General features: G+C 45.3%; 1 protein-coding gene and 1 long non-coding RNA gene across 3 annotated transcripts in view; both read right to left on the reverse strand.

Annotated features, from left to right (window-relative positions):
- Positions 1–6,510: 6,510 nt before the first annotated feature.
- Ripor2 (RHO family interacting cell polarization regulator 2) lies at positions 6,511–67,547 on the reverse strand. 2 transcript variants are annotated; one of them, XM_059263254.1, is made up of 21 exons: positions 67,425–67,547; positions 65,657–65,812; positions 64,445–64,523; positions 62,834–62,857; positions 61,683–61,736; positions 59,734–59,883; positions 56,829–56,892; positions 49,210–49,253; positions 46,329–46,454; positions 45,916–46,064; positions 45,516–45,645; positions 39,558–40,226; positions 35,695–35,879; positions 31,571–31,739; positions 28,059–28,194; positions 25,927–26,088; positions 23,496–23,654; positions 20,204–20,406; positions 16,073–16,156; positions 14,569–14,659; positions 6,511–8,491 (listed from the first exon to the last, which is right to left on the reverse strand). In XM_059263254.1, exons 1-21 carry the CDS (start codon positions 67,523–67,525, stop codon positions 8,391–8,393), a joined length of 3,036 nt encoding a protein of 1,011 aa, XP_059119237.1. In that variant the 5' UTR covers positions 67,526–67,547; the 3' UTR covers positions 6,511–8,390. The 2 variants fall into 2 exon arrangements, with proteins under 2 accessions (XP_059119237.1, XP_059119238.1); XM_059263255.1 differs by lacking the exons at positions 6,511–8,491; positions 14,569–14,659; positions 16,073–16,156; ... (4 more) ...; positions 31,571–31,739; positions 35,695–35,879 and adding an exon at positions 35,986–37,168.
- Positions 67,548–98,390: 30,843 nt separating this feature from the next.
- Positions 98,391–144,179, reverse strand: part of LOC131911270 (uncharacterized) — a 47,869-nt gene continuing 2,080 nt past the window's right edge. Inside the window, exon 3 of the long non-coding RNA XR_009379315.1 lies at positions 98,391–98,567. This is a non-coding gene — a long non-coding RNA (uncharacterized LOC131911270). The remainder of the gene's footprint in view (positions 98,568–144,179) is intronic.

Raw genomic sequence — 144,179 nt, forward strand, 5'->3', positions numbered from 1 at the left:
CACCGCCCGGCTTTTTTTTTTTTTTTGAATTTAAATGTTTTATCTGGTCTTGATTTAATTTTGGTATGTGGTATCTATCCAGAAAATTGTGCATTTCTCCCAGATTTTCCATTTTTGTGGAGTACAGGTTTTTGAAGTATGACCTGATGATTCTCTGGATTTCCTCGTTGTCTGTTGTTATGTCTCCCTTTTCATTTCTGATTTTGTTAATTTGGGTGCTCTCTTTTTGCCTTTTGGTTAATTTGGCTCTGGGTTTGTCTATCTTGTTGATTTTTTCAAAGAACCAACTCTTTGTTTCATTGATTTTTTGTATTGTTCTCTTGGTTTCTATTTCGTTGATTTCAGCCCTTAATTTGATTATTTCCTGGCATCTATTTCTCCTGGGTGAGTTTGTTTCTTTTTGTTCTAGAGCTTTCAGTTGTGCTGTTAATTCATTGGTATGAGATTTCTCCATCTTCTTTATGTGTGCATTTAGAGCTATGAATTTTCCTCTTAGCACTGCTTTCATAGTGTCCCATAAGTTTGGGTATGTTGTACTTTCATTTTCATTGAATTCTAGGAAATCTTTAATTTTTTTATTTCTTCCTTGACCCATTGATGTTTCAGGTGGGCATTATTCAGTTTCCATGAGATTGTAGGCTTTCTATAATTTTTGTTGTTGTTGAAGTCTAACTTTAAGGCATGGTGGTCCGATAAGATACAGGAGGTTATTCCAATTTTTTTGTATCTGTTGAGATTTGTTTTGTGACCAAGCATGTGGTCGATTTTTGAGACGGTTCCATGGGGTGCTGAGAAGAAGATATATTCTTTTGTGTTTGGATGGAATGTCCTGTAGATATCTATTAAGTCCATTTAAGTCATAACATCTGTTAGGTCCTTTATTTCTTTGTTAAGTTTCAGTCTGGTAGATCTGTCTTTTGGTGAGAGTGGTGTGTTGAAATCTCCCACTACTAATGTGTGGGGTTTGATGTGCGATTTAAGTTTTGGTAATGTTTCTTTTATGAATGTGGGTGCCTTTGTATTTGGGGCATAAATATTCAGAATCGAGACTTCATCTTGGTGGATTTTTCCTGTGATAAATATGTAATGTCCATCCTGATCTCTTTCAACTGATTTTAGTTTGGAGTCTATTTTATTAGATATTAGGATAGCTACACCAGCTTGTTTCTTAGGTCCATTCGCTTGGAAAGCCTTTCCCCAGGCCTTTACTCTGAGGTAGTGTCTGTCTTTGAAGTTAAGCTGTGTTTCTTGTATGCAGCAGATGGATGGATCCTGTTTTCTTATCCATTGTATTAGTCTGTGTCTTTTTATAGGTGAGTTGAGACCATTGATATTGATGGATATTAATGACCAGTGATTGTTAATTCCTGTTATTTTTTGTGGTCATGTTGTGTTGTCCTTCTTTGGTGTTTGTTGGTATGGGATTATCTATTGCCTGAGTTTTCATGGGTGTGTTTAGCTTCTTTGGGTTGGATTTTTCTTTCTAGTGCTTTCTGTAGGGCTGGGTTTGTGGACAGGTATTGATTAAATCTGGTTTTATCATGGAATATTTTGTTTACTCCGCCTATGGTGACTGAGAATTTTGCTGGGTATAATAGTCTGGGTTGCCATCCGTGGGCTCTTAGTGTCTGCATAACATTTGTCCAGGACCTTCTAGCTTTCATAGTCTCTATTGAGAAGTCTGGTGTTATTCTGATGGGTTTGCCTTTATATATTACTTGGTCTTTTTCCTTTGCGGCTCTTAATATTTTTTCTTTGTTCTGTATGTTTAGTGTTTTGATTATTATGTGGCGAGGGGACTTTTTTTTTTTTTTTTGGATCTAGCCTATTTGGTGTTCTGTAAGCTTCTTGTATCTTCATAGGTATTTCTTTCTTTAGGTTAGGAAAGTTTTCTTCTATGATTTTGTTAAATATATTATCTGTGCCTTTGAGTTGGTATTCTTTTCCTTCTTCTATCCTTATTATTCTTAGGTTTGGTCTTTTCATGGTGTCCCAAATTTCTTGGATGTTTTGTGTTACGACTTTTTTGTCTTTAGTGTTTTCTTTGACTGACGAATCTATTTTCTCTATTGTGTCTTCAGTGTCAGAGATTCTCTGTTCCAACTCTTGTATTCAGTTGGTTATGCTTGTTTCTGTAGTTCCTGTTGGTTTAGTCAGGATTTCTATTTCCAGCATTCCCTCAGCTTGTGTTTTCTTTATTGTTTCAATTTCATTTTTCAGATCTTGGAATGTTTCTTTCATCTGTTTAATTACTTTTTCTTGGCTTTCTTTGATTTCTTCCAATTTTTTGTTTGCTTTTTCTTCCATTTCTTGAAGGGAATTTTTTATTTCCTCTTTAATGGAGTTTTTCATTTCCTCTTTAAGGGAATTTTTAATTTTCTCTTTAATGGAGTTTTTCATTTCCTCTTTAAGGGAATTTTTTATTTCCTCTTTAAGGGAGTTTTTCATTTCCTCTTTAAGGGAATTTTTTATTTCCTCTTTAATGGAGATTTTCATTTCCTCTTTAAGGGAATTTTTTATTTCCCCTTTAAGGGCCTCTATCATCTTCTTAAAGTCATTTTTAGGACTGATTTCTTCTGTTTCTTCTGCCTTGGTATGTTCAGGTCTTGCAGGTGTAGAATCACTAGGTTCTGATGGTGTCATATAGGTCTTTATGTTGTTGCCTGTATTTTTGCACTGGCGTCTACTCATCTCTTCCTCTGCTCCGTGCAGGCAGTGTCTGTGTCTGAAGGTGCCTCTCTTGTTTTAATTTTTAGTCTTGGTTCACTAGGAGTTCTTGGTTAAATTGTTGCTGTTGGGCTGTTTCTTTGGGAGCAGCTTAGTCAAATCAGTGTTAGGGAGTTCTGTCTCTGGGAGCAGTTGTTCCAAGTTGGTGTAAGGTGTGCTTATGGTTTCAGTGGTTGTTAGGTTTGTAGGGGTTAGTTTTTTTTTGTTTGTTTGTTTTTTGTTTTTTGGGGGGAGTTTGGTGGGGGAGCAGGGAAAGGTAGCTGTCTGGTCGCTGGGACTCCAATGGGTAGGGCCTGGGGGTTAGAGACCTGATCTGTCGGTCTGGGGATGGGAGCTTACCTGTTCTCAGTCGGTGAAGTGTATACTTACGATTCTGGTGATCTGGTTCTGTGGCTGGGCAGTGCCTTCTTTTGTGTTCTCAGGTCACGTTTTGCTCATTCATCAACTCCTCAGCTGATCTTGTTTCCTCAGACTTCAAACTGTAGGATTCTGAATCCTCTCCCGGATGGATTTCAGCTGAGCAGTGTAATCTCACCAACACCTCCAAGTTGTTGGGTTTCGCAGGATCAGCAGCTGGGCCCTGGGTTGGCCTCAGACAGAGTGTTCAGATCCGTTCTGGTCTTGTCCCACGGAGATGGCTCCTTCCACTGGTGCTGGGATTAAAGGCGTCCCTGTTCCAAGCTCTTGATTAAGAGCTTGTTTTCACTAACTCTTCAGCGGTAATAGCTCAGTTTCTGGTCTTTATTACAACTGCGTCTTGGCCGCTGCCCGCCGCCTCTGCCTGCCTGACTCTTTAAAATCTGGAACATTTCTTTAAAAAATTTATTTTTGTTTTATGTGTTTTAATTTATATATAGAAAGGGTGTCTGTAGCATGTGTGTGCCTGATACCCACAGAGGCCAGAAGAGGACATTAGACACTTGTGAGTTGCTATGTGGGCACTGGGAATTGAACCCAGGTCCTCTGGAAGAGCAGTGGGACTCTTAACCACTGAGCCACCTCTCCAGCCCCCTGAAATATTCTTTCCAGAGATAATCTACATGATTTCTCTGTTCAGTTCAAACTAGATAGTTACAGCTACAATCTTCTCATATCTTAGCTAGAACATATTAGTACTAGAGTCAGAATCTTTAAGATAGAATAGCTATTGGAGTAATCTCAGTAATTTGCCATTTACCCATGTTCTGGACATTTCTGGACATTTAGCATGTCATTCTTGTTTGATGTTCTTGTTGGTTGTAGTTCCATTTTTGTTTATGTTATTACTTTTTGTTTCTCCTTGACAATGCTTGATAATCATTCTTATTGCATATAGTTTGCATTAAGTTTAGAACCTTCTTATTTAGACAAAAGGGGAAATGTAGTGGTATTTGCTCTGCCCATAACTTGGGCTATAGGACTGGAAGGAGGCGGTGCTTCCTGCCATTGTAGGTGACCTATTATAAGGAAAGGGAGATGGGTCACATGCTCCTTCTCCTTGCTGCTTGCGAGATGGATTCGCTCCTGGGTCAGATCAGAGGATGACTTCAGCTGTCTACTCTGCTCTGTATTCGTGAGTGTATTTCCTCAATTTATACCTCTTTTTTTGTTTTGTTTTTTTTTTTTGAGACAGGGTTTCTCTGTGTAGTTTTGGTGCCTGTCCTGGAACTCACTCTGTAGCCCAGCTTAACCTTGAACTCACAGAGATCCACCTGCCTCTGCCTCCCAAGTGCTGGCATTAAAGTCGTGCGCCACCATCGCCTGGCCTCAATTTGTATCTTAATAAATCCCTATTACCCGTTAAATAGACTCATGTGGACTGATCTTAATACACATCTGGTGCCCTGTCCCTGGCTTATAGGCCAGTCATGGCAACTATGCAGCAGGTGCTATTGAGTATGTGAGAAGTTAGAGGATCTGGGTTCTAAGCTCCTTGTAAGTGTTCCTCGCTTGCTATGACAACACATCTGAGGTGAACAGTTTACAAGGAGGAAATGCTACCTCACAGTTGGAGAGGCTAAGTCTACAGTCCGCTGAGTCAGCATACTCGCTTGCCTTTAGTGTTTTTGAGACAGGGTCTCTTTACATAGTCCTGACTGTTCTGGAACTCACTATGTATATCAGGCTGGCCTCAAACTCATAGAGATCTGTTTGCCTCTGCCTCTTGAATTCTGGAATTAAAAGTGTGGGCCATCATGCCCTGCCCCCTTTTTGACTCTATAGAAAGGTAGACCATGGCAGGGAGCATGTGATGGGGTGAAGCTGTTCATTTCATGGTGGCAGGAAGGAGCAAGGTCCCAGGACTTCTTCAAGACATGAGCCACTCAGTGACCTAACATCTTCCTAGTAGGCCCTACTTCCACTTCTGTTACCTTCCAATAGCACCGTAGGTTGAGGACATGAGCCTTTGGGGGGTGGTGGTGGTATTTAAGATACAAACTGACTAGACGTGTTGGTGCACATTTTTAATCTCAGCATAAACTCTCTCTTGTCCCCTTTTAGATGAAAGCTTGTCTTTTTTGCTCTATGTTTGTTATTTATATTAATATAGGGCATGAACATTGGGAATATTTTTTGTTTGTTTGTTTGTTTTGGTACAGGGTCTCACTGTGTATCCCTGACTGGCCTCAAACCCATAGAAATTCACCTGACTCAGCCTCCCAAGTTCTGGCTTCTAGCTTAGACATGAATACACACCCCAGATTCAGACAGACCCTTAAACTAATAGATGGAGAATGACAGAGGACATCTGACTTATCCTGACTTCCGTGTGTGCACAAGTGCAAAGCTCCACACACACACACACACGTGCACGCGCGCGCACACACACACACACACAAATAAATGAATAAATCTTTTAAAAACTGGGAGAAGAAACTCCAAATATATACAGTGAACCTATACTTAGTACAGCTAAGAGGGCCGAACAATGGAAAGTGAGCAAAGCCCTGGCTAGGACATTAGTAAGTTAAGACCTCGATACTTACTGGTTTCAAGAGCAGAAAGAGTGTGGCTTTGGTGCAGCATCTTTATCACTCAGGAAAAGCAGGAGGGCTGCTGGTTCAGTCTGAAGATTCACTTGTTTCCTGTTTGTTTGTTTTTGTTGTTTTTTTTTTTTAAAGATTTATGTATTTATTATGTATACAGTGTTCTGTTTGCATGTGTCCCTGCAGGCCAGAAGAGGGCACCAGATCTCATTACAGATGGTTGTGAGCCACCATGTGGTTGCTGGGACTTGAACTCAGGACCTCTGGAAGAGCAGTCGGTGCTCTTAACCACTGAGCCATCTCTCCAGCCCTTGTTGTTGTTTTTTGAGAAGAGTTTCTCTGTGCAGCCCAGGCACTCACTTTGTAGACCAGGCTGGCCTCGAACCCAGACATCTGCCTGCCTCTGCCTCCTGAATGCTGGGAAGATGTTTTAAACAGTGGCTTTCCTCCTGTGTACTCTAGTCTACTACTTACCTCAGGATACAGAATTCCCCTGGGATTTTCACTTCAAGATAATAAACTCAAGTGGACAGTGAGGAGTAGGGTATTGTAGAAATACTAAGCCAAGAAGGGGATGTGGAAAACAGCTAAGGACCATGAGATGGCTCAGTGAGTACAGGTCCTCGCTAGGCAAGCCTGACGAGCTGAGCTCCATTCTGGGAACCTTTGTGAAGGTGGAAGGAGAGAATGAACACTACAGAGCTGTCCTCTGACCTCCACAGGTGCGCCATGGCATGCATGCCCCAACATGCCACAGTATGCACACACATAATAATAGATAAAAAATTAGAACTATATATCGGATTCTACATTAGACTAGTAATTAAAAATAATTTTTATTTTGACTTACATGATGGAAAGAGTGATGAATACAAATACCACAAAATGAAAAGCACTTCCCCAACTAAAACTAAAACACAGAGGTGAATACAAAAGACGTGAAATTAATTATCCATGCAATAGTCAAAACGTTTCAAATCTCAAACAAACCAAACAAAATCCCTGGAATAGCTGTGATTTGACTTTCTATAAAAGAGACATTTCAACCATTTAACGAAGATTATAGCCTATACATACTATGACTGTACAGTGTACCTTTAAAATGAGGGATATATGCATATATATAATATTTACAAATATACAAATATGTACAGCGGAACTTCACAGTTGAAAGAATATGTTGCCAGAAACCTGGCAAACAAATTTCACTTTAAAATGAAATGAACCCTTTTAAAGGCTTGCTAAAGTGTAACTATTGAACCTAATATCTAATTGGTATTTGATACAAACACATCCAGAATACAGTTCAAATTGCACTCACACATACTGTTGTCACGTCTCGGCACACCCACCCCTTCCACACTTAGTACATGGCTGAATCTCCACGCCGGTTCTGAGTTGCTGTTGAAACTGTGGGGTGGTTTCCATCTCTCAAGGCCAGGCGCTTCCTAGTCTCATGGCCAATTTTATAGAAGCAGGGACCACTTTCAGTACCCCACTATTCTACCAGGTTAGGACTCATCCAAAGTCCAGGTTCCCACCTGAAAGAACATCTTTCTGAACCTACAACTTTGGGGTATGTATTTGTCTTGGGGGAAAAAAATTATTATACGGGACCAGGCCTAGTGGCGTGTGCCTAATCCCAGCTCTGGACGCAGAGGCTGGGGAACTGTTGCAAGTTCAAGGTCAGGCTGGTCTATACATTGAGTTCCAGGCCAGTCGGGACTGCAAGAGGGAAACTATCTTAAGATAAAACAAAAACCAAACAACAATGAAAAACCAAGAGTGATAAAGATGGTTTTTGTTAAAGAACAAAAGCTTATAAGCTTCAAGTTTTTCATTTACTTTTAATAGTATAGGTCCAATCTTAAGCAGTATTTTTCAATTAATCTTTTAAACCATGTGGATAGATGATATGGAAATTCTCAGGATTGAAAAAATGACACAAGTAGTAGGAACTATAAAAAATTAAGATATAAAATATAAAACTTAGGATCCCCCCCCCCCCATAGCTTCCTGCATCCCAGGTTGCCCTGGGGACTCCTTAGGTAACTGAAGTTGACCTTGAACTTCTGATCCTACTTCCTCCACTTTTTTGAGCACTGAGCTTACATGAGCGGCACACCCAGCCTCTGCAGAGCTGGAGATGAACCCAAGCTTCGTGCACGCTGGGCAAGCACTCTTCCAAGGGAGCTCCAGCCTCAGCTCCAAAACTTAGTCTCTTATAATTGATCGTTGTGTCAGGTTCTCTAAGAAAACCTTCATTTGAAGAACTTTCTTTTTGTGCTCTGTTTTTAAAGTAGAAGTAGGTAGCTAAAGGGCCACTCAACCCTGAGACCACAGCAGGGAAGCGACAAGGCATATGATACTTATCCAAACAATGCACGAAGAGTTCACGCTTACAGATGAACTTCCACACGGGTACAAAAATGGCTATTTTCAAATTCCACAGTAAAGTAAGGTGGACGTTGAAGTGCTGTTAGACACAACTATGATGTGGTCTGGTGAGTTACACACAGCCCTGTTGTGGGGGCCAAGGAAAAGTAGATGGTACAGCGCAATTGGACTTTGAGATCCCTATACCGGCACCAGCAGCGGCACTCTGTGAGTTCCAGGGGCTGTCTGGCCACACCACAGCACCCTCTTGATGACAGGGCCAGGTATCAGGACAGCAGTCAGGCAGTGCTGAAGTGAACTTTAAAAGGCTGTGGCAACTTCGGTTCCATGACGACCTCCGACTTTAACACAGTCTCGTGGGAATTTGTCTAACTGTTCATATGCCAGCCGCCCGTCTTCTCCTGGATAGGGAACATTAAACATGAATACCACGTAGAATTTAACTTCGTTATGCATCACACAGGATAACATGGTGGAGCCATGCTATTGTTACACTTTTTTCATAGTTCCTGGGGATTGGACCCAGGGCCTCGTGCATATTAGACCAAGCACTTTCCCACTGAACTACACCCTCAGCCTTAGTAGCTAGTTACTATGATAAGAAAAAGTTGTTTTGTTTTTCTTAATTGTGTTATAGATTTCTAGGCAATGCTTAGAACAACCAGGAATTTTTGAGTTAATGTTAAGAGACTAGATGAACGGCAAGGCACAAAACTAAGCCCAAGCCCTGGCCATCTGCTGCCAACTGCACATGACAGATTGGTTTTCGTTTAGTGCATTAGTGATTTCAGTAAGTCTTATCCATGATCTCAATGTATTGAATCTCTATGTAAGTTGAGAACATTCTATATTAATTTAGTTACATTATATCATACATATGCATTGTTATACATCATATCATTATGTACATCTACAAGACTATGGTAAAAGTTAATTTTTAGCCGGGCAGTGGTAGTGCATGCCTTTAATCCCAGCACTCAGGAGGCAGAGGCAGGCGGATCTCTGTGAGTTCGAGGTCAGCCTGGGCTACAGAGTGAGTTCCAGGACAGGCTCCAAAGCTACACAGAGAAACCCTGTCTCAAAAAATAAACAAACAAAACAAAACAAAACAAAAAACCCCAAAACAAAACAAAACAAAAGTTAATTTTTAAAAGTTAGGCTTTCAAGTTTTAGCTAAAAGTTAGTCTTTACTCTTGTGGTAGTTTGTGTTGCAAGCTGCAGGAAAATGTAATGGAATCCAGCTATTATCACAAAAGCTACCACTTGGAAAGGTCAAGGACTTTTCTGAAGGTCAAGCCGTGGCTTAAAGAGCCTGGGTGATATTTTAGCTTTTGTATATCTATTAGCTGATTCCTGTAATGATTTTCTTGTATGCTATGTATGCTTCCAAGAACTCTTTTTTTTTTTTTTTTTTTTTTTGGTTTTTCGAGACAGGGTTTCTCTGTGTAGCTTTGCGCCTTTCCTGGGACTCACTTGGTAGTCCAGGCTGGCCTCGAACTCACAGAGATCCGCCTGGCTCTGCCTCCCGAGTGCTGGGATTAAAGGCGTGCGCCACCACCGCCCGGCCTGCTTCCAAGAACTCTTAACAGTATATTTTATCTGAAATACCTATCAAGCATCCAAGGCCAAATGATCTCCTGAATTAAGGTAAATTAAGCTCAGACCCTCCTTTCTTATACAGCCTTAGTGGTATTTATACTAACATAGACTCCTAACATTTACCTAACCACCTCTAGGAATGTAGTTTAAGCACATAAATTCCCTTTTTTTGATATATTAACTGATTTTAGCTCTTAGTTGACCTCCTCCTTTACCACTCCCCTTTTGGGTTGTAAAAGAAAGCCTGACAGTCACTGCCTGAGGAAAACTCTTGTCTGCCTTTATGACCCTGTAAGAATTCAAGCCTGGTGACCTGCTTTGGCTAGAGCACTGCTATTGCATGAGTATATAATTGTAAACCTCAGAGACTGAGGAGGATTTTGACTGGAGAACTAGATGGAGAACTAGAAGAATGAGATGGAAGATGAGGAAGAGAGCCAGATTGGGAAGAACGAGATGAGAAAGAACAAGATGGGGCAGAACTAAGATGAGAGAATTAAGGTAGAACTTAGAGGGGACAGCAGATAAATGTGGAGAGAAATCAGGCAAGAAAGGAGCTAAGCATGAGAACAGAACTGAAGCTGTGTAGATAAATTTTATCCTAGAGGAATAAAGTAGACAGATGAAAGAGCTGAGTGTTCTTAGATTCTTTTCCCCAAAAATCGTTCACACCATTTGTAGCTTCTCTTCTGGGCCCCTGGGAAGAAGATTATTAAGGCTGGACCATAATAATTTCCGATAAGTTTGAGTGTAATTGGCCCCATAAGCTCACAGGGAATGGCACTACTAGGTGTGGCTTTGTTGAAGTAGATGTGGTCTTGTTGGAGGAAGTGTGTCAGTGTGGAGGCGGGCTTTGAGGTTGCATATATGCTCAAGCCATGCCCAGTGTCTCAGTTCACTTCTGTTGCTTTTGGACCAAGATGTAGAACTCTCAGCTCCTTCTCCAGCACCATGTCTCACCACACTCCCAGCTGCCGCGCCCCCTGCCATGATGATAATGAACTAAACCTCTGAAACTATAAACTGCCACCTCAGTTAAATGTTTTCCTTTAGAAGAGTTGCCACGATCATGGTGTCTCTTGACAGCAATTGAAACCCTAACTAAGACAGTCCCCTAAACACACAGTGCTCCTCCAGGCAACGGCTCATTCAGTCTTGTTTATAGCCACATCTTTTATTTACTTATTATGCAGGTGGGTGCTCATAAGAGACAACATCCTGGAGTCAGGTCTCTTCTTCCACTCGGAGACAAGATCCCTCTTGTGTCTGCTGCACTACATACTCCACACTAGCTGGTTCTTGAGCTTCTGAGTGAGTCTCTTGCCTCCACCTCCCATTTATCTCACTGTAGGGATGCTGTGGTTACAGGTGTGTGTGCCTCTAGCTTTTGAAATGGGTTCTGAGGACTAAACTCATGCTGTCAGACATGTGCAGCTATCATTTTACCTCCTGAGCCATCCCTCAGGCTCTCACAGCAACATCTTACATAGCTAACATCTTGAAAATAAAATTTGTTACTGTTTAAAAAACTGTTTAAAGTATAGGGATATGAGGGCTGGGGATGAGCCAGGGATAATGTCTGTATTACAGAATGAGTCAAAAGACTGCCTTGGCTATGTTGAGAGGCTGTCATAAGAAATAAATAAAAGGCAGGTGTGGCAGTGTAGGCCTGTAAGCCTACCTACACAAGAACCTGAGGCAGGAGGATCACTACCAGTTCAAGCAAAACCTGGACAACTTAGTGAAAACCTGTCTCAGAATAAAATGTTTTAAAGGGGATGTTTTATCTAGCCCAGTTGTAGGGTACTTGCCTAGCAAGCAGGAGACCATGGTTCAATTCCTAGTTCTCTAAAAAAAAAAAAAAAAAAAAAAAAAAGTTGGCCTAGTCCAGTATCTTAGAACAATAAATATGCAACATTCTCTTGGGTGAAAGGAGAAAATGAAGCATAGAGACAGACAGGATGCAGCTTTCTTAGTGAGACAAAGTGTGACTTAATCAGCTGTGCACTAGAACTCCGTGTGAAGGACAGAGGTTAACAAAACATTGGGAATATACTGATACAAGTGGTTTGGGAGAAGGACAGATCCTCTAAATAGAGCGGAAGTTCTCTGTGAATGCCACCCAGCGCAGGGTAAGCATCCGTAATCCAAAAATCCAAATCCAAAATGCTTCAATGTCCAAATCCGTGAGCACTGTTAGGACTCCACAAGTGGGAGCCCTTGGACATGATGGGTTGTAGTCATATGTATGTGAATTTAAAATGTTACATAAACTTGCCTTTAAGATAGGCATAACAATGTATATATAACACACAGTTTTCATCTTTAAACTTTCACTTCGCTCCTAAGATATCTCACGTATATGCAAATATCCCAAATTAAAAATAAAAGGCAACAAATCTGAAACATTCTTGGTCAAAATCATTTGGGATGAGGGATGTTCAGTGCTTATTGTCAGAGTGACGGCAACCGGAGCTGGCCCTCAGGACCATCTTGCTAATACCTAGCTGTCGGTGAGCTTGGCTCTCAAGTGTCAGTTGTCTGCTAGCCTTGAGATACAGGCAGAGCTTTGGAGGACAATCTGGATTTGGGGAGTCATAGGCTCCACTGGCTTGTCTGGCATAGCCAAGGTAAAGATGTTGGCCATCAAGCTTGGTGACTTGAGTTCAATCCTTTTGATTTATATACTAGAAAGACCTTCACATAGGTGTCCTGACAGGATGTCCCCAACACATACACACTTTCACATACAAAATAAACAAATCAATGTTAAAAGAGAGGGTCTCTCAGACAGCAAAGGTTACAAGGTTGAAGTGAGTGCACACCAGTTGGTGAGGAGCTGTTGCTTGGTGCTCTCAGTGCTCATCATGACTCTAGCCCTTTGCCACAGGGTGTCTTACCTATTGCCGTTGGGAATACTGGAACACCTTATGAATTTAGGCTCGTGTGTGAGCACAGTGTACCACTATTTGTGCATCAGGGTCAAGGAAGAGTCATAACACTGAGTTCGGGCGTGGGGTCTTCCAACTCTATTGCATATCATAACCACCCAGAAGGCCCTACAATCCTAGTGCGGGGCAACCTGAAGACCTCGAGGAGCAGCCTCAGGGAGCAGAGGTGCAGTGGAGACTTGGGCGCTCAGTAAGTGGAGAAGCCTGAACCCTGCTGGTGAGGCCTGGGTTGGGTGAGCAGCATGGAAAGGCTGGTGGTGAAGCAGATGTGGGGATCATTCTTGGAGATGCAACAGGGAGGACAGCTAAGTGAGTCTTGGGGCACAGGCCATGGGGTACCCCTCCTCGGTTTACCATGGAAAGAGAGACGCTGTCTGCGCTTTCCAAACATCTGGCTATTGTTTATTTTTTTAAACCTTCATTGTTATTTCAGAACCTTGAGGGATAAAAGACTTTAAGCCACTAATACCCTGGGTACGTTTTTAGGGAATTAAATAATTTCTATATCTAAAACAGCCATACAGAATAACTATTTTATCCTTTAAGCAAATACAGACTAAGCTTCCTCTCAAATAATGGTGTATTCAACGGCAGCGCCAATTCTTATTAATCCCATCCCTGTAAGAAAGAAGGTCTCAAAATAAATGGGATTTTCATGGTGGTTATAATAACCATGAGTCTTCTTTACATGATTAAGATGTATTGTCAAACCAGAGCGGCTTTTTTCCTGGAGACATTGGCAGGATTAGGCTTAAAGACTTTGAGAGGAGCACTTTCAGACTTTAGAGTATGTGACCACAGTAACGCTTTCGGTAGCTCTCTCTCCCTTTCTCTCTCTTTCTCCCTCCCTCTTCCTCCTCCTCTCTGTGTGTATATGTGTTGATAGGGACTTGGTAGCCTACACTGGCTTGGGACTCAATGTGTAGTCCAGGCTAGCCCCAAACTTGTGGCAAGCCTCCTGCCTAAGCCTCTGAAGTGCTTGGATCACAGGTGTGAGCTAGCCGTAACAACTGTCCATTTTATGCGGCGTTGGGAAAGGTTTTCTTGACGGCTGCGGATGGTGGGTGGCTCAGTTGGCAGAGTACTGGCCTAACACGCACAAAATCCTGGATTTGATCATTAGCACCAAATAAATCAGAGGCTGTGTCACAGACCTGTAATGCTGGCTCTTGGGAGTTGAGGCAGGAGGATCAGAAGTTCAAGGTCATTTTTAGGGTACATAGTGAGTTCAAGGCTAATCTGGGACAGGGGAGACCTTGCCTTAAAAAAAGGAGAAAGAAAAAACAATCGTTGTCATGCTCATCCTCCCAAGTCTACCCAAAAGGAACCAAAAGGGCACAAACCTTCACAGAGTGAAGGCGGGGAGCTTGCCTGGCATTCCAGAATGAAATAATGCCAGGTGAGACTAGGACAGCGGGGTAATCACAGGTCACCGTGAGGCTGAGGCGACTGGGGTGCACAGCATTCACTGGAGAGGTCGGGGACGTTGACTTTGGTGTGCCATCCTCACACCGGTAGCCAGGATTTCTAGAGTTCCTATCTGGCTTCTGTGTTCCAGGTTCTACCATTTTTGCTTTTACGGGACAGTCTCACTGTGTAGCCTAAGCTGTCCTTGAACTTGAGGAGATTCTCCTGCCTCAGCCACTTCCGTGCTGGGAGTACAGGTATGAGTCACCACTCTGAAATCATAGCCTTCATTCTGAACAGGACATAGACTGATGATGAAGCCCAGGAGATAGCAAGGGAGAAAAACCCTGGTTCTTGTGCGGAGAGAACAAGGGGCAGGGCAGGATCTGGACACACTTGATCACTCCTATGTCGGGAGCAGTGTGGGTGCAGAGCCAAGGGGAAGTGGACGGAGCAGGGACAAGACACTTCCTTCCAGTTCCCAAGAGACTATCCGGAGTAGCAAACACAGACAAACTCACCAAGAGACAGGAGGGTTTCCGAGGCCACGGTTCTGATTTCTTCAGTGTCAGACTGACACAGTGTCACTAGCATTTTAATGCTTTCTGTGGCCTGCCAGGGAAAATAGATTAGTGCCTGACCCCTAGACGCAGTCTTCCAGGAGACTAAACGGCGAATTCTTGAAGCTATAGCCCACTGATTCCAAAATGACCCTCATTTTAGAACTCTCGTGCTTGTATTGAAACCACGTGTTGTGTGGAATTCTTTTCATGAGTTGGGGGTGGTTTGGAAAGAGGGCTTCTGTTCCCAGAAGGGACTGTGTCTTCTGGGAGAAAAGGAATAGAGCAGTGGCATGGTCTTCTCAGCTGGGGATATGCCTGAGTTAGAACAAGTCCGGTAGAGCCCACATAGACTGTTGCTGTACCCTATGTGTCTATCTGTGGGAAGTCTGGAGCAGAGACACTCAGCTATGATGAGTCACAGCGCACCAGGAGAGTGCCCAAATAAATACTTAACCAATGGGAACATTTTTTTGGTGGGGGTTGGGTCACTTGAAGGTAATTTTCTGACCATGTAACAAGGAAGGCAAAATTTCCCACGGCTGTTTTCCTTCACAGATCATTAACATTTCCTTTTATGGCATTAATCCCTTGTTTTCATGTCCCTCCAGGCCTGCTCCTTGTCCCATGTGCCCATCTAGGGTTTTAGTAAGCACTAAGGTGTGGCCCTCTCATCTCCCCCCACCCCAATGCTTTTGTGGTAAAGGCGGGTCCCACATGAAATCTAGCCTTCCATTGGAAATCTGCAGCCTTTGCATTTAGCTCTCTTCCTGCTCACCAATGCCTCTTCTAGCACATTACCATTGCTCAGCAGTCAGTTGCTTCCAGCATGCAGCCTGCAGTCCACATGTGGCTGAGGCTAACAGTGTAGCCTGACACAAAATCATAGACTTAAAACAGTGTGTGATTTTTTTTTTTTTTTTGGTAACTTGACTGTGAACTTTGTACATGATGACATAATGTCATGATATCAAAGGCTGCACATGCCTGCAAACTTTCAGGAGAAAGGATCAGGGAACTCAGTGGCAAACTGAGTTGAGACACTTCAGTGCAGGCTTTATTTTTCTATGCCAATTTGTACCCAGTAAACACTGGGGAAATCACCATATCATCTCTTTTGGGGGTTAAGATATTTTTCTAACATTGACCCAAAGTCACCCTGGCTCTTGTGGGCAGTGGGAAACTGCAATTATTCTCTACTTGGTGACTTTAACAAAATCCTGTGCAGTCCTTGTACAAGGAGAAAAAGGACCCTGATTATGCAGCTCCAAGGAAATAAGAGACATGGTCACAAGAAGGGCTTTGGATATGGAAGGAACCCGATATGTCCACGTGGCATGGCTTGCCTCTAAGCTTAACGGACTGAGTTGTTCTAGGGTTGACCAGAGATGGGGTCTCTGAGTCTAGACTGAGGGGCTTTGATTTTGGAAGTGTGGGACTGGAGGGCTTTGGGACTGGGCTTTACCTCCAGGCTCTTTAGTGCCAGGCAGGCTGCCTTCTGTAGCTGGAGATTGGTCTTTGTTAATGCTTCACAATAATAGAGCAAGGCCTGGAAGGGAAGAAGAGATGCTGTGAGACATTTTGAATGGTTTGTCATTCAAACAGTATGTGAGACCAGGGAACAAGGGAGGGTAATTGGGGTGGGGGAATGTTGGTGGCCATGCCAGGGGACCAACAGGCAGCACTGGGACTCATGGAACATGGCTGGGCAGTTGGCAAAGCCACAGCCGAGTGAGCCTTGGAGAGGCAAAGCCCGAGGACCATGTGTCCTGAGGACTTCATGCTGTTACTGAGCATAGCTCTGATTGTTGCCCTCAGGGTCACCACATTCCTCATCATCTGTGGGTTGTATGAAAACTCTCAGGGGGTTTCTAGCCCCTCATTGGGCAGTATTACTGATACTTACAATAATAGTGATTTGACTTTTTCCAAGCATTGCTGCTAGAGCAGATTAATGATTCAATTACCACCCTTAGAAAGAATTTAGACGCCGGGCGGTGGTGGCGCATGCCTTTAATCCCAGCACTCGGGAGGCAGAGCCAGGCAGATCTCTGTGAGTTCGAGGCCAGCCTGGTCTACCAAGTGAGTTCCAGGAAAGGTGCAAAGCTACACAGAGAAACCCTGTCTTGAAAAACCAAAAAAAAAAAAAAAAAAAAAAAAAAAAGAAAAAAAAAAGAAAAGAAAAAGAAAAGAAAAGAAAGAATTTAGACATGTAGAATTGTTAGCAAGGTTAGGTTAAGGTGTTTTTGTTAATGGCTTTGAGGTAGAAAAACTTGGGGAACAATTTAAAGTTTAGAAAGGCACATAGTTGAGTGAGGGACTTGTTGAGGTCAAGAAACAAGAATTTAGCTCAGTGGTAGAGCGCTTGCCTAGCAAGCACAAGGCCCTGGGTTTGGGCCTCAGCTCCAAAAAAAAAAAAAAAAAAAAAAAAAAGAAAAAAGAAGAGAAAAGAAAAGAAAAAGAAAAAAGAAACAAGAGCAATGACAGCCTGGCCTGGCTATTGCTGGCTGATGAACCTTTCTTGCTAGGCTAGGTTGGCGATCAAAGGTGATAATTAATTCCTTGTGCCCATTTCTGCCCTCAGCTTCCTGATATAAAAAAATGTTGATGAGTGGGTATGCACCCTGCAGATTCAAAGTAGAGCTGCCTGATTGCTTTACATTTTTATATTTGTGGTTACTTTAAGATTTTTTTTATAAAGTTACCTTTTGAGATAAATAATAAAATGATTGGTCTTTCTTTGTAACTGCAAAATACAGCTTGCCAGCAAAAGAACTGGCTGAGAAAAAGACCTTGCTTGCTTACACTCTGTTAACAAGTTGCTTGGGTATGAATGTATGTGGGTTCTTGGGACAACTTGTTTTTCACCTTACTATGTAATCATGTAAGGGATATGGAAAGCATGTTGTCTTTACTTGTGTTCATTGGGATACATAAGCTGTAAGGGAAAAAATAAAGACAGGGGAGAAGAAAAATACCAGGAAAGATGAAGAAGGAAAGATGTAGAAGGAAGACATCAGGCCATAGCTAGGAGGAAGGGAGACCTCATGAGAGACAGAAGGGAAACATCAGAAGAATCGAGTAGAACAAGCAACAGAAAGAATAATAAATCAAAGAACTGAACCTTGGCCCTCAGAAAAGTCCTCGTGCGTTTGTCTGTCTGTCCAGTAGTTCACCTGCTCTACATCTCCTCTTCTAGGCTTGCCATTCATCAGCAACCTAGGTGAGATTCTGACATGTTGGAGGGGTGTGTGTGTGTGTGTGTGTGTGTGTGTGTGTGTGTGTGTATGTGTGTGTGTGTATGTGTGTGTGTGTGTATGTGTGTGTGTGTGTATGTGTGTGTGTGTGTGTGTGTGTGTGTGTGTGTGTGTGTGTGGTGTTTCCCTTTTTTGCCAGCCCCAGAGAGTTTTGCCCCCCATTGCTGTCCCCAGAGAATTAAGTTTTACTCCCTCAGTTAAAAAAAGTCAAGTTGAAGCCGGGCGGTGGTGGCGCACGCCTTTAATCCCAGCACTCGGGAGGCAGAGCCAGGCGGATCTCTGTGAGTTCGAGGCCAGCCTGGACTACCAAGTGAGTTCCAGGAAAGGCGCAAAGCTACACAGAGAAACCCTGTCTCGAAAAACCAAAAAAAAAAAAAAAAAAAAAAAAGTCAAGTTGAGTGATTAGTTCTCTGACTCCATGGATCCCCCTCAATCCCTGAGCTGGAAAAGGCGGGACCTTGCAGCAGCAATAGGGGGACATAGAATATCTTCTCTCATATGTGATATATAAATTTTAAAATCCCCTTTTGTTTTGTTTTACGTGCATGGGTACTTTCCCTGTATGTCTGTGCATAATGTACATGCACAGACAGGAAGACTGAGGCAAATTTGAGGCCAACCTGGTCTGCATGATGAGTTTCAAGCCAGCACGGTTTGCATCAAAAGTTCCAAGCTAGGCAAGGTTATAGAGTGAGAATCTGTCTCAAACATTTAGAAGTCTAGGGCTGGAGAGATGACTCAAAGATTAAGAACATGGGTTGCTCTTCCAGGTGACCCAGGTTTGATTCCAACCACCCACATAGCAGTTCACAGTTGGCTGTAACTTCAGTCCCAAGGGATCCAATGCCCCCACCAAAGGACCAGGGAATATCATGAAAAGGGAAGCAGAAAAGAATGGAAGAGCAGGAAGACAGGGAGAAGGCTGCAAAACGCTCTCTTCAGGGCACTGTGGCACAGCTATGGCACAGCTACGATGGCACAGCTATGGCACACATGATCTGGCAGCAGCTGGGTGCCTGTACTTAGGCCTGAACAAGACTGGACCTGCCAGGTGTGGTTCACGGCGCGGCTCGTGGGGACTCTACCTCCTGACTAATAGTTGCTGATGGATTCTGGGGGAGAGTTATTATCTTTAGCTGTTTCCTGAATGGTGCATCCACTAGCTTGCAATGGGCAGGTCCAAACCCATGGGCACATAGCCCTGGTGAAACTCAATGGATCAGAGAAAGAAACAATGTGGGAAAGAGACCTGTGGGAGGAGGTAGATATGACAGAGGTAAGAGGAGATAAAAGAAGGTGGGGGTACATAGAATGTACTGTATGTGTGCACTAAGTTATCAAAGAACAAATTTAACAATAAAAATGAAAATATGCTACCCATTTTTGTATTCTAAAAATAATGAAAAGTACAGAAAGATATTAGTTAAAATATATATGTGTATAAATAAATATAAAAATTACCACCTGAGATAAACTGTAGCATGGCCTTTCACAGTTTTCAGGGTAAAAAAAAAAATCACAAAATCTCACAAGTTTGTTCAAAGAGTTGATTGGTATATTCTACCAGATCGTAGACTCAGGGTTGAAATAATGATTATAGGTTTTATTTTAGTGATCAGTTTTTTTTCCTTTGTTGGTTTTTATTTTTAAAACCATACCTTTTTGCTTTAATTGACAGAATTATGTGAATTTCTGGAGCAGAGGGCAATAACTGAAGACAAGGTGTGATGCTGAGATCTGCCACCTGTGTTCACACCTCTTCACACACTCACCATTTCTATAATGATGTGTGATGCTGAGATCTGCCTCCAGTGTTCACACCTCCTCACACTCACCATTTCTATAATGAATGTGTGATGCTGAGATCTGCCTCCTGTGTTCACACCTCTTCACACACTCACCATTTCTATAATGAATGTGTGATGCTGAGATCTGCCTCCTGTGTTCATACCTCCTCACACTCACCATTTCTATGACAATGTGTGATGCTGAGATCTGCCTCCTGTGTTCACACCTCCTCACACTCACCATTTCTATAATGAATGTGTGATGCTGAGATCTGCCTCCAGTGTTCACACCTTCTCACACACTCCCCATTTCTATGGATTGGGAAACTTTGAACTCTTCCTTTGCAGTCATTTTGAAATATATTAAAAATTGATGTGATGCTAGTAACCCTAGTAACATAGTTTGGTAGCTTCATTCCAGGCCTACCTTGAATTCTCAGTAATACTCCTGCTTCAGCCTTAAGGATGAGTGCCAGGATCAGAGCCCAGCTGTATGTTGATGGTAACTGACAGTTAAGCCTGTGGCTTGACACCCGAGGTTTAGTGTCCTACCTTTTCCCTGAAGTGCTCGTTTTTGGAGGCTGCTGCCAAGTAGAGTGTCACAGCCTCGCTGACCTCATTGTCATCTCTGGTGAGCAGCAGAGCCAGGGTCCTGAGGACTTCCTGTTGGGCAGGGAGGCTGCTGGGTGTGAAGTCGCTCATGGTCTGCAGCAGTTTCTCATCTCTCAGGGACTGCAGAGTCTGAACCATGGCAACTGGAAGGTGAAGAGCCAGAGCTCAAGTTCTGATAGTGGCAAGTTTGTCGAGAACGCAAGCATTTCATTTACGTCTTCAGTAAAAGCATATGCATAACAGACACAAGTGTATATAAAAACTTAGTCTGTGATAAAGGTGGTGTTTCAACTTAATGAGAAAAGGTCAATAATTTCAATAATTATGATGAGCTGAGGGCAAATTGTAGGAAAAATGTAAGGTGGCAAAAATATATAGATTTTTTTTTAAAGATAGGATTTCATATAGCCTAGGCCAGCCTTGAACTTGCCATAAAAGATGACCTGAAACTTCTGATCCTCCTGCTTCTTATTCTCAAATGCTATGGTTATAGGCATTCATCACACAGTACCATATAGATGAATTAAATAGTCAAATGTAAAAATATACAATGAAGAAAATAACAAGAAACATTATCTTCTTAATATTCATAGGTAAACACTGTCTTTCAGCCAAAACTATATGCCAAAACCCTAATCTTAGGTGAAGGGTCAGGACTGGAAGGGAATGTCATTTAATTGATAGGGATCTAGAGACAATATGACGAACTATAGGATTTTAAGTTCCACTGGGACAAACTGGCCGTATTCTGTGAATATGGAATAGATTCTAACCCCTAACTAGATATCCAGCAAGGATATCTCTTTGTCTCTAAAATATAATAATGAGATTGTGTCTATTCAGTAATGGGAAATACATGGGAAACAGATGGGAAATACATGGGAAATAGATGGGAAAGGAAAAGCCAAAGTTCACCTCCTGTAACAGAGTCACACCTTTCCCATAGTGAATAAAGGTGAGAATAATTTATATATTTTTGCTTTAATTTCCTGATTTCTTTGCTGTGGACGCCTGTTAGTTCCACTGCTTTATACATAAGCACACCAATAAAAATCCCCAAGGGAGTATTAAATAACAGTTAAACAAATGACAGAAAACATTTGGCAATACAAATACACAGGATACATCCAAATATAAGGGCAATATAAAACTAATAAAATTCTTTAACGTAGTTGATATTAACAGCACGAGGCATATTAGTTAAAAACAAGATATAATACTTTATAAGGAATAATCACACTGGGGACATTAGCTCAGAGTACAATGCTTGTCCAGTATGGGGGATCCTGGGTTTAATCCCCCAGTACTGCAAGAACAAACAAGAACACCAACAAACAAACAAACAAACAAACAAACAAACCCCAGTCTAAACAAGATACAATTTTGAAGTCTAAAACCTAGCATGTTCAAATGAAAAATTACAGTTAACAAGTAGGGAAAAGAGATATTTATAAAAATATATATATATATATATATATAAAAAGATATATATATATATTGAATATATATTTTCTATTTCCCAAACTTTCTGCAATGCAAAAATTATCTATTTTATAATGAAAGAAAAAAAAAGACATTTAAAAATGAGGGAAGGGCCGGGGACGTAGCCCAGTTGGTAGAGCCTCACACATACAAAGTGAATGGGTTCAATCTCCAACATCCTATAAACCGGGCATGGTGGCACACACCTGTAATCTTAGAACCTGGGAGGTAGAGGCAGGAGGTTCAGAAGTTCAAGATCATCCTTGGCTACATAGTAAGCTTGAGACCAGTCTGGGCTAGAGACCCTGTCTAATAACAAAAGCAAAAACAAGTGGCTGGAGAGGTGAATCAGCATTTACAAACACATACTACTTTTGCATAGGATCAGAGAATTTCATTCTCAGCATCCAGGTGGAATGGCTCACAACCCTTTTAACACTAGCTTTAGCGGGGTGGGGGTGGGGGGTGGGGGGTGGGTGAGGTGGTGGGGTGGGTGGGAGGGTGGGGAGTCGTACAATTCCCTCTTCTGGTCTCTATGGGCACTACACTCACATGCACAAAGCCACACTTGACACATATATGCATAATTTAAGATAAAAATAAAAGTTTAAACAAAACAAAGACAACCCCCCCCAAAACCAAACCAAACCAAACAAAAAAGCAAAACCAAAAACAACCACAAAATTTCCCAAAAGTTAAAAGGTGTTTTTTCCCACCATTATTCCCCATTCCTACTGCTGAATGAGTAGATTTTTTTCAAGGTCTATCACTAAGAGACTCAGGAATATGAACTGCCACACTAACCCCTGAGTAATTCAGATGTCTGATTAGAAAACTGATCTACCCTTGGCAAGCCAGGATCACACGTATGCCAGGAGGCTTTGCATCTGTAAGACAAGGTCTCCCTGACCTGGTCTTCTGTGCCCGGCATACCACCCACAAGGCTTTCTCTAGAGCATATGTGTTCCATGCTAGACAGAAATGTCTCCTCCTTCAGGATGCCAAACAACACCCACATTGCTGCAGGATTTAATGTTCTGGAAAGAGGAGAGCTAACCTGGATCTGAGCCTGACAAGTTGCTGCTGTGTGGTGCTGGACCAGACGCTACCTGGTCCCAGAAAACACACCCTATTCCCTCCTGTCCCTTTAGCCCGGATTGCTGCATCTTCATGGCTTTATTGAGCACAGACCCGAGAGCCAGAAACCAGTCCCTGCCCGATATTTTCTGCTTTCCCAAAGAGTGTGGTCCTCTACTCAGAGACAACATATACAATATGTGAAGTGCCCTGTGAAAGGGTTGGACCGAGCTTGCCATACCCCTCATCACCCCCTTCACCTTCCTTGAATGGGCAGCCTCGTACTTTCTACCTTTTCTCGTTTGCCCTTCCCACTGTCTCACGGCAGCCTTCGTTGGGAGTCCGCTTCTGTCTATTCTGAATAAGGATTCCACCACAAAGGCAGTATGAAACGCACTGTAAACAGGCTGAGAAAGGAAGGAGAGCAATGGGATCTCCAATGCCCTGCCAACTTCCTGTTTGGTGAACCCCTGCTGGGGACCAGTGTGCTCAGTGAGATCCTGTTCCACTACCAGGAAGTTTGCTAACACTAAAGGTCCAGAAGTCACTGAAAAGGCAAATCTCAGCTCAGCCGTGGAGGGCGAGCATCACTAATAATCCTGACTAGCAAGACCAGAGCTGATGCCAGACCGAGACACTACCCGCGGCGACACGACAGGAGACCACATCCTACCTTGCCTGGCCAGCTGGCTCAGATAAGTCTCCAGGTCAGTCACACCATGGCTGGTAAAGAAGCTGTGATACTGAAACACAGTGATGACTTCTGAGGAGAGGCTGGAGGAAAGCAGGGGCTCCGAGCAGTCCAGGATTTGGGACACCAGGGTTCTAAACACTGGGAAGGAAGAGACAAAGTGGCTTAAGGAACATGGCCATTCATTCATCCATTCATTCATCCATTAGTTCACTCATCCATTCTTTCATCTTTTATCAAGGTATTTCATGATGACTGTGATAAACCACTACACTATGGAAAATGTGACTATCATTTGTTTATCATGGTACTAATATTCCTTAACCTTTTATCATGGTACTTACATTCATCTTTAACATGGTACTTGTTATTCATGCATTCACTTAAACTATTTATTATTTATTTACTTTTATGTGTATGGCTGTCTTGCCTGCACGTATGTCTGTGGACTATGTGTGTGCTCAGTGCCCAAGGAGGCTAGGAAAGGTAATTGTATCCCTTGGGATTGGGGTTACAGACAGTTGTGAGCTGTCATGTGAGTACTGGGATTGAACTGGGGTCCTCTGGAACAGAGCAGCAAATGATTTTAACTGCTAAGCCATTACTCCAGCCCCTCATTCACCTTTTATTATGGTACTCACATTCATTCATTTATTTGTTCACTTTTTATCACACTTGTCATGTGACACATCCATTAATTTATTCATTCATCTTTTATCGTAGTAGTATAAGGTAAAGTACTTAAAGTGAGACAATCTTCAGTGTATAGCCAGATAGCCTCCCCATTTTCCATATTCACATGATACCACTCAAATCAGGATGTGAAAGATTACCAGCATCTCTTCAGGTATTCTTGGGGTCCTTCTTTTTGGTAGCTACTCAGCCTCCCCAAAAGGTAACAAATAACCTGAATTCCATTTTCTTTTCTTTTTTTTTTTTTTTTTTTGAGGCATCATAGCCCAGGTTGATGTCCAGTTTGCCATGTATCCAAGGCTGGCCTTAGGCTCTTGATTTTCTTGCTTCTGTCTCCCAGGTGTTATAATTACAGATGTTCATCATCATGCCCAGCTTCAGAACTTGAGTTTTACCAACATAAGTGAGCTTTTCCTGTTCTTGACCTCTCATGTCAACAGTATATACAGTATGTACTTTCTATGTCTTGTCTATTTTACTCAACATAGTCTCTATGAAACTCACCTGTAGAGAGACTACGTTGCCTGTAACATATAGCCTGTAACAGCAATAGAGTCTCTGAGAAGTGCTACATGATTCTCTATGATATTATAGTATCTCCATTTTTACATGGCATTTAAGTTGGCACCAAATTCTGGCTGTTGTGAGCAAAGCTGTGAGTCTCCTCATGCATGTCTTACACAGACAGGAGTGCTTAGAAAAACCCATTTCTCTTCATGTATTTAGGAGTAGAATTGCTGGCTCATGTTGTAGGCACAGACTAGGATTCCATAGAAACCTCCTACTCTTCAAAAGTCATTGTACCATCCGACACTTTTGCTTTGGAGGCACTTTCATGGAAAGAGCTTACTTTCAGACCTCTGTGCCTATGGGTCCCACAACTATGAGCCTAAGCCACTGCAGACCAAGAACACCCAGGGAAAAGCACATCTATGCTGAACACGTAGAGACTTCGAAATGCACTCACTCCCCAAGCAATGCAATCTAACAATCATTTACTTGGTGTTTGCCTAACCAAGTGTTATAAGTCATCTGGAATATACAGGAGGAAGCGTGGAGGTCATATACAAACCCATACTGGTATAAGCAAGGGATGTAAGCAAACACAGATTCAGTCATGCAAGGCAGGTTCCAGCACCATTCACCCACAGACACCAAGGGACAACTGTACAAACATGAGCAGCAAAACAGACATGGAATACTTATGGACTGGATGTGAAATGGCTCCCTCAGGCTCAAGTGTAACTTGGCCCTCAGCTGGTGGTGCCGTTTGGGAGGCTGTGGGAGCATTGGAACCTAGGGGTTAACTGGTTGCCATGGACTTGAGGTTATAACTCGGCCCATTTCTGCTTCCAATCTGTTGCCAGCCACATGCTCCTTCCACCTGGAACCAACCTGCTTCCATTGCCATGCGTTCCCTGCCAGGATGGACTGTACCTGCTGAGATGGGACCAGAATATACCTCTCCTTTACAAGCAGCTTCTGTCTGGCATTTTGTCACAGCAGGAGAAAAAAACAATGAATACAGTCCTTTAAAAAAAAAGTCACCGCTGGCATCCTGCATGCTTGGCACCTTTTTGTAGTCTAGCTGACTAGCTGATCTCCTTCCTGGAGAGCATGTATTTCTTTTTCGAGGCTGGCCTTTTTGTGTGCCCCCCCACTACCCAGGTTGCAGGGGAGGAGGAGGAGGAGGAGGAAGCCTTCTCACTGCAGTCTGTACCTGGTTCTGCCAGTCCTGGATATTCTTTGTTGACAGTTTGGGCGAAGCTGGCCTCCAGCTGCTTGATCACTCTGTCGGCAGAGCTGTGGTAGACCCCGATCGGGCTGCAGCACTTGGTCCAGAAAGACAGTAAGGACAGCTTTTTGTGGAATTCTGGGATGGCTGGAAGAGAGGGATGCCGATGAACAGGTGAAGGTGGCTGCTGGGTAGGGTGCGCAAGGTGTCCCCGGGGACATTGTAGCTTTTCTTTTGTGTTTTTTACAGACTGTATTTTTTATTTTTTAAATATTTAATTAATATAATTAATTAATTATCTAAGACTAGGTCTCATGTAACCCAGTTTGGCCCTCAAACAAAGGATAACCTTGAACTCCCTATCTTCTGGTCTAACCCCAGGCAACTTTTCTTTCTTCCTCCTTTCTTTCATTCTTTAAGCACATGGGTGCATACCAGTGTGTGTGCACGTGTGTGTGTGTGTGTGTGTGTGTGTGTGTGTGTGTGTGTGTGTGTTTTACTAGGGATTGCTCCTAGGATCCCATGAATGCTCTACTACTGACTTATATCTCCAGTCATCACTTTACTATTGATTTTGAAAAATGGTCTTGCCCAGGCTAGCTTTGATCTCACTCTATAACACAGGCTGGCATTGAACTGGCCATCCTCCTGCCTCAGTTTCCTGAGTAGTTGAGATTAGATATATCGCCACAGGCATGAAGACTGTAGTTTTCAGTTGGAACTACTACAAGACTCTGGGAATTGGCAGGTGGTGCAAAGGAAAACCTCCTCCCCTGGCTAGCAAAGAGAACACAGTGAATGATCAGCTGTTTGCTCTCAAAGACAGAAGGCTGCTCTGTCTCGGGGAGAGTACACTTAATGTCTGTGACTTTATAGCAAAACCACACAGGATCAGCGATGCAGATTTCAGGAGAAGCCCTTGGAAGGGCTGGAACACAGCAGTGTTTGCTGGAGGAGCCTTTTCCCTGCCCTGTGGCTCTCAGGCCAGAATGAGCAAACCATACAGCAGTGGATGGTGCATGCTCACAGTCACACTTCTGGGTGGCTGTGATCAGGAGGAGCCTGGGACACAAGTCGTTTGCGGCCTGAGTATCTGCCATTCTCCCACCTTTTAGACGTCTGCCAAGGTCACCACCTTTTGTAGCAGGAATAGACAGTAGAGGCCGAGATCCACAGGGAGACCCTCAGGGGAGTTTTAGGCTCAGACACAGATTACCCAGAAGTCTGTATTTCCATTTATATCTGATGTGAAAAAGACAAGCCCTTGCCTTTATGAAAGAGCCCAGTGGTCAGATCACAAAAAGTCAAGGGCATCTTCCCCACGCCAAGTTCTGCTTTTGTAGCCGAGGGATGGCTCAGTTGGTAAAGTGCTTGCCTTGAAAGCACGAAGACCCGAGTTTGAGCCCCAGGACCCACATTTAAAAAGCTGGTGACATGGTGCTGGGAACCGCAGTCCTGGGGAGGGAGAGACAGGAGGAGCTCTGCTGTGTGCTGGCCAGCTAGCCTAGCCTACTTGGTGAGCTCCAGGGCAGCGAGAGATCCTGTTTCAAAAACCAAGGAGGATGGCTCCTAAAGAATGATAAATGGAGAGATGGCTCAGAGGTGAAGAGCACGGGCAGCCCTTCCAGACTTCCCGAGTTCAATTCCCAGCAACCACAGGGTGGCTCACAGCCACCTAAAATGAGATCTGGTGCCCTCTTCTGGTGTGCCGGAATGTATGCAGACAGAACACTGTACATGATAAATAAATCTTTTTTTAAAAGGAGAGAGAAAGAATGATATCTGAAGTTGACCTCTGGTCTTCACACACTTCGCACCCTCCCCCAGAATTCGGCCTCAGACGCTCTCAGAGCCAGGCTGCCCTGCAAGTTACAGAGTCCTTGCCGATTCTCTTCCACCTCCGGTGCAACACCATCCACCATCTTGGGCACAGAAAATGTCTGAGAAGCTCTGCCTGGAGTGGGTGCCATTTCGGTGTGTGCGTTTCGTCTGCTTTTGACAGAAAAAGCTGTGCGCGCCTCTGGCTTGGCTGAGAAGGCTGCTCCCCTGCCTTCCAGGGAGCCGGCGCGGGTCTGTGTGCTCTGGTTCCGGGGACGGCCTGCAGGTGGCGCACTTACCTTCCACCACAGAGGTGATGTTCCCCAGGTTCTCGTCGCTCACTGCAGCCAGCTTCTCCATCACGAGGACCTGCCTCGCTAGCTTCTCCAGCAGACTTCGTGCCACAAAGGGGGTTTTGCTGGAGAAGACGATTTGCTGACAAGACAAATAAAAGCCCTTTCAGTGACGTCGAGGGCAGTGACCTTGCCCTCTGCGCCCTTCCCAAAGAGGTTGCCCAGGCTGACCTCTGCAACACTTTTGTCCCAGCTGGACAATGTTCCTCAGTCTCTGCAGTTAATGAAATGATACCTGTTTTTGTCACTTTCAACCCTTTTCACTTATGTACATGTTCTGGAATTTTCTCAGTGGCAGAGTTTCTAATTATTGTGAATTTCCCACTTTCCTTCCTTCCTTGTTTCAGGCAGGATCTACCATGTGTTTCAGACTGGCCTGGAACGATTAGCTCGGGCTGTCCTCAAACTCATAATCCCCAGGCCTTAGCTCCCCAAGTGCTGGGGTTTTTGGTATAAATTCCACGCTCAGCTCTGCCCTTCTATGTAAATCTCAATCTCCTTGACTTTCCAAACTGAAAACTGAGAGCATATTATGTAGTCATTCTCGTAGTCAGACCTTTCCCGTGTAATCCAAGAGCATTGTCTATGTACCTGGCACCTCTCTCAGCTCTGCACATGTGTGAGCTCACACAAGCTCACAGTGACCTAATAAGGAGACTCCTGTTGACATCTCCATTGCCACTCTGAGCTCTACACATGTGTGAGCGCACACAAGCTCACAGTGACCTAATGAGGAGACTCCTATTGACATCTCCATTTTGTTGACAGGAAACTCTGTGACTGAGGCAAACGGAGGTCAAGGAACGGGCCTAAGGCCACATAAGCAGGCATTGGCTTCACTTGTGTGCAGGGTCCCAGGAAAGGAAGGTCTGAGACAGGAAGGACCTCAGTGACTTGCTGCTTGATGGCTCTGCTCCTTCTTTGTCCCTTGGGGACCTGCCCAGGTTACCTGGTCGACAGAGACGGTGGGCATGGCTTATGGGTGAGAATAACACTGCCATGCCATGCTGTCTAGAGCATCTGAACCCTAAAATAAATGGCACTCTCAAACTTCAGGGTCTAGCAATTAGTCACGTGTGGTGGTGCACACCTGTAATCCCAATACCTGGGATGTAGAGGCATGAAGATTAGGTCAAGGCCAGCCTCAGCTACACGGTAAGCTCAAAAGCTGCCTAGGCTACAAAACAAAATGAGACAAAAGTCTAGCGATTACACACTAAAGTCTCCCTTGTGAGCAAGTGCAGGGCACACACCTTGAAGTAAAGTTATAATGGATTCACAGAATGTGAATTTTTAACTCTCCCATCACACACCAAGTGATAAGGAAACTGATTCTGGAATGATAGCACATGGGAAATGGGGTTTCTAATTCTCGTTCCTCAGCCCATGTCTTTTCTTTGTCTTTTGAGATTATAATTCCATTATTTTCCCCTTCCCTTTTCTCTTTCCAAACTCTCAATATACCCCTCCGTTCTCTAGCACAGATCTGCTCCACAAGAGACGTGGACTGTCCCTCATGGCCCTGCCAGAGAGGACAGCGCACTGACTGCTGTTTGCCAGTCAACCTTTGGGAGAAAACATGACCCCTCCGTGGAAGAGAACTCTTTTACGTTTCATAGAGCACTTCACCTCTAAAAAGCAGGCTGGTGGTGTGCCTAGCACATTTATTGGAGTCAGAGAAGGTAATTAGAGACCTGGAAGAATCTTAATCAGGTAAATAGCGGCAGCTGGTGAATAGTGAGTAGTTAGAAGGAAACAAAAAACAAAACAAAACAAAAAAAGATTTATGTGTTTTTTTTTTTTTTTTTTGAGATAGGGTCTGACTCTGTAGTCCAGGCTGTTCTCAAACTTGCAGCAATCCTCCTGTCTCAGGCTCCCAAGTGCTGGGATCGTAGGCCTGAGCACCACATCTGGTTCCATTTACTCACATTTACTCAGCAGGGAAAACGGGGCCTCTGTGAGGCTGTTGTCCATGTTACAGCCAGAGCCTTCTACACTCAACAGATCTTTAAAATGAGTGCAGGTCTGCGCCCATTTCCCCTGGCACATGCAGGCATCACCTCTGTGTTTCAGTTGCCCTACCAGGCGGTTCTTTTCTTGGAGGCAGTATCTTGCTATGTAGCCCAGGCTTGTTTTGAACTCAGATCCTCCTGCATGTATCTCCCCCCAGTGCTGGGATTACAGGCGTGCGCCTCTATGCTCCGATAGTGTCTTTATTCATGGTGGAAAATCATATTCTTCTATATTTCACATAAATGTGTGACCAGCACCGCCCAGCTCCTGGCCTTCCCTCACTCTGCTCCTTGCCACTTGGTTTTGGCTGGCTCAGGGACATGCCACTCTTCCTTCTGCAGCCTGAGCGGCTGATTTCTGTAAAGCTATGATTACAATTGTTTCTGTGTTCTTATCCTGTTCCACACACACCCAAGCAATCTGGGAGAAGATCAAGGCAGTGAGAAGCAAAACAGCCAGGCAAGGAGGAAGTATTTCAATCCAGGCCTCTGGGAAAGTGTCCTGTTCAGGACAGCTGACAGCCTTCCTGATTCAAAAGACCTCAAAGCATTTGCTTTGGGACTGCAACACCTCAGGTGTAAACATTTCAATTTCTGTTGAAATGGAGAATAAGAAGGAAGAAGGCCCTGTGGTGTTCCAGTGTGAGAGCTAAGTGGTGAGGAGATGGCCTGGAGGAATGCTCCTTCCCACTGCTCATAAGAATTACTAGTCTGAGCCAGCCTGCAATCCCAGACTTGGGAGCTGGCGGCAGGACGACCAGGAGTTCAAGACTAGCCTCAGCTATGTAGTGGGTTTGAGGACAGCCTGGCTTGCATGATACCGTTTTAAAGAAAAAGAAACTTTCTCATTTGCTATTTGGGAAAACATGACCTGCTTCTGTAGTACATTGTTCTTAGGGCTATATGTGGTGGGAAGTGAACTCGACATCACATTAGTATCTATTTAATTAACGCTGTTTTCCAACTCCGCCTGTAGATGGCACCTTTGTCTCCCTTTGTCCAGTCCATCTCCTTTACTACCCAGAGGTGAGTTCGATGAGAGCATTGACCATACTCTGCCTGGCACCCACTACAGTCTTCAGATCCAGGTTTAACTTGAAATTGAAAACCCAGGCTTAAGAAAGGGTGAACAAGCATGGTGGTGGTGTACACCTTTAATCCCAGCACTTGGGAGGCAGAGGCAGGTGGATCTCCGTGAGTTCAAGGCCAGCCTGATCTACAGAGCTAAATCTAGGACAGGCAATGCTGTTTGTTACACAGTGAAACCCCGTCTTGGAAAAAAAAAAAAAGGTGGACATGTTTGTCAAGTTTTTGACTTGCTTCAAATCAAAACAGGGACATTCTCTAACCTCTGGACTCACATTTCTTTGGCAAAGCTAAAACACATACCATGTATACCTTCCTGGCATGTCAGCACCCCCATCTCCCACACGCCATGCATCCTACCTGAACGAGCTGGGTGCAGTACTGTAGATGTTTGACAATGGTGAGGTCCAGACTCTCGTTTCCTGTGGTCAATGGGAGCGGGCTCCCTGCCACACTGGTCCCTACGCCTGTGTCTTCAGTCAGAGCTTCGCTAAGGTGGCCCCTGGCTTCCGGATGAACTGACCTGTAACTGTGAAGCAGGAAAGTGAGTGAAACACAAGCTTTTTCTTTCTGTGCACAAACCGCAGGCCAAGTTTACGTGGTCCCCACTGAAATCGTCTGTTCTGGTGGAAGCTCCACCTGAGCCCCTGGCATCCATAGACTCAAAGAGTCTGGGATGATTAGGTGGAAGTCCTACCTCTCTCTCTTCCCAGACCCTGCCCCATTCCAGAAAGCTCCCGATCTGCGGCTCCTCCCCCAGATGCCCGGGACCACGCCTACCGGCTGTTTAAGATCCGGCCCATAGATCTGCCACGTGTGCTCTCATATTCTGCCTCCTGCCTTCCTGAGAGCCACCGGGAGTGCTCTGCTTTGCGTTGCCCTGTTTATTAAATCTGGATTTATTAATTTGGTTTATTGCATCAGCGGTGGAGGAACCCAGCAACCAGGGTTTCAATTCTTATCACTGTCCTTCCCTGGGTTGCTCTCAAAAGCAGAGATACCTTTGAGAACATCTTATTTCAGCCACGTTGCCCATTCGCCAGGCATCCAAAGACCATGCAAACGTAGGCTGCCGCTTGCTTTCTGAGCACAGTGAGCTCTCTGTGAAGCAGTTTCCCCGGGAAGTCTTTGAACCATGCCCTCATCCTGCACACTCCTCACTTGCCCACTCTGCGGACTGGGGATCTGCCAGCTTCTCTGGGATTCAACAGTCCTGTGTCTGTGGTTTCCTGTGAGTGATTCATTAAAGAGTGATCTCGCAGGCCTTGATCTGGCCTCATGCCAACTGCCACTTGAAGACAAGAAGAAAGAAAAGCTGCCATGGGCAGACGCAGTGCTGTGCACAGTCAGACGCTAGAAGGGGAGTCTAGCTATGCAGATCTTGGCTCAGTCCTGTTTCTCAGGCTCTATTTAAAGCCCGCTCACACTATCTGAGGTTATATCATCGTGGAAACACATTAAAAAGTTTGATTTCGTGTATTAAGTAATTTTCTTCCCTCCCTTCTCTTTTTGAGACATGGTCTCACATAGCCCTGACTTGCCATGTAGCTGATGTTGGCCTTGAGTTCCAGTTCCTGATTTCCTGTCTCTACCTCCTAAGTGCTGGGATTACAGGTGGATTTCACTATGGCAGTTTATTCTTTTTCAGTGGACGTACATTTTGTTTTATTTTATGAGTTTTATTTTTATTTCTTTATTTTTGGTTTTTCAAGACAAGGTTTCGTTGTGTAGTCCTGGCTGTCCTGGATCTCATTCTGTAGACCAGGCTAGCCTCAAACTCACCTGCCTCTGCCTCCTGACTACTGGGATTAAAGGCATGCACCACCATGGCTGGCCATATTTTATGGTTTTTAAGTTTACAAATAAGTCTTATATTTATCTGGGTTATTTGATTATTTTATGTTCTGAATATATAGAATTTTCTATTTAAAAATGATTTTTTAGAACATAACCTTCATTGTAAGAATCCTTATAAATCAAAACTGTTAAACACCAAAATTAACCAGACCCAAAGTCTATGAATCTCCATGAACTTCTTTGTTGTACAATATTAAGATTTGTTACATTTGTTTATGCTGTGGAAAATTTGTTTAATGATGCAAAGATGTGTTGCATTCTTTTATGTTGCATTCATTTAACTCTGTGAAGCTGTGTTACTGTGCTCTGGTGTGCACTTGGAGGTCAGAGGACAACTTCGTCCAGCTGCATCTGTCCATCCACATGTGGGAGCCTACTCAGGCTGCTAAGCTCATACAGCAAGAACTTTGCCCACTGAGATATCTTGCTGGTGTCCGCTGAAGTTTTGGTAGGCATCATGGGAGCCCCAGAAAGACCCAGAAACTTTATAGTAGCTAACCATCCTTTTCATAATTGTGTCAAAATTTAGCATTTAAATTATGTATATATTTTGGCCTAATAATACCTTGAAATATTTTTCTGCTTTTTTTGAATTTAATTTCTTTAGATTAGCATATAAAAAATGGGATCACTGTGGCATCTCCATATCTGTGTGTCATTATACTTTGTTTTCATTCATCCCCTTTCCCTGTGCCCCCTCTCTGTCCCCCAATTTTATTTTTCATATGTGCAGGTGGGAGGAGTGATTGTGTCATTTCATACATGGAAGGCTTGAGTAGCAAGGATGCTGATAAGAGTGCCTGGTGAATCCCTAGGTTGGGGGCTGGAGAGAGGGCTCAGTGGTTAAGAGTGCCTGGTGCACACAGGCACACAGTGGCAGAGTTTTTGGCCTTTCACCTCACACTCTGCAGTGTCCACAATGGTAACAAACCACACAGAAAACTTAGGAGCTTTGAATGCTTGCCTCTGTGCACATTTTCCACATAAGAACCATGCTCAGCTTGCTTGCGTACTGGCAGCCAACACATATTTAAAACATGTACACCACTCACACACACACTTGTGTATGTACATGCACATACACTCTCAATGCACACACTACACAGGCCCACACAGTCTATATATACATATACACTTTCATACATATGTGCACATACATGTACATGGATGCACTGTAATGGGTGTGCACACTCTCCTACACACACACACACACACACACACACACACACACACACACACACATATATATACCTCTTCCTATTGCTTCTGATAACATACAGTAAGACCAATTTGATTAGATGGATTTAAAATCAATGTTCTGTAGAATGTATGAAAGAGGTGATATATTTGTTAAAATGCTGCAGTTTAGAGCTTTACCTGATCTTTATATACAACAGCAAAAGCTAGCAGGTGTATAGAAAAGTTTAAGTGAAAAAATATTTTGCAAATTCAGTCAAGGCAAAGAAATTTCAATGTAGCATGAAGAACTATAAATTAAACACCACATTTTCTACATTTTATTTCCTTTTATTCCCAGTTTGCTCAAGGAATAAGTTTTTGTTCTTATCTATCTATAAACTTGGTCTTATTTTGGAAAAGGAAACCTCTCAGCAACAATAGAAACCAAAAATAATAGCACTTCACTGACAGCTCTGTAAGGTTGGGCAGCCAGATTTGCTGTAATTTGGAAACCTTCTTATGTCCTCTGTTGTACCTAAGGTAAAGCCAGAGGAGACCACCCCTTCCTCTGTTACATGGCGGTGGACTCTTTCCTAGCAGGTGACTACTGGCCATTAAGTTTCTCTTGTTTCATTTGAATCACACAGTGGGCCCAGGACCTGGCTCTGAGAACATTGGCTTGGCTGAGGGAGGACACCTGAGGCAGAAGGTGTCACATTTTCTACCTGGAGGGACACAGATCTAACGGAGTGCCAAGCATCCACCTTTGCATTCTAGGGGAACTGAAGCCTGGCTTTGGGAGGTGCACCAGGGATTTCCACCTCATGCGGAGATGGAGCTGAAGGAAAGAGAGAAGGGCCCTGAGAAAACAGCTCAGCAAATCAAAGGCTTTGGAAGGATGAGGCAAAGCAGGATGGTGGGTCCAAGTCTGGTGCCGCCTGGTTTGGCTAATTTAGAATGTCCTACGTGCGGTCATTCTACACGACACTTGCCCTTGTACACATACTCACACAGATGCTTCTCCTTCTAAGGAATAAAAGGGACTTGTGTTCCCTATGCAACCTCCAATCAGTCAGCAATATTTAGAAGGTGGACTTAACAATCAAAAGGAACCGCAGGTCAAGTCATCCCGCAGGTGTGCCCAACCTTTTGACATTTTGGCATAATATTGTCATCTACAAAAGTCCATGCTCAAGAACCATGCAATCTAGATATTAACAAAAGTCACAAAATAATGCCATGCCTTCAGTAAGTTTATGACTTTTGTGTTGGGCTGCACTCCTGCTGTCCTGGGCCACATGTGGCTGCATGTGGCCTGTTAGGTTGGACATGACGGCAAGGATGGTGTCATCCTGGAGCTGTGTACCAGGTTGCCCCTGACAGTAATGGCGGGTGACTGTATCAGCTGTGATGTGAGAAACGTAAGCGCAGGTGGTCTCCATACTCACCCAGTTTTCTCAGTCTCAGTGTCTGAAAACACGCAGTCTGCTCCTCCTCCGACGTGGCAGGCCTCATCCCCGTCCTCTTCCTCTTCATCAAAGTCAGAGGTGTTGAGGAAATCAAAGCTTTCTAACGCACTCTCAACCGTCAGACTGAGGCTGGAGGATCTGCTGCGGCCGCCTGCCGGCTTGCACTGCAAAGGTAGAAGGTACCAAGGAGAACCATCAACACACCAGGGGGACCGGCAGGACTCGGGGCAGCCATGGGAAACGCGACACTTTCTCATAGTTTTCCAAGCCTTTATTTTTGGTTGGCATTTAAAATCTTCATCTTGAGAAAAAGAAATACAACCACAGAGAAAATGGCACAACAGTTGTGATTTGGTCTAAAAGAATCCAGAGAGAAGGACACAGGAAGAATAAGTCAGCCACTGGGGGTCACTGGGTCACTGGGGGTCACTGCGTAATTGGCAGAAGCTAACTATGTTTAAGTTGTATTACTACAATCACAACTTTAAAAAAATGACGACCTGAAAATCTTGGGAAACAGAAGTGATATATTCCTTTGGTGTAGTGTTCATGACCAAATAAAACAGAATGAGCAAGCCGGGCACCATGGCATTTACCTGCAGCCCCAGGCACTCTGGAGGCTGGGCTGAGAGCACCATTTGAGCTCATGCATTCAAGACCAGACTAAATATAGTGAGTCGGTCTCAAAAACACTTTATTTTTAAATCAATCCAGCAGACAAATTTTAAAAGCCACTGAGTCACTGCTGACTGTTAACCAGAACCGGCCTCTGCTGCCGAGTACAGTGTCTGCCACAGAGTGCCATGCCTGGAGCTCTGTGTCTAAAGTATGCTGTAAAGAACTGACAAAACCAATTCCAGAAAAGGAAACTGCTCAAATACACCTGCCCCAGGCTGACTAGGAAGAAAACATGGAAAATTGCCATGTTCCATTCAAAGATGCTTTTTTCTTGAGCACTGAGCACAAAGAGGAACAAATGAGTGACTTGGTCATGATAGGAAAATAGCCCTGGTTTCCTGGACATCTGCCTTGAAAGGAACAAGTCCCATCACCCCTCTGGCCAGGCCCTGGAATTGTGGGGACAAGTTCCTTCTACAGCAGGTTGCAGGATGTAACCCGAAGCACAGCCGTCTGGCAATGCCAGTGGCTAGGCCTGGAGACAGAGAGAAGCATATCCACATATTCAAGAGGACTTGAGGTGGGCTGACCAGGACAAGCCCTGCAAAGAAGATCCACTAAATGTCCTCTGTCCGGCTAGGAGGATCCCCTTGCTGATTCTTAGCACAAGGTAGGAAGGGCCTTTCGGGAATCTGTCCCAGACACTTGGGATGGCACAGAAGCACATGGGAAATGTCTTTCAGTCTTTTAAATCACGGTTGTCTCATTCACCCTCAGTGATCTCCGTCCGGGAAGCAGCATCATTGAGTCTCTGATCCTCAAGATGTTTAGCATCCTAGGAATGTGAAGGAGGAAGAAAAAGAGAGAACTTTGTCCTGCGGAAGCCACTCGCCCCACACCTATGCTCCCAACGAGGCTGTTGATCTCAGGGAGAAAAGCGGAACTGCTGTGGACTTGGCCTGTCTTTTGAGTCTTCTTTCCTAAGCCAGCCATCCGGGTAGCAAGATGATGGCTTCGAACATTGGTCACAGCAAAAAGACAGGTGGATGAGGATTTCACTAGACAGTGTTGGGACAGTACTGGACAAGAGCAGGCTGAGCCAGAAAGGATTCTGAGATCACCAAGGTTTTATAAGATAGACAGATAATGAGCCCAGTGTATCCTGATGAGCTGAGTCTAATCGGTGCCTTAGACAGGCTGTTGGACCCTTACCCTTCTCACTGAAAAATAAACCTCATCACTGTCTTTCTTCAAGGCACCTTCTTTAGTGGGGCCAGCGTGTGCCTCAGCTCTTTGAAATGAGCACCTCTTGTTTACGAGGCAAAGCTGGTCAATCATGCAGATGGGAGACAAGGGGGAGTACCAGCCAGGTGTCCTCCGCGCTTGAGCTCTGAGTGCATATTTTTGAGATGTGTCCTACAGAGAGCAGATTCTACGTGTCCTTCCCTGCTTCTCAGAGGTTCTGTCTATAATGGAACTGTAGTGAAACCAGAGGACCTGGAGTGTCAGAGGCCTAAATTACCATTTGCCCTAGGCACAAATCTTGTCTGGAGCTAGGTGAATATGAGCAAATGGAGAGAAAGACAGTCAGAAAGTCTTAAGACTGTAGCTCCTGATACCATTGCAAAGACCACATGAAACCATCTTAACAGGGGGCAGGGGGCCTCCTATGGGCTGGCTTTCAGCTTGCTGCAGTGAATTCCAAGTTTATTTATTTGAGGAATCCTATGTGACCATATAACCAGAGCAGGGGAACAAAGTTCAACAAGTGGCCATGTAGTCTTGCCTTCCTATGCTGCATTTAGAAAGAATTCTCACCAGTACATCAGGCACAGAGTCATTCTGATGTAGCTGTGATGACATCATCACTAAGATATCCTGTCTGAGGAACAATCACTCCCTCCCTCCCTCCTGCCTTCACACCTTGACCCTGTTGGAGAACCAGGGATGGATGAAAGTGTCTTTGTTGGAATTTGTGGTTCTCTGGCTTCTAGTATATGAACGAAGGTGAACTGTTACTGATTCCTTTGAGATCTCAGCTTGCTGATTTGGGTCAAGTTCAGGTGGGACTACCCTCAGCAAATGGCACTGTGAGAAGAGAGGATGGCCCCACACCTCGGGCCTAACTTCCCCAGCTTCCCTGGCACCCCTGGAAAGACCCTAACTGGTAGCATCTTTGGGACCGTGATGAACAAACACCAGTAGTTCACATTTAGACTTGATGTGCGTGTGGAGGCAGTGGGGGATGTGTGTGTGTACACATGCATGAGGGTGTGCATAGGTGGGTCAGAGGTCAGCCTCTAGCATTGTTTTTGAGTGCTGTCTTGCTTTGAGTCAGGGTCTCTGCCATGGAACTCACTGAGTAGACTAGACTGGCTGGCTGGCAAACTGCAGGGGTCCACCTGCTTCTGGGATTGTTGGGATTTCAAGCCAGGCTCAGCTTTTTCTATGTGGGTTTTGGGGATGGAACTCAGGTCCCCTGCTTTCTTGGCAAACACTTTGCTGTTGGGGGCCAGGCTGATCCAAGGCTTTCTCTGAGGCCCTGATGTATGGAGAAGAAATACAGTTCCCTGTTTAAAATGAGGAATGTGCTCGGCATGGCCATTGATGGCCTGGGACCTAGGCCTTGGGGGAACTGTGACTTCAGATCCTGAGAACCCAACACTTCCCTACTAAAGGGCTATGGTTATCAGTCCCAAGGCTACCGTGTGCTCAGTCTGTGATATACTTGAGATATCCTGTGTGTAATATTGTTGAATAGCTTCCCGCTGACTTCGTCTCACTGTATTACAGTTTTCTGTCCCATTTTTTCACTGAAAATTATATATAAAATGCCGTACTTCTTAATAAAATTGCTTGGCACAAGAACTCGTGACCCCAACTTTTCCTGTCTTCTTTATCTTCTCCTCCCCAGGTCCTTCCTTTCTGGGACCTGTCTCTAAGAATGACTTGTTGGTCTAGGCTACCTGATCTTAGCCATCTCTCTATTCCTAGACCTTCTGTAGAGTTTTTAACCCAATTCCTAATCAATTTAGCTAAGCTGATTTGTTGTCAGGAAAATAAAAACGGATAGGTGTGAATGGAATTGAAAAAAAAAATCACCTCCACTTAGGTAGCAGTTACACATGGGTCCTGTGACAGGACAAGACCTGCTATTGTAAATACAGCACTGGTTTAGGATGCCTTTTCCCAAACGGAATCAGACTTTCCAGGAAGGCACTTACTTTGAGGACATCATCCAAGTGCGTGACTTCTTGGTTCAGATCCCGGAACTCTTTGTACTGCTCCTTGTGTGGGTCTAATGCCAGGAAGAGTCCATGGAAGGCATCTTCCAGGCTGCCATCGAGAAAGGACCGGCCAGCCTCAGACTCGCTACCGACAGAGCCTTCAAAGACAAGCTTCTCCGTGGCGATGGGCCCCTCGGCTGAGGTGAGCCTCTTCACTAGTTGCTTTGTGATGTTTCCTTCAAAAGTGTCCAGCTCCACAGGCTTGAGCTCAGAGGCCTCATCTGATTCCTGCAGGAGAGCCTCGGCAACACTATTCTCCAGGAACAGGCTCTCTGCCCGGGACCCTGCAGCCACACTGGACTTCCTGAGCTCTACCATATCACTCTTGGCATGGGACTTCGGCTCCTGGTCCTCCCCCAGGGAATTCCTGGAAGATGCTGAGCTGCTATCCTCGGTACCCTCATTCTGTGAGGACAGGCTGCCACGGGTGAGCTCAGCAGGGGTGATGGTGATCTCTGGATGGGCTGAGTGTGAGCTGGAGGGTGAGGTGGCTGAGCTGGAGGTGAAGACACAGTCTCCGTCCTGCAGGTCACTGAAGCTGAGGGACAGTGGCCTTTTCCCCTCTGCTGCCTTTCCACTTTCGAAGATGTCATCTGGTAGATTCGACTGTGGAGAAAGATACGACATGATACATTTGGCACGATTCATCTCCAGACAAGAGAGGACGCAATTAAGACGAAAACTCTGTAACGTTAACCACTTATTTGATATGTGTGTGTATGCAGGCAAAGGAAAACACACCATTAAAAACTGCTTCCATTGCTGGATCTAGGTGAAAGTTCATGGTGCTGTTCTTAGGTTTGACATTTTTCACATGCACTTTGAGGGTGAGTGGGGATGTTGCTTGTTTTTATAAATTCCAGGATCTCACAGTGCTTGGCAGCCATCATTATGAAAAGCACTACCCATGTTTTTATTTATTATTTTTGGTGTGAAGGCAGTGTATGTGTGGGTGTGGATGTGGGTGTGTGTCTTAAAAGACTTTGCACTCCCATGTTCTTTTACTCCAGAGATATTTGTTCGGCTTCAGTTCTCAACAATTGTGTTTTGAAAAATATCTACCGATAAATTCCAAACTTTGGAAATACATTTGTTTGGCTTCTGTAGAAACAAAAGAGACTACTGGGTGGGGCATCTGTCTCTCAGAAGGCAAACCCCGGGGCTCATGGAGTCTCTGGGAACAGTTCTCTGTCAAGCATGCTCTGCGTCAGGCTTTAGGAAGCTCTGAAGAGAGGTCAGAGATAACCAGCCAATGGAGCTGGGGCTGCGGCTCCCTGGGTAGAAGGTCGGCCCAGCGTGTGTGAGGCCCTGGGTTTGGTCCTCACACAGGAAGAGATTTCCAGAGAAGACACCTGGCTTCTGCCAGCAAAGCAAGTTCAAAGTCAGCACTGTCTTCCCTCAGGCTGGTGTGCCCAGACTTCTGACATCACGATATGACGTTGTCTTTTACAAAATTAACAAAATTCGTGCCAAGAATGCCACAGCGGAGTGTTAAAAATTACAAAAAAGAAAAGTCTCATAGCATCTTAACTAAGTTTATAATTTTGTGTTGGGCTGTGTTCATAGGCAGGTTGCCTGCAGAAAAGGCTCACTAGGTATTTGAGATCAGCTTCTTAGAAATGGGTTTCTTTTCTTACATTCCAGGTTGGATTTTTAAAATTGATTTTATTGTATTTTGTGTGTGCGTATGTATATGTGAGCATGAGCATGCGTGTGGAGGTCAGGTACTGGTCCTCATCTTCTGCTTTGTTTGAGACAGGGTCTCCAGCTCACCACTGAGTGTGGCGGGGTAGCCGGCCTGTGAGCTCCTCCTGGTTGCCCTGCTGTCACCTCCCATCTCACTGTAGAAGCACTGGGATGACAGACGTCTGTGCCACCATACCCCGCTCTCTGTGAGTTCTGGATATCCAAACCCAGGTCCTCATGCCTTCATGGCAAAGTGCTTTATCCACTGAATCATCACCCTGGCTCCCAAATTAGATTGAAAAGTTGTTTATTCATAATTGGCATGAGTGTGTGTGTCAAGGCACACGCGTGGAGGTTAAGGGACAACCTCGTGGAGTTGGTTCTCTCGTCACCAGCGACTGACCTCGTCAGGCTTGTGTGGAGAAGCACTTTTAACCACTGAGCACCTCACTGGTCCTTCAGATTGGGCTTTTAAAGAACAGCTATTCCTCTCTGTATCCACCGACTCTAAACCTGCAGAGTCAAGCAACCGCAGATGGGACATATCTGGAACATGTACAAACCTTTCCTTGCCATTACTCACTACAGTCGAGTAACTATTTCCCCATCAGTTACACTGTATTCGGAGTCACATGTTAGCTCATGAGGAGATGATTTGAAGTACAAGGGGGTGCACGGGGGTCTGTCTGATCGCTATGCCACTTGATGTAAGGGGCTTGAGCCTCTCTGGATTTGGGTATCTGATGGGGTCCTAGTATCAGTTCCCTGTAGAAACTAAGGATAGCTACATGGAGTAAGTGTTAAGCTAATGTCTATTTTAATTATGTATAAAATCAAGAATTTTCACAGTCATGCTTGGAATGATCCCAGTGGTCAGTGACATCATCGAGCTAACTCAAGCAGGAGAGAGGCTGTCCTCCTCGGACCCCTCAGAGGCTCCTGTGCACTTCTCCCCCCTCGCTAATCTCAGGTGCTCCCTCTGCATTCACAGTCTGCTACACCTTTATACCTCTAGTAAAGGTAAAAGGGAAGCCTGGGGAACAGAAGGGTGAAGGATCCAAGTCCTAACTGCTGGGCCTTCTCCAAAATCCCCTAAGGCTCTTCACTCAAGGCTCGTGTTCTTCAAGAAGGCCTGTACAGCCTCTCCTGAACTTCTGTGTACACACCCCTGGGCTGCATCCGCTGGCTAGAGCACAGGGCTGAGTAGCTGTGGGCAATTTGGACTTATTAAGTGTCAAATACTGAGTTGTCCTAAGTTCAGGTGCTCTGCTCATAGGGACTTATGGTTTATGAAGGACATGCACCTACCAACAGGCACCACACAGGAAGGAAATCAAAAGTGGAGTACTGTGGCCTCAGGGCTCTAGAAGTGGCAGGAGGATTTGCACACAGCCAAACTCTCCATATCTACCGTCTACTTAAGGACCTTGCAAACTACCCACACTGCTCTGAAGGAAATACACTAGCCTGTATAACTGCAAAACCATTCCCCTTGCTTCCCAAGACTGCTCCCCGCCCCCCAAACAGTTTGGCTCTCCTGCACTAATCACAGTTCTTGAGGCACGCAGTTATAACCCTTCTTGAAGCTTAAACTACAAACAGCTACCATCTCCTTACACCTTGCACACTGGTCTCCAGGGATCATAGTCCTCATAGACAGGGACATAGAATTCCTTCTTAGCTCTTGACTAGATTGATCTTACCTTGGTTGACAAAAGATGCATTGGGAAGTATGTCATGAGATCAAGGTCCTAGCCGGGGGGAAAAGATGGTTCTAGAACCCAGCCATGGAGACTGGTGAGGCAGAGGACAGGAGAAAGAGACAGATATGAGTTCTGGAGAGAATGTGGGACACTTGAAGAACTATGGAACATCCAGAAGGGGCAGAGTGGAGAGGGAGAAATGGTCCAGACAGTGTGGTGGGCTGTGAAGAGTTGCAAATGGTTGTCCCGAGGACCTCTGTATTTTCCCAAATGCTATAGGAAGTGATCCAGTGTTTCTAATCTTGCTTAAATTATGCTGTTCACCTTCTACCAACTCTCCCACAATGGCTGATCTTCATTGTCAACTTGAGCAAATTAGAATCACTGTGGAAACATACCTTTGGGTATGACTATGGGAGTGTTTCTAGAAAGGTTTAATTGAGTCGGGAAGACTGCTCCCCCCCTCCCCGAATGTGGGCGGCAGCATTCCATGGGACAGGGTTTCAGACTGAATAAAAGGAGACAGTGAGTTGAGCACCAATGTTCATCTCTTTCTTGATGGCTAACAAAATTTGGTCAGCTAGATCATATGCCTGCCACCGTACCTTCTCCACCATGTGCCCCTTAAACTGTGGGTCCAAATAAACTCTTCCTGCCTTAAGCTGCTTCTCATTAGGTATTTTGTCATGAATGGTTAGGTAACTTCAACATTCCTGTAGCCCTCCAAGGCATATCACATAGCCATGAATATGTACAAGTGTATCAGCCTAGTGGCTTTTGGTATTACTTTTTTACATTTGCCATATGGTCTTCCTATTTTCCTCTGAAACTCTATGAGCATTTATGTTGTTCTTAATTTTCATCTTTCAATGAAAGAGATATAATTATTGCTGTTATTATTATTAGCCAGAAGTCCTTTAATCTCCTTTCAGGATAATTAAAGGTGACATTTATTCTTCAGACAAAGAGCAAAACATTTCTCATATGTATGTGTACCTGTCCATGTATTCTCTTAAAAAATAATATGTAATTCATGAAAATAGGTTACCTATTATGTTTCTATGAATTCCAGGGTTTCTTTTACTAGGATAGAATGAACAAATACTGCAACAACTGAAGACAGATAGCTAAACAGAAGTAGCTATGACGAAGTTGGCTTAAACCCTCCTGAGTCCTTGAGTGCCGGCTTTTGGAAGTCTGAATCTTGTGGTAAACCAGTTACCTCTGGAAATAACGATTTGTCCCTGCCCTCATAGGAACTCAGCCCCTGGTGCTCAACTTCTAACCCCCTTGCTTCTGCTTTCTGACTGATGGGGTTATAGGTGTACCACCTCATCTGGTCATGTGGTACTGAGTTTAGACTCCAGGACTCAAGCACTCTACCAACTGGGCTACATCCCCAGCCCAATACTACCGTTGGTTTGTAAAAGTGAAAGTCTTGTTACCACGGAGAAAAATCACAGCATAAAACCAGGAATTGTTGGAAAAGAAGGGCGACAAAGTTGCATGCATGACCATGCTTCCCACCCCAAGGACAGGACAGTTACCGTCACCCAGCAAGCAAGACAGATAGGACACAAGAGTCATGCTGGGCTGCATGCACAGGCTCTCTGAAGTCAAGCACAGCACTCCAGGCAGCCCGCACTCACATAGAATTCTAGCAGGGCCTTGGGGTTCAGGCTGAGGGAAGGCAGGTCACCGACAGAGTGGTTGTGGTGCAGCGTGGCAAAGAAAGTGTCCCGCAAGGCACTCAAGACAGACAGCCGCAACCATCTCTTCAGAAATCAGGGCGAGATGGGGAAGTTAGGGGGAAGCAGCAGGTTAACGGTCTCCCTCAGTAGTTAGCAGAAGTTAGTCATCAATGAAGTCAAGCAGGTGTCCTTCATATACACTTGAAAAGATTAACGTCCAAGAATGCCTGGAAAACCTACATGCCATTTCCCAGCCAAAGGTGAAGTAGAGTGAGGGAGAGACAGGCAGAGGAAGCCAGCCCTGGACTCAGAGGGCCAGTGTGTCTCAGCACATGGCATCCTCAGTCACCACACAACTTGGGTGACTCTAGGAATCACTTCTTCTCATGTGTTTATGTGTGGTACGCATGCGGGTATAGCTGTATGTGCGTGTTTATATGCATGGGCGAGGAGGCCCAAGGTTGATATCAGGAATCTTCCTTGATCACTTTCTCACCTTATTCCCCAAGCAAGGCAAGTTCTCTCCATCAAACCCAGAGCTCTAGGATATGGCTAGCCTCACCAGCCAGCCTGCTCTGGACATCCCATCTCAGCTTTTTCCAGGCGGGAATCACAGGTGGGCCGTCACGCCCACCCAGCATTTATGAATGTTTTGGCCATCCAAACTCTGGTCCTCACGCTAGCAGATAAAACAATTGAACTCTAAGCCACCTCCCCTGTTCTTGAAAAGCTCTGCTGTGAGTGTGAAACATTTCAAATTCTACCACAACTCCCCAGCCTTATCATTTCTATGCCAGAAGTCACACTGAACTTACGAAGAAGGAGTGGTCTTTGAAGGTAGGTGTTTCTGGGGTGCCTTGGCTGTACATGGACATCCTCCGCTGGAGAGCGGCTGTCTTGTTCCCGGGGCCCGACGATGGGGTTGTGTCCTCCACATCAAAGGGGCTGTAAAACAGTAGATTCTTAGGTCAGCAGAGCTGTTACAATCGCCTATCATCACGGCATGTGGAAGATGGCTTCTCATTGTGACAACGTCAGCTCAGACCGGTGGGGACGGGGCTGGTTTGGATCAAGCTAGGTTGTCAGGAAATAGAAAGAGAAAACGCAGTTGGGGTGTGGCCACGGCTCCATGCTGATCCTGTGGTTCACACACCAGCCCCGAGCTTTAGCCGTCAGCATCTGCTTTTCTACGAGGCTTTTCTACGAGGAACTTACTACCAGGTGATTTCCAGGTTCAGCTTGATGGTGCCGAGGTCATTGATGTCAACAGCCACCACCTGGGGGCGGGCTGCAAACAGTTCTTTGGTCTCACAGGTCACACTGCCCACCAGGATGTGAGTTGCCAGTCCTTTGAGTTCTGTGACCTGGTAGAGAGGGAGGCAGGAGACAAGGAGGAATAGTCTATTATTTTCCTTTTCCGTAGTCAATTGACTGCTTATTTCAGAAATACATCTGACAAGGTATTTTAAAAAGTATTACTCTGTTCCAGTTACTTTGTCTCCTGTCTTGGAGAGCAGTTCAAGTAGAAGAGGCTTTGCACAGACTGTGTATGTGTATGGGATGGAGGGTCCCCACCCGGGGATCACTGGGCCACCACACCAGGAAGGACAACAACAATGCCACTGTACCTTGATGGAAATGAGCCCAACTATGAGGGGCAAGAAGACCGTTTCTTCTCCATCCCAGCTCTGTTTACCGTTCACTTCTATTTTGCCCTTCAGTTTCCACCTCTGCCGGCCATACTTCATGAAAATCTGGGGTGAAGACATTAGGCAGCCTCATGCTCCACCAGACTCCACTCTCTCTCCCAGTCGCCAAGATCCAAGGGCCAGGAAATAGGCACCCGCCCTTCATTCCTCTTCCCACCCCCTAGGCTGGGTTCTCAGTGGAGCCCAGGAGGAGTGTGGAGGAGGTTTAATTTAATTGATTTGTTTATTTACTTGAAACAGGGTCTCACTATGTAACTCTGGTTAGCCTGGAACTCACTAAGTAGATCAGGCTGGCCTGCAAACTCACAGAACTCCACCTGCCTCCGACTCTTGGGCTTTATTGTTATAGGCATATTGTCGGCACATCTGGCCTAGTCAAGGGGTGAATTCTGCTTCTCTAGCTGAGGGTATGGAGGTTTCTTTAGTAAGAGATCATAGCAGTGGCTGGAGACTCGGCTCTGTGGCTAAGAGCACTCGCTGCTCTTGCAGAGGGCTGAGGTTTGGTTCCCAGCACACACGTTATGGTTTATAACTACCTTTATTCCAGTTCCAAAGGATCCAAAACCCTCTTCTGGCCTCTGCAGGCACCAGGCACCCACATGGTGTACAGACATACATGCAAGCAAGCACTCATACATATAAAATAAAAATAAATCTACACAGGTATTTTAAAAAGCGCTCATAACTGGGCGTTGGTGGTTCATGCCTTTGTTCCCAGCACTTGGGAGGCAGACACAGGTGGATCTCTGAGTTCAAGGCCAGCCTGGTCTACAGATTGAGTTCCAGGACAGCTAGGATTACATAGAGAAACCTTGTTTTGAAAAACAAAACAAAATAAAATAAAATAAAATAAAATAAAATAAATAAAAAGAGGTCATAGCCCTGTGTCAGTCTGCCCAGGCATGTGCAACTTGTCTTTGTCCATCCTGCATCATGACATCAGCCCTAAGAACTTGCTCTCCGCTGACACCAGCTCCTTTAGAAAGATAAGAACCATCTCCACTTCCATATGCAGCCAGCAAGGAGAAACAAAAACTTCTTCCTCTGATGACCTTCCATTCTCTGGCGGAGGAGGGCAGCTGGCGTGAAAGGACCTTAGGGCCTCTGCCAGGAGATGATCAAAGTATTGTGCATGTGCTCTTTTGAAGAAGGAAAAGACAAAGGCCTTTTCACTTCATGAAGGTTTGGGTTGTTTTGGTTTTGAGACATAGTCTTCTGTGTGTCTCAGGCTCTCTGTCCCTCTCTCTGGTTTTTTGAGATAGGGTTTCTCTAGGAAGCCCCGGCTGTCCTGGAACTCTCTTTGTAGACTAGACTGGTCTAGAACTCACAGAGATCCACCTGCCTCTGCCTCCCGAGTGCTGAGATGAAAGGCGTGTGCCACCACTGCCTGGCAAGGCTCAGGCTATCTCAAACTGGCATAAGCTTCAGGTATAAGCTACCATGCACTTTTTTTTTTTTAATAAAGAAAACTCTAATCAGGTGTTGGTCATGTCCAACCTTTGGACATGGTCGGATGATACTGTCATACACAAAGTTCACACTCAAGAACTGTGCAATTGAGTTATCAAAAATTTCCACACACACACACACACACACACACACACACACACAACTATCTCCTAATGTCTGATGTTTATGATTTTGTGTCAGGCCATATTCGTATCCTTGGCTGCATGCGGTCCACAGGTCATGAGCTGGACATGCCTGGTAGCTGCGTTTCTTTTACAATCGTAAGACTTTGAATCAGTCTTGATCCTAGAATAGATCTTAGATCAGAAAGAAAAACTGCTACAATGTAAACTTTTGGAGCACTTGGGAGACTATGACTGTAGACTATCAGAAGGCATTTCCTGAAGAGGCAATGCTAAATTTGTGATTTATTTGTTTGTTTGCTTGTTTTTCGAGAAAGGGTTTCTCTGTATAGCTTTGGAGCCTGTCCTGGAATTCATTCTGTAGACCAGGCTGGCCTCGAACTCATAGAGATCCGCCTGCCTCTGCCTCCCGAGTGCTGGGATTAAAGGTGTGAGCACCAGCTCCCTGCCGCCATGCTAAATTTGTGAGTGTTAAGGATTGTCCAGCGCTTGTGTGAAAGATTGTCCTTTCAGTGTTGAGAGAAGAGCTTAGGGATGAAGGGTTGGGACTGGCAGTGAGCAGAGTGACATCAGCATGGTAATGATGGGGTATATGGGACTGTCATGTTCCATATGTGAGAGCTCTGAGAGACCCTCCAAACTTTCTCACTGGCTCGAAGTGTTCAAAGACAAATTAAGCAAAAATAACCGCACCCAGGCCTGGTAGAGTGTGCCTGACATCCTAGCTGAGGCAGGAGGATCCCAAGTTTAAGGCTAGCCTGAGCAACTTTAGGAAATACTGTTTCAAAAACAAAAAGTAGGGGTGGAGGAATAGCTTAATCATTAAGAGCACATGGTGCTCTTGCAGAGGACGTGAGTTCAGTTCCCAGCACCCACACCAGGAGGCTCACAACTGCCTGCAACTCAAGCTCTGGTCTCTGCAGGACCTGCACTCCTGTGCATATACCTAGACAGACACAGACACAGACACAGATGCAGACAGACAGACAGACAGACACACACACACAATATTTTTTTTTTAAAAGTGAAACATTGACTGAAGATGTAGTTCAATGGCAGAGCACTTGCTTAGTGCGCACAAGGTCTTGGGTTCAGTTCCTAGTACCAAAACAGTAGCAGCCACAGCAACAAAAACAAAAAACAAAACTGTAGCCAGCCCCTGCCCTTCAAGCCCTCAGTGCCACCACATAGACCCACATCTTACTTACTTCATATTGGTCTCCAGGACAGAGGCGAGCAAAGCCAGCCAGACCTGTAAGCAAGAGATTGGGCTGTGAGACAGAGAACACATTTCCCTTCTTTAGAGAGGGATTTGTCACAGGTTAAAACCTCAAGTAATATGTGAAACTGGAGAAAATTCAGGTAACAGATTTGGGAGCATCTTAGGAGCATAGCCTTTGCAGGGGATGTAGAGGGATTCCATCCATCAAAGCTAGAGGGGACATTCCTTGATAGGGTGGTTGGGGACAATGTTGGGTGGTTAGAACTCTGTGTACCTCTGGCAGATTTCAGGGTCAGGGCAGCAGAAAGATCTATTCTTTCACGGACCAAAATATTCCCATGAAAATAAACTGGCCTCTTGTTTTTCTTTCTGTCCCAAGATCTGTGACACTAGATACCTCCCTTGTGAGTCCTTGTCCCCACGCCCATGACTTGACCGAACACACTCGATGCTCTGCTTTTCTTATTCTTTTTATACAGCATAATGATGCCACTGTTTACGGTTACAAAATTGCTAGAAATAGACTATAATGTACACAAAACTGGTGATTAAGAAAATAAACTAAGGGGCTGGAGAGATGGCTGGTTGAGGGGACCTCAGTTCCTCCAGAGGACCTAGGTTCAATTCCCAGCACCTACATGGCAGGTCACAATTGTCTGTAACTCCAGGATCCGACACTCTCACACAGACATACATGCAGGCAAAACACCAATGTACATAAAATAAAAATAAATAAGTTAAGAAAAAGATAACAAACCAAATCCAACTAACCAACCAACCAACCGCCAACAGCCTACACACTCAACAGAAGAGGTATGCCTGAGGGTTATCATTGGTGTGATAAACACCATGATCAAAACAACTTGGGGAGGAGAAGGTTTATTTGGCTGAAGCTTGCATTGCCACTGTTCTCACTGAAGGAAGTCAGGGCAGGAACTTGGAGCCAGCAGCTGATGCAGAGGCCATGGAGGAGGGCTGCTTACTGGCTTGCTCCCCATGGCTTGCTCACTCTGCGTTCTTGTAGCACCCAGGACCACCAGGCCAGGGATGGCACCACCCACAATAGCTTGGGCCCTCCCACATCAGTCACTAATTAAGAAAATGCTCTACAGCTGGGTCTTATGGAGGCAGTTGAGGGTCCCTCCTTTCAGATGACTCTAGCCTGTATCAAGTTGTCACGGAACTAGCTAGCACGAGGTGGCTTTCCTTCTCCTGTGGCACCTGCAAGTCAGTTTGAAATGGATCGCTCTCCTTGAGGTCTACTATGCACCCATCTGGTTCAGCAGCAAGAACAGCTTGTCAGAATAGATCGTCATCATCTTGGGGCAGCTCAGGAGCTCCAGTTTTGGTCACCCTTTCTTCTTCCTATAGATATTTACTGAAAACCTACTATGTGAATATTTATTTACATTTTAATTTTCTCAGGGAAAAAATGTATGACAAGAATTCTAGTGAAAAATTTAGCACCGAGGCTTTTCATTTATAACCGTTGAGTCCCGGACGGTTGTTTCCTGTGTGTTTGCATATGCTTGTCCGTGTATACACGTGCACAGGGGTACTGTTTGTGTGGAGGCCAGGGTTCGATGCCGATACTCATACTGTCTTCCTCGATTGCTTCGTCCACCTTCTTTGTTGAGACAGGATCTCTTACTGAACCTGGAGGTTGCTGTTTGGTTAGACTGGCAGGCCAGCTGTCTCAACGCCCCCCGCCTCCTGCCCTGCCCGCCCCCACCACCAAGTTGGGGTATAAATAAGTGCATGACACTATGCCCAGCTTTTATGTGGATTCTGCACATCCAAACTCAGATGCTCGCTTCATGCTGTTTTCCCCGCCCTTGGTGGTGTTTCTTGCAAACCTCATTTTACTCATGAAACATAACAAGGATGATGTCACACTGTGTGTTTTACCTTCAATGAATGTCTCAATTAATAGACTGTGAGAATCTGGAATGAAGGAATCTGCTTCCCATTGGCCTATGGGCATGCTTATGAATAAGATCTGTAAGTTCAGGGAAGCTTCAAAATGGACCCACCCTTTACCATCATTCGTCAGTAGATGGCAGCAGTTCACCAACTTGGCATGCCATTTATTTGGCGAGCCCATTCATCCAGGACCAGCTCTCACTAATGATTGGAAGCCAATGAGCCACTTAGGAGGACTCACTGTGACAAAAGCAGGATTGGAGGAAGCTATTTTCATGAATAGTTCCCCTCCACAAAAACACATCTGAAAGAAAGCATCGCTGGCTGGCTCTTAGGAATCCAAAGCCTGATGTGCTAATTCTAACACGACCCAATTTATCCTTTGCAAACCTGCAGATAATTAGCTTGGGGTAAATCTGCTGCCTGTTTATGCATGCAGTGTCAACAGGGGTGCTGCTTAAAAGAAGCGGACCATGTACCATGCTAGATCAGGTGAGAAAAGGGGGCGGGGGAGTCCTTTGAAGATCCCCCTCCTTCTCAAAATGACCAGAGATTTCCTATGTGAAGAGCGTCATGTGAGAGGGAAGGCTGTGGCCGTGATGGATTTGGGGCCTCACCGACCATATAATGAAAGCATTTTCATGGCATTCTTTGCAAGGCATCTCTCATCCTCCGGTGACAATATGACAGCAGAAGGAAGACCCCCAGGTGGTGGTGGTGGTCATGGTACAGGCTCCAGAGTGAGTGCCTATGCCGAGGCAGTGGCAGTGACAGCCTGTCTCTGGGGCCTGGCAGGGTTCTTTCGATTCTGGCCCGAGGCCGTGCTGGCATTTCTACAGCTGTAGAAAGCTCAATATTTTCTCAGCTGCTTGATAGTAACTGTTACACCAGCTAAGAAGTTTTCATTATGGCCACTCAGAAACCACCCCTGGGTTCCCACTAATGGTGCACCCGGGAGGCCAGGAACTAGGAGACTTGTGTATTCACATGGGTCTTCCATCTTTACCATTTTTATAACATGCTCTCATGTTACTGATGTGGCAGCTCTTCCACAACCTGAATGGAGGGAAGGGTGCTGTCCCAGTGTGACTATATGAATAGGAAATGTCCCCAGCTCATGTTTGAACATTCAGTCAAACAGCTGGTAGCTCTGTTTTGAGACATTATGGAGTCTTCAAGAGTTGGGGCCTAACTGGAGGGAACCAGATACTGGAGGGTGCGTCTTGAGGTTTATAGCTCTGCTCGCTTCCAGCCCCTGCTTGGCTTCCTGGTCCACTTGGATGTGAACAAACCCTTGCCTCAGTGCAAGCCCCTCTGGCTACCAGGATTGAATATCCCTCCCACAGTGGATTGAATCCTTTCCTCTTAAGCTAGTTGCTGCTTTCAGAGAGTTTATCAAGTGGAGAAAAGTTGCTGATTATACAGTCACGCAGCTATGCAGCCACACAGCTAAACACTCACACAGTTATACAGCCACGCGGCTATACAGTCCACAGTTCCCTTTGCTCAGACATGGTTTGGTCATAGGCATCCTCCACTGTTTCCTCTTTCTGCCATGACCTTCCTAAGAGCGTTACCTCCTACTTCAAGGCAAATAGCCAAGTACCTAACAGCTGTGTGTCTTAACACAGACCTTCCTGCCCTATGGGCAGGTTCCTAACTCACCAGAGGCTGGCCTTGCCCTACAAGCCATGGCACCTAGCTAGCTCTGACCTCTGGACATGTGTGCTCCTAGAACTCACTTTCAGTGGCGTAACAATTGGGAAGAAAATCAGTTTTCTGAAAGAGGCTGCAATTCTTAGCTTCCTTCCTGGTTCAGGTTCCTGAATCAAGTTCTCCTCATCTGGCACCCAGGAGTTGTCAGAATCTGACCTAACAGCTCCCCACAGCACTTCTGCAGAGCATGCAGGCCATGGCATTCTCCCTGTCAGCTTTGGGCAGCTTCCCCGCCTTCAGGGAGGGCTTTCCGCTTATTTGTTCTAAGCCTAAGGTAACTCTAGGAAGCTCCCTCCACCCCAGCCCAGCAAGCCTCCCCTCAGTGAAAACCTCTTTAAAAAAAAATTTTTTTTTTAAAGACAGTGTCTCACTCTGAAGCCCAGGCTGGTCTCAAACTCACAACAGTCCTCCTGCCTCAGTCTCAAGAGTGCTGAGATTATAGGCATGAACCACCAAACCTGTCTTAATTTTCCTTTCTGAGACACTTTACTATGTAGGCCAAGCTGGCTTTGTGCTCAAATCCTCCTGCCTCTGCCCTCAGCAAACCCCCCACCCCCGCCCCCATTGTGGGCTCAGGCTTCCACAGCAGTCTGCTCCTTTGATTGGTTCAATCGTCCATGTATGCCCACTGAGTGAGGACGTGCTACTCAGAGGTCTCCCTCCCACCCCAACCGCTGTGGCACCCAGGCCAGGGGTGATGAGGTGGCAAAGGCAGGTGTGCATGGCTCAGCAGCTCTTGTCCCTGTGTCTTTATCACCATCACCAGGACAGCTGTCCTTCATGTTGTAGGTAGTTGTGGGGTTGAGCAAAAGGGAAGTGTGGGGAGGGCGTGTCAGGAGGAAGTTAGGGGCTGCCCCATCTGAGACTGCGATGCTTGTGGCAGAGAGGGTAGGGGCTGGGGTATATCCTGATCAAACACAATGAACAGCAGTGGCTCATGGGAATCTAGGATGTCTTGGCATCAGGGAGGTCTTCTCTTGTGGAGGGAGAAGAGGATGGTGTGTGTGTGTGTGTGTGTGTGTGTGTGTGTGTGTGTGTGTGTGTAAACACAGATGCAGTTTCTGGGTTTTTTATGTTAAGAGAGTGGAGGAGATAGAACTAGAGTTTAGGGCAACCAAGGAAGCAGATGAGAAAAGTGGGCAGAGGGAGGAGAGCATACAGCTTTGGCATTCACTGCCTCAGCCCAAGGCACCCAGTTCACTGCTGGTAGTCAGGATAGCTCTGCCCATGGCAGAATCTCAATATCATCTCCTTACTACCTCCAGGCCTGAGATTTAGATCATGTGGATAGTGGGTGGTCCCTTTCCCCTGCCGAGCCTTTAGGTGCCTGTGTTTTAGGGTGAAGGGGATCCCTTCTCTAGGGAAAAATCAGCACTTGAGCAATGGTTGATAGGGTTTCCTCAATTGTTACAACTTCCTCATAAGGTGGCATTAAGGTGGCCATGTACTGGCAGCTGGGACGGTTAATTTCCATGGTCAAACTGCTTGAATAAAAAATGCTTAGAGGGCTGGGGATGGTGGTGGGTGACTATAATCCTAGCATTTAGTGGGTAGGGAGTGGTAAGACTATCAAGAGTTCAAGGTCAGTTATATAGCAAATACATGAGACCCTGTCAGGAAAGGAGGAAGGGAGGGAGGGAAGGAGGAAAGGAAGGAAGGAGGGCAGGCAGGCAGGCAGGCAGGCAGGCAAGGGCCCTGAGAATTAGTGAGGCATAACCCTTCGGGTGTGTCTGTGAGGGTGCTTCCAGGGTCTATAAATTTAGAAGGTAAGAGCCGCCCTGAATGTGGGTGGCCACATCCTGCAGTCTGGGGGTTTGGACTGAATTAAAACGACAACGACAACAACAACAACAAGGACAGGGAGGTGAGCTGAGCACCAGCACTGTCCCTTCTCTGCTTCCTGGTCCTGGGGAATTCGAGAAGTCTCAGCTGCAGGCCCCCAAAGCCCCGGGCTCTTTTCCACTCTCCCTGCCATGGCCAACTTTACCCTTCAAACCACAAACCACAGTAAACCCTTCTCCCCAAAGCTGCTTTCTGTCAGGTACTTGTTACAGAGATGAGAAGAGTGACCTCCGAGCCAGGACCCAGAATCTAGTTTCAAGTCTGACATCAGCTTACTGCGTGACCTGTGAGAGAAGTCATTTAACGTCTCTTGGCTGCTAGCTTCCACATGTGAAATAGAAGAAATTATCCCTATAATCGAGAACAGAAACGCCTGATAGCAATGAACGCCAGAAACAGGACATGGGGAGTCCACGTGTTAACAGTGGTAGGTGACCTCCCTCTCTGCACGCCATGGGACATGGGCAGTCCTCATGTTAACAGTGACTAAGTCACTTTACTCTGTATGCTAGCCCGCAAGGAACCAGACTGCTGACAGAATCACCCCCAAAGTTTAAAGAGACCTTTAGAATCCCCGTCCTGGCTGTATAGATTTTGAACTGCTAAGAGGATGAGTGGGTCCAGAGTGGTTTTGAACCCCTGACTCAGGTGGAGACCCGAGTGGAAGCAAACGGACCTAAAGAGTTGGAAAGGTGAAGGTATCCAGCATAGGCAAGGTGTTTGGGCTACATCTATGTCTGTGCACCACACGTGTGCCTGCTGCCTGAGGAGGTCGGGAGAGGGCATCAGATCCCCCGGAACTGGAGTTACCAATGGCTGTAAGCTGCCATGTAGGCACTGGGAACCGAACCCAGGTCCTCTTCAAGAACCACTAGTGTTCTTACTACTGTGCCATCTCTCCAGCCCCACCCTGAGGCCCTTTGAACGGGAGTCTCCCCTTTCCATCTCTCCTTGTTGCAGAAAGTAGGTAAGGTAATAATCCTCCTTAGCAATCCAGGGGTCAAAGTGTTGACCAAGCAGCCAAACCCAGGAAGGACTTCAGGGCCTGGCCCGCTCAGCTACAGTCTAATGGGCCAAACCATGGGAGAGCCAAGGACTGGCCGTGATGGTGGTGTCCCACAGCCCTGAGGGCCACTGTGGACACTGCCATGTAAATCTGACCACATCTAGGTGGAGCTCTCTTTTCTGAAACCAGGCTTCCCTTTTACACTGAAGATGCTATAGTCTAAAGCAACGATGCCTCTAGATGGGAACACTCCATACTAAACATCACAGGCTCACAGAAACATGGGAGAGAAGGAACAAATGAAATAATTTATGTGGCAGCAAGCCAGGTAGAGTGGTACAAGCCTATATTCCCGGGGCATGGCAGGCTGCGGCAGGAGGATGGCCTTGGGTTTGAGACCAGCCTGAATTACGGAGAAAACTTTTGTCTTAGAAACAAAAGGAAAATATCCTGAGTAGATAAATCAACAGATGAATAAACCGTGGTGCAAAGAAGCCCACAGGCCCGTCTAGCGTGTAGAAAGGGGTTTTGCTTTAGATGACAGGGATCTGTCTGACAACTAGTTATAACACATGGACCTCGTGTGAGTCCTAATTAAAGCAAAGCAACTGTAGGAGGCATTTTTGAGACAGCTGGGGTATCTGCAAAGGAACCAGGTTAGTAACAAAGGCTTGTTAATGTTGTTAGATGTGATAACGGGACAACAGGACATGGCACTGCCGTTCCAGAAGAAGTGGCCCTACTCTCTCCGAACTGCTCACTGAAGTTTACAGGCACTGGCTGACACACTTGGGTTTCACTCCTCTGGAGTTTTCTAGTTCATCAGAGGGAAAAGAAAATGCGGCAGAGTCTTGGCGATGACTGACTCTTGGGGGATGGACTGGGAGGGTTTGCCGATTGGCTTACTCTACTCTTGTGCCCATTTGGCACAGTCCTACAGTAAACACCATTTTCAAGTGTGAAGGCAAGATTCAAGAGTCTCATCAACAAACCAACGTGAGTGGGAGGGCGGGGTGGGGGTGATCCTATGTCCCTGCAAAGAAAACACAGACAGCATGCCTTCTCAGGAAGTTCTGTGAAGACGGCACCTTGTCTCTCTCTAAACAAGGACGGCTTACCTTTCATCTTGACGGAGAATTCTCCCAGCAGACTCTCCAGCTCCGCTTCAATGGTGCACATGTTCTGGAAGAGCAGAGGAGATGGTGTTAGATCCCCCACCCTCCACACCGCAGCTCACAGCATAAGGCATTTCAACAGTGACAGCATGAACAGAAGGTGTTTTCCTGTTTGCCGTGAGTAACACAGTACAGCCTCCGAGACATGGCGAAGCAAGGCTTCCGGTGCACGGGATAGTTGGAGCTTAGGTGAACAAGTTAAATGATAGCAAAAGAGTCAGACAAATACAGAATATGGGATGTTCCATAAGAACAGACTCAGACTGTATAAAAAAGCAGTATTATTGTGATGGAGGAATCAGCCATACCCAATACATAGGAAGAGATCCATACTCCAGGTTAAATGAGCTGGGTCAGCCATGCTATAGTGTGTGCCTGTTTCATAACAACATGTTATATACTACCCCCCACCCCACATATCTTTTATTTGCTAAATTAAGAAAAAAGAAAAAAGAAAAAAGCAACCAGGCATAGTGGTATGTGCTTGTAATCCCAGCACAAGGAAGGCAGCGAGGCTGACCTCTGGGCTTGTTGGCTTGCCAGCCTAGCCTACTGAGAGAGTTAGTTCCAGGCCAGTGAGAAGTTCTGTCTCCAAACAAGCAAAACCTAACAAAATGGATGAGGTATTCGTCTGGTCTCCACACCTACCTCTTTACAACACACACACACACACACACACACACACACACACACACACACACAAACACACACACACACACACATACACACACGCATACAAACATTTTGGGGGGTTAGTATAGGAGTTCGATTCTGCTCAAGTGAGGCAGACTTCCTAATGCGATGTCATGAAGCCCAGAATGCCCCCCTGGACCTAGTAGGTGTTCCCTTCCTCACTGTGGTGCCAAAGGAAAGAGAGGCTGAAGGTTACAATGCCTAACCACACCCATCCTATTGCCCCAGTATCTGAGGACCTCATGGGAACAGTTAGAGGTATTCTTAAAGTGCCACAGCCCATATCTGTCACCAGTGAGGGTCTCCTGCAGCTCAGCTGGGGCAAGATTTGGAAGCCTCTCTATTGGGGTAAGCAGCAGTGTCCACTGCTTCTGCAAGCTTCTTCCTCACGGCCAGCTTCCCTGAGGCTCGGCCTGTGCAAGTTGCCATTCTGACAAAAGCGAGGCCCCCATGTGAGCATAGGCACACACAGGCTTCAGGGAGCATTAGGAAGGTCTGAGGCTCATTTCCTAGTAGTTTCTTTGTTCTGCTCGGCACCTTCACTCTTGTAGGACACGGAGAAAATGGCTTTACCCGTCCTGTCGCAAGGTCTCAGTACTTCAGAGAGCTTAGCAAAGCTGAGAAGCATTTCCTCAGGTCTGAGCTCAGAGTAGCTTGAAAGCTTTGAAAAAAAAAATCTCAGCACTGCAAACAGCTTGCTTCCTCGGAGTCTGGGACCTCTCTACAAAGGGACAGTTGCTAGACATAACAGACGTGTTATCAGGCATGTTGGGACTGCTACTACTGTCTCAAGAACCCAGGAGCCACTAGGTTAACAACTGAAGTCACCCATGGTCAGAACTTCCCATGGATGCAACAGGGATGAACACTGTTACATGTGTGAAAATACTCTGAAACATGCGACAATTACGGGTGTGCTGAAATCACTCATGATTTCCCTGCTTTGAAACTGTAGTGCTTTGTAGAGCTATTGTTGGATCCTGTAATTTTGGTGTGCTCAAAAAGCAGGTCACAGAGCTGGAGAGATGGCTCAGTGGTTAAGAGCACAGGCTGTTCTTCCAGAGGATCCAGGTTCAGTTCCCAGCATCTACATTGTGACTCATAACGACCTGTAACTCCAGCTACAGGGGATCCAGTGCCCTCTTCCAACAATGACCAAGCTATCGCCATAGCCCTTATTTATTTATTTGAGACAAGTTCTTGCTATGTAGACCTAGCTGGCTTGGTAGTCATTATGCAGCCCAGGGTGGTCTCAAACTTGGAGCAATTCTCCTGTTTTAGCCTCCAAGTGTTGAGATTATACTATGCTCAGCTTATTTTATGAATTAAACATATTCTTCTGAAAAGGGGATTTAGGCAAAGAAGAGTCTAATGTTAAATCATGAAAGGAGCAAGACTTGGATCAGACAAGGGGCAGCCCTATGGTTCCGGCATAAAGGGACCCTAAGACAGACGCTTGGCTCTACGCTTGTCCACCAGAGCCTGCTCGATCCATGACTCCACGGATGACGTTTGATCTCTGAAGAAAGTCTCCAGGAACAGTGAGACATGCAGCTTTAATAATTCAGCCCGTTCATCAAGGGCATGCATTAGTGTTAGTTCACCCCTAGAGGGGTGAAAACCTCCCTGTCCGATGCTTGGGCCCCAGGGACTGTCAGAAACCAGGAAGATGCATTTCTGTTCATGGTTCTTTGACCTCTTAACATGGGGTTTACTCTTCCTTCAGGGCACACTATGTTATTTGGAAGTGAATTTAAATGATGAAATGTTAGGCCTCATGGCTTAGTTTAGACAATTCCACCACTGTCTTGCTTGCTTGCATCCCCCGCTCCCCCTATACTAGGAGAGGAGCCTCGTGTCTTCCAGGTAAATAAATGCTCTACCTCTGACCTAGCTCTTCCTAGCTCTCTTTTGACGTTTTCTTTCTTGTTCTAGTTTGCATTTTGAGCCATGGTCTCACTGAACTGCCCAGCTTGGCTTCGAACTCACACTGTAGTTAGCCTTGAACTTGCAATGCCCCTGCCTCAGCTTCCTGAGTAGCTGCATTTGTGTGTATCTTCTAGAGTGTGCGATGGGCTTGTGTGCCGCTGCTCGCCTTTCTCTGGCAGTGACTAACAGGTCCGATCCAGTCATGGGAAGAGACCGCAGGGTTTACCTCTGTGTACTCCTTGTAGCTGCGGTTAATCTCCGACAGACTCTCCCGGGCAGCCTTGCTGGCGGGGGACGCCGCGAATGCTTGCTTCATTTTGCTGGCACCATCTTGGAGGCGCCGTTGGATACAATAGGCTTCATAAAGCTCGTCTACCTGCCAGAGCCCAAACAGGAAAAAGATAAATAACTGTCATGCTTGAGAGAAGTCCCACAGGCCGTTGGCATGCCCTTAAAGATACACTGTATTTCTGTCTCCAAGAAGCAGAATCTTGCCAAGGGTGAGTCCTTTAGACCAGTCACTTACTTTCAGCATTATGTGACACGTGTGTTTGTTTGTTTCAAAGCAGATTTTGCTTGAATCATGTTTCCAAATTACATAAGCTGAAAAGGCCCTTTTGTGTCTTTGAGGCTACCACTGGGATTGTTTCCACGGACTCAGGTAGCTGGACATAGTGGCACACGCCTATAATCCCAGCACTTGGGAGGCTAAGGTAGGAGGGTTGTGGGTTCCAGGCCATTGAGGTCCTGCCTCAAACAGACAAACAAACAAACAAGCCCCCCAAAACAAAACAAAACAAAAGGTAAAGGGAGGTATGGGGGTGGAGGGGAGACAGAGAAGTGGGGGCACACTTGGGTAAATTTGTAGGTCTGTGCTGGACTGTGGAGTTAGACAATGAACACAGGAGTCCTCTGCATGTGGAATAAGCATTGGGAGAGGTCCTGGTTTTCCATTAAAGAAAAAACTTATAGAATGCAAAGCTATTATCACTTTAAGAAGCACTGTCAACAGATGATACCTACAAATTTTGGAGTTGATATTTTATTCATTTGTGTGTGTGTGTGTGTGTGTGTGTGTGTGTGTGTGTGTGCAGAAGGCACCAGCAGATGGCGCCAGCTGTCTTCTATCACTCTCAACCTATTCCTTTGAAGCAAGAGGGGTCTCTCCCTGAATGTGTAGCTCAGGTTTTCTCAGCTAATCGAAGGCCAGCAAGCCCCAGCCACCTTCCTGTCTTTGCCCCATTTGGAACTGGGGTTACAGGCATTTGGGGGTTACTCAGCTTGTGGCATGGGTGCTGGGTTCCAAACTCTGCTCCTCATGATTGCATGATTATATAGCAAGTAGTCTTAACCACAGAACCATTTCCATAGGCCTGGATTCAGCCTTTTTTTTTTAAATTTTTATTTTTAGTTATGTGCCTATATACTGTGTGATGTGTGGGCATGTGTACTTGAGTGCAGGTGCCCTTGGAAGCCAGAAGAGGGCATCAGATCCCCTGGAGCTGCAGTTATAGGTAGTTGTGAGCCAAGGGATGTGGGTGCTGGGAATTGAACTCTGCAAGAGCAGCGTGTGCTCTTAACCATTGAGACATCTCTCTAGCCCCAGGATTAAGCATTTAAAAATTTAAAATGAGGTTATTTACTGAAAACAATTTTGTGAAGTCATGGGTCAATAGCAGAGAAACTGAAATTAAGTTGTTCAAATTTATCACAGTGCAGTCCCAACAGTGACAAATGATCAGGCTTTACATTCTTATTTCTCCCCATCTCCCTCCCTCACTCTCTCCCTCCCTCCTTACTTAATTCCTGTCTTTCTTTGGGGTTTTATTTATTTACATTTTATGTGAATGGGTATTTTGCTTGCATGCATGTCTGTGCACCACATTCATGCCTGGTACCCATGGAAGCCAGAAGGTGCTGGATTCCTTGGGACTGGAGTTGCAATTGACTGTGAGCCACCATGTAGAGGTTGGGAACTGAACCTGGGTCCTCTGCAAGAGCAGCCAGTGCTTTTAACCACGGAGTCATTTCTCATCCCCAAGGCTTTCATTTCTATGTTCAGCTTAGGTATCTATTAAATGTTAAAGGTTCACTGGGCCCGCTCGACTCCGGGTGGGCTTGCCCCGGGGCAGTAACTGAGAGCAGAAACACGGTCGCAAAGACAGCATCGGTTACCTTACTGATGTGGAACTCCAGCCGTCGCATGTATCTCTCAATCGTTTTAATTTGCTGGAATTGAAAGGAGAAGCTTGAAAAAAGTGCAGCCATTCACAGTGCAATTGATTAGGCTTGCGAGAGCAATCTCATTAGCGTGTCCTCCTCTGCACAAGTCCCGGAAATACAGTTCTTACTACTTCCTCTTTCCTCCACCCTGGCCACTATTTTAGGGTTGCTGTAATGTTAATTTTGAAAATATTTTTCAAAACACTGGCTGTCACGAGAGATGAGCTTGAACTAATTATAGTCAGCCCGAGTTTAACACCGGGGTGGCCAATCCACTCCGTTTCTGGTGGAGCAGTCTCATTGTTTGTTTGTTCTAAACTGAGCCTTTTGCACACTGAGTTGTGTCTGAAACTGGGGTACATTTTGTAATCGTTGTTTGCCCCTGCAGCGGCAGACGTGGGCTCACAGATACAGCTTCTCACGCCAGCCCTGTGAGTTCTAAATATTGTTGTAGCATTCACTTGATATAGCCTCATGGAAGAATATACCATGACTGGCATTGAAATAAAGCTACGTATATAGAACGGCATGGAGAGTGACATTGTGACAGCTAAAAAGGAAGACACACACAAAAAAAATCACTTTAAAAGGCCTGAAGGAATTTTGTCAGTAAGAATATATACATTTTACATGAAAAGAAAGAACTAGATTCAATTGGAATAATTTCTTTCTATTTTATAATATACTTTTTGAAACATTACATTATATACGGAATATATAGTGGAAGAATATATATTTTAGTGGCCCATAAACAACTGTAGCATTTTCCAATCAGAGGCGTCTCATAGTTGATGGAAACGGCAGCTACTACTCAAAGACCACACGGTGAGGACCTCTCAGTCCGAGTTCCCGACTCACAGAAACCAGAGCCACACACCACCTGGAGGCCTTGTCCTCCCCCGAGCTGACGCCCTTTGACTATGCAGAGCCTGGTGCTCACTCATCCTCTTCATGGAACAAAAAACCAAAATGGATTTTTCTTCCCAAGATGAGAAAATTATCCTTTATCTGGAACTATACTGTCCCCCAAAGGGCCTCTTACTGACATCTGCTCAGAGCACAGAGTTTCATCTTTCAGCAGCACCCCAACACAGATAGCCTACCTTGTCTAGGTCATACAGCACACCCTGAAATGAAAAGAAGAGCCCCTGGTTACAACACATCGTCCGGAGAAATGCTGTCCGCTTTAATAAGCGGCTCAGCTCACATTTCCACATTGCCTGAAGGAATCACCAGCCCCACCAAATGCTACTGGATTTTTTTGGTATTTGCTTTTAATGAGTAAAACAGGGTTATTTGGAGTATTCTCAGGAGCCACTGTCGTTTGACCTCTGTGACTCTACAACTGCACCCTGCTCTTGTGGCCTCTCAGCAGCTTAAGGGTTCATAACGAAAACCCAGCAAAGTCTACCTGCCAACGAAGCAGAAGATAAACATGCTCTCACACAGCTGCCAGGTCTACCAATGCAGACTCGCCTGGGCTTCTCTGCTGCCTTGAAAGGTTAAGGTGTGATAAATAACACTTTGGTATGAACAAAATCAGCCCTCACAAGTTCATCGGAATAGAGGATGTTCACCATCCAGCATGGATTCTACTGGGGCTCAAAGGTGCTCTCCCTCTGGCTGCTTAGTGACCTTCTTCCCTTCCTTCCCTGGCACTGGCTGAGCTGGTTAGTTTTTGACACAAGCCAGGGTCATCTGAGAAGTGGGAACGTCAGTTGAAAAAAATACAATCAGGTTGGCATGTAGGCAAGTCTGTGGGGCGTTTTCTTAATTAATGATTGGTGTGGGGAGGGCGGTGCCCCTCTTGAACATGTGGTCCTGAGTACTATAAGAAGGCAGGCTGAGCAAGCCTGGAGGAGGAAGGCAGTAAAGCAGTGTTCCTCCATGGCCTCTGCTTCCGTTTTTGCCTCCAGGTTCCTGTCCTGACTTCTCTCCGATGGAGGAGAGCCTGCAAGCTGAAACAAACTCCCCTGCGAGTTATGTTTGGCTGTGGTGGTGTCCTAGCCATAGGAAGCGAACTAGGACACTGACCTATATTTACAAGTTGGAGATAAAGCAAATAGACGTTCTTGTTTCTGAATTCGGAATGTACTAAGGAGATGCTAGGAAAACAGCAACACATCATTTTGTTATATTGCTTAGAGTTTTCCTCTAAAGATTTATTTATGTATTTTATGTAGACAGGTGCTTTGTCTACAAGCATGTCTGTACACCAGAAGAGGGTATCGGATCATGAGCCGCCATGTGGGTGCTGGGAATTAAACTCAGGACCTCTGGAAGAGCAGCCAGTGCGCTCAACCGCTCCAGCACCATGTAGGGGAATTTTCAAAAACCATCTTTATCATCTTTATTTCATTATGAAGCATATCTACATTAACTCGTAGAGCATACTCAGAAGTATTAAGATTAAAGCATTTAAAAGAAAATCAGCTTTTCCCTTTTATGATGATTGCTGTTTTTGTGAGACAAGGTCTCCCCATATGATAGCCCAGGCTGGCCCTCTTCCTGCCTCAGCCTTCCTCCTGCTCTGGTTACAGGTGGGAGCCACCAAGCTCAGCTCTTCTTCCTTCCAAAACAAGTAGCTTTGCTACTTGTATCTGTTTTTCTTAAGCCTTCCTCCCCTCCCCGCTCCTCCCCACCTCTGGTAATCAAGGAGAGGAAACTCCCACCCTCCACCTTGTGTCAGCATCCTCATGGTCAGAGGGACCTACCAGGCGAGAGTTTCTCTTCATATCCTTTAACTGAGTGGTCAGCTTGTCCAGCTCCGTCTGGTGAAACTCCAGGTACTCACTGCAAAGGGAAGACATCACGGTGAGCTCTCACTCCAGGAGGGAGCTGGGCAGTTGCTGACCTTTACCTTCTGAGAGGGAGTCAGGGGGTGGCTCACACTAATAATCTCAGTGCATGGGAGACTGAAGCAAGACTATTATGTGTTCTAGGCCAGCCTGGGCTTCGTAGTAACTCCCAGGCTAGCCTGGGTTACAGAGTGAGACACCAGCCTCTCTCTCCTCTTGAAAAAAGAATCAAAACTTTGCTCCGTGGCTGGGGAGCATCTGGAAGCACTGGTAGCTGCATTTGATCTTGTCTAGTTTGAAGAGGGGGAGAGAGATGAGAGGAGTGGTGAAAATCCAGAAATAAAAAGTCACCTGGGAGGGAAGAGTTAGACAGGACTAGGGTCACACAGTCTTGTCACCTAGTAGTGACTACAGGTGCCTTACCAAATGCTAGGCAAGCTATCTTCTGGACAAACTGTTCTTATAGCACATTCAGGAAGGTTTCAGACCCCTTTACAGAGTGTTTGCATGTGTGTATGTTTGAGGCAGGTTGTATACTCTGCCATCCAGGCTGACTTTGACCTTTGGATAATCCTCCTGCCTTGGCCTCCTGAGTGCTGGGTAGAATTACAGGTGTGTTTGACTCCACCAGGCTGAGAACCCTTTCTTGGCAATCTCTAGTGCAGCTATGGCTGTCCACTATTGTCTAAGTGAAGTCCAACCCTGGAGGGAGTTAGTTATAAACACATCACTGTGTCAAGCCTGCTTCAATGTCATGGATACGACGTGCCATCCCAACCCATCTCCCACCTGTGAGACTAAAAGCTGCCTCAATTATAGAACAAGAAGGAAACACCCAGCAAAGTATGCTGATATGCTTTTTTCCTTCTGCGACCCCATCCATCACTTGACAAGTGGAGACGGGATCAGAACTGCAAGGTCATCGTTGTCTACATAGCGAGTTCAAGGCCAGCCTGAGCTGCATTAGACTCTGCCTCAAAAACAAACAGAATAAAATAGCAGTGGCACACACGGCCGTTTTCAGAACTGCTTTCCTAAGACTACTAGCTTGTAGGAAGGAAAAGGGTTATTTTAGGAAGGAAAAAGGTCCCCTTGCCCCAAGTGCATTGTCAAGTCCATTGTTCTTACTCGAGTCCGTTTTTCAAGGCCCTGTAGACCTCCTCTACTCTCTTCGGCTGAGGCTCTTTGGGAGTGTTGTTATTTTTGTGTCCTAAATTGTGCATTTTCTTCAGCTTGGCCTGAGGCTTCTTGAGAGCAGAGGCATTTTCAATGAAGGAGTTACATCTAAAGAAAGAGAAAGAAGACTGTGAGTCGCAGACATCAAAGAGACCCACCAGGGAACTGCCTTTGAAATCTTCCTGCCCTCATCCTAGCGTGCTGGAGGAAGGTAACATGGCCCTGGACAGCAACAGATCCCAACTGGCCACATTTCAGTTTCTTGATGTTTGTTGAAAGCTTCGCTGAGCAGAGGCTACCCTGGAGGCATAGCCTAGCTTTGGGTTGTGTGCCTTTTGAGGGTGCCCTTGTTATATCCAACCAAAGGGAAAATTTTTTATTTTGCATAGTAACAGATACAAACTTATGTACCTCAGTAGGATATGAATGACACCTTTTTGGGTAAAGTGCCAAAACATGACAAATAGCTAATTTTCTAGGGCATTAAATAAAAACACATGTAGCTTGTACTCAGAGCTCTCCTTGAAGTATTATTTATCTGATTTTACTTTAATTTTTTTCATTTTGTTTTTTTTGCATGTGGGGTCTGTGAGTGTGTGTGTAGGTGTTAGTGCATGTGTGTGTACAGGTGCACAGAAGCCGGAAGCTGACTTTTGGGTATCATTCTTTATCATTCTTCAGTTTTTTTTTTGTTTTTTTTTTTTTTGAGACAGAGCCTGCCTTTAAACCTGGAGCTCCCTTGGAAAGGGAGAGAGTCATCCAGCAGCCAAACAAAAGATGACTTTCCTTGCTTATTATCCATTCACTCTCTGCACTTCCTCAGTGTTATGAGAGGGGAGATTCCAGGCAAAGGAGGAGCTAATGTCCCAACCCCCACCTGAATAATATCACCTCCCCAGAGTCACTCTGTGAGGCATCGTCTTTATCCACTGCATAATTTCATACCAAATACAGTCTCCCAAACAGAAAGGTAAAGGAAAGTGTGCTTTAAAGGGGGTTGGGAGTGAGGCAGGGGCGAGTCTACACTCTCAGGACCATGGCTAACTGTGGTACCTATCAGCATACCAAAGTGCATGCTAACCTCCAGGCTCTCAGCACAAAGTACCTGCTAACAGAGTCCACACTGGCACTCTGGCTCTTCTCACCCGCTCTCAGCCCTAAACTTCTCCATCTCATGGGCTTCCCTTCCCCTAGCTTCTGATTCCTACATAGCACTGCCATTTCAGCCATGCACCCTCTCGGTCCTCCTTTTGCCCCCTTTCTTGGCCTCCTCTCTCACTCCCCTGACCACACACCTGCCCCATGGCCCAGTTCACCCTGCTGGCCATGTTCAGTGTATGACTTTCTCTCTAAGCTCTGAACGCTTCCAGATGCCACTGGCTGTCCTCTCTCTCATACCTACATTGAAAACCTTCCCCTCAATCACACCTTGGAGTGGTCATGTCCCCCAAAGTGAGGACATAACCACTCATAATAGCTAGGATAAGCTAGCCATCTACGTATGTGTATGTATACACGTAAACAGCTAGCTTATTCTAAACCCTTAGACGTCTTTGCACAAGGAATTCTAAGTGATAAAAATGAGAGTACTTAATTCTGGGTGTGTTATCTTCTCCATGAAGAAGACATTGACTGCCACACACATGCACGTTGGTGAGGCACACACCTCAGCGCCCCTGCCTCTTTCTGCCGCACCCCAGGAGGAGCACCCCGCACTTGCCTGGACCTCCTCTCCTGCAGGCCGCTAAAACCTGCAAAGGACTGGCTCCGGATGATGCCGTTGGGCCCTCCAGGCGAGAAGGACTGGGATCCCACCAGCATGATTTCTGGGAGTCTGGTTGGCAGTCCTGTAAGACAGATGGAAGGTCACGGTGACGGTCGGCAGGTTCACACAGAAGCACTGAGCTTGTCAACATTCACAGGTGTGATAAGGTGAAGTGACTCATGAGGTCCTGGTCATGAGGGCCATGAACTGCTTCTAGGCTTTCCTAAAAGGAGACTCATCCACTTACACCAAAATAAATATGAATACACAAAATTACTGCCTCTTAGGTTTCCCTTGTGGGGGGCATATGTATGTGATGCACATGTGTTTATGTGTGTTTGCATGTATATGGACATGTGTGCATATGCACGTGGAGACTTGAGGTTGATGGTAGGACTCTTCTAGATAGTGCTCATCTTACTCATTGTGGCAGTCTCTCAACAGAATGCAGAAGTCGACACTGTGGCTGGTTTATTTAGCTAGCTTGCTCTGGGGATCCCCTGCCTTCAACTTCACAGAGTTTGAATCACAGGCCTGCTGCTCTGTCTGCTCAGAACTTGTGTGGGTTCTGACAACTGGCACTTGGTCCTCAAGCCTGCATACTTTATTCACTGAGCCACCCCCATCTTCCTAACTGGCGTATGTTTCCTTAGGAGTGCGGTCCGTCCTTCCTTCCTCCCTCCCTCCCTCCTTTCCTTCCTTCCTTCTTCCCTCCTTCCTTCCCTCCCTCTCCTTCCTCCCTCCCTCCCCTTCCTCCTTCCCTCTCTCCCTCCCTTTTTTCCTCCTTTCTCCCTCTTCCCCTCCCCTCTGCCCTTCCTTCTCCTTCCCCTCACCCTCCTTCGTTCTCAGGCTCAACCCAGGTCTACCAAAGATAAGAACATTTGTGATGGTTCAGTCCATTCAGTTACTACAACAACACTGTACAAAGGAGCCACCATTACATTTTCAGATAGTCCAACAACCTGAAATTCAAAACGTAGTCAGGCCTACAGGTGGGATTTTATGGGTAAGGCTGAAAACATGCGGTTTCTTTAAAGATGAACTTACTTAAACTCTTTCCACCTTTTTCTCCTTACTCTGATAGATGAGACTGCCACAGAGTTGGCTGGGCACATAAGGAAGGGTAGAAGGAGCACTCTCAAAGGAAGTGATCATCTGGTTAGATAAGAAGGCGAGAGGTAGGCGGCCACAGGGCGCCCAATTCCTTTGGATCCTTTCTTTGGCTGTTTGTTTGGCTTTGTGAAGACTCCCCACTGACAGACCGCAGTGCGGTGTCAAAGCACAACTTCAGCGGGACGGAAGCCCAAGGTTAGTCCCCCAAGGGACTGTCCTAGAACTGTGAGGTAACCCTACCCACGGTCAACCAGGCAGCCTCAAAGCATGTAGCATTGTCTCAGCAGCTGATGTCAGCCCAGGCAGGGGCTGAGCTGGCAGGAAAAGGTGAGTGTCCACACTGAAACCCCCAAAGTGGACACACAGCAATCAGCACCGCCCATTGTTCCTTAAGGAACCTAGGAGAAAGAGGGTAAAGCTAAGCCCTCAGAGAGCAGACTCCCGTCCACACTGCCACAGGGCTTTAAGTCCCTACCCTTCTGGGGAAAGCATGCCTTATTGCAGGGGACAAGGTGCTCACGCACTGAAAGGTCAGTCTGGGCAGTAAGCTGGCCTTTCCGTGGGGTGGGACAAAGCCTCCCAGCTGCCAAAGACAGAAGGGACTGTCTAGAATTTTAAGTGTAATATGATAGAAATACGTAAAGGTAATAGACTGTGCAGTCACCAGGCACAATGGAGCTGCTCCTGGGGACTCCACACAGAAGCCCAGTTTGTCAGCTCCTCAACAAGTTCTCACAATGGCTCTCTCTGGCCCTCAAGTGTCTACATTTCACCGAGGACGTGGTCCTTGGGCTCACAGAGCTGGCCCCACGCAGCATGACATCACCTGCAAACTTCTAAAAGTCATCAAGAAGGCATGATGGCTTGTGTGCCTTTTTCACCCCATCGGTTTTTGTTTATTTTCCTCCCAGGGCCTCCCACATGCTAGTCAGGGGCTCTACCGCTGAGCTACACTCCCACACTTGTATCCAATAATTTCACAGTCAAATGCTCATCTCATTAAGTCTCAACTTTACAAATCTTTGAAATGTTATGTTATTATTTTATGTGTTATGGTTCTCTTGCCTACAAGTATGTCTGTGTACCACAAGCTCGAAGTGCTTGCTGAGGCCAGAAGAGGGCGTCAGATCCCCTGGAACTGGAGTTACAGAGGGTTGTGAACTGCCAAGCAGCGTGCTGGGAATTGAACTCAGGCTTTCTGGAAGAGCAGCCAGTCTTCTCTGCAGCCCCAACTTGATGAATCTTATTAGTATTGTATCTCATTTTGTAATTTGTTCAACAGATCCAATGAAGCACAGGTATTTGATTGAAAATGAATAGCGAACTTTAAAGCTGTGTAAAATATTGAACTGTTTCACACTTTCTAGATATTATGTGTATATATTTCTTTGTTTCCTTTTGGTCTGGGTGTTTTGAGATGGAGTTTCACTGTGTAGCTGTTTTGGAACTCATCAAGCAGCCCAGTCTGACTTTGAACTCATAGCAATTCTCCTGCCTTAGTCTTCAAACAGCTGGCATTGGAGGCGGGGTCTCACCATGCAGTACTGGCTGGCCTGGAACTTGCTGCATGGAGAAGGCTGGTCTCACACTTGTGATGAGGCTGTCACCTTTGCTCCTGTGTGCTAGCATAGAAGTTTGCTGAAACTGTGTGTGTGTGTGTGTGTGTGTGTGTGAGTGTGTGAGTGTGTGAGTGTGTTTAACCCAAAAGATTATTTTTTCCTTTCTTATTCTTTTCATCAGTAGATTAAGCTGCAGTGGCCTGGCTCTAAGCCTCAGGCATTCTAGGATAATTAATATAGGCAATGACCTGTTTATACAGCTGTGCAAAAGGCCCCTCAGGTGATTTTGATGCTGAGCTGAGTTGGGAAGACACTGCCTTAGAAATTCCATTACACAATCGGTTGTACTAATGACAGACTTGAAACAAAAGAGAAGAAAAGAACGGAGGAAAACCTGTCATGTTGGGTAAAATGTAAAACTTAGAGGAACGTTACAGTTTAACAAGTCCAAATGTTTTCTTAAATCTTAGTCTTCCTTTTATTTTTATTTTGTATTCCTTTATTTACTTTGAGGTTGGTTGCTATACAACTCAGTCTGGCCCAGAGCTCACTATGTATGTGGTCCAGGCTTGGCCTCAGTCTCCTGAGCGCTAGGATTACTGTCCACCATGCCTGGCTTGTTCTTTAGTCTTAAACTCCTGTCTGCAAAGTTCCTGCATCACATTAGCTGAATGAAATGCTGTATGACAAAACCTGTGTCCTAGACTGTGCAGTCTGCTCATTTCTCCTTTCTGTCACGGCACAAAAGCATCTAAGAGTAGGTGTCTGTGCAGGGTTTTAGGATGTACATGCTTTGGAGGGTGAAACATTACTCAGAAACATTTTATTAACTTCTCATGGGGAGTAGGTGACTGTTAGGAGCATGGCTGGGGTGAGGGTTTGACTTCAATTCATCTCTCCATCCTGACAATGATTATTATCTACCAGGAAAGAATTTGAGAGGTGTTTTACACTGAAATCTCTATCTTTCCACCAGTTCCCCTGAGATGCATGTATACACACACAAAGAGGGTGGGGGGAGAGAGAGGAGAGAGAGAGAGAGAGAGAGAGAGAGAGCAAACTCTTAGAGACATGAAGGAGTGGGTTTTACAGGGTGGGGCACAGTTGACCCGTGGGGAGTGTATAGAACACCCTCCCCCAACTCTGCAGGTCTCCAGACTCAGAAGGAAGGCTGACAAATCTTTTTTCTCAGTTTTTGAGAGAGGGCCTTAAACTTGCTACGTTGTGGAGGCTGACTGAAAACTCCTGCTCCTTCTGCGCCTACCCCCCAATACTGGGATTACAGATGTGCACCAACCACCATGCCTGGCTAGGGTGACAGTTCTTTGCTTTGGCTCTTCCGGCTTCTGTAGCCTTCAGTGGGTGGAAATCATCTTGCAATGCTGCATCGCTGAGCATCTTTTTGTCACCCACACCTATTCTGGCAATTGGAATGTGAAATGTCCGCCTAGACAAACGTGTTTGACACTTGTTTGTTTTGGAAGAGTGTTGAACTTTCAGGGGGTGGCACTTCACTGGAGGAAGTGGGTCACTGGGAGAGGAGGGCCTTGGGACGTCACAGCTTGGCTCTCCTCTTCCTCTCTGGCTCTCTGCTGCCAGACACCAGACACCTGTGACCTGTCATGATGCCTCTACCCCGTATTTCTTTGCACTACAAACCAACAACTACCACGCTTCTGTAAGTGGCTTTGTGTCAGGTAGCTGGTCACAGCAAGAAGAAAAGTGACTAGTCCATCTACTTTTTAGTTCTTTCTACTCTTTAGTGTGCTCTCTCTTCAGACAGCTGGCTGCCTTCCAAGGAAGTGCCACATTACTCAGTTACTAAAGCTGCCCCACCACACACACACACACACACACACACACACACACACACACATTCATACTATCCAACATAGGGTAAGGTTTCGAGCATTTAATTACCCACCCCTGAGGAGTTTGCATCCTGATAGCAGGTACTCCATTATACCAAATGTCTTAACTTAAAGATTTTCACTGCCACTGTTGGAAGGGACACACGGTGGTGGGGACGTGTGAAACACACGCATCCTTTGGTGTGTCTTCAGGAAGGCACCTAAGAGCACAGAGAGGCACATAAGAGACATTCATTACAGGCTATGTTTCCAATACTGAGAAGTAGTATCCATGTTACCAGGCCTGGTGGAATGCTTGCCCATCGTTCACAAGACCCTGGGTTCAATGCCCAGCACCATACGTACATGCACACAAATGATTACAGAAGTGGTTAGTGCACTGTGGCGTAATCACTAAGATGGAAAACTGTATCATAGTGAAGACAATGGTAGGCGGAGCGGTGTGTGTGTGTCATCCCAGCACTCGGGAGGCTAAAGCGGAAAGAGTGACTTCAGGGCTGTCTTGGGCTATATGGTAAGATCCTGTCTCAGAAATCTAGCAATAACAGTAAATAATAATACTAAGCTGTCATATAATGTTCTTAAAGAAAGAACCCTAGGGTGTACTGGGCAGCAGTACAATTCCAGGAATGGTAAAAACAAAACCACGTACATAGACTGATGTACATGGCTGGAAAAGTTGGGGAAGCATAGACAGTTGTCTATGGAAAGGTGTGACTGAGTGGTAGTCAGCAACAGTGTAGCCTTTTCTGACTGTTGTCCTTACAGAGATTAATATGTGTATTATTCACGGATGCAAAATTCCTTTTCTTGAGATTCCAGACCCTTCGATTTGGGAGTGGAGAGAAGATAGCTTATATCAGAAATCATGTAAGATAGCTGTTGGGTGCCAACCTTGGTTTTTATTTATAAGGCTTGCAGAGAAGAAATAGGATTTCCAAGAAACAATGTAGTAGATTTCATAAATTTTGACTTGATTCAAGCAAGTCACAATCCCCCATAATGCCCTTATTTTGAATTTTGAGCTATGTAACAACTTCCTGACTTTCATTCAAAAACCTGTTAGAGATTACACCAGATCTACATTGCTCCGCTTCATGGCAAAGCGTTTCCAATAAGCAGAGTTCCATATAAAACTACAGACCCAGTTCTGGATCCTGTGACTCATCTTCAGGACTGCTGGAGCTTTGCAAAAAAGACTTCTTATGGCTGGGAGGGATGCCTCAGATGTTAAGAACACTGGCTACTCTTCCAGAGGACCAGGGTTTGAGCCCCAGCAGCACCCACATGGTAGCTCACAGCCATAACTCCAGTACCAGGGATCCGATTCCCTCTTCTGGCCCCTTTGACACTGCATGCATGTGGTATACATACATGTGCGCCTGTGGTGTACATACATGTACGCCTGTGGTGCACACGCATACATGCAGACAAAACACTCATATATATAAAAAATTAAAAGACTCTGGTCTTTCTGAAAATTACAGCTGAATCAATATTCACCTTTATGCATTAAAACCCAGAAAGGGGGTTGTATGTGTGGAGAGAAGGCTCAGTAGCTAAGGGCAATTGCTTCTCTTCTAGAGGACCTTAGTTTGGTTTCCAGCACCCACACTAGGTGGCTTACATCCACCTGTATGTAACACAGCTCCAGGGTATCTGGTGCTCTCTTTTGGTATCAACACGCACGCACGCACGCACGCACGCACGCACGCACGCACGCACGCACGCACACACCAGATCTTTTGAAATTAGAATGATGAATCAGAAGGCAGGTTTGACACAAGAGCACTGAGCCAGGTGAGGGAGAGATTGAGGCAGATGGAAAGAGATTAAGGTGACTTTCTGTTTCTCCCTCACCACACATAGTCTCACACTGCCACTGGTCCAGAAAGGACAGGTAAGAACAGCGCTGTAAATCAGGGCTACCCGGAGAACTTCGAGATAACCTGATGCTGAAGAGCCAGTGATGGGCATCACCTTGGCAGGCTGACTGCTTGGAGACTGACTATGAAGAACGTAGCTCATTAATACCACCAGAATTCACAGAAGTGATGAGGAGATGCCTGGGAATTAGTCTAGGTGACAGTTCTACTTTGTATTATGCTCTGACTAGCTGGCATTCCGATTTACAAAACATGCTGCGGTTGGGTTAGCTTACGTTTACATACTTCTCTCTTCAAATGTCAACAGCTCCTCCAGGACTAACAGGGTTAGGTATGACAAGGGGCAGATCTCCAACAGGCTTGCTCACACCTGCTAGGCATGGATCTTCACACTGAGGAGTTCAAAGCAGAGGTGCTTAGAGGCTTTACTGAATGAAAGCAAGCAGCAAACCACCCAGGCAGCCAGAAGGAAGGCTTTGCTGGGGTAATGACACTGAGTGCGATTCGGGAAGGAAAACAGGGATTGTTCGGTTTTTGTTTTTTAAAGTTTCATAGGCATCAAAACTGTCTCCAACATCAGGAAACTAGAAAGGAGCAGAAACAAGGCAGGGAAGGGAAAGAGAAAGAAGAACCACGCTGTTTCCGTTTCCATCACCCACAGGACCACAGTGGAATTTATTTATGCTTCAACTCTCCCCTTTCCCTGCAGAGCATAACTGTGGTGCAGACTGCATACAGTTTTGCATGTTGCTTTTCCTAGCAAGCTCTTTTTTTTTTTTTTTTTTTTTTTTTTTAAAAAAAAGCTCTTTGGGGGCCAGGTTTCATGTATTAACTTTTGTCTTACACCATCTTAAAAGGATACACAGGTTAACCCCTACATTCCACGTTCTCCTTTGGTCAGTAAAAGGAAACCCACCCAGACTGCATTACTTATGTTTCTATTTCTGACTTTAAGATGAGGAGGGTTTGCCCAAAGGCAAAGGCTTGCTTGGGTCAGAGTCCATCACATCGGTATGCACTCCAGCTGTGAGATATAGCACTTCCTGAAATCTAACAGTGGCAAGTCTAAACAGGATCACCTTGACCCTTGTGGGGTTTTCCTTTTCCTGTGTAAGCAAATACCTTAGAAACATAGCAGGTAATTGCAAAACATCCCTGCTGATAACAGAAAACATCCATCTATGATGTCCAAGTGACAGGAGGAGGGACATCACTGCTCCTGCTAAAGCATGGGTCCTGGGCAAAGGTCCACTAAGAAACCAAGAACTGTCAAAGTTCTGAGCCAGGCTAACTCCACATCAGACTGAGACCAGCCCTCGGAGACCACACAGCTGACGTGCTAACAGCGGTAAACAATTCCGTGATCATTTCAACCGCTTTCTGGAGGCCAGGGCTAGAAGCGCGCAAGGAAGCCCGGAGAACTTCTGGGGTGTAACAGGAGCTAGAATTCTATTGTGATATGCTGGAGCGTGGCTGATCATAGAGCTCTTGCCTAGGATGTTCAAAGCCTCAGGTTCCACACCCTACACCACAAGGAAATGTAAATAAAGACAAACATAAATAATTAAGTAAATGAACAAAAAATTAAAATATGGGATGATGTACATTTACTAAGACTCACACTGGAAACACAGGATGAGTAAATATTATGGTTGAGGAATTTCATATCAATAAAGCTGATTTAAAAATCACCATCAGCTTCCAGAAAAAGAGTCATTATTCCTTCTACAAGAGCAAGACCCAAGAAATTGGGAGAAGGAAAGGAAACACTGGGGTGAGATGTCTCCCTCCCCGGCCTGAGCACGAATGACCCTAGTAAGCTGATCCTTTTCTTAGGAAGGCCAAGTCACAGGCAGCACACTGGGCCACTATCTGAGTCATTTCTTCATGCCGGATGGGCCCCTCCTTTCCCAACAGCGTGTCCTTCTGTTTATGCACCTCCACATCTCACTAGGGAGCAGAAGTATAATTCACTTGTCTCAATGAGCACGGGAGCCAGATGTAAATAGTCTGCTATGCCAAATGATTATTTGAGATGAATCCTAAAAATAGATATCTGCTTATTATATATCTACAAGGCACCCATTATAGAGTTGACTAATGTTTTTTTTTTTTTTAAAGGAGATGTATTTAAGTCATTGCTTACTTTTTTAGATTTATTTTATTTTTATTATGTGTTTGGGTGTTTTGCCTGAATGTGTCTACAGCATGTGCATGCAGTGCCCTCAGAGGACATAAGCAGGCTTCAGATCCCCTAAAATTAGAGTTATAGATGGCTGAGAGATTTCATGTGGGTCCTGGGAATTGAACCTGGGTCGTCTGGAAGAGCAGACATCTCTCCAGCCCCCATTGCTTACTTTTTAAAAAAAGTATTGATGCTCTAAAATAAACCAAGGCAGTACCAACATTTGCCTTTCAGATGTCAACACTGTCAAGCAAATGACAAACTCCAACTAAGATAAATGGTACAAATGGATGGAAAAATTATAAACGACTTTCTATAACCTCACTCCTTAGCAAACAGATGGAAGGTCCAAGGTAGGTCCCATAGGCCTTTTAAGCAAGCACCACACTTGAGCAAATACAGATTCTGTTTGTAAAACAGAGAAAGCAATTCTTCTCCATTTTATTTTTCACATTCATTCATTGGTTTGTGTGTGTGTGGGGGGGTTGTGTGTGCACATGGGCATGATCACTCTCTCTCATATGTATGCACTTTCCATGGTACACATGTGGGAAGGTCAGAGGACAACTTGTGGGAGTAGATTTTCTCCTTTCACCATATGGTCCTAGGAATCAAACTCAGGTCCCTCAGGCTTTGCAGCAAGTGTCCATCTGAGCCATCTTGTTAGTCCGTAGTCTCTATTTTAATGTAAGCATTATGGATCTCTACTGGCAATGAAACATCCTCCAATCTTGAAATCAATCAAAAGACTACTTGGGTCTTTTCTAAACTATTAGTCATCCCCAGCAATGGGAGAGCTTCTGTTTAAACAGAGAGTGAGAGGGCAGAGAAAAGAGAGAGAGAGGACAAAAACAAGAGAGAGAGAGAGAGCAGAGAGAAAACAGAGAGAGAGAGAGAGAGAGAGAGAGAGAGAGAGAGAGAGAGAGAGAGAGAGAGAGAGATGGCAGAGAGAAAACACAGAGAGAGGGGGCAAAGAGAAAACTGCTATGGATATCGCTCTGTATAAATAAAATGCTGATTGGCCAGTAGCCAGGCAGGAAGTATAGGCGGGACAAGCAGAGAAGAGAATTCTGGGAACAGGAAGGCTGAGTCAGGAGATGCTGCCAGCCGCCGCCATGAGGCTTACCAACATGTAAGATGCCGGTAAGCCATGAGCCATGTGGCAAGGTATAGATTTATAAAAATGGGTTAATTTAAGATGTAAGAACTAGATAGCTAGAAGCCTTAGCCATTAGGCCAAACAGTTTAAATAATATAAGAGTCTGTGTGTTTATTTTATAAGTGGGCTACACTTGGCGGGAGCTGGAGAGAAATTCTCCAGCTACAGAAAACAGAGAGAGAGAGAGAGAGAGAGAGAGAGGGGGGGGGCAGAGAGAAAACCCAGTGGGAACAGTGCTTGAGGTGAGAGCATGAGAAGGTGAGTTTCATTCACGAACCCACATAGAAAGCGAGCCACGGTGTCCAGCACTTATCATCACAGCACTGGGGCACAGAGGGAGGTGGATTCCTGAGGCTCACTCTCAGTCTACCCAGGCCAGTGAGAGACTGTCTCAAAACTCCAGGTGGACAGCTCCTGAGGAGTAACAGCAGAGGTTAACCTCTGGCTTCCGCTCACATGGTACCTACACACATTCAGACACCCACACCCACCAAAATAGATAGAAAACGAGGAAGTATTTTTATGAGAATTAAAACACAAAGACTATCATAATAAAGATCTTGTTCTCAACCAACTTGACAAACCCAGAATGAGAGAGAAGAAACTAATATTTAGACTTGCTGGAAATTGATAGAGATGATTTTCTTTTTAGATTGGTTTTATTTTATATGTATGAGTGTTTTTCCTGAATGTGTGATGTGCCCACAGAGGCCTGAAGGGGATATTGGATTTCCTGGAACTGGAGTTATAGATGGTTGTGAGTCATCATGTGGGTAGGTTCTGGGACTCTTGAACCCAGGTCCTCTACAATAACAACAAATGCTCCCAACTATTGAGCCATATTTCTTGTCCCCTAAGATTCTATCAATAAACATGAAATTATTGACTGTATTATATGTATTATACTGGCAGGGTGCTATATATTGTCTATGACTGGGGTTTGCTTTAAAAATAATTTCATTGGAAAAGATACTATGACTATATTCAAAGCAGTTGGGAATCAACTTTGGAAATAATAAACAACATAAGGAAGATTTGAGGTGAGCTTTCTCCATGCTTCCAGGGAAGCATCAGGCCAGTGTTGATAAGAGGGTAGACTCAGGCAGGATGAGTCAGAGCTCAAGTTATTTCTGCAGTTGACTGTTCTAATTTTACCTGGCTACTCAGCTTCTCTGTACCCTGGTCACCTATTTGCACAAGACACACAATTTAGATGATTTTTGTGAAATGGCAATGAGATAACACAAGCAAGACCTGGTATGAATAGGTGCTTGATAAAAACTAGTTTTTAGTAATACTTTAAAACACTGAGTCCTTCCAGAAGAAAGAGAGATAAATGAGACAGGAACAGCCAGGCCATTTCATTACAAACAGAACACGTTTTTTTAAAAAGCTTCCTCCAGGACACTGAGTGTGGACAGACTAGAGGAAGTCTACAGAGTTAGAACCAGCTCCCTGGGAAATCTGCAACTTTTAGATAGTCTGTATCAGTCAACAACAGTGACTGAGAAAAACTAAGAATGCAGGCATTTTAGAAATCTAGTTCAAAAGTCAGTTTTTTAAAGATTTGTTTTTATTTATGTGTATGTGTATATGTCTCTGTGTGTGAATGCCATGTGTGTGCTAGTACCCTCAGAGGCCAGCAGAGGGTGTCAAATCCCTTGGAGCTACAGTTAAAAGTGGTTGTGAATTGCCTGATAAGGGTGCTTGGTACCAAACCTGGGTCCTCTGTGATTGTGATCTCTGAGCTATCCTGGCATCCCCAAAAGTCAACTTAAAAAAAAAAAAATTCCATTTTGAAATTGTGTGATTCTTATAAAAAAGTTGCAAGAAAAGTACAAAAGATCCAGCCTGTCTTCCTCTGAGATGCACCATTTGCAATATCGCAATTTTCTCTGTAATTTCTTCTCCATAACACACACACACACACACACACACACACACACACACACACACACACACTATTTTTTCTGACTTTTTTCCCACAGTACTTTGTATATACATAGCTTCATATACAAATGTCTACCTCTTCACTGGCCAGTTTGTAGTATGGTGCAAATTCAGCATTCAGTACTTTAATTCATATTTTCTTTCTTTTTTTTTTTTTTTGGTTTTTCAAGACAGGGTTTCTCTGTGTAGCTTTGCGCCTGTCCTGGATCTCACTCTGTAGACCAGGCTGGCCTTGAACTCATAGAGATCCGTCTGGCTCTGCCTCCCAAGTGCTGGGATTAAAGGCGTGTGCCACCACCGCCCGGCTTAATTCATATTTTCTAAGGGCACAATTATCCACTTAAATAATCATAACCCAGTGATTAATACCAGGAAATTTAATATCAACTCTATAGTATTATCTAATCTATCAATGTTATCCAAATCCCACCAATTGTCCCATTAATAGTCTGTATATTGTCTCTCTTACCCTTTACTCCAGGAATGCATTTAGGACCATACAGTGTTTCTCTTGTTATGTGTCTTTAGTTTCTCTCAATCTGGGACAATTCCTTGGCTGTGCTTTGTGACACTGACCTTTGAATAGAATTCAGATCAGCTGTTTCACAGGATATTCCTACTCTGGGGTTATCTAGTATTTTCACACCCAACAGAATATACCCCAAGAGTGTAGCAGAGACACAAGGAGTCATCGATCCCATTATTGGTGTTATTGGCTTTGACACTTTGGCCAAGTTTTGCTGGCCAGTTTGTTTTTTGTTTACTTACCATTTTTTGCCATTGTGTTTGGTATGAACCTGGTAGGGAGGTACTTTGAGGCTACAGCAATGCCTCAGGAGTTTCAGCATTTATTGCTGATTCTTGCCCCAGTAAGTTATAACCACAATGGTGGCATAATGGCACTCATAATAGAATGCCATCATTCCTTGGTATGTAAGAAAGGGCTTTCTCTACTCCTTGTATTCATTAATCAGCTAGTTAATTGGTAATATGGACTAATGGATTCTTATTTTCTTTTTTTTTTTTTTTTTTTGGTTTTTCGAGACAGGGTTTCTCTGTATAGCTTTGCGCCTTTCCTGGAACTCACTTGGTAGCCCAGGCTGGCCTCGAACTCACAGAGATCCGCCTGGCTCTGCCTCCCGAGTGCTGGGATTAAAGGCGTGCGCCACCACCGCCCGGCTGGATTCTTATTTTCAATGGGTTATAATCTATTGCTATCATTTTAAGGAAGAGCCAAGTTGTTTATTTGTTTGTTCCTTTCTTTAATGGGTTTTTGAGACAGGCTCTCACTATGTAGCCCAGGCTGGTCTTGAACTTGCGGTCCTTCTGCTTTTGATCCCAAATGCAGGAATTACAGACATGTGCCACCATGCCTGGCTCAGCCGTTTCTTGAAGCATTTTCTGAGCGGCCCAGCCAGAAATTGTCATCTTTAGGGACTCCCCTGTATCGTAATTATTTTTCTTAAGTGTTGTATGTCTTTAATCAAGCCCCATCCCTTTTGAGTCATTATCAGATGTCTTTTGAGCTATCTTTGATACTCAGTAAAGGGCAAGACCAAAGAAACAAACAAAACCCCACAAACAAACAAACAAACAAACAAATAAAAAGATCTTGGCTTTGGGACCAGGTGGGCCAGTTTCCCTCAGTTTAGCTCTGTAAGGCCTGCTCATTCTTGTCCTAAGTTACCAAGGTTACTTCAAGGAAAAAAGTGCATGGCCTGGCGTGGGGCAACGAGTTGCAATTTGGAGAGCCATCTGAGTTTCACCAATCAGGTGGCACACGCCCCTTATAAGCCCATGAGCATTTCACAGCCAAGAAAATGCGCAGTGAGACATGAGCTCCAGCCCCTTTCTCTCTCCTAAATCCCCTCCCCCAAGGTGGCAGCACAGTGCAGTACGTGGAAGCTATTTTACGTGTCTGCCCGAGTCATGTGAAGAGTAGAGAAGAAATGTTAACAGCCCGTCTACTCACTGGGTTAGTCAACTGTAGGGACTTCTGGATAATTGACAGTGGCTTCAGCCCTGGGGAAAATGAAAATTCTGCTCCTTCTTCCGTTCTGGTGGATTAAATAAATGCAGGGAGTAGCAGCTGGCCTCGCGATAATTAGACGAGGAATGATTCAGGACACACAACCCGCTTAAATCTCTGGAGGGGTTGGGTTGATTTGGACTAATGCTGTCATCACTCGTTTGACAGTGCAAAGCGTAGAACGCTCACAGGACTTCACCGAGTGCACACCGCACATCAAAGCAGCGCAGGAGACAAGAGCGGTTTGCGCTTAAAGGAGACTCGGGCTCTTTGTAATAAGAAGTAACTTTGTCTATATTTTTTTAAACCTGTGGGTATCAAAAGGGGAACGTGTCTTGGGAACATGGTTTTGGAGACAGCTTGGCTGATCCCGCTGAGAGAAAAACACACCCACCATGAACCCTTATTTTTTTTTTTTTTTGATCATCAGATTGAAAAACAACATTCTGGTGTAGAAGGAAATCAGCAACTCCCAGTGTATCTGCATGCAGCCTGATGATCCCCAGGACCTGGCAACTCCTTTAGATTGTGGCTTCATTATAACAACCTCAAAATGATACATGTTCTCTTCCATTGCATTTGACTTCTGTAAAATTACGATTTTTTTTTTTTACAAGTGCCTATGTTTTATGGTTCTCACCAGAACTGAGCTCCATCATGGAAACCTTAAGCAGAAACAGCTGTTGGGTTCTAGGAGAACATGCCAAACAGTGTGCTGAGAGGCGCAGTTTATATAATGGGCTTGACAAAGACCGGCATCCATTAATGGGTACAAGAGTCAGGTAGAAAATGCGTCTGGGTCTTAGCCATCCATAAAGCTATATGTTGCCCTTTATGTTAGAGAATGGACAGGAAATTATCTTAAGTAAAATCTTTTTAGAGAAGGTGCATAGAGTCAAACTGATAGGTTTTTCATAGGGCCCATTAACTCTCTGTGGCCATATTTTTTCCATATTTTTATCTTATGTTATTTATTTACTCCCTGAGAATTTTATATACGTATACAAATATATTGAGATCATATCCACTCCCCTCCCTGATTGCCTCAGCCATGCCACAATAGGTCCTCCTCACAGCTTCATTATCCTCCTTTTTTTGGAAGATTTAATATTTTATTTATGTATGTGAGTGTACAAGCACATATTTGCAGGTGCCCATGAAAATCAGAAGAGGACATCAGGTCCCTTGCAGCTGGTGTTACAGGCATTTGTGAGGTACCTGACATGGGTGCTGGGATCTAAACTCTGGTCCTCAACATTGAGCATCAAGTGCTCTTAATTGCTGACCCATCTCTCCAGCTCCCTTCTCCTCCACCTCTTCCTCCTCCTTCATTGTTCACCCACTGCGTTCCGTTAGTGCCACCCATCTGTGCATGGATGTGGGTCATTCACTGGTGCATGGGCAACTTACCAGTAGCCACACCTCCTCACCCTCCAACGTCAAGCCTCTCCCTTGCCCAGAAGCCCTCAGCTGTGTGGAGATGTGTTAACGAGTCTTAAGTAAACTGAATTGACAGAGGAGAGACTGGCAATGCTGTGATGTTAATACAGTTACAACTGTGGACACAGTCACAATGACTGATAATGGCCTGTGTCTGAGCCAGTCTTCCATCGACAACTCTAGCAACAGGAACGACTGCCATCCTCTCAGAAATAAGGCCGCTCCTTTCAAACTGGGGTTAATTCATCATTTTATTCCTGTTGTTATGACAACACTTCAAAAGCAGTATCTCAATGCTTAGCATTCAGCCGTCTTATTATAGATTTGACAGTAATATGCGTGCATACGCAACGCTGCTGAGTGGGGCTTAAATATGTGCCTGGAGGGCTGGGGGATAGCTCCGCTGAACACTGCTTGCTTAGCATGTGTGAGGCCCTGGCTTCACTTCTCAGTTCCTAGGGGTGGGGTGGGAGGGGGTGGGGGCGAGGGTGGGGGCTGAAGAATATCATGAGAAGGAGTTTAAAACCTGGATTCCTTTCTTGGCTTTGGCCACAGGACTTCCCTTTATTTTTCTACCCTCAAGAAAGTGAGGGCTTGAAGAGTGGAGGGAGGGGAAACTGTGGTTGGGATGTATTGTGTGAGAGAAGAATAAATTAAAAAAAAAAAAAAAGAAAGTGAGGGCCCACCCAGGAGAGGGAAGCCTCAAGAACTCATGTGGGAAGACACTAATTATTCTCACTCTACTCTTTGGCTGTTTGTGAACAAGAAATTCTCTCATAACCTAATTTATTTAATTTTCTTTTAAAAATATAGTTTATGATTTTTTTTAATGTGTCTGTATATGCAGGTGCCCCTGGAGGTCAGAAAAAGGCATGGGTCCCCTGAAGCTGGAGTTCCAGGCAGTTGTGAGCTGCCTGATGTGGGTGCTGGGCGCTAAACTTGGCTCCACAAGAGCAGAAGGGCATTCTTACGGCTCAGTCAGCTCTCTGACTCCGTTTATTCTCTTGATTACAGCAGGTAGGTTCTGGGAGTCAGTAAATCGGCGTGTTCTGATTGATTGCAGTATTCTTGGAGTGATCTGCCTATGTAAATCTTATTTATAGTAATCAAGGCCTGTTGACACTAGGAACTATTATGAAAGGTAGTAGCCGACAAAGGGATGTTGGTGTTGGCGTGTGACTTGAACAATGCCCACTTGTGTTCTTACTACAATTGGATAAACACATATAAATGCTTGTTTACTTTAACATTTTAATTCTTTCTCTCTTTCTTTCTTTTGAGACAATTGTTTCTCTTTTCAGCTCAGGGATGGCCTGGAATTCGCTTCAGAGTTCAGACTGACTCTAAACTTGTGGCAATCCTCCTGCCTTAGTCTCCTAAGTCCCTCGATTGCAGGTGTAAGCCACCACACCCAGCTTTAGTATTTCAATTTCTCTTAGTACCACACAAACAGGATTATGTTTCCACTAAGGGAATGAGTCACTTGAATGTTTACTCTTCCAGTCACTATACATTAAAAGAAACAGATACATCTGCTGCATTTAACTAATTTTCTGTCTTGAAAGAAATCTGGATGATAACCTTACCTTGATCTTCTAAAATCTGTGGTGGATTATTTGAAGTCATGTTAACTGTTACTAAATGAAGAACAGCAGACCAAAAAAGAAAAAAAGAAAAAAAAGAAGAAAATACTAACAAACTGCTTAATTGAAGAATAACCTAGCTTCAGAATTAGTCCTTTTTTTTTTTTTTTTTTAAGACAGGGTCTCACTGTGTAGCTCTGGCTCTCCTGGAACTCACTATATAAACCAGGCTGACCTTGAACTCACAGAGATCTACCTGCTTCTGCCTCCTGAAAATTGGGATTAAAGGTGTGTGCCTCTATGCCCAGCTAGTTAGTCTGAGGCAAGGCTGTGTGTGTGTGTGTGTGTGTGTGTCTGTGTGTGTTCACGAGCACACACGCGCATGCCGTCATGTACCAGCAGGTTCAAAGTTAAGTGGCTTCCCATAGGCTTGTACACATGCTCTCTTTGTGGTAATTTTAGCACATTAATCTGCTATAATTGGGGTGGTTTCTGCTGGTCCTTGCTGCTGCATACCAAGAGGTGGCCGGGTGCAGAACATCTGCAGTTATTCTTGGCTGTCAAAGCCGAATTATTTATCATCAGAATGCAGAGCAGCTATGTGCAAGAGCACAGATGATTCACAAGCAGAATAATGTGCCTTCCCACTGGACACTGAGGGTTTCCAGTGATTTCTTAGATCCTATGTTTGGTCCAAAGGTTACGAAGCTGTAAAACAGTAAGAAGACAAAAACCCATCTTTTTCTTAGGCTTTAAGAACAGTGGAGAGTAAAGGAGGAATATAGTTTATGAACCCAGCACTGGATTTAATGACACAGGGAAAGTCCCCAGCACCACAGACAAAGAATACATTAGAGGCTAATTGGCGCACATGTGGAAGCCATATTGCTTGTAAGTTGAGCTTAAGAAGGCCTTGTCACATTGTCCCTCTTGAGTCCACAGTGTCCTACAGTCACACCAGCCTGACATCTGGGCTAGAATAAGCTTCTTTCTTCTCTTTCTTTCATGCTTATAACACACACACACACACACACACACACACACACACACACACACACAGAGACACAGACAAAGACAGGCAGAGACACAGACAGACAGAGACAGAGAGGATCTGCTATGTAGCTCAGGCTAGTTTAGAACTTGCAATGATCCTCCTGTCTCAGCCTCTCAAGCATTGAGATGCCTAGCTTGCCTGGATATTGTCTTTAGCCTATTTACCTAGATGGGAGCCACATCCGTTTTTATGGAGTAGGAAATTGAGGGATTGGATACCTTTTCCTAAGGCTTCTGGAAGTCCTGTGGGCAGCCTGATTACCTCCCTATCGCTGTCTTCAAAGGCTGTTCTCCTACACCCATGCACCATCACAGCATGCACTCGTCACTGGACCACACAAGGTCATGTGAAGGACTGCTTTGCTTTTTGGGGACTCAGCCCTCACTCTGCAATGCTTGTCCCTTCTCTTCATCATGGTGACAAGTTAACGAGGAGCCACTTTTGAGATGCCTGGGACGTCTAATATGGTTTGAAAGTAGACAACAGGAAGGAAAGTTTACTTATTTCATTGGGCACAAAATGACATTGGAATTATCCGATAAACATCCACAGCTTCAAGCTGCACACTGAAGTGTGTACCAGGGAAATGGGTGAGGTCTGTTTTTGGCTTCCACAGTCACAAAAACTAAAGAGATCTCTGGGGTAAATATAAAAAAATCTTAGATGATGGATATTCGGGGATTTGCCCTCTACGTTCTACTTACACGTATGTTCGAATAGTTAATTTTACTTATTCAATCATGTGTGTGCTCCTGTGTGTGCGCGTGCACCTGTGGGTGTATGTGGGGGCCAGAGGTCTAACTCTGTGTCACTTTTCAGGAGCCACCAACCTAAGTTATATCTCCTCTACGCCACAGTTGTTAACCTTTATCATTCTTATGAGCTCATTAGGGCATAGTGAGCGTAAGAGTAGAGGGCCAAAGATGAAGGTAATACAGGAAAACCTGTTGCACCCTCAGATGTGAAGCAGATGAAGGTGAGTCCACAGTGAAGAGGAATTTGTCTATTTTCTCTAGAGAAGGAATGAGAATTGGTTGGCATTTTAGATTGATGGATCTACCCTATAGAACTTCAAAGAAAACAAGACGCCACAGTGGAGGTTAAATTAGTTGACTTTAATGAATTCCATGTCTGTGTAATTTCCCACTCTATATGGGCTGACATCTGTATAAACATAGAAAGCCCAAAACTTGGGACCATTGCTCTTAGACTTGGAACAGACCAGCAGAGTTGGGCACTGCTGTTAGGGAGGCCCCGACATTGCTCCTGTCCTCCAGAAGCATGTGGGAATTTTCTAGGACTTTAGTCAAAGATAAGAGGACACAGAGGTCTCATGTTCACAGGACTTTCAGAAACACACGTGCTTTGAGCAAGCTGGCTGTATTGAGCTAGGTCTTATCAGTTCTGCAAAACTGAACTGATGATGTAGCTTCTGTGTAAGGAAGTCGCTCAGGCTACCTAACTGAGATATACTCTATCATATTGAGTTTCCTTTTTTGTTGTTGTTGGTTTTTTTTGAGATAGGGTTTCTCTGTGTAGCTTTGGAGCCTTTCCTGGAACTCACTCTGTAGCCCAGGTTGGCCTCGAATTCATAGAGATTCGCCTGCCTTTGTCTCCAGAGTGCTGGGTTTAAGGGTATGCGCCACCATGGTCCAGCTTCATATTTAGTCTAAAGAGTCTGGGACCAAATCCTTTCTGGAGTAGGTAGCACAGTGGATATCAAAATCAACAGAAAGAATGGCTTCTGTCTTGGTGGCTACATGGCTGTTCATATCTCACATACCAGTAAAGGGCCTCAATGATGAGCTCAGTTCTTCACCATAGCTCATATATTCACCATAGCCTGCATGTTCCCAAATACTTTGGCATCATAGAAGCCTGTGAATTACCAGGAATGGTTATTAGCATTCTCCCACACATAAGGAAACTGGCCTTCAGGCAACTGTTCCAAGAAGATGGATGGCAAAACTGGAATCAGCCATGGTCCTGTTACCCTTCATCTCCACTGTCCCTTAGCTGAGATATAGAAATTCTACTACAACTTTCATGTTTTCATTGTTTCTTCTCTCCCCACCCTACTGCTGCTGCTGCTTCTTCCTCCTCCTCCTCCCCGCCTCCTCCTCTTCCTCCTCCTCCTTCTTCTTCCTGAGGAAGGGTCTCCTGTAGTCCAAGCTGGCTTTGAATTTCCTATGCAGCCAAAGATGACCTTGAACTCCCAATCTTCCTGTCTACACCTCTGGAGAGCTGGGATTATAGGTGTACACTACCATGCCTAGTTTTCTTTTTCCATTTCTTAGGGTGACTCTAACCATTCCCCACCAGGAGATTACCTATTAAGTGTGGATGGCCCAGTGTGCTGCTAACAACATTTTAGATCCAGCAAAAATAGATAGGCTATCTCTGCTGCTCAAGGGGCAACGCCTTGTACCTTATCTCTTGTGGTTAAGTCCAGAAAGTCACATGCATTCTTAGGAACTGAATTAGTGGGTCTACCTGCACTAAAATAAGGACCCCATGTCTCAACCTCTGTCTCTTGATGTTACAAGCAAACTCAAGAGCCAAAGGTGTATTCTCTAAACCAGCTGGTAGAATTCCCTGGGGTGATTCTTTTTAGAACACTGTAGTTTGAGACTCATTCATATAATGTCCAACTTAGGTGATCCGGACTGGGACTCAGGCATAAGACTTTTAAATATCTTCCTAGGGCTTAGATTTTCTTCATACACACAGGCTGTAGTAAGCAGAGTCACCTTTGACCTCTGAGTCCTTAACAGTCTCTGGTCATCTGATGCCAACATCATTGTAAGATATTTGTAAAGGATTTGCAAGTCTTCACTACACTTCTAGCAATTTCTGAAATGGCCCTAAACACACTACTGCCCTTCTGTACTCCGTAAGTATGAAAAGTGGCATTCTCAGCACTCATGATCATAAAATCAAAATTGTGGTCCACTCAGAGCTGCTGAAGATGCTCTGTCTTACAGATCTATAATCAAATATTTTGCCAATGTTTAATTCCTTTTTGACCAAGTAAGTACATCCATATTCTTAGTATACAAGTTTGTTTTCACCAAGAAATGGCAAAATATATGTATGTATATGAAGGGATTTTTTCTAGATTTAGTTTTTATTATTTTCAATTGTGTATACTTGTGTGTGTGTGTGGGGGGTATGTACACATGAGTGCAGGTGCCCATACAGGCCACGGGTGTTAGATCTGCTGGAGCTGGAGTTACAGGTGTTTGTGACTGGCCAGATGTGGGTGCTGAGAATGGAACTAAGGTCCTCTGCAAGAGCAACATGTGCTCTTAACCACTGAGTCATTTGTCCAGTCCCAAAAGGGATTGTTTTAAAATTAATTTCTTTATGATTTATTCTTAGTGAACGTCTGATCCCTGTTCTTATTTTGTATACCTATATGCCTGGGAGCACATAAATCTTTCTCTGGTGAAGAGGACTGTGAGTGGGAACACTTTCAGACTCCCTGTTCTACAGTACCATTTGTCAGGTTTTCAGTGAACACCCTCAGGCAGTCAGCTGGCTTGAACATTTTCTTTTTCAAAGGACACATTCATGTTGCATGCTTCTGAAACCTCATCCCAGACTTTGGAATTGAAAGTACTGAAGGCGTTGAATGTAGGCGTTGAAGACAGCCAAATGGGCTGAGCAGAATTCAGAATGGGAACCAGGCAACTTCTTTAAAAAATGACACACATTCTCTTAAGAATGTATTTTGATCCCTAGGAGGGATAGGATTCTTCTCTGTACCAAAAATATATTATTTGGCAGGCGGGGCCTATTGTTTTTGAATCAGCAGTGCGGGTGTTCCAGCTCCGAGAGCAGATGCCCTCCAACTGTTCAGACTTGGGTATTCAGGGCCAAGAGAGAAGAGGCCACCGCCTGGACAGGTGGCTGGACACAGCCAGTCACTGCACCCCTCCCCCCTTCTGTCATTCTCTAGAGTAGCACTGGGGGTGGGATGGGGATGGGGTCACTGTGTGACACAATTAATATTCGCAGCAGGAAAGAGCAAGTATTGCATTCGCCAACTATGCTTTCCTTAGCACCTCCAGAATCAGCATAAAATGTTGAATCAGAACACTAGTCTCAGAGTATGCAAAAACAGCGTGGCTTTACACATGTGTCCGGTACCTCTCTCCTGAATAACCACAGCTCTCACTAATAGAGGTCGTGAGTGCCTAGACTTAGAGATGGTCCCAGCAATGCCCTTAATAATAGGTAGAGAAAGGTAGGGAGAGAAAACAAGAAAGTCACCGAATCTGCAAGGCTAAGAACACACACACAGTATGTGGGTCATCAGTTTGCAGTCACACTATTGCTGTGAGTCCTTTCTTTGGAAGAGTGCCCTCTACTTGGCTTCCTCTTCTGTAAGATGTTGATCGTAACATTTGCATTCTAATTTCTGAGGATTACAAAGACATCAGACCTGCCAAGTGGAAAGCTAGGCATGAAATAGATGCTCAGATAAACCAGTGCCTGCTGTTCACATCATTGCCATCACCAAAGTCAAGGCTGCCGAGACAAAGAACCTTGCCTAGCCATGATAATTGTCAGCTTTGACACTTCTCTGTGTTTTGCTAATAATCAATTTGGTCTTCCCAGAACTTAAAGTCTCAAGTGAATTCTGGCTGTCATGAGACTATTGAGCAGCTGTGGCCACACAGTTCAGGCAGGGCTCCCTGTGAGGGTCTGTAGGGCTAGGGTCAACTGTCTTTAATGCCTCCTGCTAATATTTGCTGATCTGATCATGGTGAGTAAATTTGGCTTAGACAAAATTATATCGCTTTTTCCAAAAAAGGGCAATTGATAGCCAAATATAGATGTTTCTTTTTCTTCTTATAATATTTCTTTCCTTTGCCATTTTTAGATCTTGGGAGAGAGCCTTAGGGAGAGATAAGAAAACAAGAGTGAAGACCAGCAAGTACAGGGCCATTGTCTTTGAACCTTGCTGCAAAGCTTTTGGGTACCCGGCTCCACTATTTCCTCTGTTAAGACACTTCTTCCACAATTCATCACTAGAAAGGTTTGACCTCTAAGGAACTGACATATATGTGTGTGTGTGTGTGTGTGTGTGTGTGTGTGTGTGTGTGTTTGTGTGTGTGTATACACACCTTGCTGGTACTGGTAGCAACCACTTAAGTAACAACTTACTACGTTGCCCTTTTGCCTGGCTGTAAGGAAGCTCAGAGCAGAGCCTGCCACAGAATTAGAGCAAGAACTTTGTTACTTATTTAATTTGGTGCTGGGGATCAAACCAGCCCCACAGCGCTCTATACCAAGCTACCTCTGCAGCTTATCGGCTCTTTGCTACTTGTTTTGATTTATTGAGACTCGGTCGCTGTAGCTGGTCAGGAACTTGCAATATAGAGGGGGCTGGCCTCAAATCGCAGTCGTTCCTCTCCCACTGCTGGGTGTTGCGATGACAGGTGTGTAACCCCAGTTTTTAAGTCAACTCTATCCAAGCCTTAGTCTCCTCTCAATACCACGAGTGATTTCACAGACGCTTTCCTAGCCTGACTCAAGTCATCAGGAAATTTCCATCTGTGTTCTTTTATGGACCTATAATTTGTTCCAGCTGCTTGTTTGAGTTTTAGATTTTTGGAAGCCACTGCTTCGTGGAGGTTCTGGGACAATGTGGGAAGCAGTTACTGATCGTAACTGGAAATACCCCATGAATTTTGATAAGGGAAATCATCATCAATCCCACCAAGTTATTCTCAGAAGAGAAATTATACTCAGGCTAACATGGAGCCCATGAAGATAACTTCTCTTGTGCTGATTTGAAAAATGGGAACTTCTGGAAAAGATCAAATACACATTAAATTGGTGAATCATGGCTATTGTTCTAGAAATAATATTCAAATCTAGTCATTCTCAACTGGAGAACTCTATTTCTGATGCAAATCAAAGGGTATATACCAGAAGATCCTTCTGCTTCACAAACCCGTGTTGTTTTACATATCATTTAGGTTGGTTATCGCTTTAAGTCTTTTTGGATAAAGACACAGAAGGGTAAATTGAGCGTGCATTAACCAGATTTGACAGTATTCATTTTTCCTCAACTGCAGGTAATTATCCTGTGTAATTCTCTGATGCATAAATTAAAGCCACATAAATTAACAATGGTCTTGTTTCCCTACATTCAGTAATTAAGACAAAATTGATCAAGGGATATTTTACATGTGGACATGGAGCCAATAATAAACCTCCTCATCAAAGGAAAGAAATGATTCCTTTTCTTCTATTTTTTTTTCCTCCATTACCCTCTCCTGCTCTGCACTGGTTCAGATCTCTGAGGCTCATCTGAGAGACTGTCAGTCAGCTGCTACCAGTGTGGCATTGTTTCTCAGGATACATTATCAGTGATGCAGCAGAGAAAGTGCCTGTTTCACCCCAGTGGGAGTACCTTTGCAGGCACTTATCCCCTTGACAATGTGGAAAAGCTTCTCCGTGGTTGCAATAGACTCTAGAAGAGCCAGAGAACCTCAGCCCACATGGACAGTCTGAGATTTGAGTTGCCAAGCCAAAAGACCTGACAGCCACAACCCAGCTGAGTTACGTGGGAGAACTCTGGCTTTCTCAGCTTGCTGCTGACTGCTGGTTGCTGTGGGAACCGTAGCTCTCTGCTGTTGGAGTCTTTGTATATTTATATTCATTGCCATCGCCTGGACTTGGATCCCACCTGGCCTAGGTTTAAAGCCGGGCTGCTTGCATTTTAATAGTTTTGCAAAGCCATAATTTTATCATCTCTCAGGTGGTGAAAGCAATTCCTGCAGGTTATCATGAAGACTTGATGAGTTAATACACATGTCTAGAGCATCAGAAATGCTATTGAATGATAGCTATTATTATTGGTATTATAGATGAGGTTTTTATTTAGATTGGCTGTTTCAACATGGAAGAAGATTTGTGTCAACATTCAACATGAAATATGTATGCATGAAGCTGTCACTCAAGATTTGTATTTACTGCTCCCCCATTTCTTTTCTTCTCTTCCTCTTCTTCCCTCTCTCTCTTTCCTTTTTGTTGAGGGGGTGTATTTTAAGGTAAGGCTTTGCTATGTAGCCCAGGCTGACCATCAAATCTGCAGTGATCCTATTGCCTCTGCCTCCTGAGCGGTGGTTTTTACCGTGTATAGAAACTTATAAGGGGGTCAGAGAGATGGCACAGCAGTTAGGAGTACACACTGCTTTTGAGAGGACCAGAGGTTCCCAGCAACACCAAGGGGTGGCTCACAATACCCTGTAACTCCAGCTCCAGGGAGATCGTCCACCTCTCCAAGGGCATCTGCACTCACGTTAACATACTCTCCGCCACACACACACATACACATAACTTAATACAAAAAATATTTTTAAATAAAAACTTATAGGCAGCTAGATCACAGAGGAGTGAGACTGGTCCCCTGAAGGAGAAGTGCCAGCCCCTTGCTATGTCATTCATTCAGCCCCTCCAGCTTGGCGACGGCAGTCACACTCGGCAGTCACACTCAGGGAAACATCTTGATGTCACCCTTTAGCTTCTTCTTGGGCTGTTTTCTTCCATCAGGAGGGAAGAGCCATTTTTTTGCAACAGAAAGCAAAATAAATAACTTAGAAAACATCTGGGAAACATCTCACTGTGGAGAAACGTACACCGAAGACAAGATCCCAAAAAAGAAAGTGACCCTCAAACGAAAAGAACATCACATGTTGTCGCTGTCCTATTTTAGGGCAAAGAGCAAGATGACATGATTCAAAGGACAAACTTTTATTTTTGAATGTCTTGGGAGCCTGAAGAGGAGCAATTCCTGACCCCTCTTCCACCACTTTAAATCGCAGAGCATCAGATAGAAAACCGGATATCTCAGATGCACACTGAACGATTGGCCTTAGTTGAGTTATTGAGGAGGAGAGGCGGGCAGAACAAATCAGCCTCCTCTTTGCAGCTCAGCCAGGCTTCTGCTGCCCAGGCAAGGGAGGTGGGCAGGCCTAGGTAGAGGGACCTCAGGGAGCACTTAGAGTGGGTGCCCACACATCCTTTTCTACACACACACATTCAGATCTTGAACAAAACAGTTTACCTTTTACTTTTCTTTTGAGGCCGGGTCTCATATACCCCAGGCCGGCCTCCAGCCCCCTCCAATGCCTTCACTAGCTGAGGATGTCATTGCCCTCCTGATTCCCCTGCTTTTACTTCCTAAGTACTGGGATTGTGTGTGTGAACCACCACATGTGGTTTACACTTTTTAATTTGTGAAATCGGAGGCACTGATAGATATTACATCACTGGATTGTCCTATGTTTAGATGAACGATGAAGACATGGTTCAGTTGGTAAAGTGTTTGCTGTTCAAGAATGAAGACCTGAGTTCGGATCCCCAGCAGTCACATGTGTGGTGTTCTGTGCTGGCAATCCCAGCAATGAGGAGGCAGAGACAGGAAGATCCCTGGTCTTGCAGGCTGGCCAGTTCAGTAGTGAGCGCCAGGCCAGTGCAAGACCCTGTCTCAAAAAACAAGCTGGAGAAGTGATGAGGCAGATGCCTGACATTGACCTTTGGCTTCCACAATACTTCCACACATATGTTTGCATGTACACACACACACACACACACACACACACACACACACACACACACACACACGTCACACAAAATAAATGGGACAATAGAGGTAAGAATTATTATAAAGTGTAAAAAAACTGTTATTCAGTTTATTAGCAGAAAGTCTCTTCACTCAGACTATTATTACGTACTCCTCTAAACAGCATACCTTGGGTTTAATGTGGGGCAACACCAAACTTCAGGCATCAAGGAAGGAGGCACAAACAGAAGCCACAGAAAAGGGGAAAAATCATCGAGTCTGGTGGGGCAGAAGCACCAGGGTGCCTCTGGGGCTAAGTGACTTCCTGTCCCTCTCTCGCCTCTTTTTCTCCATCTCCTCCGAGGAGATGCTCCCCAAAGCAAACATTTACAGCCTCTATATTTCCTACACAGGGAAAGCTGAACTCCAGGAAGGTCTCCGGAATCTGCAATGTTGGACTGGCTGGTTGGAAACTCTTCCTCCAGGCCAATATCTTCCTAATAGCTCCTCCCTAGCAAACCAACCACAAAGCACACTATCTGTTCCTCACAGAAAATTCAAGAATGAATTTCCAGCATCCTGGCTCATACCTGTAATCTCAGCACTTTGGAGGCTGAGGCAGGAGGACTGTTGTGAGTTTGAGACCAGTCTGGACTCTAGAGTAAAATCTTGTCAAAGGGGGGGGGGAAGAGTTTCTTAGAGATGGGTGGTTCTACCATGGACCACTGTCCTGTTATCTACCTCAGTAAAGACATCTGAGAACAGCAAAAGGCTATGGTCTTCACTGACCTCATTCTGCATCTGTAGAACTACGTGGGTTATTTATTGTTAGGTGACCAGTCATTCCACACACGCAGTGGCCTGAAACAACCACAATGAGTCATGAACTTCAGACAGCTCTGGATCCAGGTCCCATCAGTCAGATGGCAGTAGGTCATGGAACATTAAGAACCAGGGTTGCTGTGGCTGACTGGGATCCCATCCTCTCTTCTCAAAGTCTCAGGTCTGTCTACATGGTCAGCTGGCTTGGGCTTCCTCACAGCATGGCAGCCTCAGTTGAGCGAGTTCACATGCTGGCTCCCAGCTTCATGAGCTGTTGTTCCAGCGACAGAGTGGGAATTGAATTATCTCTTAGGGAGAGGTGCGGTGCCATTTGTAATCCCAGCACTCAGGAGGCTGAAACAGGAGGGCTGCCTCATGTGTGAGGTCAACAGGCTACAGAGTGAGCTCAAGGCCAGCCTGGGCTAGCTATATAGTAAGATACTCTGTCAAAAAAACAAACAAGCAAAATTACATTCTGTAATCTGGTTTAGAAGATATATTCTTTTTTAAAATTTTTATTTATTTTTATTTCACATGCATTAGTGTTTTGCCTGCATATATGTCTGTGTGAGGGTGTCAGGTCCCCTGGGACTGGAGTTACAGACAGTTGTAAGCTGCCATGTGGGTGCTGGGAATTGAACCTGAGTCCTCTAGAAGAGGACCTAACCACAGAGCCATCTCTCCAGTTCTAGAAGACATACTCTTAAATCAGGCATGAGTCTATTCCTATTATTCCAGCTGGCAGGTGGCTGGCAAGATGATGGTGAGGTCAAGGCCTTGAACAAGTTCTAGGCTACCCTGGGATGCTCAGGGGGACTTCAGACAACAACAACAACAACAACAACAGACAGCAAAAAGGTCATTTTCTCTGTTGATCAGGGATGCTGCAATATTGAAGGGACAGACACAGACCCTCATCTCTCCATCAGAGGGACATCAGCGCACTCCCTTGTAGGGAGATCTTATGGGAAAGGAGATAATGCTGAGACCTTCTGCACCGTGTGGCTCAGGGCAGAGCTGCAGGAAGTCAGCGCCCGGCCCTAATAATGATGTTTTTGTGCAATGTGCTCACTCTCTGGACAGTAACTTCTACCCGGTGAAGGGGGCAACTATTGAAGGCCTCCTCTTTCCTCCCCACTCCCCTTCTACCTTTATGGCTTCGCAACATTTGTTAAACTTCCTAAAAATCTCAGGCGTCCACTTGTGTTCTGCCAAATGCCGCCATCCCTCACTGAAGGGTGGTTAGAGTGCTGGACACAGCCACCAGCGGCTCTTAAGAGCCTCCCAACTTCCTGTGGCAGCTGCAGGGGTTATGCTTGGTTGGCATTTAATGTCACAATGGCCACTGCCCCCGGCCTTTAGGGTGCCTACTTGTACTGAAGTTTGGAAACTGGAAATACTATTTCCCAGACTCCTCTGCAGCTAAATCCTTCCTGTGCAGGAGGAGCCTCCGTTTGACTCCTGTGAACTCTGAAGGTGGATGTGAGTGGGAGGGTGTGGGTGTTGCTTTTCTGTGTCTGTTGTAACCAATGACCATGACACCAAAGCTAGTGGCATCAAACACCACCACACACTAGGGGGCTGAGGTCTGAAATGGGTCTTACTAGATGACTGAATGATATGACTGATATGGCTGAATCCTTGACTTAGTCATATGGGCAAAGTCTGCTTTGTCATGCAGGGAATTGGATTTGGAGGTCCCAGAGAGTTGGCACGGACATCTTGAAAGAGAGAGTCATTACTTTGCATACTAGTCTGGAGCGGCCACCATGCTAATCTGTTTTTTCCTGTGGTGGCTTCCTGGTAGTTGTTTGCTGGCCATGCCAATAGCCTCTCACTCAAACCAACAGGCAGCTTCTTGATACAAAATCAGACAGTCGGGACATTTATAGCTCAGTTACAAGTGCGGCTTACAAAGCGTAACCTGTGTGTATTGCCTTGGCTTTCCTGTCCAGATAATTCTGCAAGCCATCCTGACTTTATGACCTTTCTGCAGATTGGATTCTCCTCTCTCCAACTGAACCCTGGTGAGTGCTGGATTCCTTGTGTGTTTGTCTGTTACTTGGAATCCAGCCTCTCCCTTTCCCAAGCTCCCTCTTGTCCTCGAGGATGAAGTATCACCAAGACAATTCTAAGTTAGACTACAGCTAACGAAGAATATGGATCATATCCACATGGCTAATGTTACCAGTAACCTTATGAATGAATAGTGTGGTATGGTCCTGCCATTCAAGGATCAGCCTTGAGCCTGTCTACCAACAGCTCACCCAGTGTGGGAACACATTAATTAGAAGGGAAACTGTTAAGGTCAAGGTCATTCTAGAACTTCATGTGTTGCAATGAGCAAAGAAATCAAATGCCATGTGAGGATTAACCTCTTGGGAATTGGTCTAGCTCCAGGAATCCGTCCTGGGCTCTATGTATTGATTCCCATTGCCCTGTCCCCTCCTTCCCTTGCCTCCGTTCCAAGAGTGCTACAGAGGGATGAAGCCCTACACAGACAAGCAGAAGAGAATATAGTCATTGTTCCTCAGCTTCCTTTCAGAACAATCAGCTTGTGAAGGAACAGAGCACTCCCAGGGTTGCGAGGGAAAGCTAGTAGCATTAAGCCCAAAGGGAGACACAAACACAAGAACGTGTTCAGAGACACTGTCTATGTAAGGTGTTTTGTCGTGTGGCCACGGCCCGACCTTGCTCTGATATCCATGTCATTAAAACAGTCCATTTCACAGCTGTTCCCAGGTGACCTTCCCTCCCAGGCCTGCTGCTCACTGCCCTGACCTCACTGTCTTCTCTTAGGTTCACGGTCTTAAATTCAGGTTCACAAGTTGCTAACTTGTGTTGATGTCTTCCATTGGCTAGGTACAAACCACAAGGGCGCAGGAGCAAACCAAACACCCTCTCAGAGCCCCAGGGAGCTCACTGGCCTTTTTATCTGGTAGGTTTTCTTTCCCCTGTCATTCGTCTTTCCTAAGCGACTTAACTTAGCTCTCTGGTAGGGTGATCCCCCTCTTCCTGTCCAAACCCCGAATGTTTCTGAGTGAAGGGATGTGTTTGCCGTCAATAGCATTCTCACAACAACATGTGTACATGCACGGCTACGATTTGAGTGTGGTCACTGAGTCCTTCAAGGATCCCAGAATGTCACTATTGGAAAGTGGTGGAACTTGTCCAGGTCGGGACCTAGTGGGAGGTCCCTAGGTTAACTGGCCGCATGCTCTCTGAAGGCAGTGCGGCACTCTGGGCTCTCCCTGTCTCTGGCTCAAGATGTCTCCATTTCTTAATACCTGCTTATCTGAGAACTCTCTGCCTTGAGGTGATGCAGTCAAGAGGCGGCCCTTACCACACCCTCTGAATGGACATCTGGACTTTTAGCCTTCTAAGCAGTGAGCTAAATACATAAGTCTTTCTTTACTTCATAAGCACCCTATATCAGATATTTTGTTATGACAAAGAATGAACACATGGGACAAACCAAGCTATATAGTCTCCCAATTGTTTCTTCCTTCTCTGCTGGATTGCAGTCCCTGGAAGTTATAATTGAGACTTTATGAGTTTATATTGAAGGGGAAATCTCACTCTGGCAAGATCCCAAGTACTTGCTCAGGGAACACATGCATAAGCAGGAGAAAAAAACATAGTATTCCCCTAAATTACTTAACAATGGGCTTAAAAAATCCACTCCAGAATTAAAAGTGACTGGTAATCAATTTTTATTTGTATTTTAGGACAGTGTAAAAATCTTTTCCCACTGTTTTAAAAGAGTGTGAAAGCTGTTCCCTTTGTTTAGGGGTCACTTCTGGCTCTGGCTGGTAGCTCATTTTGGTCTTATGGAAGACAACATGGAAATACTGCATCCCATTTCACTGTGAAAAAAAATTGCAATTTCCTTTTTCATTAGCGTAATGAATGTGAAAGTATTCCAACCAGCCCCCACCCTGTGCTCGTCGGGTGCCACCTAAACAAAGAACAATAAAACAAACTGGACTCGCTCTCTTGCTGGCTTTCCTTAGAAGGCGGGAAAACCCTCGAGGAGTGATAAGTGAACAGCTCTTTACTAGATTGATGCCACACTCGGAAAAACATCGATTATTTCCAGGGAATGTGTCCAACCCAAGTGGGATAAGTCTACTGTGACCGAATCAAGCAAACAAAGACCGTTAGCCCAGAGAGGAAGCGTGTGGCTTCAGAGTGGAGGCGCACGAGAGCCACCAGGACTCCTGGGTGTTTCTGAACTAGTTCACTCAAGATACAGGATGGACTGTTCCATGGAGTCCCCACGAAGGCTCCCATGCTTGCCCCAGTGAGGTTTCCAGAGGACGATGCTGTCCTGAGAAACTCACACAGTTTGACAGCTGAGAAGAACGAAGCTCAAAGCAGGGTTCCTCGGGGGACACAGGTGCAGCCTCAGAACCTCCCCCCCCCTTTCTGAACAAATCTTCCTAATCATCACATTGTGGGCTGTTTACATGACAACTGCTCTAAGACACCATTCCACGCTGAGGGCTGTCTTTGGGGAACCAATTACTTGCCTATCTGTATCTCCTCCCCCCACCCCCACCCAACTCCCTTACCTCATTGTCTGATTTCAGTTGGTATTCTTTTCTGGTTGAATAGCCTCAAACACAAGCTGGCTCCACACCCCGCTCCCCCACTCCCGAAGCTTTTCTTGGTACACGAGAATAACCCTGGTAAAAGATTTGTTTGCAAGCATGAAGCCCTGTTCAGTGCTAGGGACAGGAAGCCCAGATGGAAAACCGAAGTCTGCCATTGCCCGAGGATCACCCATTGTGTAGATAAAACGCCTTTCGTTTCCACTCCCACTTCCTCTCAAGGAAAGCAAGAGACTGGTTTCAGACTTCTTGCTTCTCTTCAGAATAAAAATAAGACTGCATTTCAATTTTTCCAACCTATTGAATGCATGGCTGTTAAAATAAATCACTTGTTTGCAAACGTAACCCAAAGGACCGTTGTAAGAGAGCCCTGATCATTAAACAGGAAATCGGAAAGCCATATTGCCCACTCTCCACGGCTGCCCTTCTGTGTGTTTGAGTCTCTTAACAGAGGTGGGTATACACGAGCTCAAAATGTAACAGAAAGGGGCTGGGGAGATAGCTCATGCAGTAAAGTACTTGCCACACAAGCATGGGGACCTGCATTTGATTCCCAGTGCTTGGCATGGTGATGCATAACTGTAACCTTAGGGCCAAGAACGAAGAGACAGGGAAATCCCTGGAGCTCCCTGGCCAGTTAATCTTGCTGAATTGGTGAGCTCCAGGTTCAATGTGACTGTCTTAAATAATAAAGTGAAGACTGGCAGAGGAAGACACCTGAACACACACACACACACACACACACACACACACACACACACACACACACACTCGGTGGAGTGAGGGGGCAGGAAGGGAGGGAGAAAGAGATAACAGAAGGGCTTGGTTATGTTTAGGAGGTAAATGGTTGATACTGCAGTTGAGCCCTGGGTTCTATCCTAGTAGGGGTAGTCTCATGTTAGTGAAGGAAGATTTAGTTATCACACCTGTCAGAACCTCACTCCAAAGACTGAAGCCTGGATGCTATTACAGGTATAGCTCCCAAGATCTAAATAATAGACACCAAAACCTCCTCCTAGCCCGCTTGGTACATTTCACCCCTGAAAGAGCACAGGTCCTTCTCTGCTGGAAATAACTCTACTTTGTAATTAACAAAAAGAAGGGAGCCATTTATGGAACCTGTGTTTGGGTAATCAGGAGGCCAGGCAAGTCCTCTGGCCACACTTTCAGTGTTCCCTCTCTCTAGCTGGGCATTTCTTTATATTTATACTGAGGACAAAATATTCATAGCAAAAACATCTCACACCAGAATGTCAGAGGAAGAGAGCAACAACACCCCTCAGGGGGCTTTTGGAAAAGCAACACATATGTTATGTTTTGACTAAACAGATTCTCCAATATTCCTTTTCAGATGGTTGGGTGCAGTGAACTTTTGGACGGGCAAATGTATTAACTTCCAGGGCAAGAGCCAGCCTGTGGCGGTCTCTCCACCGATGGGACCTCAGAATGCAGGAGCTCTGGTGCTGAAGGCTGGATTGAGCAGCAGACAGAGAAAGGGGGAGGTCTTTTCCTCAAATGACTGCTACCCCAAGCACATAAGCCCCCGGCCATTTATTCCCAGATGGGAGGGAGGGTGGCTGCTGGCTGCTTTGCAGTGAATTGCTGGAGACTTAGATTGAGGATGTTGGTTCTCTGCGGGAGTTGTGCCCTGACCTCCCCTGCTGTAATAGCAGATAGGAGGCTCGGGTGGAGCTAAACCTTGTGAATGGGAGTCTCAGAGGCTGCTCCAAGAGAAGTAGGCTAGTAGGAATACTGGGATGAGGGTCGGAAGGAGGAGCTAGGCAAATCTGACACCCCTCCCCCCCCAAAAAAAACCTCAAGAAAACAAACAGAAAATTCTCCCCAAACAAAACCAACCAACCACCAACAAAAACAACAAAACCAAAAAGGAAGAAATGACTGTGCCAGGAAACAATGGGCGGGTGCTCATATTTGCAAGGGGAGCCTGGAGGAAAGGCAGCTGATTTTTGTTGTTGTTGTTGTTTAAAGACAACCACATTGTTTCCCTGGCTAAAGTGCTGACATTTCTTCAAAGTCGCTCATGCAACATATAGGTGTCCCGTAGACCAGCGTCCCTAGACAGGCTGTGGAGCCTACTCTGCCCCACCCCCACCCCCACCCCCACCCCACACAACCCGCCAGCTCTCTGAGATTTTGCCTTGTTTTCTCACTCAGGAGCTGTGACTGTCCACAGTCCTGTCACGCTCACACCTGAATGGCCCTGCTTAGCGAATTTCAACGCCTGCTCCCTTCGACAGCAAGGGGTCGGTACCACTGCCCACGAACCTGCGGGAGGGAGCTATGAGGTAATAAATAGCCTGAAGCAGGAGGGCTACAAAAAACCGGCCTTTGCCGCCACGTTCCGTACCACAGGCACCTGCTAGGGCTGGAATATCCCCAGGTGTGACCCCGTCCCCCAGTCTTTCCAAACAGGTTAGCATCAAAAGCGACACACGTCTTCTGGCTGGCGCCTCTTCCCCATTCTCACCGCCCGGCTTCACGTGGCCAATTTGAAGCGGCTGGGTCCCAGCCAAGCTCGATTGCTCAGTCTGGAGGCACACGAAGCCCTTGGAAATGGAAATCTTTCCTCTGAGCTGGATCACCCATCTCTGTGGTGATGTCTCTTGGCGGCCAGAGGTTCACCCACGATCTCACCCGCGGATTCTCACAGTCGGGGTCCTATCTCCTCTCTCTCAGGCCACAGTGATCCCTGACAAACCCCAGCTCTGGGTAGCCACAGGCTTCTCTAACCTTCTCAGCCAGTCCCTCCACGGCCCGGGACACCCTTCGGGTCTGTCTGCGCTTAAGTGCTTGGCCCCTCTCACTTAGCAACTTCTCCTCCCCACCCGCATCAGACTCCCCAGTTCGCCAGCCCGGACGCCCAAGGGTGCTTCTTAACACGCCAGGCGCATTCAAGCCCAGGACAGCCCTCCACACACCCACCTCATCGAGGTGAAAGCGAAATCAGACGCCGAGAATGTCTTTAAGAGGCGCATGCACCTACTTGCAAAGAACGCTCCCGGTGCCCGGAGACGCTTAGTGCCGGGTGGCATGTACCACCTCGGCACCCTCGCGCCGCCCCTCGCTGCCCTGTGCCTCCGGCTCCGCGGACAGTCGCTGCTCGCCGGCTCCTCCAGGCGACAGGGAAAGGGCCGCGGGTGACAGTCGTGGCCCCAGCGCTCGGGCGTCGCTCCAGCTGCCGCGGCGCCAGGGGAAGGTGCGGGGCCAGCGGACGCGCGGTGGCGGAGCGTGGAGCGAGCGCGGCGGCGGAGCGGGCGGTGGGGAGGCGCGCACGCGGGGGCTGGCGCGTCACCCGCGCGGGGAGGGAAGAGGAGGAGGGCGGGTGGAGACAGCTGCTTGATGGTCCCTTCGGCTCGACTCCTTCAGGCTGTGCTTGGGTGCTTGCCTCCAGCTGATCGTCGGCACGTCAGGCTCCGGGGCACTTAGCTTGTGGCGCGGCTTGGGAGGACTCCGCGGCAGGGGAGTTGAGCGAGACCCGTGGACTCGGAGCATTAGAGGAGCTCTCAGCTGAGACAAGAGTACCTGTGCAGCCAGCCCTTTGGGGATCTCAAAAAGGGCAGTGCATTACAAAGGACGAGGTGGGGGAAGGAAGCTTTCGCGCAGTGCTGGGGAGGGAAGTTCAAGGCTCAAGGCAGGAGTTACCTGGAAAGCCCAGCTGGAGAGGACCTCTAGGTACAGGCACTCAAGGGCTTGTTTGGACAGAGATCTCACATTGATGGGGAGACACAAGGCTTTTGTTTGTCTTTTAAAGCCCCCCCCCCCTTTTTTGCGTAGATTTGAATTATACATAAAGCTTTTGAAGAGTTGGTGGGTCAGACAGACAAAAAGCATTCCATAAAAGGGACCTTTGGAAGCTGGGTGTGGTGGCACTCAAGACGCTGAGGCAGGAAGACGGCTGCAAGTTCCATGCCAGCTTGGGCTATATACAGTTAAGTCGCAGGCCAGCATGGGTTACTAGGCTAGGATATGAGACCCTGTCTCCAGTCAAAACAACAACAACAACAACACCCGTGTGTGAGTGAAGTGTATGAGATGAGGAGTCTGCAGGGACACACAAAAGGTGAACTCTGCCTCCATCCTTAAATAGACAATTCTCACCAGGCCTCAGTTTCCCCATCTGTCAAACTGTCTTATTCATACAATTCTGTAGTTATAATTCATAAAATCAAATCCTTCCACAAATGCATTCATCCCATTCCAAACTGAGATCTAGTCACTCTGTGAGGACATCAGAATCAAGAAGTATAAACCTTGACCAACAAGGACCATGAGATGAGTCAATGAAACTCGAACATCCTCAGACCTGGAACCCAAGCAGCCAAATCCATATCCCATCTAAGGATATACAGCAATACTACAGAGATCACCCAAGGGTGAGCGCTGGTCTCATCTCTCTGCCCTGGGCCATGAGGGGCTTGAGAGGAGTTTTGACAGTCTGCCCTTTCCAGCTGCATTGCCCAGATACTCTTCTCTCAATTCAGCGTACTTCCCACCAGCGCTCCAACTTCCCATGTGGACATTCCTTCCTAGGAGGAAAATGTCAACTACATGCCACAATATCCTAGCACAGGGTGCAAGTCCTTTGTATATTTCTTTATGGGTGTTCTGCTCAATGGGGAAGTTCCTAGTACATCAATCCTTACAATACTAAATATACAGTTTATGACGATCTTCTTATCCCCTGGGCACTGGGTTGTTCACACCTGGCTATAATCTTTCAGTATTTTGATTCCTACTTTATAGATGGGCAAACTAAGGTTAAAAAGAGTTAGCATAACTTGTTCAAAATGACCTAGCTTAATCAACTTTAGATGCAAATGCAAAAAAACTAGGTTTGGATATCTGTAAGACATGGCTATGGAGAGGCATTCCTCATTGTACCCATTCTTCAGAGGACACAGCGAGGCTGGGGCTGGATTCCTGATGAGTGGGAACTGTGAGTTAATGCTGTGTGTTCTTTAAATGGCTGTATGTTGATGATTGGTTGGGCAGTGATAGACAACAATCTATCCACATTGCAGAAACCATGGCCTTTAAAACTATAAACAACGTGAGTGATCTCTCTGTGGCTTCGAATCCTGCTTCTGTTCCCCATTTGGAAAACAGAATAAAACCCAAAGTCCACACTGCTGCTGATGGTTAATCTTCATCATCAATTTAGTAGGATCTAAACTTACCTAGGCAGTAGGCCCTTGGACAAACTTGTGAAGGGTTCTCTGGATAAGTTAACTGAAGTGGAAAGACCTGCCTTAAATGTGGGCAGCACCTTCCATCCATGGACTGGGGTCCTGGACTGAATACAAAGGAGAAAAGGAGCTGAACACCAGCGTTCCCTTTTCAGGATGGAAGTATCCCTTCAGATGGAGCCAGGTATTAGATCATTGCAACAAGAAAGATAATCAAAGCTCCGCTGCTGACACGATGCTGGGAGCCGACCCTTTACAGATCGTCCGTGTCACCAGCCTCCCTGCAGCTCCCGAAACCTTCCCAGCCTCTTCACGGACCACTAGCATCTTTAGTACATCCTTGTCCCAGTGATCCTTTTCAATCCCCTCTCATCTTCTAAAGCACTGATCGTTCTTTGCCTCTCCCCTTGTTTCCTGTCTCCCCGTCACTAATCTGTGAGCTCACAGGGCAGGGACCATTTCTGCTTTGCACACTGTGTCCCAGACCTATCAGATGAAAGATGGATCACCCTGCCTTCTGAAGCAGTCCTTGACTCTTCCATCATTTTATTTCCCTTGTCAACCTGGCTATCTCCGACCAAAGAGCCTTTGCCTACATCCAAATAGCAGTCTATTCATTCACACTCAGTTATAAAGCCCCTGGCTATTTTATATCCCCTCGGGGCTCTTGTCCACGCCCCTGCCTCCCAATCCTCTCACTTCAGAACTTCTTAAGAGTTTGATCTCAAGAAGCCTAGAATCTTCTACCTTGAATAATATTGCAGGCACTGTGTGAAGTGTGATTGTTTCAAACAGTGTTGCATTTTCTGTCCTCTGGAAAAAGAAGCCAAAGGACGGAGCACTGCACGAGGGGGGTCCCTAGGGTGCTTTCTTTAGCTTTACCTTAGGGATGCTCAACTCCATGACCTGGGCAGACCTGAAATTGTGAGCAAGAAGGAGGGGGGTTCAGCAAGGTGCTTCCTTGAGCTGGCTCCCCAGGAAGGGAACCAGTGTGCAGAGGATGGAAGGAGGAGCATGAACACAAGGTCATTTTCTTCTTCGGACTGGGGTCTAACCTGGGTGACTTTGCAGCCCCCACAGGTCCTAGCACAGACCATCCTCAGACAGCAGGTAAGTGCATCAGTCAGGGAGCAGATATCGCAGGTCCAAACACACAGAACGACATCCTGAAAGGATTGTGTGGGTCAAGAGCCACAGAAGCGATTTGTCCAACAGGGCAAGTGAATTAAGAGCACACACCAGAGGCCATTTGGAATACAGAATAAACCCAAAAACCCACACTGCTGATGATGGTTAATCTTCATCATCAATTTAGTAGGATCTAAATTTACCTAGGCAGTAGGCCCTTGGACAAGCTTGTGAAGAACTCTGTAGATAAGTTAATTGAAGTGGAAGGGCATCCCAGGACGCAGTCCAAGCTCAACAGCAGGCAATCTCCATTCACTGCCCCTGCTGAGATCTCCAGAGTCCCCATTCTTGAAGGGGTGGATCTCTCCTTGCTCCTACTCTCTCTTATGACGCTATTCACTGTTTTGTAAGCAGGATTCTTACATTCTCTAAAATCCACTGAGTAGAGCATTCATATACCTCAAGAGCATTCTTGTGACCTCACCCAGAGAAATAATGAAGCCCAGATCTATTCTAGCCATGGAGGCAGGGGCACTATGGGAACTTCCCTAGTAGGAGACAGTTGCATTTCCTCATGTCAGCAGATAAGAACAGTTCCCGAAGCAATTTGCTTTTTGGCCCACTTTAGGGTAGATGATCTGCCCCTCAGTTTCTGACACTTGTCTTAACATGAAGGAATCTAGACCACACTTGTTCCTGTGATCTCACACTCAGGTCTGTAGGGTGTGCCAATCATTAAAAACCAATGAAACGAAACAAGCCAACTTCATCCATTTACAGTAAGGCCCGTGTCTTCAACTCCTCATGCTCAAAGGAGGAGCCTTATTATCAACACCGCCATCCCTTTGTCCTGTCATGGGTGGCTTTCTTAGATCTGCAATATCTCAGATGGAGAACTTTGAAGTCATGAATATGTTGTTCTTCAAGTAGAAATAAAGGAGACTCAAACAGAAGAAATGCGGGCTGACAGCATGTCTGGATTAAGCACCAGTTCTTTTAGAAAAGGGCTGTCTTGAAATGTTGAATTCTGCTTTGAGCGAGCTAAGTGACCTCAATAGACAGTGAAAGAACGACATGCAAAATTCCTTAAATAAAAATCTGTTGACTAAAAAAAGAGAAAGGAACGGTTCCTTAAACCACAGTTTAACCCTTCCACTCACATTCTTCATTGAGAATACTCCTACCTACAAATGGCAGCTATTACGGGTGAATGGTTGGGTGAGCTCAGTAACAGGCACTGAGCTAGGGTGCAAACACTGGGGAAGGCCCAGACTTGCTTGGGGTGGGAGGTCTGGAGATGAGTAAGTGAGGTGTGTGGAAGGAAAGAGGAAGTATCGCGGGTGCTATGGGAACGGCTTTATTTTTGGTAGCATGCGACTGTTTGAACTTCAGCAACACCGACTAGTGTCCCTTTCCATAGCAGGGTTACATCCTTCTCCTTCTTGAGCACTGTTTAGCTGATGCTTGGTTAACGGAACCCGCCCAGGGAGCCGATCAAGTCTAATCCACGCACGCACGCACGGTTCATGAGAAGGAAGAAGGAAGAAGGAACGCGTCTAAAGCACAGCTGATTTGATTTCCCAGTTTAGAACTCCAGCTATGTGACACAGAGCTCAGCATATGCCTGAGGAATGCCTGGCATTGCCAAGTGAGGCTGATGCTCTCGTCAGGAGGCGTCAGAGACTCGGCCGCAGCAGCTACCTTCCGTGTTGAACTTCTCTGTGGACCCTGTGCCTACGACACTGGTGACTTCTGGCTTCTGCTCTTGGCCTAGTTGGCGGATCCTGGAGAGGTGACCAGATGTGCCAGAGACCTAGCCTTCCTTCCTAACTAGGATGCCTCACGTACATACAAAGAGCAGAGTTCATGACCTCATGTTGAAGTCCTTTCTCTAATCATGTGACCTTCCTCTAGAGGCATTCAGCTGCTCCAGTGCATGGCTACACCATAGCTTGAAACGGTGCTGGTCTTGAGATTTTTTTTTTTTAAATTGAGACAGGTTCTCACTCAAGTAGTCCAAGTTGGACTTGAGCTTCCGATACACCCAAATATGACCTTGAACTTCTGATCCTCCTGCCTCTACTTCCTGAGTGCTAGAATTACAGGCATGTGCACCCATGCCATGCTGGGGTTTGAACATAGGGCTTCAGGAATACTAGGCAAGCACATGAGCCAGGCAAACCCAGTCCCAGCTCTGCCTCTGAGACTTGTTTTGTTTTTTTGAGACAGGGTTTCCCTGGCTGTCCTGGAACTCAATTTGTAGACCAGGCTGGCCTCGAACTCAGAGATCCTCCTGCCTCTACCTCCTGACTGCTGGAATCAAAGGTGTTTCGGTCACCATGCCTTACTTGGGTTCGAGACTCTTGAATTCCTTTACCACACAGTAACATTTGCTCACTTCTTCATTTACCACCCTGACCAATTTTTTCCCCTCCCTCTTCATTTTTAATTTTCTAACTCATGAAGTACATATGCTTTACTCCGGGAAGGAATTTCAAGTGCAGACTCTAAGAGCTGGGCTTGGTGGCACACACCTGAATCCCAGCACTTGAGAGGCTGAGGAGGGAGGATTACTGGGAGTTCAAAGCCAGCTTGGGCTATACGTCTGGTGAATTTGAAGCCAGGGTGAGCGAGAGTGAGATCCCCATCCCAATCCCCCAGCAAACAAATAACAAACAAACAAAATCGAAATCCCACAAGGTAACCAAAATCAACAGCAAAGGAAGATTTTTCGCTGGCCTCCTCCCCAGTGCCATTCTCACTGTCACATGGCCCACGATGGCTCTGGCATATCTGACAGACTGCACTTCAGGCACAGAAGCCTGATAACAACCTCAGGAGGCCTCCAGCCCACTCACCTCCGGAATGTGGTTTCAGGAGCCTTTCCAGCTGGGTCCTCACCTTGCTGTCACCCTCACAGGCAGGGGACAGTCCTAGGAGGATCCTAGATTTGAAGTTGAGAGACTTTGGTTCTGTCTCAGCGCTGCTGAGGAGGGACTTGGCAAATCTCAGCCTCTGTGTCCCATGTGTCATAGGAAGGGTCAGCAGAGTCGGGTCACCATACTTCCCTTTGTCTGCTGCTTTTTGCTCAGGCCAATGCCGCTGCCTAGAAATCCTTAGCTGATTCTATCACTCTTCCTCCACCAATGGTTTATCTTTAAAATCTGCTTCTTGGCCTAGAAAGCCTCTATTCCAGCACTGCCTCCATCATCAAGACATTGGTCTTTTGTTTTTTTAAATAGGTCCTCTGTCCCCTGAACACAGATCCATGCATATCCCTGCCTTCTGGGATAGTGGGTTAGCACAGTTCTCACCATTAATAAGCTGTGCGTCGGGAGCTGTGCTTTGTGCCACGTACAGTACAATAAACTCCGTACTAATGTGTCTAGAGGAGGGCAGTCAGTTGGCTCTGGGAGGAAGGTGAGCATGCACTTGCCTGCTGGCTTCTGCCACCTCCCCCCAAAGCCTCCGGAGCCTGCATTTACTGTCACCTGAGCCACTCTGGTGACGTGCTCACCACTTACTGAACTGCAGGGAGCCAGACCTCCTGTCCTCCATCCATGTCTGGTGCCTCTGATAAGGTCCTCCAAGGAACAGGCATCATGGGCATTTCCTTCCCACTGTCACACATATCTGCACTTGCAATGGGAACTTTCTTGGTCAACATGCTGACATTTTAGTAGGTCCCAGAGACAAGCAGCTCAAAGGTACTGAAGTCAGGCCTATGAGTTCAGGCAAATCACCTGAAACCTGAGCCAATCTACAGGCCTAGTATCTACACTGAGGGACTAGAAGGTTTCAGAGGCAGCAACAGACATCTGGATATTCAAAGCTGGTGGGGAAGAAAATGTGCTTCAAATACAAAAATCTCCTCTTCAGAAACTTTACATTATATTTTTAAATATGTGATTATTACATAACCCCTTGAGGTCTTTTTCTGTAATAGTATAATCTTGACCAATGTTCTAACATTAAAAAAGAATGCAACATAATGGTTCCAAGATCATTAGATCATTTTATGCTTTGTAAAAGCACTGTAGCCAAGCATGGGGTGCACTCAGTATCCAGGAGGGCAAGGCAGGTGCATTTTCATAAGTTTGAGGCCATGTTGGACTACATACTGAGTTCCAGCTAGCTGGGGCTATCTCAAAAACAAACAAATAAACAGGGACCGTGGAGATAGCTCAGTGCATAAAGTGTCTGCTATGCATACACGAGGAACTGAATTTGGATCCCAGCACATGTGTAAAATCCAGATGTGGCAGCACACATCTGTAACCCCAATGCTTGGGAGATGGAGACACGTGGATCATGGGGTCCCACTGCCCAGCTGGTCTGTCTGAAGCACTGAGCTACAGGTCCAGTGAGAGACCCTGTCTTAGAAAGTAAGGAGAGCAACAGAGGAAGAAAATTGATATTAATCTTTGGCCTTCGCACATGGGTACTCCAGAGAGAGCACTTACACATGCCTGTACACACACACACACACACACACACACACACACACACACACACACACAAACACTGAGCTGTTGGAGAACTCCTTAAGGGGCTTTGGTAAACCTCAAGGGTCCTCAGATTTTATTTTAAGAACCAGCAATGGAGACTGACGAAGATTTTGGCAGTATGTTAAATTTACAATTCTTTTCAGCTCTGAATACCAAGAGATAGAAAGTGAAGAATATATATTTAACTGAAAAGTATTAGGGCACAACAAAATGGATATAAAATATTTCAAAGTGCAGGGAGAGGTAGTTGGAAACTATTGGTATCTGTAAGCAGAATGCTACAGATGTATGTAGGCACTTTTGTTTTTTTAAGGTTGGAAATGAACTTTTACTTCATAATAAGCCCCTTCCTTTTATTGAGCTATCAAAAGTACAGTGAATATATATATATATATATATATATATATATATATATATATATGCCTCCACGGTGACGTATTTGGCGCTCCCAGCTGGATGTAGTTAGATCCAGGCTTATAGTTTGTCCAGGGTCTCACTTCCTGTTTCTTCTCATCTCTCACTCTTCTCTCTTTGCCCTGGGGGCAAATTGTGGGGACTGTGAATGGCCCCTTCTTCAAGATATAAATTCCAGACTCTTCTTCAAGATATGAGTTCCAGACTTTTCCTCATCAGGTCACCTTGGGCTGGCTGTGTCCCTTTATAAAGGATGACCCCCCCCCACGCCCCTTGCAGAGAGCAGCCTCGTCTACTTCCTTCTGCTCCGTTGGCCCAGCAGTTGTTCTGAAATGCTGTCACTGGTTCCTCTACCTCTGTACCCTCCCCTGTGATTCTTCTACCTCTGTGATTCATCTCTGTGCAACCAAAACAACTGATTACTCCGAATTCCAGCTTTCCTGGTGGGTACTCATTAAGCATTCCCTACTGGGGTGGTTACACACGCTTGTTCCAAAGCACGAGGAACCGAATTCAGCCCCAGGAACCCATGTACAAGAAGCTCAGTGTGGTGGTGCACGCTTGTAACCTCAGTGCTGGGGAGGTAGAGACAGGTGTATGCTGCGTCCAGCCTGCCCAGTCTACTTGGAGAGCCTGAGTCCCTCAAGCCTAAGTGGCTGATGAGATACCATTTGCCATTGCAAACGAGTGTGGGTAACCCTAGCACGGAACAGTCTAGGGTGGTGGAGCTCAGAGCAAAGCTACCCACAATGCCTGGGAGCAGCTGAAAGAGATTTCGGAGGACAATGTGAGTCTGCATGGATCAGACGTAGATCAGTCTGCATAGATCAGATGGAAAGCTAAAGGAGAAACAGAAGGGATAGGGTTTGTCTATCAGCCTCGCGTTTAATCTAAACTGATACAAAGCCCCCTCCCCCCATTCTGTGGGTCAACTGACGCAGCAGGAGGAATGACCAGTTAATCCAGTTAATCCAGCTCTCCAGTGTACCGCTGGATCCAGGAGATCCAGGACCAAATGATTGCTGAGCGACCTTCTCTGAGTAGTTTGTGTCTGACTGAGATCAGTAGTAATAATAATAATAAAGTATGTATGTATATGTATATATATGTATATGTACATATATATATCTATATCTATATATATATATTTGTTACTTTAGAAAGAGAACTCTTTCAAATCTCTTCTCTAATTATTTATACTTTAAATATTTCTTACTCGGTGGCCCCTTTGCTGTAGGTAGACTTCATCTTCCTTTCCACGTCAGGTCAGGGCTGCTCCTTGTAATCTTGTTTAGTCTCCTTTCCTCCCCCCCCCCCCCCAGCTTGGCAGAGCTCTCCCCAGAGGCCAGGTCCTTCCTAATTCATGTACTTGAGCCCTTTGCCTTCAGAGGCGGATCTCAGAGGAATGAACAGCACAGGACCCTAACGCTGAGAACCCTCCCACTGGCTGCTAATCTTCGTGGATCTCATTCGCAAGTGTGGTTTACATTTGGTCTCACGGAGGTTAAGTGAGTTGTTACTACTCAAGCACAGCTGGAGAGAGCTAGAAGTGCCTCAAGATGGCTTAAAACACAGGGCTGCCCAGTGGGAAGCGCCCCCATTCTCCCTGAGAAGCGAACCTGCAGCTAGCTCACTGCTTCTCTTCTCCAGCCCTTAGCTCTGAAGCAGCTGGATGCTCCTGTCTTGGAGGCTTGGAACCATTAGCCATCCTAACTAGCTCCAGGATCTAACATCTCTTTCCTTCCTAAGTCCCTTTCACAGCCCACACCTTTCCCAGCTAACACACATTTGATGCAAAATCAGGATGCTGGATATCAGATAACATCCCAAGGGCTCTGCATGGTTTCAATTCGCAGAGGCTGGAGTGGAAAGCTAACCCTCTCAGAGCCTTGTTTGGTAGCAGTAGGAGTGAGGAGGCCCTGGCCCAGTTCCCCTCTTCCCTTCAGTGCTCACACACAAGTCCCTGGTGGCTTCTCATCCGAGCTGTGACAACAGGACAGAGCATCGTTGCCCTCCGTAATTAGCCAGGCAAAGGAGAGTGCTGTAATATCAGCGCGATGACAGCGGTCTTACAGCTCATAAATTATTCACACAGTTGAAGTGCAATGGCTGTCACGTTCAAAATAGGCCGTTCATGCTAGAGCTGTTAGAGCTGAAAATTTCACAGCAATGGTAGTAAATCCAAGGACATTGGTTTAAGTAAATCTCCAAAGAAAGTGGCTTCTGCCAGCAATCTTGTAGCAAGCATCTCTTACTGAATCCCAGCTATGTTTGCATTAGGCAGCAGGGAGAGGCCCAAACAGCTGTCTTCTGGCGGGGCTGAAGCTGGGGGTGGAAGGCTCTAGTTCAGCCTCTTCTTTCGTGGACCAAAAAGCCTCGAGAGGCTACTTGAGAAAGATAAATGTGAACACCTGCTCGTGGCTGCTCCCTGCACACAGATGATGCTAAGCCAGAATAAGGATCACCCCTGAGCAGGTTCTAAATAGTCAACCTCTCAGCCTTGGATGCCGAATTTACAGAGGAATTCAACTTCCACAGCTGAAGGCCTTGTGTCATGGGAGTTCAGTCTGATTCTCAGACATATGGGCCTCTTCCTGAACCAGAATGCACTAGCGTCTTGTCCAGCAGGAGATATATTATTCAACTCAAGTGCTTGGTGATGGAAAAATACTGGACTGTCTATTTTAGCATTTGGGAGAGTTCTTGGTATGGTAAAATGTTCTTTTAATTTTTTTTTTTCTTTGAGGCTACAAAGAGGGAGAGGGATGTAGCTCAGTAATAAAGCACCTGCCTAGCATCCTCCTCAAGGTCCTGAGTTCGATCCTCAGCACTGAAAAAGGTAATGTGCTCCACCACAAAGCCCCTCTGCAGAGGACTGTCATACAGAAAGATTAGAATAAAGAGAAGTGATTGAAAACAGCAAGTGGGATTTGAGTTGACATAAGAGTGAATAAGTTGGTTGCTGGTTCTTGACTGTTCAATGGACACATGACTGAGGGATGGTGCTGTATCTCCTTGGGGAGGAGAAAAAGAGAAGCTCAGGGATGTTCTGCTTCCTTCTTTGAAGAGGGATAAATCAATAACCCCTGTAAGTCTCCTCCAGCTGAGAGTCTGTGATGTACAGCCTCAGACACAAAGGGCAAGAAGGGCAAGCATTAGAACTGGGGATGCGTAGAGCACCAAAGGCTGAGAGTGTGTCCAGAGGCAGTGTGTATACACAGCTCTGCAATTAGCATGTGAATGACACACAGCTCCAAGAGATACAGAGTTCTCACCTGCCAATGTTCACCTCCAAGAACCTGCAGAGGCTGTTCTAGCCTTTTTTCCCTCACCTTTCTCTGACCCTCCCTGGGAGTGTCCAGCACTTTGCATTGCATTGCTGAACTCCTAGTCTTCTGGAACAGTCTATAGAGATTTTTATAGACTCAATACCCACAAACTAGAGATACATCTAATGGATAATTTCATGTATATTTATGCTGCTTTACAGTCAACATTTCAACAGACGTTTCTTGAATCTCCACTATTTTTGAGTACTTGGAGGACTTCGTGGAGCCATCCACAGTTTCTGTAAGTTTGACTGCCTGCACCTGACTCCTGATTCCCAGTTGAAGAAATATCTTCCCCAGTCCATTTTGGCTCCCCCAGCTCACACCAGCTCCTCCAGTAGCCACCATCATCTCCTCCAGTGGCCACCATCATCTCCTCCAGTGGCCACCATCATCTCCTCCAGTGGCCACCATTATCTCAAGAAACAAAGAGCAGCACTATCCTTCAAGATGCTCAAGCCAAGCTCAGACTTCTTGTCTACTCCTTCACTATACATGCCCCTGGACCAATTGCTGTAGAGTCTGGTAGAGTTTCCATTAGCTATCATCTGGACTATTCCAATGGTGTCCCAACTGGCTGCTTGCCTTTGTATCTTATGCTTTTTTTAAAGACAGAGCCTTCTGTGTCTTAAGTCCCAGGCTGACCTGGAACTCATTATGTAGCCAAGGACGACCCTGAACTTCTGATCCTCCTGCCTCCATCACCTGATTGGTGGAATTACAGACATGTACTACCATGACAAGTTTACCAAACTCAAGGCTTCCTGTATGCTAAGCAAGCACTTCACCAACTGAGCTACGTGCTGAGCTCCTCTTCTTTACTGTCAAGGGAACAGGCAGAATGTGCCTTCTAGAAGGTAAGTCAGATAACTTCATGCAGTTGAGCATTGGCCAATGGCACCCATCTTACACAAAGTAAAAACCAGAGTCTTCACAACATCCTACAGGGCTCTGCAAGTGGTGGTGTTCCCCAAGCCCCACATTCTTGGGTCTCAATGGTCGCTCTCTGCTTTGTTCCCACTGTGCTGCAGACACAATGGCCTCTTTGCTATTCCTGGAACATTCTCCCTTTAGTCATCCATGGGGCCAGACTCTGATTTCCTTCAAGCTTCTGGCACTTGTCAGCAAATCCCTCCTGGGCCACCATGCTTGATCCTTCCCATCCTGCACCTCATTTGTCAACAACACTTCTCTTCCCCCAACACAGCGCGTTTCTGCATCTTTTCCTGTCTGTGTCCCTCCTCTATAACACTGTGTGACTTCACCAGGCCTGGGACCTTATTATAGTCACTGCTGTATCTCAGGAGCCAGAATAGAACTGAACCCAGCATATGGCAGACTTCCAATAGACAGTCTTTTAATGGTGGAAAAATACATTATGTCCTGAAGTTTATAAGTTCTCCAGGAGACCACATCTGCCAAGGGTGTCCTTCCTCTCAGGAGCCTCAGTGAGGGATAATCACAAAACATTTATGCAGAGTTCCTAAGAACCATTCCCAATTAGGCAGGAATTCATAGAAAGAATACTGTTATCTAAAGCCTGCACATGCTGTTAGTGTAATAGTCCTGGCAAGAGCAAAGTTATTCTAAAGAGAAACACTTGTGTCCTTTCCTTCAGCCATTGGGCTGTTGAAAAGATGGATCCCAGGAATCCCATGCTGGGGGAAGGGAAAGGATGAAGGCCTGGTGTCAGCTACAGGAGGAACTTGCCTCCCAAGAAGAGATTCTACACAGTTCTATTAATTCACTAAACTGCTTCGCAAAACAGACAGGATTTGAGACTAGATGGGTCAGTGATGGGCAGGACGATACCTTGACCGGGACTTCTAAGCAGCGTATGCGTCTTGCCTTCTATTTAACCGCAAACTTCATGTCTGTACCCCAAAGACAGACTCGAGGGTCATTTGACCTCTTTGTTCCTCCTCCCAATGTGGCTATTGAATAAGTATCCTTTCTCTGCTTTGTGCTCTTACTTGTCTCTATAATTGGTGTATTAGGGACTAGTGGCCATGACTGGCTTGGTGGAGCTGCCAAACTCAAGACTTTGACCCTAAACACTCTAGTAACACTAGGAAGAACCAAGTCGTTCTAAAATGGTGTTGAATAGAGTCCACCTTGATCAGCACCAGCTCTCTAGAATCAAATCTGTCTTTTGTGGAAATTTGGTTCTTTTATGTTAGAGTTATGGGTTCAAGAGAAGTCCTGCACAGACTTCCAGGAATTTCGTATTTGATGATGTATACGTTCTGAACTAACTTTTCAAATACTGATATGTATATACATATATGTCTATATATGCATATATAAATAATTGTGGTAAAATTTGAATAAAATAACATTTAGTATCTCAGCTCAGCAGTGAAGAGCACTTGCTGCTCTTTCAGAAGACTGGAGTTGGGGTGCCAAAAGACATGCTGGTGCACCAGCATGTCACTGCCTGTAACTCCAACTCCAGGGGAACTGATACCCTTTGCTAGCCTCCTTTGGTACATGCACTCAGGTGCACATACTCTTAAACATAATTTAAATTTAAAAATTAGTGTTGTAACAATTTTCAATGCATAGTTCAGTAAGTTTCTTTTCAATGCCCTACAACCAAACTGCAGAGCTCTTTTGCTTTGAAAAACCAAAACTATATGCCCTTTAAACAGTAATTCACATTTTGTCTCCTCCACCAGCCCTAGGAACTATTGACTTACTGTTTCATTGGATTTGATGGCCGTAAATTTATCATATAAGTGGAATGATACAGTATTTACCTTTGTAGAGATTGATTTACTCTCCATAATATAATGTTCATAAGATTTATGCACATTGGGACCTGTATCAGGGCTTCATTCATTTTGAAGATTGGCCAATTTCATTGTCTACACACGCTACACCTTGAATCTTCAGTCTCTCTCAGTTGATACTTGAGCTGCTTGCACCTTCTGGGCATTGTGAATAACACTGTTGTGAGTACAAATGCACAAACATCTCAAGACCTTGCTTTCAATTCCTCTGGCTGTATATCCAGATGTGGGGTACCTGGATCATATGGTAACTCTGTTTCAAATACTTTGAAGAGCTGTTATTCTGCCATCTACAGCTGTGGTACCACTTTACGCTCCTGTTGATTTGGATTCTCACCAACAGTGCACAAGAGAGAGTTTCCTGTCTTTTAGTATAGAGGTTTTCTTCCCTTGTAGCCAGTGAGAACTGCCCAAAGATGTTTAATAGAACTAGACATTCCTGCTTCTTCCAGCGCTTAGCAACAGGAAGCCCGTAACTCCCACTGTATGTGTGTGTGTGTGTGTGTGTGTGCGTGTGTGCTTTTAGCTTTCTCTTGTCATGTCTATTTTGCAAAGGCTTCCTCATTCTCGAATTAACATGCATGTGAGCAAACAGGCATGCATCTGCCTCACAGACTGGGGGCTGTGGGAGAGAACCGGCACTGTGTGAGGATGATAAAGACAGGGCAAACTCGTGTAATCCTCTAACAGAAAGATACTGTGGCTTCAATCTGGTTTCTTTGGAAGATGTTGCTTAAGATCCAGCGCCACTGCTCCTTGGTAAACTGGGGCATCTCAGTGTGGGAAAGTGTAGGAGAAGACAGCTTGGAGTTGTGCCTGCATATCAGCTATTCATTGCAAGTAGGTCCCGGGGACCTGGGAAGCCAGTGTCAGGGGAGAGAGAATTCTCCACAGAGGAATAATCAGGAAGAACTCGGAACCCCTCATTTGTGATATATTCTTTCAACTACTTTACTGCTGGGGAAATAGAGCACTGCCTCTGTGTTTCTTTTCTTTCATGATAGTGGCTTTTTCCCCTCCCCCACTCGGGACAATCTCTATTGAAGCACTCATTTTTTTTTTAAGCATCCTTTCAAGTGCTATTAAAAAGCAACACAATATGATGACACACATTCCCTCTAAAAGACTATCAAATTAACCTCAGGGGATAAATCCCCCTCACAGGGGAATGTCACAGAGAGAAGACACAGATGTGAAACCAGGGCTACAGAAAAAGGCACTTAAGAAACTCTCAGTGACCAAAAGAGACAAGTGCTTTGGAAGGGGCTGGAGGGACAGCTCAGCAGTTAAGAAGGCTTGCTGCTCTCGCAGAGGACCTGAGTTCAGTTCTCAGAACCCATTTTGGGTAGCTCGTAACCATCTGTAACTCCAGTTCCAGGAAATCCAGCACCTTCTGGCCTCTGAGGGCACCTGCGCACACAGTGCACATACAGACATCCAGGCACATACATGTAAATAAAAGTAAGTATAAAAAGTGACTTGGAAGTTGATGACCTACATAGATCCGGGATCAGCAGGATTGTTCTCTACAGAGGAAGTTAGTAAATATTTTAGGCTTTGTGAGAGGAGAGAGAGAAAATAAGAAAATGATACAAGAACACACATGATAAAGAACATAGCAATTCATATAGCTATTACTGACAAATTCAAAATGCCATAGTAATCGAGAACTTCTCTTTTCTAGTAACAGCATTCTCCTAAGACAAGAGTAGAATTCTTTGGGATAACATTTTGCTCAGTTGGGGTTGGGGTTGGTGACTCTTATCATCACATCAGCTACAGATGTCAATCTGTGAAAGCCCTTCCCTTCCTGCAGGCTGTGCCGAAGCAGGCAGTGGGCTGCCTGCCGTTGGCCTGAAGGATAGGACTTGTCAACCACTGCTCAGACTAAGAGCACTGCAGAAAGCCACTGACTCATTGTGAGTAGTTCTGAAACTCCAGGGATCTGGAAGCATACAGCCCTGGCTTCCAATGCACATCAGCAGTGCTAAGGAAACTCACAGGTTTTCTTTCCATGTGTATGCTTGCATGTACGAGTACTTGAGTGTGTGTGTGAATATATGCAGAGACCAGAGGTCAATGGATGTCTTCCTCCATCTTACTTTTTTAGATAGAATCTCTCACTCAACCCAGAAACTCCCCAATTTGTTAATGCTGGCTGGCCAATGAGTCTTAAGGATACCCCCTTACTCACCTCCCCCCGACCCCCATCTGCCTCCCTAGTGTTGGGATTCTAAGCATGTATCACTGCACCTTGGCTTTTTACGTGGGTTCTGGGGATCAAAATTCAGATTGTGGTGCTTGCAGGGTGAGCACTGGAGCCATCTCCCCACCCCTCATGGACCCTTTTTCTCTGGGACACTGCAGTTCACAGCCTTTTCACACAAAGAGGAGAAGCTCAATGTCTGCCTTCAGCTGTCTTTGCAGGTAGAGGGAAAAACTGCATTGATCCGGTTCTGGTCTATCTGGCGGTAGTGGGTGCCATTTCCGACCTTGCTGACCAGTTCTGCGTCTTGGGCAGAACTTGTGGGTGATGCTTAGAAACTCTTTGTCAGTTAGTTCTCATCCAGAGGATGGGGACTAGCTCTACCCACCAGCTCTGCTGCCTCATGCAGCAGGATCAGTAAACAAGCCAATGTTTGTCATCCTGAACATATTTATACAGAAGTACACGAACCCAGATTGTCAAGGGTCCCTCCAGGGGCTCTTAATATTGAAAACCTTTGGGAGTTAGTGGAAGTAAAAACAAAACCCAGAGGGAACACTGTAGAGCAGCAGTTCTCAACCTGTGGCTCATGACCCCTTTGGGGGGTCAAATAACCCTTTCCTATGATATTTACATCATTATTAATAACAGTAGCAAAATTATAATTATGAAGTAGCAATGAAAATAATTTTATGGCTGGGGGTTACCATACGTAAGTTACTGTATTAAAGAGTCACAGCATTAGGAAGGTTGAGAACCGTTGCTATAGAGGCTTCATTGACAATCTTAATTGCTGTTCTAAAAGTCTGCAACACTTATGTATACATATGTATATACGTATATGTCATCAATGTGCGTTAACTTTATATCAGACATGTTTTAACAAATACAGAAAGTTTAGCCTTTCTCAAATTACTTTTGAAAAAGCACTGTGTTGAGTGGTGATGGGAGAGGCAGTCACTGTGATGTTTATTTCCACAGTAGTGCTGTCACAGTGTGCATTGCCTTTGACAATGAAAGCATTTTTAAAGGCAGACCAGGTCGATGAAAGCGATAGAAAATAGAGAGGAAATCACAAACTTATTCTGTGCTGAGCACTGGGTTATTCTGAGCCCTTCTTTAGCCCCGAGGTGGAAACTGGCTAGCAGCCAGGCTTATGTAGCTGTGGAGCCAGAGGGTGCTCTGTATTCCCAGGAAGCTTGTGAAGGGAGCAGTCTCAACAGCTCTACCCCAATCAGCCCATGGCCTTCAGTAAGCCAGCTCTTGCTGGCTTGTGACAAAGGCCAGGAGTGGAAGAGGGGACCCAAACAGACCTGGCAGGCTGGGATAGCTGAGAACATCAGAGAGACCATGTGCAGCTTCTCGGTAGGAAGCCCTTAACGGTTTTCAGTTATCCCATACGTTTCCTCCTTTAAAGAAAATCATCATCACAACCACTACCATCATTGCCATCACCATCGTTATTACCACTACCACCCCGACACCCACCACTGCCATCAACACCTCCACCACCACCACCACCATCACCATGGCTACCGATGTCATCATCATTCTCACCATCACCACGATCATCATTACCATGACCACCATGATCATTACCACTACTGCACCATCACCACCCCAATATAATCATCACTACCACCAACATCCTGTCCACCACGACAACCACTATCAACACTACCACCACCATCACTATTACCCTATCATTTTCCCTATCACCACCACCATCATTACTACCATGATTACCATTACCACCATTATCATCACCACCGTTACTACTAAAACCCCTACCACTTTCAACTTCCCTATCACTGTAATCACACCAACATCAACCACCACCATCACCAGGACCAACATCATGACTCCATTACCATCATGATTACCACTGCCACCTTCACCATCGTTACCATCATGATCACAACAGCCACCACCATCATCATCATCATCACCACTATCCCCACTGTGCTCATCATCACCATCACTATCATCAAATCATTGTCATTACCACTGGCATCAGTATTATTATCATCCACACATGAACAGCTTACTGCTGCCTTACCTGAGTTGTAAAAGTCCACAATCTAAGAACAGCAGTGGCAGTGGCACTAGACTCTCTGTATTCAAGGTACTTTCTGCAGCTCTGTGTCTACAAAAGGTACTTCCTCTGGGAGCCTAATGAGCACATGAAGTCAGACACTCAGAATAGCAATGTTTTCTTAAAAGATAGTTTTGTGCTTTATGATTTTAAACATACTAGGCATAGTTAACTCAAGAAATCACACTATTTGCTTTTTTCAAAGAGGAAGGAGGGTTAGACTCAACATTTTGGTCATAATAACTATACATTTCTCCCTTTTCCTTCTTTCCTTCCTTCCTTCCTTCTTCCCTCCCTCCCTCCCTCTCTCCCTCCCTCCCTCCTTCCCTTCCCCCTCCTTTGTTCTCTTTTTCTGGGTATGCACAGAGGTTTAGTTTTCAAGACAAGCTCTGCCCAAGTATATATTCCCATTTTTCTAAAATGTTCAGGCTTTTCTGGCTGTCACAAGATATTAAAATAAACATTTGGCATGCCTGACCTGTACTATCAAGCCCCTTTTAGCTTCAGCGGATCTAAATAGGTTACTGTGAGGTCACTGGAGGCCATAAATCAGAGGGGTGGACTGGTGGCTGAGCAGGCCTGCATAGCTTTAGTTCAATGTGCTATTTTGGTTAGTGCCCCTGAAATGACACCATCTTGTTGGCACCAGCCAAAGAAAGCTTCCTAGACATCTATGGGAAGAGAATGTACAGTAATCCAAGGCTGAGGTCGCACAGACATGAATTACTGTGGGGAGGTCTGTGTCTGCTCCAGACCCTGTGAGAGATCAGGACAAATGATTTCCATCCAAACTGTTTATCCAGGAACCCAGGCTGGAAACGGATCCAAACAGTCTTGGCAAACGGTAAAAGCAGAGAGTAACCAATTCTTTTCACTCTGTCAAATCAGGACAGCCTCTTCCTGCTGGCTTTCCAGTTCTGTGTGGGTTCACTCGAGAACCCAGATATTTTTGAGAAATATTAAACACAGTTAAATAACAATTATTGTATGTTTTCATATGATTGTAATGTAGAATAATCATAGAACCCCTCCAACACTTTCTGCCAGGGATTATGTTTATATTCTATTTCCTTTGATTTTTCTGTATAGTTCTAACTCAACTAGTCTGAGCTTCCTGAATTTATTGCTCATATACATAACCTTAGTTTAATTTCCTTCCCCTTCCTTCCTTCCTTCCTTCCTTCCTTCCTTCCTTCCTTCCTTCCTTCTTTCCTTCCTTCCTTCCTTCCCTCCTTCCTTCCTTCCTTTCCTTCCTCTTCCTCCCTCCTGTCACATTTTAACTTTGGAAGGGGCAAATGTAATTCATAACATAATATCAAAATATACTAGATTACAACACATTGTATAGTTTTTACCTGTTTTAAAAAACATCTTAGTTTATATTTATAACCAGTCTACGTAGAGAGGCAAAACTCAAGCCTGCATCCTCAGTATAATTCTTTGGTTGATACATTTTGAGATCCTCTTGCTCTGAGGTGAAGTTCCCATTGGAAGGGAAAGCATACAGACCGACTTTCATGGGGAAAGGTGAGAAATTTTGTTCTAAAGTGAGTGAATTTGTTCCAGACATCTGCTGGTCTCTTAAGTCTTAAGTGCCATAGGCAGCCAGTTCATCTCTTTCTAGAAGCCTTTGAGGGGACTGAAGCAAGTTCCTCCAGGATAGGAGAGGTACACCCCTGCTATCATGTACTCTACCAGCTCCGGGAACAGAAACTTTTGCAGTTGGATGTGGTCTTAAAGGGAGATCTTAAGAGCTGTGGGAATATAAGCGCGTTCGCACACATACCGGGAACTGAGTGTTTTACTGTTCTAATAAGCGCACTCACTAGATTGTAGCCACTGAGCTCTTCTGAAAATGGAAGCAGCCAAGGCTGGAGCTTCTAAAAAAGGAGGTAACGGCTGCTAAGGTGTAAGTTTCATGCTAACAGGCTGACTGACCACCACCTGAGAACTGATTCTTCTCACTCGTGATTGATTGTGGTTCTCTTCTCCCCAGCTGGGTGGGGCCTTCTTCATCGATAGTTGCCATCATCATACCAAGTTATCATTACCAAGATAATCCATACAGGGGTGTCCACCAATGTTCACCAGCCCGCTGTCCAGACCGCCTGGCAATAACATGGATGAATGCCTTCTCATTTGATCAGCATGAAACAACAGAAAGAGAATGGCCACTAGTGCCGATTACTGGCTTTTCAATACCTTAATAATCCAATCGCCCACTTTTCCAAGAAAGATCGCATCTGTAGTTACTGCCTACTTCTAACGACACAATAATGTTGCGGATGTCTAGAGAGCACACTTAAGGCTGTGTGTGGTGGGGGTGGGGAGGGAGGGACAGAGAGAGGGAGATGGAGACAGAGACAGAAATAGAGTTGTGGAAAAAATGTTGTGTTATATGTGGGTGAACAGTCTCTCCTCTCCTCTCCTCTGTCTCTGTCTCTGTCTCTGTCTCTCTCTCTCTCTCTCTCCTTCTTGTAGAATAACAACAGAGTGGCACACCACTGCTTCTTAGTTCTGTGAACCTTAACATTTTCTCTAACCACAGAGAACCAACAGGATCTCAGAGAGTCGGTGAACAAACACCTTGTAAGGACTACTTTTTTTTTTTTTCCTTTTCAGATCTTTCTGCATCTGCACAAAACTTGTAGACCGTATTTTTTTTAGGGGGACAATGTTTCCTTAAAAAACAAACAGACAGACAGAAAACCATGTCAGCTGTAAAGAAACACGGTTGCCCTAACAACAAGCTTCCTGAGTGGTTCCCTTCTGTGTGTTGGAAGGGACTCACTGTATGGGGAGTGCTCTGCTTTCTTGGGTAGGTTAGGGAGCAGAAAACCCAGGGAGACCTGGATTGGTCATTCACTCCAGGTAACAATGTCATGATGCAGAGGTTAGGCAGACATCTGAGGCTTTTAGACAGGAGGTCTCAGCCAAGACAGTTCAAGTGGGGGATGAAGAGTACGAGCAGAATGTGATATATGTATATTATATACATATATATGTACATATGTGTGAAACTGAAACCCATTATTTTGAATCCTAGCTAAAATAATTTAGTAACAGAATAGAAAGGAAACAAAACTGAGGTTTCAGAGAATGTATAACTTGTGTTTTCGATATAGACTGAGGCTCAAAGAGGACAAATGACCTGCCCGTGTTCCCACACCCATATACGACGGGGGACAACAGAATCCCCATTCTATTACCTGAGCATATATTTGTAAACACAGTAGTAAGTACACAGCTGTTCACCGAGTACTATCCTAAGGACTTCTCTGTAATAGGACTGAATCTGCACGCAGTTCTGGGAGGCTTGTGCTCCATTTCCCAAGTGAGTCAACTGGAGAACAAAGGGCTTAAACGATCTGTCTGAGGTCACAAACCAGATTAATGGGCAAAAGCCAGGCGGTGCCTGCACAGCACTTCTTCAAGTGAGACGCAAGCTGGGCCAGCTTCCACACGAACTAGCAGTGAGCCATGACTCTGAAAACCAATGAAAGCATACTGATTGCTATTCTCGAAGGATTCGCTTCAGTCTCTAGGGAGTAAGTTAAACAACATGAGCCACTGAAGAACAAGACAAGTTGTTGTGACCCCACGATGACGCTAATCTCTATAACCAAGCAGATGCTACAGCCTCATGCTGCCATTGAGGAGACAGAAGTTACATTGGAAAGGTGGGGCAAGGCAGAGCTAGAATTCAAGTCTAGACCTGGTGCGGCACCCAGTCAATGCGGTTAAAATAACTACGTGGAGAGGATCAGTGGTTAAGAGCACTGGCTGCTCTTCTAGAGGGCTTGGATTTGATTCCCAGCACCTAATGACAGCTTACAAATGTCTGTAACTCCAGTTCCAGGGGAATCCTACCCCATCATCCAGCCTCCACAGACATCAAGCATGTGGTACACAGACACACATGCAGGCAAACAATCCATACACATAAAATAATAACTAAAGCATGTTAAATGATCTTAACAGCTGTGAGTGCTCAGGAGAAAGATCTGCAGGTTCTTGGAGCCCTGCTTTGTGAAACTCTTGCTAACGAACCTTCCTTTCAGGACGAGGCCATGTATGATCTAGGGTTATACACTAGCCTGCAGATGGTGTTCTTCAGCACCACAGCTGGATACAAAAGGAGAAACATCCCTTTGGGAGGGAAAATGTGGAGTGGGCATTTTAGAATATCATCCCTGGAGGGGAAAGTGACTGAAAAACTGGGAGATTATCCGATCTAGGTGAATCTTTCTAGTTGTAGCTGTTAACCTGGTGTCTAAGTAGGTGACCACCAACCAGAGAAAGGAAAATGGAAGAGCAGAGCCTAAGGCCCCACTTGAAACACCTGCAGCTCTCAGTGCCTGTCAGTCAAGCCAAGCAGCAGATGGGGACCCTGGTCGCCCACAGCAAAGCTCAGCAGGTATCCCTCCTCACACCGATATAAGTTGTGATAAAAAACCCATAACATGATGTGATTGATTGATTGATTGATTGATTTTCTGACAAGGTTGCACTATGTAGCCCATGCTGGCCTTGAACGCTTCATCCTCTTACTTCTGCCTCCCACAGGCAGAGATTAGAAGTGTGTACCAACAAGCCTGGCCTACATTATTATTGTATTGTATTGTTTACATTTTATTTTGAGACATGTAGCCCAGGCTGGCCTCAAATGCACTATGTAGCTGAGGATGCCCTTGACTCCTGATCCCCCTGTCTCCACCTGGGAATATGTGTCACCGTACCTGACCCATAAACTCTAAATTTAAATTCTGTGGCTAAAACAAAACAAATGTAGATAGCGAGCATCTCCTAGACGGTTGGAGCACAGGGCTTCTCCTCACATACACTTTAGTTTGACTTGAGTGAACTACAGGCTCATTCCATATGACACATGCTTCAAAGACAGGGTGCACACCCCCTACTGCTCCTTCAAGGACTCTACTTTTTTTTTTTAAAAAAGTACAAGACATGGTATTTTATGAAAAATAATCAAATTTCTGCGGTTCTTCTGTCCCAATCCCCATCCATTCAGGCAATTCCAAATTCTTGAAAGGTTGTTGCCTATGGCCCGGCTCACTGCCGCCGCCGCATCAGAGCGAGACATCTGCAGGTAACCACCCACCCATTTAAAACACTAAGCCTGACTGCACAGTTGACGGCAGAGCTGTGAACGGAGATGAAATGCTAAGCAGTACCAGGAACTCGCAGGTTTCAATACCCCCCCCCCAAATGAAAAGAGAGGGATAGCCAAATAGAAGGAGGGAGGGAAGGAGGTGGGGGTGGGGAGGGTAGAAGCCCTCCTGCCCCGTTCATTCAGTTCCTACGCACAAAACACTGTGGCAGGCTTCCCTTTGGATGTCACACAAGAGAACACAGATGAGGGACAAAGTAAAAACTTAGTTCTACTTTCTGGCCTAAAGCAAATCCTTATTTAGTTGTAGTACTGGGGGTGGGGTGGGGGATGATGGCCCAGCAGTTAAGAGCACTGGTGCTCTTCCAGAGGACCCAAGTTCAATTCTCAGTATCCACATGGCACCTCACAGCTGTCTATAGCTCCAGTTCCAGGGGATCTAACGCTCTCATAAAGACATACATGCAGGCAAAACACCAGTGCAGAAAAAAATAGATAAATAAATATCTAGTTGTAACCCTTCAAAAAGAAAATCTTTGGAGAATCACTCCACAGCTATGCTCCTTCCTGGTCTTGTTATGATCCTCTCACTCAGACTACTCGGTCTTCACCATTTCAAAGCACTCCAAAGTTTCCCACACTGTCAAATCAAAGCATAACAACCTGGCTCCTGCCCGAGGGATGTGTTTACCTTCACCAAAAACGTCATCCTCTTCATCCACCAGAAGCTCCTCAGGGTCAAGGAACTGCATTGTGGGAGGACAGGTTGCTGGAGGCTCTCAAAACCAAGGACACATCAGCAGCCGCAGTAGCTCTGAGCAGCTACACGGCTTGGGAGGCAATTCCCCCCACCCCACCCCCACCCCTGTGGGTTGCCCAAGCCCCGGGGAGGGCAGCTTCCGCATCTGCCCTGAAGAAAGCAGCTTCATTCATACGAAAAGACTTCTGCAATCTTTTGCAGAGTGAATTCCAGGTGAGGTAATTCTCACCACCGAGAAGAAAGACTTGTGTGGAAGGGGGTGCAGATCCAGTTGGATCCGAACATCGATATCACTCCGGCTGAGTGCGATGAGTTCTACTTCAAAGCACCAACTTCCATATTTCTAAAGAGGACGGTGGGCTCTTAGCTTTCCTGCTTATGAATCTCAACACAATGGGTAGTGTTGAGAGAGAGGGGCTCACATTTCTCATATCTTGCTTTTGCTTCAATGATGATTTATCTGAAAGTAAAGCAAGCCCTGTGCTCCACCAAAGCCTGCATTTGGAAGACGCGAGCTTTTGTTTCACTCGGCAATAGTTGCATGTTTTTTTTTTCTCTTTTCTTTTTTGTAATCCTCTTGCATTTGAGGGAACTTTAGAGCTGAACCAACCATAGTTCTCCCCTAGGCTGTTACTAGTTCCATTAAGCCTACTATTAGTGAGCAGATAATCAGTCTGTGTCAAACCATGTCCATTGCATAATATTCACTCAGCTCCATACTTAGGACTTTTATCAGTAAAGGACAATAAAAAAGACAAAGAGAATGTAGCTTTAAAAAAAAAAAAACAAAAACAAAACAACAACAACAACCAAAAAAAAAAAAACCAAAAAAAAAAAAAAACCCAAAAAAACCCAGCAGTCCCTCCCAAAGGGAGGTAAAGCTCAACTTTCACGTGACCTCTGGTGGTTTGCAGTGAGCTACCCAACAGATTCTACCAGTGTGTGGTACTATAGCCTCATCTGGAGCTTTCCTAGATCAGAAGATGCAAACCGGCGGTGACGGTTGAGGAGCGACTCTTGACCGCAGTGTTTAGTTTTGGAACCTTGTTTACTGTGTGTTTTTGAAGACTCCAGTGTTACCTTTCAAATCGAGAGTCTGTCCCTTCTTCCTTCTGTAACTTCTTTGGAATGATGCCAGTTGTTCCCCAAGGGGAATCTTCATAGTAGGACTAGGCAAGTCAAGCAGTTAACCCAGGGGTCAAGAATCATCAAGGATGGGCTAGCAGCACCATAGAGGGTCCATCTATGAACTGGTGCCTATGGGGGTTCCCCAAAGTCTTTCTGGGATCACCAGTCACCTCAACCATGGCGGGAGCTGCCTGTCAGAGAGAGCTTGGACATGCTCTGTGTGTTTGGGGTTATGCAATGACAGGATAATTTATGGTACATGGTGTCTTGCCTCTCAGGGCAGGAAGCTTTCTGCAATGGGCAAGACAGTGGCAGGAGGAACTGTCCCCAAAGCCAATAGTGTTCCCTTGAAGAACAGCGAGAGGCAGACAGCAGGGCTCTCCTTTGCCCTGGATCTCCTTTTTTTCTGTTTCTTTTTTCTTTTTCTTTTTTCTTTCTTTCTTTCTTTCTTTTTTTTTTTTTTTTTTTTTTGAGCTAAGGATCAAACCCAGGACCTTGCGCTTGCTAGGCAAGTGCTCTACCACTGAGCTAAATCTCCAACCCAGATCTTCTTTTTTCTGGCCGCCCACCTCGGTACCCCAGTTCTGATGTGCATGATATTTCCAGTGAGTTAACAAATGTAAAAAATCTGACTCTGGATTAGAGTTTCATCTTGTGCAGTTGAGAAGGGGGGGATGGGTATTGATTCTGATCACATGTTCCCTTTCTCTGCTGCTGTCCTGTGCTCTTTGATTATCACACCTCATGAGGTGTGCACCTCTAACACCACACACACAGAGCAGTGAAGACCCTGAGGTCCTGAGGGGGCAACTGGCAGACTCCAGAGCTCATTCCATTGCCTCTTGAGTACGCAGCTTTATGGCATGCCACTGGATCTGAAGAAATCCTATTACCTCCCGCATCAGAACCACTAAGTAAACATGCTGCTGTGGTCATTCTTAACTTGATAGGATTTAGAATTACTTAGAAGACACACTTCTGGGCCTGTTTGTGAGGGCATTTCCAGAGAGGCTTACTGAGAAGAGAAGTCTGACCCTCAAAGCACCATCCAATAGACTGGGGTCTGGGGCTGAATACAAAGGAAAAAGTGAGTTGTACAGCAGCATTCAGCTCTCTGCTCCCCAACTGCAGACACAATGAGACCAGCTGCCTCTCATTTCTGCCACCATGTTTTCCAGCCATGATGGACTAGATGCTAAAACCCTTTACTAAAATACCCCTTCTTCCCTTAAGCTGTTTCTGTCAGGCGTTTGGTCACAGTCATCCCTGTCAACGAGTCAATATAACCTTTGTAGGTCTATTTCCCTACCTCTCAATAAGTGAAACTGTGTCCTTCCAAAACCAGGTATTAGAGTCCTCATGTGACCTTATTTGGGAATAGGGCTTGTAACAAATATGGCTGGTGAAGATGAGGCCATTGTCATAATGGAGTAGGGGTCCTTAATCCAATATGACTAGGTCTCTTCTAAAATGAGGAGATTCAAAGAAAGACACACACAGGAAGAAGAGAAGACCACACGAAGACAAAGTTAGAGGTCTACAAAGCAGCGCCAAAGACTACCAATAATCTACAAGAAGTTAGGGAAGAAGCCTGGGTGTGCTTTCTCTCCCTTCCCTTAGAAGGACCATCTCTGATGACACCTTGACCTCAGGCTTCCGGTCTAGAACAATGCAGTAGCGGGTCACTGTTGTAACCCACCTGTTTGTGGTATTATGTGTGTTATGACAGGCCTAGCAAACAAATGTGCTCATTTGTTTGGCTTGTTTTGAGGACTAAACAGGATAGTTCAAACAAATCAGAACCACACACAGTGCACAGTGAGTTCCTGTTCTAATCATCCAACCTAAACTCCCCACACGGTACCTTAGAGCACTTCTCTAATCAAAGTCCCAATGGAGATGCAGAAGGCACCTTCACCATGCTGTGGTGGCTTAGATATGAATGACCCCCATAAGCTCGTATATTTGAAGGCTTAGGGAATGGCACTATTTGTAAGAATTTGGAGGTATGGCCTTGTTGGAGGAAGTGTGTCACTGGGGGTAGGCTTTGAGGATTTAAAAGCCCATGCCAGGCCCAGTGTTTCTCTCTTCTTGCTGCCTGCAGATCCAGATGTAGAACCCACAGCTACTTCTCCAGCACCATGTCTGTCTGCATTTTTCCATACTTCCTGCCATGATAGTAATGGACTAAACCTCTGAAACTGTAAGCAAGCCCCAATTAAATGCTCTCTTTTACAAGAGTTGCCATGGTCATAGTGTCTCTTCACAGCAATAGAATGCTGAATAAGACTCATGCCCTATATGAAATTTCAGGAACCCTCAGTACTTGAATCAGTTACTTTTACTGCTGCCATAATAGAAAATCATACCAGAAAGAAACATTGCAAGGGAGGAAATTTTTGTTTTGGCTCACAGTTTGAGAGGATGCAGTCCATCATGGAAAGGGGAAGCCATGATGGTGGGAGTGGCTTATATTTGTGGCAGCAGATATGATGTGGTTGATTACAGTCTATCAGCAGTGAGAAAGCAGAGGGAACAGCTGGTGTATATCCTACAATACTGTCTCAATGATCCACTTCTTCCAGTGAAGATCCACTTCCTAAAGGTCTCACAACCCCCCACAATAATACTCCAGTTGGGTAACAAATATTTAAGCATGTGAGCCCATGGGGGATAGTTCACATCCTAAACCAGTATCTTTCCTCCAGTCTCCTCTGCTTCAATTGAGATGTCTTACAAACAGCTCATAAGCTCAGGGCAGACGCTATGATGACTCCCTTGAATGCAGAGATCTAGAAACATGGTAACATATAAGAAAACCTCAGTCTCCAGATTTCACAATCACCCGAGAGAAGCTGTGCATGGTTGATGGTTTGCTAAGGGGGAGAGTTAATAAACTCCAGATGAATGCTTTTGTATGTATGAATTTCACAGAATATCATATAAACTAAAAAAAAATCCTCATAAAACACAAACAGTATGATTAAATTTATTTAAATGTCCCCAAGTGGGCAAAGTGGAAAAAGTACATGTGTAAATAATAGCTAACATATATACAATGCTGGATATAGTTCTTAATGCCTTGGTTTACTGTATTCTTAGCTATGTACATGAATAATTACTGTCTGTACTTTAGTTTAAGGTCAAAAAAGTAAAATGGCTTGCCCCAATCACAAGTCTGGTAAGCACTGGAGAAGCTGAGACTTGACCTAGGCCCCCGAGCCCACGCCCTTAAATGCCACACCATGCTATCTTGAACATCTAGAAGGAATGAAGGCTCATAGAGCCATTTGCAGCTCTGCAAACATTCCGAGTCTTTGCTCACGTGACTCCCTCTGCCCAGAAGGCTCCTCTTCTCTTGTTCGGTCTTCCAACTTGGGAAATATCTATTCATCTTTGGGGCTTAGTTCAAGGGCTATCTCTTTCATGAACCCTGAATTACTTTTTTTCATTGCTGTAACCAAATACCAGATAAAAAGCAATGTCAGAGAGGAGGGGCTTATTCGGGTTCATGATTTGTGAGGCTATAGTTCGTCATGGCAGGGAAGGTGTGGTGATCACTGGCTCCATGGCAGCAGGAGTATGTGGCAGCTGCTTGTTCACATCTCAGTGGACCAGGAAGCAGAGAGGGAGGGAGGGGGAGATAGAGAGAGGGAGGGAGGGGAAACAGACTACAGGTAGGGCTGGGCTATAGCACCCAAGGCCCACTGTCCAGTGACTCCTTTCCTCCACTAGGCTCCGCCTTCCAAAAGTTCCAGGACTTCTCCAAACAGCACCATCAGCTAGAGACTAAGTATTTAAACACACAAGCCTATGGGAAACACTAACCTCCAAATTCCAACAGCACTTTTTCTGACATCCTCAAGTAGAAGTGCTTACTTCCCTCCCTTGAGACATATGTTTACATATCTGTTTTGCTCCTGTTCCCCACTCAAGGGTAGAGTCCATTTCTTCTTAAAATTTGACTCTCTAATTCCCGAGTTTGCTGTTTGGTCTTATGTCAACTTGACACACAAACTAGAGTTATCAGAGAGGAGGGAACATCAATTGAGAAAATGCCTCCGTAAGAACCAGCTGTAGGGCATTTTCTTAATTAGTGATTGATCGGGGAGGGCCCAGCTCATTGTGGATGTTTCCATCCCTGGACTGGTGGTCCTGGATCCTATAATAAAGCAGGATGACCAAGCCACGATGAACAAGTCAGTAAACAGCACTCCTCCATGGCCTCTGCATTAGCCCCTGCCTCTAGGATCCTGCCCTGTTTAAGTTCTTGTCTGACTTCCTTCAATGATGAACAGTGATGTGGAAGTATAAGTGGAATAAACTCTTTCCTCCCGGACTTGATTTTTGGTCATGGTGTTTCATCACAGCAATAGAAACCCTAACTAAGACACTGAGTGTAATTCCAGGCAGAGAGTCTTTGGTCTGTACAAGGACATAATACCCATGAAAGCTACAATAGCATTGGATATTAGAGAATACACATTCTTACTTAGAAATTAGGCTTAGACTCTGTTGATGTTTGTAACTGGGGCCTCAGACTAAACTGACTAAAGATGTGCTAACAAGAAAAAAAGCATTTACATTTTAGTGATATTTCTGTGTGCAGAGTGTCTTCAAAGGAAGGAAGTGAAAACTCCAAAGAAGAGGTTAAGTTTGGGAGCTTAGATATCATTTTAACAAAGGGCAATCAATTGTGAAGAAGTCACTCTATAAAGCAGGTGGAGAGGGGCTCCAGAAAGTGGAAGTATGGCCAGGAAATGAGTGACAGGTAAGGGCTGAGTGTAGACTCATTCCATGCCTTCCCTAGTGATCCAGCTCTTCTCTTGCAGGAGCGGGAGGGAGGAGCCCTTTACGAAAGGGGCGTTTATACTTCGCTTGCATGCTGAATGCTCAGGGCAGAGTGTTCTTCCCACAGCTGCTGCTCCTCAGCTGCCTTCAGCTCAAAATAGTCCTCATGCTAAAGCGGTCAGTTTTGCAAGGCATATGCTGACCTTCTTCATGTCATGACTGCATACGAAGGACCTGAAGCTAGGGAAACAGTGCTTAGTGAAGGGATGGGCTGCAGAGGGCTCTGCTGTCATGCACAGGGTAAACCTGTCTCATGCTTGTTTCCGTTGAACACGTGACAAAAGTAATTGTAAGGAAGGGTTACTAGGCCCGCAGGCCATCGTTTCTGGGAATGGAGGCTGGACCTCACCGCCCACCACAGTGAAGGGCAGAGAGAAAGAGTGCAAGCATTCTTGTTTCTGCTCAGGCTCCTCTCTACCCGTACACAGGCCAGGACCCCAAACCAAGGAGTAGGTGGTGGGCCTTCCCACCTAAATTAACCCAATTAGGAAGAACCCTTACAGGCATGCATGTGGACCAACCTGATTAAGACAGGCCTTCACTGAGGCTCTGTTCCCCAGCTGATTCTAGACTGTGGCAAGTTGAGGACCAAAACTGACATAACTTATTTGTTTTATGGTCTTTGTCTTCTCCTGTGTCTCTCTGTGGTGTGTGTGTGTGTGTGTGTGTGTGTGTGTGTGTGTGTGTGTGTGTGTGCATATTTGGAAACCTAAAGTTAATGGTAGAAATCTTCCTCAATCAACCTTCCACGTTTTCCTTCGAGGCAGGGACTCTCAGTCAAACCTAGAGCTCACTGATCGAGCTTGTCTTTCTAGCTGCCTTGCTCTGGGTATCCCATGTCTCTGCCTTGCCAGGCTGGAATTAAAGGGCCATCTACATTGATGTGAGTTTGGGATCTGTACTCTGGTCCTCATGTTCGAGACGTAAGCATGTTAGCTGCTGAGCCATATCCCCAGCCTCTAGTGCTAAATATTCTCATTTTACACTATACCTTTTATTCTATTTGACATATTGCAATTATGGATTTTATGGAGTACATTGTGACATTTAAATACATGTATCCAGCGTGCCGTGATCAGATTGGGGTAATTGCCGTCTTTCATCTCAGACATTCGTCATTTCTTCGTGCAGGGGGAGCTGTGACTAAGAAAAAAGGAACAGATCTGAAACAAAAGCAGAGGCCCAGGATTCTCAGAGAGGCAAACAGCAGCGAAATCAGTTTAAGAGGAGAACAAAGGAAGGGGGAATCCGTGTGAGGATGCACCTCAGCCACTTGGATCAAAGGCTCATTGGTCACACATGGGCTTAGTCTAACTGTGACCATCACAGGTCATAAGCACAGGGATGGGCAACGTTTGGGTGCTCTAAACCCTGGCTGTCCCCTTTGTGTTACAGTAAGTCTGATGGCAAATGTACAAGGCCTGCCTCTTGCTTTGAGAAACTGCCTCCTTCCTGCATTCATTCATTCGTTTTGAAAATAATAATAATTTTATATATATCTATATCTATCTATATATATCTATATATAGATATATATATATCTATCAGATCTTAGGTGCAGTGGGAAGCGCTGAGGCAAAAACATCTGTACTTGGTGCATCTGCATGTGACACAGGAATATTAACAGAAGATTATTATTTTTTGGTATGATGAATTAGGTTGCAATAATCTCAGTCTGTAATTTATTTGTATTTTGTGTATATGTGTGCACATGCATTTGGCCTTCATTATGTATGAGTACAATGTGTGTGCCTGGTACCTAGAGGTCAGAAAAGGGCATCATATTCCCTGGAACCAAAGTTGTGAATGGTTATAAGACCCCAAGTGGTTGCTTGGGAGGAACCAAACTCAGGTCTTCTACGAGAGCAGCCAGTGCTCTTAACTGCCGAACCGTCTCCCCAGCCCCTTTAACAATTTCCTCCCAGATTCACAAACTTAAGCACTGGGGAAAGAAACTGAACCTAGCAGATGTGAGCTATCCAGAAGCAGAAAGACAGAGTAGGAGAGAGGAACTGAAACTGTGGAGTAGCTGGAATCAAAGGGGAAAGTGAAAAGATTGCAAAGCCAGAAATAACCTTCTCTTTGGGTAACTTTGCCAGTAAAGATGCATGTAAAATGTGTCTAACTGCAAAATGCTGTGACCCAAAGATCATGGCCACCAACAGTATGGCTGTTCCAGTGATGTAAGGAGTGGGTACCAGCCCCTGGGACAACGACCTCCCCAGGCCTTTGTGCTTCTTGCTCATTGTTCCAACTTCAATGATGATCAGTTCAACTTCAAGATGAACTGATCAGAACTTGAATTACTGTGGAGAGTTTGGACTGTGGCAAGTCCAGAGTCAAATTATCTTGGGCCATCTTTAGTCCCCTTAATAGCCATTCATTGGCTTGGTGAGCACTAAGGGGAATCATTCAGAATGTACACAGAAAGCACCAGTTTTCCTTAGGGATGTATTCACTGGGCAGATCACTGGCTTCTACCAACCCCAAAGCTAAGAGTCATCGACAGCACCTGAGGCCTGGAGCTGAGAATTCACCACTTGGCTGTAACCGGCCTTTCTGAAGTTCCCATAAAGGAATCTGAAATGTCTTGATTTATGACTTTCTTTATTCTGTTATTATAAAAACTTCATGTTGCTTCTGCATTGTACATGAAATTTGGGGCGGCCTAAATTTCTGTTCCCAGGCCATGATAACTCATATTTTTCTCCAGAACAAACTATCTCTTATACCCTTTGAGGTGAGAGTTGTGATATGTATGTATGTATGTATGTATGTATGTATGTATGTATTGTCACAGATAGGTTTTCTTCCATAAAACTGCAGGGTGGTTGTTCATTGAACAAACCCACTTGTTCCCTAGGATGGAGAAGAACTCATAAAAGGCCCCTTGTAAAGACTGACATTGGGTGTGGTTGGTGAGGTCAGAACTGTGGGTTCAGGTTGATTGCTGGGAGTGGTTAGAGTCAACTAGAGACACTTAAAGATATAGTAAAATGGGACTAGTTCTGATATTTGACAGGATATAGTAAAATGGGACTAGTTCTGAGATTTGACAGGACTGAGTTTCAGTCCTGGCCTGGCTTCTGAATTGGACCCTAGAGTCTATAAAATAAAATAATTATTGGTGGCTGAGCAAAGGGAAAACTCAGCCTGCTCCTAAGATATTACACATGAGAACACTCTTATCAATAAATTATGCTACGTATGCAAACACAGTGTCAAGATCCAATCTTGGCCGGCATGCTCTATCTCAACCAGAGTATATTTCCAAAGGCTCTTCAGCAAAGGCTCATACAACTGCTACTGATAATACAACTGACCTTTTAAGAAAAAGATAAAGAGCAAAGAAAAACTGGTAGAGGAAGTCCTGCATATTGAACAAAAAGGACACAGGACAATAACTCAAAGACATAAGAAAAAGGAAGAAATGATGAAGTAACTACATTATAAGTCCAGAAGAAAGGTGAGTGTGTTATCGTTCCTCTCTTCTCCCCATCATATCTGAAAGACAACTCATTGAACAATTACCACTGTGTTGATAGATATGAGATGTGTAAATAGGAAAATTCTATGACAATGGCATCACAAGGAGAAAAAGGGGGTTGGAAGGACTCAGAATGGGTATTTGCTACTGAAATAAAGGCAGTACTAATCCAAACTACATTGTTTCTAACTAAGATATTGCAAGGCTCAGATAGAATTTTAGATTCTGTAAAAGAAAATTTAAAGTTGTAGAGAAAATATTTAACATAAGAATTAGGTTTCGGTGATGGAGTGCTTACCTGACATAAACAAAGCCCTAGGTTCAATCCCCAGTACCACCCACACGAAAGGTATCAGATGCTGGATCTGGAGAGATGGCTCAGCATTTAAGAATGCTGGCTGCTCTCCCAGAAGACCTGGGTTTGGTTCCCAGCACCCATGACATATTTATTGTAGCTGTCCCAAGAATCTCACAAGAAGTTTAAAATAATACTTGATCCATATATCTGAGATGTTGTAATGTAAAACTTTGTTGGGAAAAATAGACAAGAAATGCAGATTCCACAGGCAAAAGTAATCATAATGTACATTTCAACTCTCAAAGTGTGTGTATTTTTTACACAAATGATGTGATATTTATATATAATACTACCCTATAAATTACGTCCTCTCTTACTATTAAAATTTAGGATAAGTTGTAGATAGGGGGCCAGCAAGATGGCTCATCAGGTAAAGGCACTTGCCACCAAGCCCAAGTTTGACCTCAGGACCCCCATGGTGGAAGGAGAGCGTCAGCTCCCACAAGTTGTGCTCTGAGCTCCACACATGTGCAGTAGAATGTGCACCATCCCAACACATATAATAAATAAACACATGTGGTAAGGAGGAGAAGCTTTAGATGTATAGAGAGTTTTTCAAAATTTGCTTTATGTTGAAAAACTAGACAGTTAAAGATTTGACTGTAGAAAATGACATCAGGAGCCCTGGGGAACCTGAGGACACTGGGGGTCATGAGCTGGGCAAAGTAGATGCTGGGCTTAGTAACTTCATTTCTGCCCACAGATTGAACATCCATAATTGAAAATCACAGATCTGAAATCTTCCTTCTCCACTGAGAAGCAAGGAAACAAGATTCAGAATTAAGGACTTGAACATAACAATGTTTTGAAAATTCTATTTTTTTTTTACACTTATGTATTTGGGGGGGGGCGGGGTGTACCAAAGCACTTGCATGGAGATCAGAGAACAACTTTCAGGAGTTGGTTCTCTCCTTCCACCATGTTGGTCCTGGCGATCAAACTCAAGTCTTCAGTGTTGGCAGCAAGTACTTTTACCTTTTGAGCCCTTTTATCAGCCCAAGGAAACTCCTGCCTCGCGTGACCTTCTGAGGACAGAAAAATAACTTGTAGGAAAAGAAACTTTCAAAGATTCCAAGGAAGGAACTGGAGAAATGGCCCAGCAGTTAAGAGTGCATACTGCTCTTACAAGACGACCCAGTTTGGTCCCTAATGCCTACACTGAGTGGCTCACCCTGTAACTCCACCTCCAGGAGATCTGATGCATTCTGGCTTCCAAAAGCACTCCCCGGCTCCGACACAGACGTACCTTACACACACACACACACACACACACACACACACACACACACACACACGTATACACATGAATAAATTAAAAACAAAATCCCCATCCCAGTTTCCAAGGAAGCAAGCAAGCAAGGAAACAATATTCCTCTTTTCAAAGGGACATACTTCCAGATTGCATCTGTTCCCCTCTCCGCAAAGGTTCTGTGGGAGATCTGGAAACATTCCTTAATTTGAAAGGTCCACCCTCTTACAAACTCCAGCTCTAGGTGCCTGTCGCTGTTGTAGGGTGGAGGTGGGCGCTGGAGACAAGGCCCCCTGACTCTCACCACACTCATGTGGTCACCTCTGGGCTCCCGCTCTCCTTAGATGAGCGCAAGCCTGCTTCATCAGACACCTGCCAACAGCTGAGTGGGTGGAGTCACTTTGGAATGGAGATAGTGGAGCATTATAGACCGAGACACTCCCATTCTCCCTTTGCACATGGACAGACTAAAGAACACAATGGTGAGGGCTGGGGGTGGGGCTCAGTTGGGAGAGGGAGTACCCAGTATGCGTGAAGCCCTGGATGGATCCCCAGCACACATAAACCAGGCACTGAGGTAAACCCCTGTAATCCCAGCACTCAGGAGGTAGAGGCAGGAAGAGCAGAAGTACAATGCTATCCTCAGCTACAAGCAGCATTCTAGGTCAGCCTGGAATATATGAGACTAGCTCGAAAAAAAAAAACCAAATAAAAAGGTCACAGTAGTTAAAAACCAAACACTAATCTAAACACAAAAAAAATGTCTCTGCATTATGGAAGTCTTGCCCTGAGGAAAAAGGCCCCACGGCCCCTGACCCTGGCCTCTTCATTCTGTGCCTTTCCTTAGATTGGCAGCAAGATTTCAGCTTCTATGAACCAGAGCAGCAAAAGCTGGTTCCCTCCCAGGAAACAGTGTCAGCATCAATCCCTCCAGGCTGGTGGGTGGACAGTTGTTCCATTCTGTTTTTCCTGCACCAGCCGGCAACCTCGGCCTTCAGTAAAGGAAGGAGCTCCTTTATTTTCCCTTTAAAAGACATTAAAAGAAAAACTAACCAGAGGAGGAGGAGGAGGGGAGGAGGAGGAAGGGGAGGAGGAGGAGGAGAGGGAGGAGGGGAGGAGGAGGAGGAGGGGAGGAGGAGGAAATAAAAGGGAGAAGAGGGAGGGGAGGAAGAGAAAGGAAGGAAGGACACAGTGCCATCCGGATCAGAACTTCCGTGCTGGGCCTTGGAGAAAGCCTTCAGGCTGGAACTCTCTGAGGGCAACCTCCTCTCCTTCCCGCCCTCTCTGTCCTCAGAAGGTTAGACACCGGAGGGAGTCTATTTTCAATCACCCCACCTATTTAGAAGAAAATTCCCCTTGTAAACATGAGCTCAGGTTGCCACAGAAAAACTTTGTTGTGATGGCACCTTGGCTATGTGGCTGCTGCCCTGGCCCCAACCCTAGCCCCGTGCTCCCTCTGTGACTGTTCTCTGATTTCTCATCAGCTGAGAGGAATCAACACAACTAATGGTCGTTTCATCTCTGCACAGCGGGGCAGCTTTCCCTCTGCAAAACAAGCTCTCTCTTTCCTAGAAGTGTATCTGGTGTGATAGACTGAGAAGTGCCGCCCATCCTCTGTGAGGCCACAAACAGCCCAATGCAGGTTCATAAACAAGGGTGTAAACCTGAAAACAGGCTGGGGCCCGGCAGGAGTGAGAAAGCAAGAAGGAAAAGGTACTGCATTTTCAAGTGAGGGGGGGGGGTGGGGCGGGGGAGGGCGGGGCTGAAAGCCATAGAAACCAAGACTGCAAAAATCAAAACTCAAGCAAAACTATCACAAGGTGGGAGGTCTTTCGGTCACTGTTACTGTAGACTTAATTTATTTTTTCTGATTTTTTTGGTGACGTGGTCTCATTCCTAGAGTGGCCTGGATTACATAGATTAGGAAGGCAAGGAATCCTCCTGCCTCAGCTTTCCAAGCACAGGGACCACAAATGTAAGCCAACATATCCATATGGATTACTGCAGAGTTCAGAGTTCCCCTGCCACCCTGAGGCCCCTGAGGGTTTTAAACCCGGCTATTAACCCAAATCCTTGCAAGGCAAGGGGTAGAGGGTGTTGTTTCTTCAAGGTGTGAGCTATTTCTCGATTTCTCTGCTTGGGAGGGCCTCGGTGCTTTTCAGGAAACCTTAGAGTGAGGTTTGTTGGAATAGATCGGGCCAGGTTTCTGAGGACTAGATTCTGCCAAGAAAGAAACGAGGGAACTAGGAGAAGATGGAGCTGGCACACATAAAGAGGAGGTGGCGTGCTTCTTCCAATGGGGACTTGTCAGACGCCAGCTGTGAGCGTTCTAGCACCACAGAGATGTGTTGCAGTGATGAACAGAGGGTCCCAAAGCATCCTGAGGTGAAGGAGAGGGGCCTGGCAGAGACTAGACACCACTTAGCAAGCGTTCCTAAGCTCTCGAGCTCTTGGGGGCAAGCTCAGGAGGTGGCACTCCACAGCCTGAAGGAGTGGCTGCTGGAGACAAGTTAGAATGCAAGGAACATTTTCTGTGGTCACCTAGAGAGGGTTATAAAGTGCAGAAGAGGGGAGGGCTCGAGGATGGTGGATGACGAGGTGGGGGCAGCGGCTGGGGCAGATGCCCAGCTTTTCTTTGTAGTCGCTGCTGCACAACCCAGATAGGACCCAATGTCAGTGCCAAACAGCCTGCTTCCGGTGGCACGCTGTGTCTCGAGAGTCGTTATTTATAGACTCGCATAACTGCCTGATATTAGAACCAGGGTGCCGAGTGCCCATTGTTCTTGGAATGGCACTGGAAGCTTGTCCCTCGTTGGGTGGTGTCTGATAAAGACATTCTGCTAAAGTAACTTGCGGAGACTTTGAAGATTTAATGTGATAACAGTCCTGGTCAATTTTTGTTCTGACCAGATGACTGTGAGGGGACAGTGTTGGCAAGGCATGCCTTAGAAGGTAAATTCTTTCTGGTTGGTTTTGTTTTGTTTCTAAATACAGGGTCCCACTTTGTAGTTCTGGCTGGACTAGTATTGGCTGTGTAGACCAGGCTAGCCTTGAATTTACAACAATCTTCTTGCCTCAGCCTCCTAAGTGCTGAGATTGTAAGTGTGGGCCACCATGCTAGCCCAAATAATTTGTCTGGGTTTTTGTTTGTGTTCTGTTGTGCTCAGTACTGACCCAGGGCCTCATGCATGCAAGGCAAACACCCTCCTACTGAGCTCTGTCTCCAGATCCTGAAACCACTCCTGCCCTGCTGTCCCTCTCTTGGGAAAATATGGGTCTTGTATTTAATGGTGCATTCCTGGGATCCGGTGGTACTTTATAATGATAATATTAAAGTCGATGAAGGGACATGCTTTGCTAAGCATGCAGGGATATGTACTACTTGCTTTGGCTTCTTTTGAGGTAAGGAAGGAGGCTCCCTTTACTAAAAGGACACCAAGGGCAAGAAAACTGGGTGACAGGGCAGCAGGGCACACGTCATGTAACAGGGTCATTGAAATGAGCCAGCACATTTTTAAGAGCTAGCGAGTGAAAACTGTAGAGACTTCCATGGACATGACCGAACCACTCCATCTACATGAAAGTAACAACTTTCAGGAGCAAAGCCCAGTGGGCAGGCATTTCACATCCGATCAGGCATGGCTGGGTGCAGGGTTTGCTGCCTGGTTCTGGGTTCTCAAATCTCCTTCTCCCTTTCCTGGTCCCTGAGGCTAAGTCTCATAGCATAACCAGGACACTAGGCCCACAGCCCCAGGTCTCATCTCTCAGGTCTTAAGGCAGTCTGTCCCATACCAGTGTGAGGCCTATAAGACAAGGGCTATGCAAGACCCTCGCTGGAGGCCTGGTACCAGCCAGTCTTCAGAGACATTTTGGACATTTTCCAGATGAATGAGCCATTAATTCCCAGACATTCTCTGGGGGTTAGCAGACACTTTAGGAGGGTCACATCAAGGTGGGATGACATTTGAGAGAGCAGTGGCCACCAGGTCATAGGTATCAGAATGGTTGGGAACATTCTTTACCTATAGTAAACTTTGTCCCACTGTCCAACCTGATGTGGAGGAACCATTGTCACACAGGGAAGGCCTAACCCAGAGAGTCCCAATGGAAAGATGTACTTTTTCTAATCAGTCATCCTATGTGTCCACAGGAACGAGATCCTGGATCCTCTTGGATACCAGAACCCATGGGTGCTCATGTGTCTTCTATATATTAACTGCATGTAACCAGCACAAACTTTTCTACAGTGTAAACCATTTCTAAGTCACTCATAACCCTTAATAATGAAAATGTTACGTGAATAGCTGTTTGCCATATTGTTTGGGGGACACTAACAAGAAAAGACATGTTCAGTGAAGATACAGTTTGCATTTCAAGTCTTTTTCTTTCTCCAGTTTGTGTGTGTTATGTATATACATGTGTATATGTGTGTTAGTATGTGGTGGGGTAGAATGTGTGTGTGTGTGTGTGTGTGTGTGTGTGTGTGTGTGTGTGCATGTGGAGAGCAGAAGTTGATGTAGAGAATCATTCTTGTTGGCTCTTCTACAGTAGTTTTTAGGGAAGGGTCTTTCAATTAAACCCAGACTCTCAATGAAACCCAGAGCTTATGAATATGTCAGCTCTTGATAACCAGCTTGCTCTGGGGCTCTTCTCTTTCTACCTTCTGGGGCTGAAATTATAGGCAGGTCACCACGCCCATATGACATTTACATAGGGTTCTGGGGATCTGAACTCCCATCCTCACACACAGAGCTTGCTGACAAGTGTTTAACCCTGGAGACATTTCTCCAGTCTCTCAAGAATTATTTATTTAGTATCTAAGAATCAGAACATAAAGGACACAAGTTTGCACCACCCCAGGTCTTGGTAGGAAAGGGCTGAACAGATATTTCTTCATGCTAATCAATCATCCAGTTAATGAGTTCATATGGTTTTTGTCTGTCAAATAAGGGACCTTCAAAGTTTAGTGACGAAGATATGACTCCCAAGAAAGGACCCCTCTGAAAACAGCTGACTAAAGAATTTTAAACATGTTTGTAGTGATGATATACGCTTCTTTGCCATTTTTTCCCCCAGGCTTTGTTATTGTTTTTGGATTCTGCCTCATTGTTCATTTTCCTAGTTCTTCCCCTGTTTTGACATAACAAAAGAAAACATAACCAAATATGGTGGCACAAGCCCATAACTCCAGCATCTGGGAGACTGAGGCAGGGGATCTTGTATTTGAGACCACCCTGGGCTGCACAGTTAGACCCTGTTCCAAAAATCTATTTTAGCTGCACATAGTGGCTCATGTCTATAATCCCAACACTCAGGAGGCTGAGGCAGGAGGATCACCATGTGTTCAAGGATACAGCCCAGGGTACACAGTAAGTGTGAGGCCAGCCTGGGATACAATACAAACCTCCTTTTTAAAAAGAAAAAATAAAACATCAACAAGAATGAAAACTGTTTAATATTCATATATGTACATACACGTATATCAGTTTTCTCTATATATACTTTATATATATATGTATATATACTTATTTTTTTACTGCTGGGCATTAAAACTAGGGCTTCATGCATGCTAAGTGAGTGTTCTACCACTGAGCCACATTTCAAGCCCTGAAAACTGTGCAATACTTAATAGACACATACATTACAAATGCCTCAAGGAAATACTGTCCATAAGGATTCATACAACATTTTGGTAGGAACAATTACTTCCAGATTTAGTTTTGGCAGTTTCTGGGTTTAATTTCCACTGGTCTTCTGTGCATGATAGCCAGCTTGGTGGGCACAGTCTAGTTCCCTTTTCTACACGGCACTGGAAAGAGGGCGCATGGGAACGGAACTTGCGGTGAAAGCGACCTTGCCACAAAGTGACCCCGCCCTGCCTACCTTCCTCAGGATCTAGTTGTAAATATGTCATGTACGGTAAATACAAGCTCTGCAGTGGGCATTGCCACACCGTTATCTCTAATGGAATGAACTGGATTGTAAAACCTACACCTCTTTTGAAATGTGATGAAGCAACAGGGTTCAGAAATAGGAAGCACACATTTGCTGGACCACATTTCACTCTTTTGCACAATGTGTAGGAGCCAACGTGAGAAGCCAAAGCAGAGGAAACAGCACATGCACTTGAGGCTACAGGTCGTGCACTCAGCAAGGTGTGGGCAGGAGTGATGCCCCACCTCATCAGCATCCTCTTGTTTTTGTGATTCTCAGCCTCTTTTCTGT

Source organism: Peromyscus eremicus, chromosome 5 (assembly GCF_949786415.1).
Source record: "Peromyscus eremicus chromosome 5, PerEre_H2_v1, whole genome shotgun sequence".
Lineage (NCBI taxonomy): Eukaryota > Metazoa > Chordata > Mammalia > Rodentia > Cricetidae > Peromyscus > Peromyscus eremicus.

Bases quoted from the DNA above. Each gene is read 5' to 3' on its own strand.
- Ripor2 (XM_059263254.1), bottom strand. From the start codon at position 67,525: ATGCTGGTGGGATCCCAGTCCTTCTCGCCTGGAGGGCCCAACGGCATC. The intron at 62,858-64,444 runs GTAGGTCCCTCT...TTTTCATTTCAG, and splicing joins TGAAGAGAAACTCTCGCCTG to GGTGTGCTGTATGACCTAGA. The intron at 40,227-45,515 runs GTAAGTTCAGTG...CTTTCTCCACAG, and splicing joins TCAAAGACCACTCCTTCTTC to TCGAATCTACCAGATGACAT.